This window comes from Xiphophorus maculatus, chromosome 7 (assembly GCF_002775205.1).
Source record: "Xiphophorus maculatus strain JP 163 A chromosome 7, X_maculatus-5.0-male, whole genome shotgun sequence".
NCBI lineage: Eukaryota > Metazoa > Chordata > Actinopteri > Cyprinodontiformes > Poeciliidae > Xiphophorus > Xiphophorus maculatus.
The window spans coordinates 22,305,123-22,430,578 of record NC_036449.1 but is presented as its reverse complement, the minus strand read 5'-3'; the positions used below and the strand labels follow the sequence as shown (position 1 = coordinate 22,430,578).

Below are 125,456 nucleotides of genomic sequence, written 5' to 3'. Positions count from 1 at the left end.
GGACGTGTACGCGGGTGTTTGGCTAACGGCAAGTGTAGCTACTAGCTAACAAATCTCTTTCCTGCTTTCGGTGTTTGCCATTTAGAGGAATCGCAGCTTGGACCCAACAAGGAATTATTTATCTAAAATATTTATCTTACAAAATAAATAAACAAGTCAGGTCTGGTTGGGAACCGTGTAAAGTTATCGCCTGTCGGTTGGAGGAGGTCCGCCGCGTCGCAGTATGGAGGAACAACACGCTCCTGTCATCAAGCATGAGGCTATTAACCTTTTTGCATCCCAGAAAAGTCGTCGTCGGAATGAGCTTCTCTTTAAATAAGGTAGGCCTCATTTGTTTTATTTTATTTTATGAGTGTGATGCAGTTATTAGGGGTGCAGAAAAAAAATCACAATTCCCCCTGTGGGGAGTCTAACTCGAATCAAAATGCTCAAATTGACTTAAGTCTGCTTAATATTCTTAAAAACCATATTTTGAATAATTCTTTGATATATATATATATATTTTATTTGGAAACATAAAAATGTAACTTAATACTTGTTACACAATAAGTTACACAATTGCACTTATCTATTTTTATTTAGGTTTGACACATTATACAAGTCAAATGTTAGTGATTGGGGAAGCAGACGTTTCTCAATAGCCAAAGGTCCAGAAACTCAGTGTTATAGTTTACAACTTCTCCTTCTGTTCTCTGATTGGCCTGGTTAAAAATCTACCAAAAGGGAATTCACTTTATGAGCCACAAAATTAAATAAATAATCACAGAAATGTAATCGACCTCCAACGAAAAGCTGGTTGAAAAAAAAGCTTGGGAAGCTGAGAATGATCTCCATGTGAAAGGGGACTTATTAATCAAAATTCACATTTTGCACTTTTTGGTTCTTTGATTTGGGTCTTAACTAATTCTAAAAACAGCCAAAGTGCTTAATAAACCACCCAACCATTCTTTTTGGTAATATATTAATGTTTTTTGGTGCTTGAAAAATGAGCCGTTTCTAAAACTTCTGGAATATAACATCAGAAATCAGCAGGCACTATGCCGTTACCTAGCAATACCCGGAAAACCCGGCCCACGACCTAGCAACACAAACAAAGCTCCAGCATGTTTAGTCAGCTGGATTTACTGCTGTATAATAGCTGCTGGAAAAGACAAGTGTTTTGTTGTTGACTGACCATCCAGAAACCACTTCCTGCATCTTTGTTGATTGTGCAGGAGGTTCCACTTCTGCTTTTAAAAGATGTACAGTTATATAATTGTGCGTCTGTTAGCAGCCATTTTCACATGCGAGTGTAAACGTTGTGTTGGCTAAAAGCTGGCCAGCAGTAGCTTATTTTGATGTAAAGTGACAAGATGCTCTAAAACAGCTAATTCTGAAAGGAACTCAAACCAAACTAAAATCTCATTGTCTAAGAGTGATTTTGTGCAAAAATATAATGAACATATTTTATAGACCATAGACCAATCCTAACCTGTCCAAAGAATCACCTTTAATAAACCAGAGAAAAAGATGATCAGATCAACGCTTCAAGGAAAAAGGCAGTAGAAGAAGAGATCGGCAGGAGATTATTGGAGGACAGTAAGGAGAACAACAGTTCTTGGGGAGAAAGATGACATGATAAGAAGCCCGAGAGCAAGCTGTGTTGCAAAAGATGAGCTAATAAAAGTGGAAAAGAAAGTTCTGGATGAAAAAACGAAGGAGACAGCAGCTTTGAAGACAAGTTGTAAGAGAAAAGATTAAGAACTCGAACAAATGATGACTGATCACAAACAAGAACCAAAAGAACTCAAGGAGGCAACCAAACGAAGGAAGAAAGGAAACGAAGATACAAAGCAAGTGCTGAAGGCAACAATAGAAAGGATGCAGCTTCAAGGAGAAACTCTCCATTTTCTGAACACAAACACAAACAAAAGGCAACGAGCAGCTTGACAGATGAACCAAATGGCTTTCAGGATGCTGGAGAAACCAAACCAATGAGTAAAACGTACACTACTCAATATTTATCACCATCACAAGAATCACTAATATCATGCAAGTCTTCAATGAGCAACCCCTTATGTTTATGATATAAATAACCATCAGATAGAATCAATGCAAACATGATTTATTTTTATTTACTAAACTTAATCTGGAAAAATGTCTTAAGAAGAAGAAAATTTTAAAGAAACATCACAATAAATAAACAAATGCAGCATAGCAGAGGTCAGTCTCCCATATTGTTGGCTAAATGTTATTTATCCATCCATCACAGCTACATACAAGTTAATATTAAAATCTACAGTTTATTTGGGAACCTTTAAAGCTTTCTTATTTTATAATTTTAAATATAAACTTAAGCTTAAACTGACAAATAATAAAAAGCAAACGTTGAGGAACAGAGAATTTACTACATAATTTACAATAAATTATTTGCACAATATATTATTACCTCAAAAATTCATAAAAAGTTAATATAATTTCCAAGAGAAATGAACTGATATTGGATTTAGCCCATGTGAAATAATTTGTTTATGATGTCGTAAGAAGGAAGGGTTAAAATAGCGATAAGTAAAAAATGAATTGCCGCAGGCCCAAATATAGTTTGGCGTGAAGTTTGATTAAACGTGTCTGAAAAACCCAATCAAATCCCAGATCAACTTAATTGATTGTTCATCAGACTATTTGCCTCTGAAATGATACACAAGCCTGATAAATAAGATAAAACTTTAGATTCACTAAGAAATGTCAGAAAGGAAGCTGATGCTTGGTTATATGGACGACTGAATAAACTTTATTTATCCCCAATATCAAAGTGTTCAATAGTATATTTGTATATTTTTAGTTTTTCTTCAGGTAATGAGTGCAAAGATGCAGTTTGAAACTTTTTAAATACAAATTACAGTTGTTGGTGTCTGTTTTGCTTTTAGCTATTACTTAAAAGACATAACCTGAATTTACTGTCTTATGTAAAGGCAATGTGATTATAATATAAATCTAGATAAAATAAAATCTCAAATACAGCATGTTGCTCAAATATTCAGCCAGAAACCTAAACATACATTACTGAGATTATTAATATATGATTGTGAAGTGGAAGGATACAATTTTTTATTAAGTGTGACATGTTTTGACACAATTTTACTCTATTGCCCCTAAATAAAATCCAGTACAAATGATTGCCATTTAAATTAAGTTTATCCGTGTAATTTGCTCTGAGTATAAGAAATTCACAGGTCAGAGTTGATGGGAGGATGAATACAGATAAACACAAGATGTGTTTATCTGTATTCATGGCCCATACCTACTGTATGGGCCCATACCTACTGTAAATATAACTGAGACCTAAAAACGAATGTTCACAGATAATCAGCGTCTATTTTGGAGAAAAATGTGCAAAGTGCAGCTGCTAATGTTTTACAGTAACACTGTAAAACATTTGGTGGTTTAACTTGAAAATGAAAGTCCACCTGCTGCCTTGAAAATCAATTCAAGTCAATAATAACATTATTTTTGGTTTTAAGTCAGAAATTAAAATTCATGAAGTTGATTTAACAAGAGACAGATTGTCTAAACATTGTTTTTAAGTTCATTAATCTTGAATTGTGAGTTTAAACTTAATGCTGCAATTTAAACTAAATTTCACAATATGCGAGAAATAAACTGCCCTCACCTGGTTAAAGAGCCACATTTATCTATCATTTTCAATCACAATGTCAAGTTAAAATAACTATTTTCTTTAGAATCATTTAAATTCTTGCTTCAAATTGCATAAATAAAATTTCTGATCTGATAATGAATTTTATTAAACATAACAATGAATTCAGCTCAAAAACATTCAGTGTGAACAGGACATTAAAATAAACATTTGCTTTAATAAAACACAAGAGTCAGATCAATGTAACGCTCTTCCATCTCAGGCTACAGAAACATGCTGCTAAGCATTCTGGGAAATAGTTCCCACTCCTGTCTTTTTCTTCTTTCAGTGTTTTTAAATGCTAACCTAAAAACTCTAGAATATTCAACTCTTAGAGGTTTAATCAAATTAATAAAAAGTTAACACAAATTACTGCTGTAAGTTTATCTTTCACTAACTCACATTTAGGTTCAACATCTAAAACTGGCTAAATTTATTCGACTTAAATAGTAGGAGATAGCAGTCACAACTAAACGTGGCTCAAATGTTTTACAGTGTTGGAAACCTGAAAAGATAAAGAAAGCAACTATGTAATGTGAGACGATTTTATTTGGCATTAAAACAGCTAATTTACAAGAAAAACACTAAATAAATCAGGATTTATTTATCTTATGTCTACATTCTGCATTCATCAGTTCTTATCTCAGTTCTAGGAATCATTTTCTATGTTGTGGTGCTTAAGAAACAATCACAATTTGTCAATCAATAAATCAGTATGTTCTCATTGGGCTCTAAGATAAACCAAACTCAGGATTCTGTTTCGTATTTTGGTCAACTTAAATCCGTAAATCAGCGGGTTCATCATCGGGGGAATGAGGAGGAACTCTATGGCGATGAAGTTCTGCAGGCTTTGGGGCATATCCGCCGAGCCGTAGCGCATGTACATCAGATCGAACACGATCACCGTCAGGAAAGTGATCAAAGAGACCAGATGAGGCACGCACGTCTGCATGAACTTCACCCTGTCATCCTTGGAGGTTGCACACACTCTGACGAGGTGGATGTAAGTCCAAATGATGAAAAAGCCGTGAGACACATAGAGGAACATCGTCGCGTACGAAACGACGTTATTGGAGAGAGTGTCGCTGTGGGGGCAGGCGAGCTGAACGATGATCCAGTTCATGCAGAACAGCCTCTTAATCTTCAGCCTGCACAGCTCCAGCCTGGAAGTGAGCAGAATACTGACGGAGTAGACGCAGAACGGCGTCAGCCAGGAGAAACTCACCAGCTGGGAGAGCCTTCTCTTCGTCATCAACGAGTGGTAGTGCAGCGGCCGGCAGATAGCCAGGTACCTGTCGTACGCCATGACGGCCAGGATGGACAGCTCACCGCAGGCGAACGAGTACATGACGAAGGCCTGGAAGAGACACCACTCATAGGAAATCTCCTGAGCAAACGACAGCAGGTCTAACAGGAACTTGGGGTAGAAACCGGTGGTGCCGTAAACCGCGTTAATGCAAACGCAGCACAGTAAGACATACATGGGCTCATGCAAGTTTTCATCCAAGACAATAATAACAATGAGGGAGATATTTAGGAATAAAATCACACAGTAATACACCAAAGTGACTGAGAATATTGTAGTTCTGTAGTCCATAGTCTCATTTATTCCTGTGAGAGTTAAGGTTCTTACAACAGAAACATTATCCATAATCAGAGAGCAAAGAGTCCAGCCTGTAAGACGTTACAACATGATGGAGCTCAGTGTGCTGCTGCTGCTCCCTGGCTCTCCTCCCGTTGCCTCACATATTAATAACCACTGACTGACAGAGCAGCGCTCAGACTCCAACCTCTGGTTTCTGCAAACTTAACGAACCAATTAGAGCCAGAAAAACAACAACTGAATATTCCCCAACCTTAGTGGCTTAGCAACAAACTATTTATCTGTTTAAATGACACATTTCTGATTAGTGCTGGTCAGTTATGAGACTTTTGATCATCTCAATAAAAAATAAACTTGATAACTCTATTTTTATGACTACATCTTAAAGGTGACCAATTATTATACTTCTTTGAATAGGTTAAGCATGTTCATTGCATTTTTGCCAATGAACATGTTAAAATAATTATGTAGAAATAATTATGTAGAAATAATTCTGAGCTAATGAGACTTTAGTCTGATCAGTTCTGCCTATTTTGAGCTGTTTTAGGGCCTCTTGTCACTTTGAATCCAAATAAGCTGCTTCTGAGGTTCAGCTGTGGAAAGCTCAGTAGAAAACAAGAGATAAGTAAAAAAAAAAAAAGAAGTTGTTTTCTAGTCAGTTTGTAAAAGCATGGATTCAAATACAAACAGTGAGACTCAGTAAATTAGAACATTATTGAAAAATTTATTTATTTTAGTGGCTTGATTCACCAACATTACAGTCTGATGTCTTTATTTCTGCTAATTATATTTTTCTGCTTACAGTATTGAAAAATTACATTTAAGATTAGAATAATACATCCGACCAAAAAAAAAACAAAAACATTTTAACACAGAAATATAGACTTGATGGAAAATATGTTTAATATCCTGCTTAAAAGTTGCAATTTTCAAAATGTGTTTCTTATCTGACAAATGAGCCTCATTCAAATTTATTGAACACGACTTTACAAAACAAATCAACATTGTTGTAATGTTGCAGAGGAGTCGTCTTTTTAAAAACACCTGCCTTCATACTCAAGCAGAGAAAAAACAACTCTTAGTTAAAACAACGGTAGATAATCTTGAGAGGATTTGCATATTTCTTACTATATAAGAAACACACTACAAAATCTAATATATGCAACCTTATAGTGAAAGTTGTTTACACAGTTGGTCATTACAAATACAGATTTTTTTAATCGTTACCTTTGCTTGTTTATTTATTCTGGTTTATTTAGTTATTTTCTTCATCTCCAAGTTTTTTTATTTATTTGCTGCTTATTTGGTTTCTCTACTTTGACTTTAAGTAGATTTAAAAAGTCCTTTACATGTTTAGATACTGTGGTTACAAAAGAGGAGCCATTACAGGTTACACTGGTCTTAGACTATATACCATATTATAACAAATTATACATTTGGTGAAATTTGTAATTTCCACCAATTTGGTATAATTTAATCAATTACAACCAATTGGTGATAATTGGTGTCAGTGTATCAAATGTAGCAGGAGTTGATTTGCTGGACTTGTTCATGCCTTTAATCTACACACTGAACCTGTGCAGCATAAGAAATGTGCAATTCTTTTTCGTAACTGTGTCAGTCTCAACCCATAGATCAGGGGGTTGATAATCGGCGGAATGACAAGAAACTCCATCGCCATAAAATTCTGCACGTTTTCTGACAAGTCCTTTGAGCCAAATCGCACGTACAGCAAATCAAACAACACCGATCCAACAAAATTCATCAAAGTGAGCAGATGTGGCAAACACGTCTGCATGAATTTACTTCTGTTCTCTTTAGACGCTTTGCAGGATTTGATGAGAAAAAAATAAGTCCAAACAATGAAAACTGCATGGCCAACATAAAACGTGTAATTAAAAGCTGGAAAGACAACCTGAGCTATTGAGGCAGAACAAGCCAGTTTAGAAATCAACAAGTTGATGCAGTAGATCTTTGGTATGTGGGATCCACAGAACCTTGATGTTACTGTTGTGCCTGTGCTGATAAACATAAGAAAAAATGGAGTAATCCAAGCAAAAAATACATAAACACCAACCCTTTTTGTATTCATCATAGAGTGGTACACTAGAGGACGACATATAGCCACATATCTGTCATAAGCCATTAGAGCGAGCAGAGATAATTCAGCACAGACTGAGGAGTGAATCATAAAACCCTGCAGGAAACATCCAGGAACAGAAATTAAATGCCTGGTGGACAGGAGATCATGGAGAAATTTAGGATAAAATCCTGCAGTCCCATAAAGTCCATTGATGCACAGATTACAGAGGAAGATGTACATTGGTTCATGGAGGTTTTTATCCATGATAATTGTTACAACGATTGTCAGATTCACCAACCAAATCACACAATAACACAGCAAGGTGAGCAGAAAGAGAGTGACTCTGTGGCTGAATGTGCCACTGAACCCTGAAAGAGTAAACATGGAAATCACTGAAACATTATCCATCATAGCAGAAATGTTCTGTCAAACAGACATGATGATGATATTTAGCAGCATCATTTCAGCGACTTTCCATCTCTCTCATGTAGTCTTCCTCTTATATACTCTTTTGAGACTAGACTCATTTCACATAAGATCTGAACATCCAATCAGGAACTTCTCTCACTCATGACTCACTTTTTGGTTGTCTGTATCAATCTTGACTGATAATGAAATGTGTTAATAATATAGGACAAGAAATGGCAATGGACGCCATTTTACTTCTGCAAACTTTTCAAACTTCAAGATCCAATATGGCAGCTACTCACAATAGTAAACTGTGACAAAACCATTTTTGTTTCACAAGACCTACTTGTATCAGACATATAAATGTCCAAGGACTGGCTCAGAAGATTTATTTTTCTCTGCGCAGACACAACCTCTTACCTTAACTGTTCTTATGAACAGGAGGATTACTGGTGTGTACATGACTTGTTTTTCCAATAAACAAACTGACTTTGGATCTAAAAGTTTTTTCAAAGATGCAATCTTTTACTTTCCGGTGAGGAAAATGGGTGCGTTGCACCAATTCAGCAAACTGCTGCAGATAAAATGAATTATTTTGTGTCAATAGTTTTGTAATCCCTTTGACTTTACAGTTACATCTCCTGGAAACTATGCAGGAAAATTGATTATTGCAAAGTATTGTGGCATTCACATTTTCTATTGTTCTCTTTTGCTTTCTGTATGGAGTTGGTAAAATATTCTACTGATCCAAATGGTGATTGTCAATAACATCATAGTATACCTGAATGTGTTTCTATGCGATGAAGTCTGAGTGTTTCTATGCGACATGGATTCTTTTGTACTGAATCTAAAGAAGTCTCTGAATATTTGATTCAGTTAATCATTTTATTTGTTTTACTTGATAAGTTAAACCTTAGTTTGCCCTTTTGGCAAAGGCTTCATCATGTCTCACTGCAGCAGACGGTCTTAAGCTAGCAGAGGAATCATCTTACTAAAGTTTTCTTCTGGTTTTCTGATCCCACTGACGGCTAAATTAAATCACCTTTCAGTGTTTGACCATTTGTACTAAAAGTTGACAAAGTGAGAAGGACAACATGTTGAAGCCACATCTTTTGTATAGCTTCAGAAATTATTCACAAAAGTACTTTTCAGATATTAGTATATTCTGTCCTTTATATTCTATCTTGTTCGATTTTATCTCATGGATTTGTTGTTTATAATTCTGTAAACCACTTTGAGATGCTTTTAGTGACTGGTGCTTTATAAATAACATCAATTGATAGATTGATACAGTTCGTAAAAAATTATAATTAGAAACTCATCAGCAAATGTTATTTTACTTTGGCGTTGATAAATAACAATTTACATAACATATATTGTTTTCTTTCTATTAAATTAGGCTTATAACTGTCTTCTTGTAGGGACAAGATATTGTGTTATATACTTAAATGTGAATATTTTAAGGTAAAATTATTACTGTAACATGATCTAAAACCAAACTAAGTATGCTTTTGTAAAAATGTCCTAATCAGTTTTGCATAGAGCCAAAAAAAACACCTTTCTCCTCTCCGGTAATTATTTTATGTTGTTTTTATTTCTCTCAAAACATACAGGCATCTGTTGATTTTAAAAACATTTTAATAAATATTCAGGAGAAGAAAACAGACATAATTTAGGCACAAAATGAACCACAATAACTACAAGGCCACATGTGTCAAACTCAAGGTTCATGGGCCAAATGACTAAACACTAAATATGTGCTTAAATATTATGTTATCAATCAAATCAATGCAGTTTTTATCTGTTTACTGCCAAATTATATAAATTGGTTTCTTGAAAATCATTGTGGATAATACCTAATTGCAGATTTGTCTCAAAAATTGTCAAAAACTTTCTGCCTTATACTAAACAGCTGCCTCAGCCTTAATTCATGTCCACGATCTAAATAAAAAGTTGCATTTACTGCCATAAATAAGCTCAAATATTTCCAAATTAGTAACACAAACACTTTGAAAAGAATCACAAAAATCCTGGAGGGACTGAAAAGATGTTCAATAGCATTTAATTTTACTAATTCATAGATATTTCAACAGTCTGTGATCAGGTTTTATCAATACATTCTGGCACAACCGGCCCTTTAAGAGCATTCAGGATCTTGCTTTGGCCCAAAACAAAAATGAGTTTGATACCGCTGTACTACTCAAACATACAAGACTTTTAAGGTTTACAACAGACTGATTGTAAAGAAGAAATTAAGAATGAAATTTTACAAATAGTACAACAAATGCTTTAGATCAGTGGTCCCCAAACCCCGGGCCGTGGATCAGTAGCAGTATAAAGTAGTATAAAATGCTGTTTTCCTATCAGTGTAGGTTTGTATCTATTCCCTTGTAGGGACTAGACATAGTTTTATGTCCTTAATTTTGTGTGGGTTTTGCATTGAACCAAAACATGTTTTTCTTTCCATTTATTGTTTTTTTCTCATTGTTCTCAAAACATATACCCATACATGTGAAGCTTTCTACAATATTTTAATAATTAATAATTATTCAGTTAAATTTTAAAAGTCCAGACCTATTTTAGGCACAAAATTAACCACAGCATCTACCAGGTAAGACGTCCATAACTTTTAGCATTTAGAATAGACAGACAAGAAAAATAGATTAAATGCAGTGACAATTTACAAATCTATTAAAAGCTGTAAGTATCTGTATAAAATACCAGCATATAATAAAAAAGAAAATAAACGAATTACATTTAGCTATTCATGAAATTTTACACCACAGACTTACTGGACTTGTTCATGACTTTTATCTAAACTCTGAACCTCGGCAGCATATAACATGTGAAACTCTTTTCCTTAACTGAGTCAGTCTGAAACCGTAGATCAGGGGATTTATCACTGGTGGAATGACAAGAATCTCCATTGACATGAAATTTTTTACATTTTCCGAAAACTCCTGTGAGCCAAATCTCATGTACAACAAATCAAACATCAACGATACAACAACAATTATCAAAGTGAATAAATGTGGCAAACACGTCTGCATGAATTTATGTCTGTTCTCTTTGGATGATTGGCAGGATCTGACCAGAAAAAAATATGTCCAAATAATGAAAAGTGCTAGGCCAACATAAAACGTGTAATTAACAGCAGGAACAACAGCATGAGCTATTGAGGCAGAACAAGCCAGCTTAGTAATCAAAAAGTTGATGCAGTAGATCTTTGGTATGTGGGATCCACAGAACCTTGATGTTACTGTTGTTACTGAGCTAATAAAGATGAGGTAAAATGGAGTAATCCAAGCAAGAAATACATAAACACCAACCCTTTTTGTATTCATCATAGAGTGGTACACTAGAGGACGACATATAGCCACATATCTGTCATAAGCCATTAGAGCGAGCAGAGATAATTCAGCACAGGCTGAGGAGTGAATCATAAAACCCTGCAGAAAACATCCAGGAACAGAAATTAAATGCGTGGTGGACAGGAGGTCATGGAGAAATTTGGGATAAAATCCTGCAGTCCCATAAAGTCCATTGATGCACAGATTACAGAGGAAGATGTACATTGGTTCATGGAGGTTTTTATCCATGATAATTGTTACAACGATTGTCAGATTCACCAACCAAATCACACAGTAACACAGCAAGGTGAGCAGAAAGAGAGTGACTCTGTGGCTGAATGTGCCACTGAACCCTGAAAGAGTAAACATGGAAATCACTGAAACATTATCCATCATAGCAGAAATGTTCTGTCAAACAGACATGATGATGATATTTAGCAGCATCATTTCAGCGACTTTCCATCTCTCTCATGTAGTCTTCCTCTTATATACTCTTTTGAGACTAGACTCATTTCACATAAGATCTGAACATCCAATCAGGAACTTCTCTCACTCATGACTCACTCTTTGGTTGTCTGTATCAATCTTGACTGATAATGAAATGTGTTAATAATATAGGACAAGAAATGGCAATGGACGCCATTTTACTTCTGCAAACTTTTCAAACTTCAAGATCCAATATGGCAGCTACTCACAATAGTAAACTGACAAAAACATTTTTGTTTCACAACACCCACTTGTATCAGACGTATAAATGTCCAAGGACTGGCTCAGAAGATTTATTTTTCTCTGCGCAGACACAACCTCTTACTTGAACTGTTGAGCTTGAATCAAATTAAAATAAATGAAATGAGTCATTATTTTCAGTCAAGATCTTATTGGTAAGAATGGATTATGACTGGATTTTTTTTTTACCCCTCCAGGGGGTTTTTTGTGGGCTCTAGTGTCCCTTATATGACAGTGGGCTGACAGGAAACGGGGAAGGAGAGGCGGAAGACATGCGGCAAATATCGTTGGGTCCGGGAGTCGACCCCGCGACGACCGCATCAAGGACCCAAGGCCTCCAAATATGGGCCGCGCCAACCACTACGCCACCACGGCACACCCGAGAATGGGTTTTTTATTTTGTTGCTGATTAATGGCTATTTACATAGAATAAAATGCTATTTTCCTGTCAGTGTAGGTTTGTACCTATTCCCTTGTAGGGACTGGATAGTTTTATGTCCTTAATTTTGTACATTGAGCCAAAACATGTTTTTCTTTCCATTTATTGTTTTTTTCTCATTGCTCTCAAAATATATATCCACACATGTGAATTATTAAGATACAATATTTTAATAATTAATAATTATTCAGTTAAATTTTAAAAGTCCAGATCTATTTTACTCACAAAATTAACCACAGCATCTACCAGGTAAGACGTCCATAATTTTTAGCATTTAGAATAGACAGACAAGAAAAATAGATTAAATGCAGTGACAATTTACAAATCTATTAAAAGCTGTAAGTATCTGTATAAAATACCAGCATATAATAAAAAAGAAAATAAACGAATTACATTTAGCTATTCATGAAATTTCACACTACAGACTTACTGGACTTGTTCATGACTTTTATCTAAACTCTGAACCTCGGCAGCATATAACATGTGAAACTCTTTTCCTTAACTGAGTCAGTCTGAAACCGTAGATCAGGGGATTTATCACTGGTGGAATGACAAGAATCTCCATTGACATGAAATTTTTTACATTTTCCGAAAACTCCTGTGAGCCAAATCTCATGTACAACAAATCAAACATCAACGATCCAACAACAATTATCAAAGTGAATAAATGTGGCAAACACGTCTGCATGAATTTATGTCTGTTCTCTTTGGATGATTGGCAGGATCTGACCAGAAAAAAATAAGTCCAAATAATGAAAACCGCATGGCCAAAATAAAATGTGTAATTAAAAGCAGGAACAACAACCTGAGCTATTGAGGCAGAACAAGCCAGCTTAGAAATCAACAAGTTGATGCAGTAGATCTTTGGTATGTGGGATCCACAGAACCTTGATGTTACTGTTGTTACTGAGCTAATAAAGATGAGGTAAAATGGAGTAATCCAAGCAAAAAATACATAAACACCAACCCTTTTTGTATTCATCATAGAGTGGTACACTAGAGGACGACATATAGCCACATATCTGTCATAAGCCATTAGAGCGAGCAGAGATAAGTCAGCACAGGCTGAGGAGTGAATCACAAAACCCTGCAGAAAACATCCAGGAACAGAAATTAAATATGTGGTGGACAGGAGGTCATGGAGAAATTTAGGATACAATCCTGCAGTCCCATAAAGTCCATTGATGCACAGATTACAGAGGAAGATGTACATTGGTTCATGGAGGTTTTTATCCATGATAATTGTTACAACGATTGTCAGATTCACCAACCAAATCACACAGTAACACAGCAAGGTGAGCAGAAAGAGAGTGACTCTGTGGCTGAATGTGCCACTGAACCCTGAAAGAGTAAACATGGAAATCACCGAAACATTATCCATCATAGCAGATGGGTTCAACATGCCTCTGCCCATTACAAGTCGAATCACCAGCCTGACGCTTTTCATCTGTGATGTTGCCAGGAGTTCACACTTCGCAGTGACGTGTTTCACAGAGAGTGTAAGCATCAGGTGACTCGGGATGGAACAGCCCCCAAAAAAAAGATCTACCACAACAGTAGTTACTGTCGCCTCATTAAGTACAGTGTTTGGATGTCTTATCTTTTACAGAACATTCTGGACCAAATACTTTACTCAGCCAGGTGATTCAAGTATCAGGAGTCGCTTGGTTGCCATTTGTGTTGTTTTTAAAATCAATTGCAGTGGCCCTTTTACTAGCTGATTCTCTGCGTATTGGTGACTCAAACTCGTCTTTCTTGAACCAAAGCTAATGCCTGGATGGATGACGGCAAACCATAGTTCAACATGCCATGCAGTCCAGCTTGATTGACTCAGGCTGAGGCTTAGGGATTAAGGCCTCTGTTAACACTCTGTAACACTCCATGTTGTTGAGTCCTGGAGAGATGATTGAAGACCCAGCTGCACTGGCAGGGAGCTGGTTTCTGCTTTTACTGCTAACAATTTAGCTTCAACGTTAAAGAACTGTTGGTTGGACATATTAAAAGATGCTCATGATCTTATGAGTTTCTAGGGTACTTCCATCAGTGTCCCCTGGGGCATATTGATAGAAGTACCATCCACCAGCAGGCAAAATGGGTGAAGCATCTTCACCAGAGGCAACCACAGAGGTGAATGTTTACAGGATGAACTCCTGCCACCATCTCCCAATTTTGATTTTGTAGACAGTGCTATGGTTCTGACTTTGTCACAGTCAAGTTTACCACCATTAAGTAGGAAACTATTTTTTTTTCTTTTTACATTTTCCCTTTGGGAAAGGGTTGGTGTTTATGTATTTTTTGCTTGGATTACTCCATTTTACCTCATCTTTATTAGCTCAGTAACAACAGTAACATCAAGGTTCTGTGGATCCCACATACCAAAGATCTACTGCATCAACTTGTTGATTTCTAAGCTGGCTTGTTCTGCCTCAATAGCTCATGTTGTTGTTCCTGCTTTTAATTACACATTTTATTTTGGCCATGCGGTTTTCATTGTTTGGACTTATTTTTTTCTGGTCAGATCCTGCCAATCATCCAAAGAGAACAGACATAAATTCATGCAAACGTGTTTGCCACATTTATTCACTTTGATAATTATCCCTTTGAGGGACAAAAGCTAAAAATAGAAATAGAAGTATTATTTTTTAAAAGATTTCCTATCAAATTTTATTTTATTTTTTTTACAATGGTTAGGAAACATTAACGGCTCTGAACAAGTTTTATTTGAGTTGAGTTTGACTTTATTGAACATAGTAATAAAAGAATAAAAATAATTTTAAAGACAAAAGCAAACAAAGCAAAAGAACAACAGTAGGTTTATTTATACATGGACACCCCTCTTACATCTGCAGCATCATCCAGTGAATTCCTATTCATGTTTTAACAGTCTTTCTTAGTATTTTCCAACGCATTCATAATTGCATTCCCGTATAAGCAAGGGCATGCAATTCACACAGGCTCATCTTTAACATGTTAAAAATTATTTCTTAATAAATTCACCACAATGCAGTAACATATGACAGCTTCATTAACAACATAAGTTATTTCTCATGTTGATATGCAGTGATGACCATCCTCTTAAACGACACTTTAAACAGTTTTATGTTTGGACATTGATTGATTTGCATGTTTAACTCGAGCTTCACTCCACGTACAGATATACAAGAACTTCTAGCTGGATTGAGGGCAAAAATGGTTCTGATTGAATGTTACAGACCCATGATTTACCTGGATATAAAGCAAAAATTTTACATTTATTTGCACAAAATGAGAAATGGTCAAAATAATAAAAAAGATGCAGTGCTTTCAGACCTCAAATAGTGCAAAGAAAACAATTTCATATTCATTTATAATAGTAATGTTTTAACTCAGGAAGAGTTCAGGAATCAATATTTGGTGGAATAACCAGGAGGTTTTCAATGGGGTTCAGTGCAGTGGGCTCTTAATTATTTTCAGATCTGTATGTCACATTAAAGGTGAATAAAACAGGCGGTTTATCTGGGTGTGTAGACTTTTTATATTCCGTGTATGTGCATAAAAACATGAGTTTGTATTAGCTGAAGGGTAGAAGTTTGTCAAATAAACTGAATCATTAATGGATTAAATTAGTTTCCTGTGATGGTCTGGCCAAATTTTAACCATCATCAATCGTTAGGGTTCGTTTCCTGATGCCTTACCACAATCTTTTCAGTTGTAGAAATATGTTTGGGTTAATGTACATATTCATCTTTTATGGAAAAATAAACCTAAAATGTGCCTCCTGATATCTGGCAGCTTGAGGCCGTACAAAAGAGGATTCAGAACTGGAGGGATGACGACAAACTCAAAGGATAAAATAACAGCAACAAATGGATTTATGTCCTCCAGGTTATATCGACTCAAGGCGATATCGCAAAATCCAGCGACAGAATAAATCATAAAAGAAACGATATGTGGTAGGCAACTGTGCAACGCTTTACCACTGAACTCTGTCGATTTTTTCCAGCATACAACTAGGATCCGTAAATAGGTGTAAAGCACATAAAAGAGTGGGAGAAAGACTGTAGTGATGGTCAGAAGCATTCCTAGAACATTATGGAGAGCAGTGTTGACACATGATAATTTCACCACATTCCAGTTGGCACAAAACACCTTCTGGATCTCAGTACCACACAGAGGAAGGCGGGAAGACATCAGTATTACTACCGCAAGATTCAGAGCTGGAAAGATCCAGGCCAGAACCGACAGCAGAACAACAGCTCTAGACGTCATCTTTCTGTGATAATGTAAAGGATGACACACAGCCACGTATCTATCATACGCCATGATGCTCAGGATGGTCAGTTCATTTGAACCGTACGTGTAGATAACATAAATCTGAGTAAAACAAGCCAGTTGAGAAATCAAATGGACATCAGAGAGCAGGTCCATGAGAAACCTGGGGAAGAATCCAGCAGAACCGTACAGAGAGTTGACTGATAACAAGGCGATGAATAAATACATGGGTTGATGCAACGCGCTGCAGTGGGAAATCACCAGGATCATTAGCAGATTGGCGCAGATGATGAAGCTGTAGAGGAGCAAGCAGAAGGTGAAAGCTGCAAAGCGGTAATGTCCAATGTTCACAAACATGGTGAGGTTGAAGTAAAACGGCAAGGAGATGTTTTCCATTTCACCCCATCAAATTCAGCAATGCATCAAAACTAACAAGTTTACACCAACAGAAAACACCAGAACCCTGAAAGAGTAAACATGGAAATCACCGAAACATTATCCATCATAGCAGATGGGTTCAACATGCCTCTGCCCATTACAAGTCGAATCATCAGCCTGACTCTTTTCATCTGTGATGTTGCCAGGAGTTCACACTTCGCAGTGACGTGTTTCACAGAGAGTGTAAGCATCAGGTGACTCGGGATGGAACAGCCCAAAAAAAAAAGATCTACCACAACAGTAGTTACTGTCGCCTCATTAAGTACAGTGTTTGGATGTCTTATCTCTTACAGAACATTCTGGACCAAATATTTTACTCAACCAGGTGATTCAAGTATCAGGAGTCGCTTGGTTTCCATTTGTGTTGTTTTTAAAATTAATTGCAGTGGCCCTTTTACTAACTGATTCTCCTGGAGAGATAATTGAAGACCCAACTGCACTGGCAGGGAGCTGGTTTCTGCTTTTACTGCTAACAATTTAGCTTCAACGTTAAAGAACTGTTGGTTGGACATATTAAAAGATGCTCATGATCTTATGAGTTTCTAGGGTACTTCCATCAGTGTCCCCTGGGGCATATTGATAGAAGTACCATCCACCAGCAGGCAAAATGGGTGAAGTATCTTCACCAGAGGCAACCACAGAGGTGAATGTTTACAGGATGAACTCCTGCCACCATCTCCCAATTTTGATTTTGTAGACAGTGCTATGGTTCTGACTTTGTCACAGTCAAGTTTACCACCATTAAGTAGGAAACTATTTTTTTTTCTTTTTACATTTTCCCTTTGGGAAAGGGTTGGCGTTTATGTATATTTTGCTTGGATTACTCCATTTTACCTCATCTTTATTAGCTCAGTAACAACAGTAACATCAAGGTTCTGTGGATCCCACATACCAAAGATCTACTGCATCAACTTGTTGATTTCTAAGCTGGCTTGTTCTGCCTCAATAGCTCATGTTGTTGTTCCTGCTTTTAATTACACATTTTATTTTGGCCATGCGGTTTTCATTGTTTGGACTTATTTTTTTCTGGTCAGATCCTGCCAATCATCCAAAGAGAACAGACATAAATTCATGCAGACGTGTTTGCCACATTTATTCACTTTGATAATTATCCCTTTGAGGGACAAAAGCTAAAAATAGAAATAAAAGTATTATTTTTTAAAAGATTTCCTATCAAATTTTTATTATTATTTTTTTTTACAATGGTTAGGAAACATTAACGGCTCTGAACAAGTTTTATTTGAGTTGAGTTTGACTTTATTGAACATAGTAATAAAAGAATAAAAATAATTTTAAAGACAAAAGCAAACAAAGCAAAAGAACAACAGTAGGTTTATTTATACATGGACACCCCTCTTACATCTGCAGCATCATCCAGTGAATTCCTATTCATGTTTTAACAGTCTTTCTTAGTATTTTCCAACGCATTCATAATTGCATTCCCGTATAAGCAAGAGCATGCAATTCACACAGGCTCATCTTTAACATGTTAAAAATTATTTCTTAATAAATTCACCACAATGCAGTAACATATGACAGCTTCATTAACAACATAAGTTATTTCTCATGTTGATATGCAGTGATGACCATCCTCTTAAACGACACTTTAAACAGTTTTATGTTTGGACATTGATTGATTTGCATGTTTAACTCGAGCTTCACTCCACGTACAGATATACAAGAACTTCTAGCTGGATTGAGGGCAAAAATGGTTCTGATTGAATGTTACAGACCCATGATTTACCTGGATATAAAGCAAAAAGTTTACATTTATTTGCACAAAATGAGAAATGGTCAAAATAATAAAAAAGATGCAGTGCTTTCAGACCTCAAATAGTGCAAAGAAAACAATTTCATATTCATTTATAAACAATAATAGTAATGTTTTAACTCAGGAAGAGTTCAGGAATCAATATTTGGTGGAATAACCAGGAGGTTTTCAATGGGGTTCAGTGCAGTGGGCTCTTAATTATTTTCAGATCTGTATGTCACATTAAAGGTGAATAAAACAGGCGGTTATCTGGGTGTGTAGACTTTTTATATTCCGTGTATGTGCATAAAAACATGAGTTTGTATTAGCTGAAGGGTAGAAGTTTGTCAAATAAACTGAATCATTAATGGATTAAATTAGTTTCCTGTGATGGTCGGGCCAAATTTTAACCATCATCAATCGTTAGGGTTCGTTTCCTGATGCCTTACCACAATCTTTTCAGTTGTAGAAATATGTTTGGGTTAATGTCATCTTTTATGGAAAAATAAACCTAAAATGTGCCTCCTGATATCTGGCAGCTTGAGGCCGTACAAAAGAGGATTCAGAACTGGAGGGATGACGACAAACTCAAAGGATAAAATAACAGCAACAAATGGATTTATGTCCTCCAGGTTATATCGACTCAAGGCGATATCGCAAAATCCAGCGACAGAATAAATCATAAAAGAAACGATATGTGGTAGACAACTGTGCAACGCTTTACCACTGAACTCTGTCGATTTCTTCCAGCATACAACTAGGATCCGTAAATAGGTGTAAAGCACATAAAAGAGTGGGAGAAAGACTGTAGTGATGGTCAGAAGCATTCCTAGAACATTATAGAGAGCAGTGTTGACACATGATAATTTCACCACATTCCAGTTGGCACAAAACACCTTCTGGATCTCAGTACCACACAGAGGAAGGCGGGAAGACATCAGTATTCCTGCCGCAAGATTCAGAGCTGGAAAGATCCAGGCCAGAACTGACAGCAGAACAACAGCTCTAGACGTCATCTTTCTGTGATAATGTAAAGGATGACACACAGCCACGTATCTATCATACGCCATGATGCTCAGGATGGTCAGTTCATTTGAACCGTACGTGTAGATAACATAAATCTGAGTAAAACAAGCCAGTTGAGAAATCAAATGGACATCAGAGAGCAGGTCCATGAGAAACCTGGGGAAGAATCCAGCAGAACCGTACAGAGAGTTGACTGATAACAAGGCGATGAATAAATACATGGGTTGATGCAACGCGCTGCAGTGGGAAATCACCAGGATCATTAGCAGATTGGCGCAGATGATGAAGCTGTAGAGGAGCAAGCAGAAGGTGAAAGCTGCAAAGCGGTAATGTCCAATGTTCACAAACATGGTGAGGTTGAAGTAAAACGGCAAGGAGATGTTTTCCATTTCACCCCATCAAATTCAGCAATGCATCAAAACTGACAAGTTTACACAAACAGAAAACACCAGACAAGTTAGGCAACACATCAGGAGTTTTGTCCTTCACAATGGGATTTGATGAACCTGTTTCAGTCAGAGCTGAAGAGTTGTGAACATAACAAAGGAAATGAATGAGTCTTTATCATCGACTGGCTTTAGACGTCATTCTCTTCTTCCTACTCTGGAGAATTAGCACACAAACCAACACTTTAATTTGAATTAACGTGGCAGCTTACACATCAGCTGCTTAAATTGAATTTAGATACAACTATGGATTAAATACAAAGTACTGCATAGTAAAGAAATAAATGGTTTTCCATTTTTTTCCAAATCAAAACCTGAATTTGAGAGCAGCGGACTCGAGCTCATTTTTATTTTGGACTTTATCAAGATCATGAATGTTTTCTAGTGCCAGTTGTCTCAGTATGTATTAATAAAACACTGTCAAAATATTAACAATCAGCTGCCTACATTCACTAAGTACTTCTTGGAATTCAATAATATTTAACATCTTTTCACACTGATCATTCCCTCCAGGATTTTGATAGTTTTTGTGATTTTTTGCAATCAAACTCACTGATTTTGAGGTTCTAATTTAGAAATATTTACGCATATTTATCACATTAAATGTAACTTTTTGTTACTCGCTGTATCGATTATAACTTGGCATCAAGCAAGGCTGAGGCAGCAGGGTAAAATTAAAGAAATACTGCCGCCTGCAGGTGGGAGGTAGCAGTCACTTAACCCAAATGTTTTTGACCATTTATGGGGAATATTTGTAAAAAATAAATCATAATTACACATAATGCTAAAAAAAAATCCAGGGGTCTGTTGATTTTGAATTCATTTCTGTAATTGCAAAAAAAAACAAAAACAAAAAAAAACTAGATAAACTGAGTGATGTAATTTGGTGTCTAGAGGGCCACATAAAAAGCTATGGTGGACCGGATTTGGTCCCCGGGCCTTGATTTGGACACACGAATCACAAAGGTTGAAAGTCAACCTTTGTGAACTTTAATTTTAAATGAAGCTGTGCTGTGAATGCGTCAGAGTAACATCAGTGAGAAAACATATTATCATTATAAGGTTATTGAATAAAATCCCACATTTTAAACATCTGACTTATCTCCTTTTAATCCGAAAACTGCAAACCTCCCACCAACTAGAAAGAGGAAAAAAATAAAACTACAAAACTGAATTGAGTAATACTTAATAACTAAAATGAATTAAGATTTAGTTAATAAATTACTATTATCGGTTCTGTAGCTAAAGGTAACTTATCAAAGAGTTTGTTTTTGTGCTCACAGTGACTCATGCTGGATTAATTACTCTCAGAGGACATTAATGACCTGTTGACCACCTTCACTATAGTTACGCCACAAAACGCTTTAGACACAGGAACAACAAAACGCTCTCTGAGGACCTCCTATGTGACACTGAATCACAATTTATAAAAACAAACACCTAAAAACAAATGTTCTAGCTTTTATATAGTAAATATTATGTTTTTCTTGATAATCTTGTACAGTTCAAGCAGATTTTAAAGATGTTTGTTTCTGATCCGATCCCACAGGGCAGCATAGAGTAACCGTTGGGTAATAATTACCTTGATATTGGCCACAATGCTCCCTGAAGTAAACGGTTTCCCACTGCAGCCACTTCTGGAACATCACACTGAACTATTGTTTAATCTACAAACAGGAAGTTACTTTACTTTTATTCCTTCAAAGTGGAACAAAAAGTGATGGAAGTTATTTCATGGACATTCCAGGAAAGTATCTGGTAAAGAAAACACCAACAATAAATAGGAGGCTATATAGATGTACCTGGTAATTTCTATGAAAGTAAGTGGTAAATTCAATCTAAGCTACCTGGTACGTTTCAGGAAAGTCTCATGAAAGTCCCTGGTAAATAAAACCAAAGTATCTTTATATTTTAATATTTTCATTTATGAAGGCTCCATGGAAGAACTTTGTGCGATCTACAAGGTTCCATAAAAGTAGGAGACATTTACATTAAAAGCAAATTGGTATGAAAATAATTTGTAAGTCTGAAGAAAGCACCTAGTAGGTTCTGAAAAAGTCAAATTAAAACCCCATGTAAGACCAAATAAATTACCTTAAAGTACTTGACAGTTTACGTAAAGGTTTCAAGAAAGTTTCACATAAATTACAGGAAAGCACTTCAATTAAAGTTCCTTTAAGTTTCTGGTAGGTTCCAGGAAAGTCCCATGAAAGTTCCCGGTAAGCTTCATCAAAGTATTAGGTATAACGATTACCTTGAAAAGTCCAAAAACGCTCCAAGTTCCTGTGAAATGATCTCAAAGTTTATATAAAGCATGAATAGTATTTTGGGCTGTAACCCAAAGGTATCATCCCCTAAAGCTGCCGTACTTTCCTCTAAACTGGATACATGTTTTACGCCGTGAGCATGTTGTTGTTAGGAAAGACATTTACTCTACAACCAAGAAAGTAAAACTCCCTACAAAATACTTAATGACCCAATGATTAGAAGTACATTTGTGTAAAAATCTAATATGAATAAAATCATAATTTTCCTTGTGATTATTTCAGCAAACATAAGTAAGTTTATGCTTTAAATGAACAAACATAAGCTCAAATCTGTTCTATTGTAGTTTTTTTATATTTTTTATATGAGTTCAATTCATCTTTATTAGCATTTCCCACGAAAAAAAAAAAAGTTTTCCAACACAATTTTAATTTTACAAGTTGATAATTTTCCTTATTCAAATTTATAAATGTTAAAATTTTCAAGCACTTTTCTTATATTTTGTACATTTTAAACAAAGCATTTTGCAAAATGGGATTTACTAAGTGTATGTTAAATTATGACACATGATGCTGAGTGAGAACCTGGATAAACTTTAATTAGCTTCATTTTAAAATCTAGCTAAAAGAAACTCTTGAATCTAGACTAATAAATATTTTTAAAGCACATTTTTTGGATCTTTAATGTCTTTGTTCATAAGTTAAAAAAAAGATCACCAAAAGTTTTCATCTAAAACAGACCCAGTTTAAGTACAACACGTTCAAAACCTTGATCTACAGAAGTTTAGAGAAACAAAAAGCTGCAAAATTAATATTTTTATTTTCTAAATAACGGAGCACTTATCTTTGAGTTTTGATCAGACCAAACTGATACATAAGTTTAACAAAAGTGCATGTTGTAATGCATTTAATTTCAGTTTATTTACATACTTGTAGCATCAATTCAAGCCAAGCCAACTTTTTTATAAGCACTTTTGAAGCAGTAAAACTAACCATAGTACTGAACAAACATATAAAACAAAAAATCTAAATAAAACTAATCAACACATGAAAGAGACAATGCACAACAAATAAAATATTTCATTCTGTGTCAAAAGCCAATGAAATCAAAGAAAAAAAATTCAAATCAGGGCAATTATCTACAAAAACATATAACAGATCCTGGTTATTGGTAGTATTCAAACTAATTAGATTTTTTTCACACACTTTTACACTTTTGAACCCTGTAAACCATTGATTGTAGGTGCAAGAGTAACATGTTTCAGACAATCCCTTTTAGTTTGAATCGTTGGTATATCAACGTACACAAAAGCATCATCCTCCTCCTAATTTTTGTGAGGATCAGCCCATAAATAACTGGGTTCACAACTGGTGGAATTATGAGAAATTGCACGGCCATGAAGTTTCTTAAACCCTGCGGCACAGATGTCGATCCGTACCTGGAGTACATGAGGTCAAAGAGCAAAGCAGTGCTGACGTTGAACAGACACATGAGATGTGGCACGCAGGTCTGGATAAACTTTCCTCTGCCCTCTTTGGAGCTCAGGGCCGACTTTACAAGCTGGACGTATGACCAGCCGATGTAGAGAACATGAACCAAATAAAACGCAATAACAATGAGTCCAACTACGTCGTTTACTTTTGTCGAACCACAAGAAAGTTTAACAACGGACCAGTTCTCGCAGTAAAGCTTGTCGATGTGGGAACCGCACAGCTTGAGCACTGATGTGAGGCCGACGACCAGCAGCTCACACCACAGAGGAACCATCCAACACAAACAAACTAAAGCAACAGTCCTCTGCCGAGTCATCACAGAGTGGTAGGTCAGCGGTCTGCAAATAGCCACGTATCTGTCATAAGCCATCAGTGCCAAAACTGAGTAGTCAACCATTGCATAAGAATAAACAACATATATTTGTAGGAAGCATCCTGCGTACGTTATGACATAAGCTCCAGATAACAGGTCATACATAAACTTAGGGTAAAAGCCTGTAGTCCCATAAAGCGCATTAATACACAGGTTGCACACAATAAAGTACATGGGTTCATGCAGGTTCTGATGGAAGATTATAGTTAAAATGAGAGCAACATTTACCAGTAAAATAAGACAATAACATAGTAGAGTAAGAGAGAATAATGCGACTGTATAGCTGGTTGTTGCATTGAAACCTGAGAGTGAAAAAAGAACTACAACAGACGAGTGATTCATCTGGCCACTGAGTGAGTATCTCATCGTCTGCACACCTGTTTGTGTAAGGTGTGAATTTATAGCTGAATCTGAAGGGAGCCTCCTCCTTCTTCCACTTTGTTGGTCTCAGATGTGCTGCTGGGTGGGAGTTTAAAGGGAACCTATGATACAAAATTCACATTTTGCTAATCATTTACTGTATTTTCCGGACTATAGAGAGGGCACCTCACTATATGCCGCACCTAGAAAGTTTATTTAAAAAAACTGGAAATGTACATATGTAAGCCGCACCGGGCTGTAAGCCGCTGGTATCTCCGCCGCTCTCGGTTTTCCACAAGGTCTCAGCAGAGGGAGTGTCCCTAATAAATCTGCTATTAAGGACGCAGCCCTGTGTCTCCAACGCCGAACCATGGATTCGTTCACGCCAAGCTTAGCGACTATCAATTTGTACTGCTAGATCGATAGCCTTCAACTTAAAAGCTGCATCATGTGAACTCCTTCCTGTTGTTTCCATGATGAGGGGGTATGAGTTTGAAAACATTTCTCCGTCGTGCTGCTAGCATGTGCTTGTTCTAAAAGAAAAGTAGCACTTTCTTATTTGATTTCCAATTTTGACTTGCAATGATTCATTTCATGCTAAAGAGCCCCCTGGTGGTTGAAGAAAAATCCACAGAAAAGCCGCATGGTTCAAAGCGTGTGTGGGGGGGAAGTAGCGGCTTATAGTCCGAAAAATACAATATATTTATATTTGGGTTTCTACTGCTTCTAAAAACAACCCACGCGATTAAAAAACACCCAGCCATTGTCTTGGCTTTGAGTTAATATTTTTTGGTGTCTGAAAAATGAGCCATTTCACAAACTTCCTGGTTGTTAAGTCACACTGCAGCGTTACCAAGCAACCCTATCCGAGCTCAACCCGTCACCTAGCAATCCAAGCAGAGCTCTAGCGCATTTAATCAGCTGGTTTCACCGCTGTATGCATTGTACAATGGCTGCTGGAAAAGACAAGTGTTTAGTTGTTGACTTACCGTCCAAAAACCACTTGCTGCATTATTGTTGGTTGTGTAGGAGGCTCTACTTCTACTTTTCAAAGCTGTATTGTTGTTTAATGTATAATTGCACATCGGTTTGCAGCCATTTTCAAATTGGAGAGTAAATGTTGAGTTGGGAGCCGTGGAATTTAAAGTGACAGAAACCCTAAAACATCTCATTCTGAAAGGAACTCAAACCTCAAACGAAAATCTCTGAGAATGATTTTGTGTAAAAACTGAACTGAACATGTTTTATATAGCTTGGCTGTATTATAAGCTTCTAGGTAACCTTTAATTCAAGGGTCTCAAACTCATTTTTATTTTGGGCCGTATAAATGTCATGATTGTTTTCAAGGGCCAGTAATGCCTGTAGGTATTGATTAAAAACATATTAAAACTGTTAAAATATTAATAAATAGCTGTCTATATTCAATAAGTACTTCTTGGAACCGAATAATATTAAACATCTTTTTACACTGATCAGTCCCTCCAGGATTTTGATAGTTTTTGTGATTTTTCACAATCAAACGCTCTGATTTTGAGGTTCTGATTTAGAAATATTTGCGCTCATTTATCACAGTAAATGTGACTTTTTGTTACTTGCTGTATCGATTATAACTTGGCATCAAGCAAGGCTGAGGCAGCAGGGTAAAATTAAAGAAATACTGCCGCCTGCAACTTGCAAAAACTCATAATTACGCATTAGTGCTAAAATAAAATAATGCAGGGGTCTGTTTTGCATAAATTTCCGTGATTGTGAAAAACTGGAGGGACTGACTAATGTAATTTGGCATCTAGAGGGCCACATAAAAAGCTATGGCGAGCCGGTTTTGGCCCCCGGGCCTTGAGTTTGACACTGAAGATGAGAGACACAAGACCCATTGATGCAATCAAGCTGAAGGCCTCTATGAAAACAATCTAAAGGTTTTCTAAAACCTCAGCAGAGCCACAGGCTGATTACGTCCATGCCACGCCACACTGACGCAATAATTCATTCAAAAAAGACCCAACCAAGTATCCAGTAAATATTCTGTAGTGAATAGAAAAACTTTTAGTTTCTAATTTTATGAGAAACTGAATTTAGGGTTTCCAGAAACTGCTTGGAAAACATCTATCCCTGTCTAATAAATCTATAATGTGGGTTTTCACTTTCTGAAGAGAAATATAAATAAAAATATAAATCCTTCTTCATTGCTCCTGTTCCAGCAGCAAAGTGACGGCAAATGGAAACTGGAAGATGTAATTACAATCACTGAATTAGTTGAACTGTAATAATTTATTTAGATTCACATAAATGTACAGATGCCTCTTAAAATTTGTTTAAACCAAAAATTGAATTGGACTTTCTGACTGTATAATAAGATTAAACCAGGAAATGGACATCAGACTGTTTCCAGCTAAAAACAAATCAGTTTTTATTTAAGATATCTTAGTTTTAGTCCCTTAATGAATGAGCAACAATTTTTCCTTTTCCTGAACATGACAACTTCCACAATGTGCAGAAATTAGAGGTCAAGGGTACAAAACTGGGCTGTTTCCCTAGTTAGGTGTTAAATACTCAATGGAAAATTAGTTGTCATGTGTTATAATTTAATAAAATTAACCTGAAGAAAGAAAATATAAGAATGTGTTTGCTGTTAATGTTAAATATTTAAATCAGAGTTATTCATTTTGGTTTAGAATTATTGACAATTTTAGTGTTTAACTTTTTAGTTTTCATGTGATTCTTTTGTGGCGTTTTCACTTTTTAACCACATTAAGCAAACACACTAAACTGTTTTACCAATCCTTTATCATTTTGGAAATATGCTAAACAATGTCTGTTGTCATTTAAATTGTTAATATTTGGAAAACAACAAACAAACAAGAAGAAACAGTAAAGGAAGCAAAAAAAATTTAAAGTAACACTCAAAAATCTTGATGTAATCTTCTTTGGATTTTATTTTTTTGTTTGTAATTTTAAAACAAAATATTACACAAGTTTCCTTTAAAATAGCTAATGATAAACATTTTCAATAATTTCTGCAGATAGTTCTTGTAAAATTTGTTAGAATATTGAGTTATGGCGTAACGAAATGCCAGGAAAAAACCCATAAAAGTTGCAAATGCAATAAATATTTTCATACATATGACCGACCTCATCCTCACCCCTCCACCTGCTTTTTGTACCTGCACAATCTGAAGAAACTGTTGCGAACTTGAGTTAAATTCAAACCATAGATGATCGGGTTAAGCATCGGAGGGATGATCAGAAACTGGATCGCCATGAAGTTCTTCAGACTCTGCGGCACCGATTCCGATCCGTATCGAGCGTACATGACGTCGAAAAGAAGCGTGGCGGTGACGTTAATCAGACATATTAGATGCGGCATGCATGTCTGCAGGAACTTCCTCCTGCGTTCTGGATACCTTAAAGCAAACGTGACCAACTGAAAGTAAGAGCATAAAATGAAGAGAGCGTGGCCACAATACAGAATTATGACAAAAAATCCAACTATATTATTTAACGTTGTCGAATAACATGAAAGTTTAATAAAGGACCAGTTCTCACAGTATAGTTTCTCTATCTGGAAGCCACATAAAATCAGCTTGGAGCTCATGATCACGACGACAGACTGGCAGATCATTGGCACCAGCCTGGAGAAACACACCAAGAAAGTGACCCGTTGTTTGGTCATGATGGAGTGATACTCCAGAGGGCGGCAGATGGCCAAATACCGATCGTAAGACATCACAGCGAGAATGGAGAAGTCTGTTGTTGCATAGGAGTAGATGAAAAAAACCTGCAGGAGGCAACCAGCGTAAGAAATGACGTGAGTGTTGGACAACAGATCGAAGAGAAATTTAGGGTGAAAAGCCGCCGTCCCATAAAGACTGTTAAAACACAGATTACACAGGAAGATGTACATGGGCTTGTGAAGCTTTTCCTCTAGTATGATAGTAAGAATAAGAGCCACATTCACAAATATAATCACAATGTAACACAGCAGGGTTAGAGCAAAAAGGGTCAGGCGGTATTTTGCTGAACTGTCCTTAAATCCCAACAAGGTGAATGAACCCAACATGGTTGCATTGATCATTATGTTGATCTGAGCATGTCTCTCTGTCAATCCTAGATGCTTTTTCCATGAATGTGAGCTGCAGAGTGTGAAGATGACGGGATGTGCCGGCTGCAATAATTCACCGCCTGCCCTGGACAAAAGTCAGGTGAGTCTTCATTTAGTGCCTGTTGAGTCCAATCAGAGCTCAGTTCATCTCCAGAGGCTAATTACCCAAAAGGGTTGCATGAAAAGTAAGAAAACTACTGTAACTGGGGTGAAAGATGAAATAAGATATTATAGTGCAAAAAGATGGAAATGTTCCTTCGACTCGCCAACCGTAAAGTAAAACACATTCATACAATAACAATCAGTGTTGTATAAAGTACTGAAATCTCAGAGTCAAGTAAAAGTACAAGTACCTCTCCAAAATATGACTTTGGTAAAAGTCCAAGTCACTGACTGAAATGTTACTTGAGTTAAAGTCTTAAAGTATCTGAAACTTCTTGTACTTAAGTATGGAAATCACTGTAAAAATGGATGTACTCAAGTAATGTAATGAAAAGTACAAGTAAAAAGTAAAACAAAGCAAATGCAGTTTGAATGACATTTTTTATATTTTGGTAAACTTGTCAAATACACTTAAAATAATGTACACAACCAAGTGCAGGCAAAATTAAACCTGCTAATAGATATACCTGCAGGCATCATTTAGTTAAGAAAATTAGGTGCTTTACCTATAGCACAAGGTTAACTTAACCTGCTTTACAACTGAACCAGCTTCTTAGTAAACCCTCCAGGACAGAAAATACAAAGTTTTTGTAAGCCTTAAGTTTTCCCTTCAAGTAAGGTCAGTGCTGAAAATGAGAAAAATAAATAGTACAGAAAATGCGGCCAACATGAAGAAAAAGAGCTGTTACGATTACTCTACTTCACAAATCAGTGAATCAGTCAATAGGTGGTGCACACAACTGGTCATTATGCAAAAAAAAAAAAAAACCAGAAAACTTTGGAGCGGGGGGGGGGATGCTGCCCACTGACGCGGCTCAGGGATTACGTGAGACGCAGCGCCGTGCGCAGTGCCCTACAATGCACTGTAAGCTATGTAATGTGTTTTGAGGCAATTGACCAAAATCCCGGACAATTTTTAAATTCCCCCCGGACATCTTTTTAGGTCTGAAAAGTAGGACATGTCCGGGAAAAAGAGGACGTCTGGTCACCCTATCACCAGCTGGTGGTTCCCCTGGAGCCGTGTCCGACGTAGTTGCAGTCGCTGTGGTCTCCGTCTCCTCCTCCATGTGACTGCTGCTGATTGCGAGACTTGCCTTGTGTTTAATGGGAGAAGCGAAACAGGTGTATCCTATTGGAGGTGATGAACAAGCCCAGGCAAGTAGGCTACCGACTTTGTTCGGTAGCCTACTTGCTAATCAGTAGGTGGGATCAAAACACTTCGTTTCTCTCTCTCGCTTTTTTGTAACGAGTAACTAAACCACACATTGAAAATGTATCGGAGTAAAAGTACGCAATTAAGTTCGGAAATATAGTGAAGTAAAAGTGAAAGTCATCAAAAATTTTCATACTCCAGGAAAGTATGAAGTACTCCAAAATATACTTAAGTAAAGTAGTGAAGTATTTTTACTTCGTTACTATACAACACTGATAACAATACCAGCAAAAAACATTTCAAACATTTTTACAAAACATTTGAAAATACTCTGTACAATAGGACAAAACTTTTTGACATCAAATCACACAAAACTTTTTATATCAGCAATAACTACCATAAATATTTGCTGAATGCCAGAATAAAGAGAATTGCTCAGATATCCATGTACTTTTCTTACTATTTAGTTTATTTAGAGTCGCAGTACTTTTAACAATAAACTTTATTTAAGAAAGGATCATGTAGAGCTCAACCAAAAATCATTTTATGCACTGTACCAGATTACAGCATAATGTAATTCACATCTGCAGACCTTTGACTAGTTACAAAAATGGATAAACAATGCAGTACTGATACCAATAATACTTTTTATTTAAGTTTGATATAAAGTCGAACTTCTCACCTTCTGGTGTTTTTGTGTGGTGTTTCAATTTGGTTTATTTCGTTCAAAACTCAGACAGAATTTGGACAAAGTTTATACGTTTCTATAAAATACTTTAAAAACATATTAAAATGATTTTTCCTAAATTAAGTGCAACAGCCACTTGAGAATAAATCTAAACAAAATATTTTTTGAGATAGAGAAAACATAAAATAATAGAAAACGAGAATAAAAGTTTACGTGGAAGTCTGAAACTAAAGTATCGATCTTACAACACTATTATCAATCTGATATTGATACTGACACTGACTTGTTATTGATATTATCAATATTTTTGCTCAATCCACTCTTCTGAGGTTGATTTGAATCAAACATTTTGGGTAATTAAAATCACACATGAAGAAGTTTGGTCAGGTGATGTCATTAAACACATCGCGTCATCATGTTCCTGCTACTTCCTGTTGTCTTCTTCGTCGTTTCTGCCAGCAGTAACATCCGGTTGTTGGTCATGTGATTCGTGATGCAAAATAAGTGTTTCTATTGCTGTTTTGTGAAAAACAGCCAAAAGAAACAATCTCACCCTAGCTCAAAAGCTTTTTTTTTTTTTACCCCTCCAGGGGGTCTTTTGTGGGCTCTAGTGTCCCTTATGTGATAGTAGGCTGTCAGGAAACAGGGAAGGAGAGGGGGGAAGACATGCGGCAAATGTCGTCGGGTCCGGGAGTCGAACCCGCGACAGCCGCGTCTAGGACTCAAGGCCTCGCACTAACCACTATGCCACCACGCCACGCCCAGCTCAAAAACTTTTAATTCAACAATTTGAGTGTTTTTAAATTCCCAAGTTTCTTATATGGTCAATGGAAACGTAGCGAGATACAGATTTGCTCATAAACTACACATTTATTATTTATTTAGATAAAATTTGTCTTTGATCGTCTTATTTTCTTTAATACTAAATCACAACGTATATATTTGACCTTTATAGGGGTTGCTTTTTCTTTTCGTATCCTCTCTAATGTCAGCTGCCCCACAGTGGGGTAAAGCGAGTTTAGTCACAGTTGCATCTTCATGGAAAACAGTCCCAGAGCATTAAATTTAAATTAATGTCCAGGGAAAACAGAGAGAGAGCGGACTAATGACCCAGAGGTTTAATCATTGTGTTTTCATGTCACAACAACAGGGAGCAAACTTTTATGTTTTGGCATCATAAACATAATCCCTGATGTCCAGACTGATTACATCAGATTGACTTTTCACAGATATGTTCAGATTACAGATTTGTCAAGTTAAAATTTTTATTAAAACTATTTTAGATGCTGCATAACCTCAAATTTGCCAAAAAAAATATTTAGATTACATACATAGATTTATCATGCTGCTTGTTTTAAATTTTTCCATACACACGACTGGACTCTAGTAACTAATTATGCAAAATGCAACTGGGTTTTACTTAAGGGAAAATATCCAGGGGGAATGAGTACGTTTGCATGGCTCCACATTTAGGTTAATCTACTTATCTACACCACATATAAAGTTGTTTTTTTTTTTGCTTTTACAAATCAATCATGATCAGCAAAATTTGGCTGTTTTGACGGAAAAAAAAATACAGAAAAATCCCGTTAATGTCAATTAATACTGATTTTTTATTTTATTTATTTATTTTTTTTTTTACAAAATATTAACAATTAAATTAAATGTGTGACATGAATTAAGTAATTGCATTAATATAAATCCCTTTCCAGTCAGTATTTAACAGTATTTTACGTATTTACTTATGCAGATATACAAGTACACACACACATGTTTGTATATATATCCATATTAAGACTTTGTATTGACTTCCATTCATTTTACTTTTCTATCTCTTATCAGTTCAAATCGCAAAATTTAGAACCATGGTCAAAGATTTAATCGGATTAGTCCAATGATCTTCAACAAAATCAACCAATGGGCTGTCATGGTTGATGTATATTTTTCAAGGGGACCTATTATGCAAAATTCACATTTTGCACATCTTTACACTTCTGTTTGGGTTTCCACTGCTTCTAAAAACAGCCAAAGTGCTTAAAGAAAAACACCCAGCTTTTTTTTGACAATAAGTTAGTGTTTTTAGCTGTCTCAAAAATGAGCCGTTTCAAGATGTAGCGTCACCTAGCAACCCCAGTGAAGCCCAGCGTGTTACCTAGCAACCCAGGCAGAACTCCAGCATGTTTGGTTTTACCACTGCATGTGCTCTACAATGACTGCTGGAAAAGACGAGTGTTTTGTTGTTGACTTACAGTCCAGAAGCCACTTGCTGCATTCTTGTTGGTTGTGCAGGAGGCTCCACTTCTGCTTTTCAAAGATGTACGGTTGTATAATTGCACATTTTCACGGGCGAGTGTAAATGTTGAGTGGGGAGTTACAATCTACACAGTGGATAACTGCAATGCTCCGCCTTCTGGTTTTCTTTAAATATCATAAGTAAATAAATTTCAGGTAGTTATTTGGAAAACTCCAAATTTACATTAGATTTTAACAGGGTTTTAAAACCAATAATAGTATTAATCCCATCAGTTACTATTATTATTTTACCTCGTCCTGTGAAATAGCCTTCCTGAAGAGTTGAGAGAAGAAGTTGTCGTTTATTTTTATATAAATGTACTCAGGAAGATTTTTTATTTATTTTGGCTTTTATTTGATTTGTAGCAATTAAGATTATTAATTCATAATTTAACCGTAGTTATGTCTGTAGTTTTATTGTACTTTAAGTTTGGGTGTGGTTTGTCTTTAAATAATTCAGTTTATCAGGCAATACTTTTTTATTACTGCTGTGATTATTGAACTCTTTCATTAGTTGTTTTGAATAAAAATATTTTTGTAAGCTAAAAGTTGTACTTTATTTAAACAAATTATGTTTCTCAATTTATTTATTAGTTTTACTTAATTTTTATCAAGCATTTTATAATTTATGTAACATTCCTACAAGGTTCTTAGGATTTTGTTGCATAATTTTGATGCAGATTTGCGTCTAATAAGTGTTTTAAAAACAAAAATATGAAACCTTACAGATGCAAACATAAAACCTTGATCTAAATTAATTTTGTGCGTTTATTACTAAGAAAAGCTGCATGTAGCAGCTACTGCCACCAGATGTAAGTATCACTCCACGTCTCAAAGTGGATTTAACTTTACATGTCGGTGCGTGTCGCCCCCTGCTGGACGAAATGAGAACAGCAGCAGGGGAGATAAACTACAACTCACTCACCATGCTGTGGTCCTGTGGCACTTTGAGACAGACTCAGAGCATGAGTCGAGGTTTCAGTATTTATACAGAGGACTACAGAACCAGAGTCTCTTAGAATCAAGTACTGGGACGTGTGACTTAGGAATTTACTGCTGTCTCATTTTTCCTGCTTTTGTTTACATTATTATCACAATAAATTAAAGAAATAACCTAAAACTCTGTGTCAGCAGCTACAATGTAAAGGAATATGAAAGGTAATTTTAGTGCAATCGTGTTTTATTTAAGGATTTCTGCTACTTTTGTCCCAGACAGGAAAACAATAAAGGCACAAGCGATTAAAAATACATAGTCACGTTTTCACTGTTGGTAAAAATCCCAAGCACATGCAGTTGTCATATTTTAATTTAATTTCAAAAAGAAAATTATTTCCCTTTCGAACATTAATAAGTAACATAAGTTATTTCTTCTCGTTTAAAAAATGTGTTGCAGATAGGGTTTAAACTCTGGAAAAAGTTAAATATTCAAATCACATAATTTGCCTTTCTGCTGTTTTCTCTTTACACAATAAGAAAAACTTCTGTAAAAAAACAAACAAAAAAGAATTACCAGGACATTTTTTACTTCTAACTGATGTTTACCATAATTTAACAGTTTATCGTAATAAATTTACTCACATTTCTGTTAGGAACAGAAACCAAAGTTTAACTCTAAAGGGTTTGACAAAAGGAGATTCTGCCACACTGGAAAAACTGTTTTTATTCATAATTAATTTCAAACAGGAGGAAATAATTTCCAATAATTTTCACTAAATAGATAAAATTCTAAATAGATGATTTTTAAGAGCTTTGTAAAATTACAAACTAAAACAAAAAGAATTATTAAAATTAATGCATTTTTGTTCTATATAATGATGATTGAAATGAATGAGCTTTACAAAAAATGTTGTGATTAAAAAGTATTATTAGTGTCTAAATTACACAAATGAACAAGTTTATTTAAAAACTTTGATTAAAGCTGCAAAAGCGTCCCAATCAAAATTCTTGAGATAAAAATATTCCTAGAAAAAAAACAGTTTGCATGTATGAAATAGGCAAAATGTGAACATTTTAAAAAATAAAATAAAATCTTTAATTACTTAAACTTTCATTCATTTCAGTTAAAAAATTACTTTATTTATCCGAAAAGGAAATCAAATGTTCTCAGAACTCATATCATTCAATAATCTTCAGAATTGTAATGGATTCCAGTAGCAGTCAGTCTTGCAGCACACCCAAAGATGCCTCTGAGTCAAAACTGTTAGTTTATGACAATCTCATGAGATGCTATCAGTTCAATATCTGTAGAGAGGATATTTCACAGCAACATATCCTGGATGACACCATCAGTTGTTGGTAAGCTCTGCTAATCCACCTCAATTGCTTTTGCTGCTCCTCTTTAAATTTCTGCTTATTGTTATGTCAGGCATATTCCAAGGTCGTATCAAAACTGCAGAAGGTTTTCGGCATAGTGAGGACCGAAGCTTATAATGGCATTCCTATATAAAATGGGAAACACTATGATGCATAATATTTCTATAGTATTCTTTAAAAAGATCTAGCTTTGTCTCTAAGGCAAGGGTGGCCAAAATTGTCAAAATACAAAACATTTTTTAAAAACTAAGATCTTGAGGATTTTTTTGTTGCTCAACAATAAAGCATGAAATATTTATAAAATGGTCAGATTTGGACACCCTGCTCCCAGTGATCAGGGTGGAGCACAAAATGAAAGAACCTCCCAAGGATTAATGCACTTTTTCCAAGTAGTATTTATTTTAAAAATACAGTTTTATGACTCATGGCTGCCAAGTAAAGGATAATCTGAAGCACTTTAATTCATTGATGACTCACTAGCTAACTGCAAAACAGAACAACAATGGCTCCTCCTATTACCTAATACTTTTATTTATTTGATGTTATAAAACTTTAAGAGTGGCGAATGTGTCACACTTACGTCCTGTTTATAGACTGCTAAACATAGACGACAGTCTATTTACATTACATGTACATTAAAGGCCAACAAAATTAGCTCCTTTGCTTTGATTTAGCTTTTCTTTGCTGTGTTTGCTGAAAGTGAATCTGCAGACTGGACTAATAAACTTATCTGACTCATCCCTCAAGCACTTCTTCAGAGGGCTGTAAAACCAAATGCTGCTGCACAGTAACAGCTCCAACACCTAGAAACAAACACTTTAAAATGTGTTTTTTCCAGATACGTTTGCTGAAACTTTAATTATCCGACAGTCCAGCTCAATAGCTTTATCTATTGTTTTGCTGTAAACTTCGCTAATGTTGACTAAACATTAGCACAACTCAAGGTCCACTTCACAAAATGATAATCACCACATTACAAACTTTATCATTTTTATTCAAACTGTACATGTACAATGGGCTTATCTCATTTTTAAAAAAATACAAGTAAAAAAAGACAAAATGAGTATTTTTTTCCCCCCCTTAAATACAATATGCATTTAAAAATCAAGAGTCTCTGTTTGCTGGCTGGTTTGCATATGTTCTGAAAACACAAAAAAACTAATTTTCCTTCTGCAAACAGAACAAACTAAACGTGTCAGTCTGGTAGCAATAACAGAATCACTTTGCTTTGTTTGGTAAAAATGCATGAAGTGACATTTTTCTGTTGAGCAGAACTTAACCAGGTCTTGAGGTATGTAGTACATCCATGTGAGGAGGAGGAGAAGAAGAAGAAAACAGCATGGTATATACAAACTGCCTTTAAATACAGCATGAAGTACGAAGTATGCACAATTTTAGTGAGAATATACATAAAAAACAACAGGGCATGTTTAGGAATTTAAATAACCGCGAAGGTCAAACTGCTGACTTGCTCTCATTGTTTGAGAAAATGTGCTACAAGACGAGAAGCAGGCGGTTTCAGCTGACTCCTGACAAAACGCCACTAATTTCTTTGTTTAGTCTGAATGACGAAGTCACTTGTTTTAAATGCTGCAAGCGTCAAGTCGACTCCGGTAATTACTTCTCCTAATCAAGATAAGACAAAGACATTCAACAGGAGTCGTCTCACTTTAACTAAAAGCAATTAAACTCAGGTTTAAGCCTAAAATAAGGTGTTATTTCTATACAATCCTGTATCAAAAAAACTAGGAAATCATCATGATTAAAAGTCAAGTACAACACAACCTTAACTTTCTTTTCTCACAATCTGGTAAACCAGTTTTTTTATTTCCTAAAACAACCCTCTCCTCAGTAACAAACTCTTCTATTTGACCTCCTTCTAACACAGAAACAACATGCAACTTCTCAGATTTTTAAGCTTCTGTAAAAAAAAAAACAAAAAAAAAACAGACAAGTAAAAACAAGTAAATAAAACATCTAAAAATGTTCAGTCGGCTTGCAAGAATGTAACACTTCATGAAATTGAAAGAAAAATAAGGCAAGTTACACCAAGCAGAATGCAGGTGCTAACTCAGAGTACAATTTTATCCCGGATAAAATAACATTAGAGCTCCAGAACAACCATTTGCACTCCCATGGATTAAATCTGGATCACTGAAATGGTGCTTTGGGTGCCTTAAAGGCTTTAAAGAGGGGGGAAAAAAAGCTTTTTTGATGGGTAATCCAAAAGTAGAGAGACCACACACAGAGACTAACAATGAGCCGTTGTGTCTCCAGGTTTCTGTAAGCATGTGTGTGTGGCCTTTAAAAATAAAAAAAATTAAAAAAGCAAAATCCAGGTCAATCTGTGGTGTAACAGTCTTTTTTTTTTACATTTACGATCACTGTGCAAACCAGTACATAACTTCATTCAACTTCGGAGTGAACATTCAAAACAGAAGTGAATATTCATCAGTCAGAAGATTAAAAAAAGAGGAAAATCTAGGCAGCCACTTGGCACATAAACATGATGATTAACTATTCCTCCCATTTAAAGCAGAAGAGATTGTACCCTGCAAACTCTAACATCAATTAAAGCTTTGCAGTAATTTCCCTAATGAATGAATGAAATTATTTTATCTCATTGTTTTTCTCGCACAGTCCACTGACAAACTCAAGGGCGAATAGGGAGTACATTCAAATTGTAACAAAGGAATATATATGTATATATAAAGGGTTAAGTCTTTGCATGGCCATTTTATAGCAGTTTATGGTCCAAGAATACAAAAGTCATGATTTCTTTGACAAAATGGGGAACGGGGGAGTTAGTGAATATATTGGAAGGTTGTCCAACTTCCTTAAAGGTGTTGCGTGCTTCTGCCACAACAGTAAAACACTTTAACTCAGTTTAAAAAAAAATAAAAATCCAACTAGGATTAATGAAATGAAAGCTTTTTGACCTCATTTTCACGCATGTTTCGCCCTCACACCGTCGTCTCTCCGTGGTTCCCGTTGCTGAGACGCTTGTAGAAACTCCGCCAGGACTGGAGGGTCTTCCCGGACCAGACCCAGAAACCGGAAGTTATGCCAACGATCATGGTCATCAGATATTTGATCATGAACACGGTGAAGTCCGGGGTCATGGGGGCGAAGTTGTGGACCGGGCAGGGGACGGCGAAGCGCTTGCAGGTGTGCATGTGCCAGGTGCGCTCCCATTGCTCCCTGAAGGCCTGCTCGTAGAAATAACAGGCGATCACGATGGTGGCCGGAACCGTGTAGAGGACGCTGAACACCCCGATCCGAACCATCAGCTTCTCCAGCTTCTCCGTTTTGGTGCCGTCATGTTTCATGATGGTGCGGATCCGGAAAAGCGACACGAAGCCAGCCAACAGGAAGGAAGTACCGATGAACAGGTAGACGAACAGCGGCGCTAGTACGAAACCGCGTAAGGCATCCACGTTGAAGATCCCCACGAAGCACACTCCGGTCAGGACGTCTCCGTCCACCTGGCCCATTGCAAGGATCGTGATGGTTTTGATGGCCGGGACGGCCCACGCGGCCAGGTGGAAGTACTGGGAGTTGGCCTCTATTGCCTCGTGACCCCATTTCATTCCAGCGGAGAGGAACCAAGTCAGGGACAGGATGACCCACCAGATGGAGCTGGCCATGCCGAAGAAGTAGAGCACCATGAACAGGATGGTGCAGCCCTCCTTTTTGGTACCCTGAGCCACAGTCCTATAGGCCTCCCCCTTGAATTTATCCACGCATACTACCTTGTCCTCCAGAAAGAACCCAGCAGCGTAGGCCACGGCCACCATGAAGTAGCAGCCGGACAGGAAGATGATGGGCCGCTCTGGGTACCTGAACCTCCTCATGTCCACTAAATAGGTGAGCACTGTGAACAGAGTGCTCACGCAGCACAGTATGGACCAGATCCCGACCCAAAGTCTTCCGAATTTCACCTCGTCTTCTCGAAAATACATGATCCCGCTGGGTTTGGTGGGCTCGCAGGGGGCGCCGCAGTCTCTGACCCCCATGAATTTGTAGCCCAGGTAGGGCGGCACCTCCAGCTGTAGGGGGCAGGAGAACTGGTTGGGCGGGATCCGATGAGTGTGCTGTCCACCACCTATGGGTGGAGGGGTCACGGGTTCGGGTGCGCGGGGAGACGAGGAGGAAGACGGGCTGCCGGGTTCCGATGTGTTCTGCCCCACGCAGATCTCCCCGCCTCCGTGGACGGGGAAAGCCTCGCAACGGAGGCGGTCCGGCCACTGGAAGCCGAATTTATTCATCAGGGCTTCACATCCCTGCCGTGCCCGCTCACACAGCGACCGACACGGCGGGATGGCCTGCTCCAGCACGGTGCAAACCGGGGCGTACATGGAGCACAGGAAGAACTTGAGATCCGGGGAGCACTGGACCTTCACCAGCGGGTAGAACTGGTGCACCTCCAGCCCGGCGTCCTCCTGGTTAGTGTGGCCCAGGAGGTTCGGCATGATGGTCTGGTTGTAGGCGATGTCGGTGCAGAGTGGGATGGAGATGGGCTGGCAGAAACCGTGCTCCGGGACGGATATCCCACTTTCGCTGTTGTGATGCTGAGCAGAAGAAGTGGGTGAGAGAGAAATCCCGCACAGCAGCCACATGATCCGCAGCAGCGCGGAGCCAGCGGTGAACCTGGCCGCCGCCATAGCTGAAGAGGAGGAGGAGGAGGAGGGGGTGGGATAGAAAAACTTTGATCCAAGTAGAGAGACTTAAAAACGTCCGAAAACGGTGAAAAATCCACGATAAATGTCGACAGCCCTAACTTTTAGTCCACTTTGTTTGAGTTTCAGCGGCTTGTGTCGACTTTTCACTTGTAGTTCACGAAGATAAATCCAAGTAAAACGTTCGTCGTGTCATGACTTCTTAATGTTCTTTGTAAGTGACTCCAAGCAGTCCACTCTTCACTCACACTCCGTGGAAAACTGCAGTTCAACTCACGTCTATTTAAAAGAAATCTACATAAAACAACCCCAGCGCGTTCAGCTGTTGCTCAGTCCAAAATCCAGACTCAGAAACGGGCAGTATTTCCAGGGCTTTTCGGCTAAACTTCACGCCGACCGTCGGCTCACATGCTGGGCGGTTCGAAGTCCAGAGGCTCGCTCCCCTCTCTCCGCGAGGATTCCGCCGGTTTCAAGGCGCCCATTCCATTCACCAGACACCCGCCCTTCTCCAGCACCGAGCGCGGGCCGCCTTGAAACCGACACCGCGCTTTCAGCCAATCAGAGCGTTTGTTTTCCTACAGGACTCTATGTTGATTGGTGTTCATTTCCCCACCAAAGGAAAATATGTTACAGTAATTACATTACACCCGAGACTTTTTAAAACCCAAACAATTAAGTTTTCTAGTGGGATCTTTGCTCGTTTTAATTAAGTCCTTATCTTTTCGTCTCCTAATGTTGTCAATATGTTACACCTTTGATGCCCTAAAAAAGAGATTTGTGGTTGAAGACTGAATGGCATATTTTGATAATTCGTTTTTGTCATTGAGAATCAGTAATGAAAAGAGTTTAATAGATTCTTTTTTCTAAGATAATATATATATATATATATATATATATATATATATATATATATATATATATATATATATAAAGCGACAAATAAAAAATAGACAGTTTTCCATTTTGTTAATCAATAACAGATAAGTGCAAATTTTAATTTGGTCCAAATATAATTTTAAACTATAACAACGAAGGGAAAAGGAAAGGACAAATTTTAAACATTTCTAACAGTGAAACCATCAAAAGAGACCTTTCTCTTTTGCACTTAATTCCCCTCACAACCGTATCTAAAAAAGTTTTTATCCAGCATATTTATTAACTACAAAACAACTTTTATTAAATTAAATTTGATTTTATGATCATCCATTTTTTTTTACTTAGAAAACAGCTTATACTTCAATAATATTTTATAAGATGTAAATAAATAACCACATTTTGTTTGTTTTATGACACTGGTTTCTGTTGAAAACATCCAAAAACGAATTTAAATTTAATAAAAGCTCAACCTCAGACAATATTTCCACAATCTTCCCAAAGTAAATCTTTGACTGCTTACCGTTTATTTATTCTTATTCACGTTAATGTTTGCAGTTCATCTTTTTCTTTTTGTGACACTGAAACAAAGATGGTGAGGTTTTGGTTGGTTTCTGTTGTTTCTGCTCTCCACTGATTGTTCAGATGTATTTAAAGACATGCCGATTTACTCCAAACTTTCTGCTAAAAACTCTTTAGGAATTCTTTTGTTTTTCAAGAGTGAGTCTTATCTTATGTTTGTCAAAATGTTATCTTTGGCATTTCACACTGGTAAAACTGACAGAAATGGAGGAAAATATCTTAAATTATATTTGGACACCTTTTTTAATTTTATTGTTAATTTAACTATAGGTTTTTTTAATCATTTATTATTAAATATTTAATATAGTTTTGCTATTTTTCTTCCAAAAGCCCAAGCTTTTAGTTGTTTCTCATTAGAAGAAAATACATATAGAGTTCTTGAAAACCTGATGATCAAATCTTCAAGTTGGATTTTAAAGGTACTAAAAGATTTGGCTACTTGGAAGCAAAATCCAAGGTGCAAAGTTTTTGATTTTGAGTTTTATTTTACATACCCAAAAATGTCCATGTCGTATTCTCGGCACATTAAAGACTTTGGACTATTAGAGTTTCCTGCTGCTGTGCACATAGTCTCTCTCTGTGCGTCTAGGGAATGCAAACCATAGGAAAAAATAAAGAAACCTAAACGGATTCTAGTATTTTAAGCTACAGATATGAACAGGCACCTCATGCGGTCGGGTGGTTAAGTGTTTCATTGCGAACAATCCAGCGCAGCTCCCTTCATCATTGTGGGAATTGAGAGCAACAACAGGCAAAAGCAGCTGTAATTTAGTGTGGCAGCTTGATCAATCAGACCAAAGGACGACCCAGTGTGGGAGGGTGGGGTTGCATGGTGGCCCCTGCTGCATTTGGTCCATTTCTGCCCTGAGTGGGATGAAAGGAGGTGGGGGTTTGGGCTGCAGTGGGGGGAAGGGACAGGAAGAAGAAAGAGGTCAAAGAGGGCAGGGGGAGAAGGAAAAGAAGTAGGAGGAGAGGTTCAGCCAAAAGGAGAGTTTTCTGCTCTGAATCTGGTTAAAAAAGAGACCAGACATAAAAGATATACAGATATTTGTTATTAAAACAAGACGTGGGTTTGATTTTCATAGTTTTTTTTTGCAAGGTGTTGTAATTAGATAACATTCAAAGCCCCACTGCTGCTGTTTAACACATAAAGCTAAATTAAAACTTTGACCAGCATAAATTTATCTTATATCTGATCCAGTCGTTCCAATTTGGTATCAGTGCTGTATTGTGAAAGAACTACGCTTCTAATCTTATCACACTCACTCATTTCAAGCTCAGCGCTTCTGTTTGCAGAGCTGATCACAGCTGTATAACAATTAAAGGCTGGAGTTGGTGAAGATATTGATCTGACGTGTCGCCGCTCCACCCACCAGTTCCTACCAACTTACTTTTTTATAGCTGTGAAGATTTTACTTCCAGGGCTTTGTGTCCTTTTTCTTTTCCTTCATGTTTGTCTGTTACATAAAATCTTCATAAAATACACCAAATTTTGTGTTTGTAATATGATCAAATGTGAAAAGAGTTCAAGACGTATGAATATTCAGATCATTGATGTGGATGGAACAATGAAGACTTTGGTTAAGTTATAGAGATTTGGGAATAGTTGCTGAAAAATTTGCATAAAAGATTGGTCCATTATAGAATAGTCAGTAGCAATGAGGATGTAATGTTTCTCGAGTCTGATGAGTCTCCATCCATGACTTTAAAATCATCATAAAATCTTTTTATCACAGCTATTATGAAAGATAAAAATAGGAGGCTGTAAACTCAAATTTAGCGCTAAATACCTGACATTTACTAACAAATATCAGGTATTTCTTAGGAAATGTTCACATCTGACATCCAATCTCATTTTTTATCTCTGTCTTAAACAAATGAACATCATTTTACTTATTTAATTGAAGATGGAAGCAAAAACGCCTTCTAGTCAAAGGAAAAGGTTCGCCCCAACACCAAATAGTTGGATTTATCCCATTTGGTTGAGATAACTTCAGAGAAACTCTTCTTGTAGCCCGTCTGAAGAAAGTCAGGAAACTCCTTACTTTCAGCTGTGAGACGTTTGATGTGTTTCTTTCATGTTCAGCTATGACTCTTTCCACTTCTTAATTCCCAGCCACTCTTTGTGGAGTTTATTGGTATCTTTTGGGCAACTTTTGTGTTGCAGGATCCTGTCCATAATGTCTTTTGCAGATGTTTTTCACATTTTTCTGAAGCACCATCTGACACATGGTGGGAGTGGTGCTGAATTCTGTGGTGCTGAACTGGCCAAGCCCTGTTGCACCAACACATTCCAAAGCCATGACACCTCCACCTCCGTGCTTCTCTTGGAATGTCTAATGTCCAAATATTTCACTATTAGGCTGATATCTCCAAAGAGCATTATTCCAGATCTCCTGTTCTTTGCTTTTGTTCTTGCAGACAAACTTTAATCTGGTTTTTGTGTTTTTTGTAGAGAACAAAGCCTAAGTTAGAAAACCTTGATTACATTTTAGGGTTTTAGCTGGATGGACAGCCAGAGCTGGAAATGATGGATGTTGTTTTTAAGTGTCCTCCACATAGAGATGACTGTCATTACAGTGGAATGGCTGATTTCAAATACTTCTCAGTTCTCTCTGCTAGATTCATAAGCTGCTAAAGTCTTCTTCCTAAAGGAGAAGTTAGCTCCTCAGACAGCTATTTTGGTCACATCAGGTTCATGATTAAAACATCCTTATTTGGCATTTTGAAGGATTTTAAACCCCAGTTACTCTGGTGAGCCATGACTGTAAAAGTGATGCATCCGTTTCTTATGTTTATTATTAATTTTTAAAGGTGAGCTGTTTTGCATCCTTGAACAGGTCAGGATATGTTTATGGGCCGAACAAAACATGTCCATTACATTCTTTTGCACATAATGAGATTTTAATCTGCTCACTTCTGCCTGTTTTGAGCTGTTCAAAGGCGTCTTGTCACTTGCTGCTGCTGCTTATTTGCAGCAGCAGCTCCAAATAAGCTGCTGCTGGCCACGCCCCCCAACTCACACGTTTACATTGACATGTGAAAATGGCAAACAGATTAGCAATTATACAACTGTACATCTTTGAAAAGCAGAAGTGGAGCCTCCTGCACAACCAACAAGAACGCAGCAAGTGGTCTCTAAATTGTAAGTCAACAAAAAAAAATACTTGTCTTTTCCAGGAGCCATCGTACAGCCAATACAGCAGTAAAACCAGGTGACCAAACATATTGGAGCTCTGCTTGGGTTGCTAGGCATCGGGCTGGACTTAGCCGGGGTTGCTAGGTGATGGGCAGTGCCTGCTGATTTGTGATGTTACTTTTGGAAGATTTTTTGAAATGGCTCATTTTCCAGACACCAGAAAAAACACTAAACTTATCGCCAACTGGGCATTTTTTTAAGCATTTGGATTGTTTTTAGACCCAAATGGAATTTTGCATAATAATACTTTAAAAATAAAAGGTCTTATTTCATTTAAATGTTAGGTTGTATTACTTGAATTTCCCAGTATTATCATTATAATTGATATAAAACATTTATCTTTTATCTTATCTAAGTAGATATACACAGAGTGTTGGCCGTTGACCTCATTCTTTCACATTCTTGTATTTATTAGTCCCTCCTTTCAATTTACTTTCAATTTACTTAGTGGTAACGTTTCCATGTTGCAGCCATGCAGTGAATGTGGAGCTCCTAAATCTCCAGCAGGAAAGTCTGGGAAGCTTTACCGTAAACTAAACCGCGGCTGCAGCTTGGACTTCGTCCAACTTGAAATGCATCAATTTCCTGGATATTATAAACAGTCGCTTTAAGCTGTGCCATTTATTAAGAGCGTACAATGTAAACCTATGTCAAACCAAAATCATGTTCCCAATCATCTTAACCGTTGAAGCTTTTCTGTGAAAAAAATGTGTTTATGGAGAAGACAAATGTTTTGCTTTAGGAACCAGAAGAGCGAACACAGCCGACTTTTACGGCAATTGATTATAATTTAGCTGTGTAATGTGAGGATTTGTTGGAGCTCAGTGATAAATGATGACAAATCATCCCAATGAAGCTGCCATGAGCGCCATTCCACATAAGCTTTGTCCAAACACAGACTTTTGGCCACCGAGTGAGCAGTTGTAGCAGAGATTGTTGTGCTTCTGTCCCTGCCTCCTCCCGGCTTTCTGCGGTGTGAAACCCAGCAGTTAGCAGCCACACCGGGTCAAATGGGACGCACTCCATCACGACTAACTATAGCTGTTTGTTTGTGTGCGCGCATATGTTTGTGGATAGTGTCTGCAGCGGTCAAGCAGCTGTGGGCAGTTCCAGCGGGACTCCAGACAGTCGGTCACTGTTTGCTGTCAAGTCTGCAGCAGAGAGGAAAAGAGGGAGAGAAAGAAAAGGAAAAAAGAAATGGGTTAGGCCGGCAAGCGAGCTTAAAGCAGAACACGACGAGATGCACGCCGCCAAAAAGGATTTCTGATGGTTTGGACCGTGCTTTTACTGCACTGGAGTGTGACCACTATGTGAAGCATTTGAGCTGCCATGTGAAACCCAACACTGAACAACTATTTAAATGTTGAGCTGATGTGGAAAAACACAGTTTAGTTTGGTTAGGGAGATTTTCAGCTTACAGGACATGTTGGCTCACCAAGTTGGTCTAACCAGAATCTTAAGTGTTTCTGACAAACACTCTCAACGTTGATGATTCATAGATTCATAAGCAAAAGGTTTTATGACGATTGTAAAAAAAAAAAAAGCAGCTGCAGTTTCACATCCTTATGCTTTGTGTAGGTGCAGTTGCTCTTGTTTTAGAAAAAGAGTAAAGTCATTTCCAAAGAGCTTGAACGTTAAGGTGGGTGTTCATGGGTTCAATACTGTAAACATGAAGTGTGTGTTTATGTGCAAAATCTGTGGGTGTGGTACAAAGACATAATTTTGGGTGGTGTTTATACATTTTTGGTGTTATAAAACCTGTAGGCCTCCCTGCTTTACTATCAGATGTAAGATTTTGGGAAGTTTAACGCTTGCTTTGCACATTTTGGCGGTGATGTTTGGCAACTGTTCAAGTAAAACAGAAAAATATGAACATTAGGGATCATGGGTTATGCTTCCTTATAAGTTTTCACACTCCTTTTTTTCCTTTTTCTCATGTTAAAACTACAAACTTAAATGCATTTTATTAAGATTTTATGTGATTAAACCAACACATGGTGTCAGATTTCTTTAGAAAAGGATCTTAACTGTGGTGTCCTTTTTTGTTCAAACGCGTTGCCTTCAGAAGTCCCCTAGTTAGTAAATAGAGTCAATTTTGTGTCATTTACTTCCAGTATAAATGCAGCTGATTTATAAAAATGCATCACAGTGAAGGCCAAGAAACACATCAGACAGGTCAGGGAAAAGGCTTAAAGCACAAATGTTCAATCCAGGAAAAGAAATTGGAAAAAGTGTGACTTAATCACAAACTTAAGGCAAAACATGGATATTGACCTGGCTGACTGTCAGGATATTTTGAAGGTTTTCAGTTTCACATTATGTTGGATTGTCGACATAAAACTTATTGTGGATTATTTTATTGGAGGTCATTAATTGGACACTTGTGGATGTAAAAACACAGTTTTTGTTCGAGATGGATCTAAGACGACAATGATATGAGGCTTTGAACAATGACTCAGACATTATTTTGCATTTCTAATTGGTTTGACAAAAGCATTTACTGTGTCTACAGTTGTTATTGTATCGTTGATTGGAAAACATAATTGGAATCTCAAGAATCTTAGCTTTCCAATGATGTACATAGAAAGGGTGTTGCAAAGTAAATGTGCAACATTGTTATGTCTTCTGGGCAGGACAGAGAAGAACGGCATCAATTAGGCATTCCATAAATTTGACATATTTGATGAAAGTCACTGTTTTTTGGCTTTTTTGGACGATATTTTGGACATTTCCAAAATCCCATAGTACCCATGACGATGGCAGTAAAATGCAATGCTACACTCCAGCTGTGGTTGAACTGGGAAATCCCAACTTCCCAGTTGCAAAAATCAAGTAGAATGCCCTTCAAAGTTAGATTTCCCAATGGGATACTGGGAGCAACGCCGACAAGAACCAGTTATGACTCATAAGGTGGAAATTGCGTTTCAATATGGCCGCTCTTCACATGACCAGCAAAATGTGGCATTGACTTTAGATTTATATGAGTGCATCTAAAACCAATGTCACAACTGCAATTATAAACTGAACAAATTAAAAGTAGTGTTTGTTTATTGAAAGTAAAGCATAAAATTATGTTTGTTGGAGATATTGCAAACAATGTTTATGGGTGTTGAAATTCTGACTTCTTAACTAGAACGCTGCTACGTTTGACGTCAAATCCAGGTCCATAGTCAAACTTTCCAGGTAACTGGAAAGCACCATTAGTCAGAGTTGATGCAAGAATGGGTGGAGCTATTGAGAGTGAAATCCTGGAAGAAAACCATTTCTGCAAAAATTCTCAAAGATCACTTTGAAGAAGGGACATTACCCTAACAATGCCGCCAGTCAGGTGCAGCGAGTGAATTGCAGAGTACAGCTGGAAGTCTGCTGCCCAAATCATTAGCTTGATTTATTCAACAATGTTAGAAAGATCACATGTGAAGCTGCAGTACAACAGAAATCCTGTCTGAACTAGCTTGCAGGCTTCGCCTCATTAATGTGTTTAAATGGCCTGAAGTCAAGGCCGAAATCTAATTAAGAATCTGCCTGGAAAATTGTTCACAGACTCTCACCATCAAATCTAATGGAGATTGAGCTAATTTGTAAAGAACAGTCGACAAAATGTCACTATCTAGATGCTCAAAGCTGGTAGAAACATACCAGAGAAGTAACTGCAACTGCTGAAAAAATGGTTCTGAATGCAAATTATTTACTAATTTGGTGCCTTTTGAAGGCAGTTATTTAGACAGGATTTTATTTAAGTGTATCATGGTTTTTAAAATTCTTGGTGCATGAATGCATTTTGCAGGGCATTGCATTAAGATTCTACATCTGTGGGAAGAACTCAGTTTAAGTGAAAATGTTGAGTGACTTCTCAATGTGTAACTAAATTAAAAGCTTTTGGAGTTTCTGAAAAACTGAAACCGAACTCAGTAAGAACTGCAGGCTAAAAACTCTTGCTATAAAGAGAAACCACACTGAGGCAGCAGTCACAGTAACTATATGGTGGAAAGCAGAAATAGATCACACAGCTGTAGGGGTTGTTCTGTGCTATAACATGGTGGAAACCCACTGGGCTGCATGTGATGTCTTAAAAACCAGTTCAGAAGGTTAACTTGCAAAATGTGGTTCCACGGGATTAGATCGTATAGTTTGAGTTGTCTCTCGCCTAGTTTCCTTGTGTTACTGTGAATGTGTCACGGGTAGGTGTGTGTGTGTATATATGGCAAGCCAGAGGTATGTGTGGGACATGCTGCTGAGCGGTGGGGGAGGGGAGATCCCTGTAAGAAGTCAGCAGAGACGGCGAGAGAGAGAGGAATGTGGGCAGCTGGTTTGTGTCTGTCATTGCAACACAGAGAGTCTACAGTACTGAACTACATACACACACACCGTGATGAAAGAGCGATTTATTTGGACCTGCAGAGGGGGTGTTCGGGCCGGTAGGGCAGGCTCCAGGAAGCTCGGAGGCTGATATCTCAACTACTTGGACAAGAAGTCCAGATTGCCCAGTTGCCAAGACCCATACGTTACGTTACAAAAATATATTGTTGCAACTGGAAGAGGAGACACAAACCAATTAAATATGGTCAAAGTTAGGAGGACTGAGGAACAGATGAACTTTGGTGATGCAAGTTAGCTTGTGTCCAATTGTTCTTATTGGACTTTAAAAACGTGAAGACTTGAGTTTCCCCCCAAAAATCTAGCTAAGCCTGGTGGTGGGGGCCACAAGTTGCCCCACCGTGTTTTTGTGTTAAAAAAACTTTTAAAATCTGACAGGAAATTCTGGAAATAAACCATCAACAAAGAAAATACTGCAGTGAATTAAATAGAACTAGTCTTCTTGTAGGGTATGTATGCATAATCAAATGTCATTGTCTTTTTATTGTATGCTAAAGATAACTGATGTTTTATTGTATATTAATCTTAACTTGTCTTTGCTATAACTGTTACTAGTGTATATACCGTATATTTTTTAAAATCACTTAAAATAAACAATGCTTAGCCTGGCGGGGCAGGAAGTAAAGCCTGATGGCCCGCCAGGCTTATAATACAATGGGGTAAACTGCTGATGATCAACCTGTTAAAGCTGCATTATGTTAAGATTATAACCTTGATTGGAATACATTATTGAAATCTCAAAGTAATTGCAAAAACACCGTACAATGTTTTTATGTGTTGTGGGCGGGACAGGAGAAGAAGACTTCCAATTAGGCCTTCCACAAATCTGACATCTACAACTCTTTAAGAAAATTTTATAATCTGACTCACAACAACTAATTTCCTTTCTGGGTCATGTAATGGTTAAAGAACGGGATACAAAATGTTTTGTTTATAGGCACAAAATGGAAGGAAGTTGATTTGAAACCCAAATAAACACGAGTAAACTGACAAAAACTGCCTAAACAACCATTATGTCATTTTGGTTGCTAGCCACGTTACCGCCTAACCACTTCATACTTTTGCAATTTTGGTTGCTTTGTCCCAGACTTATCTGTATCGGCGATGATAGCTCGTGATTTAGATCCTTTCCTACTGTAATCCACTGTAAGAAAATATGAAATATGGTTAAATTACTCCAATAAATAATGTACATTAGCAAAAAGTCAAATAATGTACTGGTTGATTAAGATTTTAAATGTTTTGTAATTTAAACATAATATTTTATGTTTTGTTGTTTTTGTATATGTAAATTTTGCCTTCATCAAGTTATGTATCCACCAGAGAAATAAGTTTAATGTCAGTTGGTAAATTATGGTTTGTTTTAAGTCCTAAATGCCTGAAGGTTGGCGATAAAAATACGAGATTACAACATTTAGGCCAGTTAAATTCTGGCAGCAGCCATAACATTGTTTTAATCCATTCAAAATTAAACTTTTATTGGTTAGAACATTTATGGTTTGCCAAATAATGATCTGTAGACGTTAGCTAAAGTCGTGCACCATTCCCTGATGGTTCTAGTTATCTGGGTGGATGAAGTAAATAATACTGCAGCTATTTTTTAATAAAATTAGCTTACAAGTGGACCATTAAAACCCATTTAAGATTTATACTGTTTGGTGTTTGTTGCAACACAATCCCTGCTATTACATTTAAAGTGAGATAAATGGATAAAGGATCAGGATACTTTTCCTGAAAAAAAACAACATATTGAGCCAACAACATTTCCCTTTTGATCAAATTGATAGTGCATTAAAGTGTGCAGGACATTATTATGTTAAGAGTAATGGGGAGAAAAACCCTAATCCATTTGCAAGCTGCATGATTTTATCTGATACTCACCGTCATTCTGTTCTCTGATCTTTGACCAACCGTCCATGTTAATAAGATACTCAAATACTGCTGGCCATTTCTGCCACAGGTGTTACACTTCTAGCAGCTGCTTATAATTTCACATTATTATGTTCAGCTGCTCTCATTAGGATGTCCTGAAAGCTTCCAGTTGGCAGCAAACAGCCTGTAGGGCTCTACACTCTCCAGATTTCATTCTGTGTAAAGTGAAAGTGATGTATTCATTTGTAAATATGTTCCTTTTTCACACCACGGGTTTCTTGTTTGAACAGGGCTTTAGACATCTGTAACCCGACTCAAACATGGGAAATAAATCCCGTCCTATTGTCAGCAGCCATGTATTTACTTTACAGCGTACACAAAAGAGCTGAGGTCTTGTCCAGTAACTCATCGCCTCCCTGGGGAAATATCCCTTCAAAAGATGACTGTGAAACCGGATGGCATTACCTTCAGGCTGTGGAAAAACACTGTTTAATTATTAAGACATCCAGGACATTTGGGCCAATTTTCTTTATTTGTGACAGGACTATTAAAACCAGACTGAGTCAACAAGAGAAAAGAGGATTTCAGATGTCTGCTTAAGCAAAAAACATGTTTGTAGGTTTATTACTTCCATTTGTGTCTCAACTGCTTCTGAAAACAGCCCAAGTTTTGAGCCACAATTAGGGCACTCAACCGTCACCTAGCAACCCCAGCAGAGTTCCGCCCGTTACCTAGCAACCCGAGCGGAACTCCAGCACATTTGGTCAGCTGGTTTTACTGCTCTACGCTCTATGCAATGGCTTCTGCAGAAGACAAAGGTTTTGTTGTTGAGTTACCATCCAGAAACTACTAGCTGAATTCTGGTTGGTTGTACAGGAGGCTCTACTTGTGCTTTTCAATTGTACGGTTGTATAATTGCGCATCTGTTTGCAGACATTTTCACAAGAAATGTGCATGTTGAGTTGGGGGGCGTGGCCAGCAGCACCTTATTTGGATTTAAAGTGACAAGATGCCAGAAAACATCTCATTCTGAGAAGAGCTGACTAAAATCTTATTATCTAGGAATGATTTTGTACAAACACAAAAGTAATGAAAATGTTTTGTAGCACATAGACCAACCCTAACATGATCAAGGAAGCATAACAGATGACAGTGGTGTGTTTGCTCTGTTGCCTTGCAGCCAGAAGGTCTTGGGTTTAAATCCTGTTCTGAGTTCTTCCTTTGTTTAGGTTTACATTTAGCAAAACTGAATTTCTTTTTTTGTTGCTGCCCAACTGAACGCTGGTAAACTTCAGCACCTTGAACGAGCTTCGCTTAGGAATTTTTACAACACTACCTCCAACATTTGCTGAGACACATTCTTTAAAGCACAAAAGCCAACTTCATGGCAACACTGTGGAGAAGTAAAGTATCTGTAAAATGAGAACTAGTTTACCTTTAAGGCACAAAAATGTACACAGTATCCATCTTCTGGATGTTGGGCATCAAACTAAAACACTTTGTCTGCTTATGTGGCTAAATATCATTCTGTGTTGAAACACATTTATCAGATAGAGGTGATGATTCAGTTAACTTGCTTTAGAGGTTGGGAGTAGTTACTGATCCTTAGCACAGAGCTCTGATATTGATACTGTGTACCAGATGGTAGGGAGGTAAACAGTTTGTGCTCTGGGTGGCATAGATCACTTCAGACCTGCCACACTGACAACATGTGTGGCAGGAAGCTGACGACTATCTGCCTTCTGTTGGTGGACTGAGCTGTAAAACCAGGGAGACAGTTTGCTGTTTTCAGAAGCACACAACACGAACCTTTTCATAATTGTCCTATACAAACATACAACGACGTATTAGTGCCATTGTAGGTAGAAAAAGAGGAATAAATGTCTGGCAAAAAATTCAGACATTTTTTTTAGATTGATCTCAGAAGTTTTCTAGAAAAAAGCTGAAATCCTTCAGCTTGAAAATGTGGTAGGAAAAACAAACATTTTGAAATTAATTAAAAGGAAAAAAATTTAGGAAAAACTAGGATTTTTTTAGCATAAAAAGTAAAAGATTTTCAACTTTAGAAAATTTTCTGAATTTTAAAACTAAAAAATTTTTGACTTTTGAAACTTTTTCTGGAATATTTTTGGAGAATAATTTTAAAATGTGACTTTTTCTCTAGCAAATGTTTTACTTTTAAAATTCAGAAATTTCCACGTTTTTTCTTGAAAATTTTTGTTTAATGTAAAAATTTCAGCGTTATTTTGTTGGGAGCAAATCTTTGTTGCAAATCTTCAACTTTTGAAGCTTAGAAATTTCCTTGTTTTTTTTTTTAGAAACATTTCTCATTAATCTCAAAATTTCTGATTTTTTTATAGCAAATCTTTGACTTTTCAAGCTCAGAAATGTCAAAATCTTTTTATCTCAAAATTTTGAGATTAATCCCCACCTTTTTTGTCTAAAATGTCCCTAATAAGCCATTTTACAAGCAGCATCGTGTTTCAGTAGAATTTATGTGATCAAACAATCTCAAGTGGAACATCTGGGAAGTGGAAGAAAAATGTTTTTTATGTTATTTTAATAAATAAATTAATAAAATAACATGTTGCGTTAATTCTTTTTCATCCCATATCAGTTAATATTTAACACAAACCTTTGCTGCAATAATAGCTCCATCCTTGCAGTATGTTTCTACCAACTTTGCTCATTTAGAGATTGGACGTTTGTGCTCATTTTATTTTGCAAAACAGGCAAACTTCAGTCAGCCACAGATATTTAATTAAATTAGAGCCATATTTTAACTAGGCCATCTGTCTGTTTTAACTTCTTAAATGTTCTCTTCCTGGATTACCCAGCATTTAGTTTTATCTTCCCATAAACTCTTCCCCACAGCATAAAACCTTCACCACCATGTTTTATTGTTGAGGTGGCGTTTTCATTTAGTGTTCATTTTCTGCCAAAAAAGTTGCATTTTGGTGTCATCTGATCACCACACCCTTTTCTACATTTGTTGTGTCCATTACATGGCTTGGGGCAAACTACCAACAGGACTTCTTATGTCTTTATTTCAATAATGGCTTCCTTGGTACTTTTCCAAAAAAAAAGCCCAGTTGTCATGCCAACCAATTCTCTCACCTGAGCTATCAATCTCTTCAGGCCGTCTAGAGTTACCATGGGCCTCTTGGCTGCTTCTCTATTTGATGCTTTCCTTGTCCAGCCTGCCAGTTTAGGTGGACGAACTTGTTTTGATAGCAGTTTTCCTCCAGTGTGGCCCTGAATTTAATAGGCCTGTCGCAGTAAATCAATTAATCGCATGATAAATTTCCATTTGTATGGTTGCTTGTCTCTTTCTACCAACAACTGGATGACTCATCTCACCCCTTTTTCAGAGGTCATGTTTGTTTACAAAAGCAGCGTTTCCATTGGCCATACAGTATAAATGCAAAATTTAACATTTTGAAAATAAATTTTGAAACAACTCTCGTTTTCCAATAATAAGTTTTGGTGCAACGATGAAAGGATTTTAGGCTGTATTGAAGCTACTTTATTTTGCAAAACTGCAATGGAGAGACATTTTTCACAGTAAACCAGATGTTGCTACTGGTGGAAACCACAAAGAAGAAGACAATAGGAAGTAGCTGGATGATGGCGAACTATGTTTTATCATGATTTATCACACAAACAAATGTATTCACGTAAGATTTAAATTTCTTATTTAATGGAAACAGCGCAATCGCAAAATTGTGGGGGTTTTTCGACATTAGTGCGATATATATTTGTAATGAAAACACTGCTAGAGTTCAGTGTTTATGTTATTTATTGTTTTGTTTATGTACTTTGGACATTTAAAATGTCTTTCAGTTCTTGTGTTAAATGTTTATTAGAAATGAACATTTATTTATCTTTATTATATTCATTAACGTCACATATAAATGTTTAATAACATGTAATGTCCCACATATTAAAAAACTAAACTTGAAACAAATAAAGGAGCCTTTCTGTCATGTACTCACATGGACAAAACATTTATCTACGTAATTTATGATATGAATAAACTTTCTTTTCAAATCTGCAGATATTTCCTTTGTTTTGTTCTCATTTAAGATGAGCTGATAGTTCCCACACCATCTGAGTATATTTTACAGTGTTTATGTTAACGAACCGGCACAGATCATCAGTGATGTGCATACTAAAGTTGAAGCTCTGCAGGGATCTGGTGTCTCCTGCAGCTCCCCGTTGTCCAACCTCCTGTCTTTGGTCTTGCTGATGTTACTGTGGGGGAAGTGGTTCACATTCAGAGTATTTATACTTACTAAGTTACATTTATTAGAGTAACTTTTTGGAAAAAAATTACTTTTACTACGTTGTACTTTTTACTTTTACTTGAGTAATTTTATTGTGAAGTATTTCTACTTTTATTTCTGGATTTTCTACCCATGAAAAACAAACTTTTTTAAGTCAAAAATTCACCAGACACAGACACACACCTGCAGTTTGTGTTAAAGTTTAATGAGTTTTTATAGAAAGAAAAACTTAGGAAAAACTTTTTTTATCTGAGCTTTTTTTTTTTATATCAAAATTATTGTAATTTTCATCCTTAAAATGTCAAAATTTCCACTTTATATTTTGTCCATCTGATGATACAAATTTTAAATATTAAATCGATAATAATATGGTTAGTTACTCAGTACTTGAGTAGACTTTTTACCAAATCTTACTTGAGTAATTTATTGGATGGCTACTTTTTACTTTTATTTGAGTTATCTTATTATAAAGTGTTTCTACTCTTACTTTAGTAAAATTTCTGGATGCTTTACTCAGTAACTTATGAGCTTTTTTGTTTTTTACCTAAAATTCACCAGACACAGACACACACCTGCAGTTTTTATTAAAGTTTCATAAGTTTTTTATTCAAATAAACTCATTTGGAAAACAAATATTTTGTCTTGTTATTTTTTGTAACTTATGTGAGTTTTAGTCATTTTTGTCCTTATAATCCCAAAATCTCCACTTAACTTTATATTTTGGTCCATTTGATGGTGTAATTAAATATTAAATCAATGATAATTTGATCAGTTACTTAGTACTTTTCACCAAATACTTCTGTACTCTTACTTGAGTAATTTCCTGGATGGCTGTTGAAGTAGTTCTACTCTTACTTGAGTATATTTTTTGGGAACTCTGTCCACCTCTTCACTTTGCGCTCACTCACTTAGTAGCTCAAACTTCTTCACTCTGTCGGTGAGAAGCAGGTCTTTATTTTTCCTGTTTTGGACAGGAAGTGAACAGGCCAGATCAAGTCAACGCTCAGGCACTACAGGATTGTTGGCTGTTGTGACTTCCTACAAATCTGTCAGCATAAACAGCCGAGGAGTCCTATGCTGAACTGGTTTGTCTGGTTTAAGCAGCAGAATGGAAATGTGTCTTCCCTGAGGCAGGGAAGGAGAAACTCTCACAGCAGCAGCATGTTAGCATAAAAGCTGCCTGAGCATGCAACTTCTCCTAACAACTGATACCATCTCAGTTCATTTTTCTGCTTGTGGAGGAATGCAAATCCCAAGCAGAAGAAAGGCTGAACTCTCAAAGGAGGTGAAGGACTATTAGATTTCAGGTGATAAGACATTTCTACCTCCTATAGGAGAGCTTGTGTTATGCTAATGTTGCTATAAGAGAACACCATCCTATAGGTTTAGAGCTGCCACTATACACTCTAAAAATAAATTTGGAGCACATTAAATATTTTCTGTTGAAGTGAATCACTTTAAATCAGACGTGATGGCTTAAAATAATGTAATTATAGTTTATTTTGGTGAAATTTCAGCATTATTTAACTGGAGAAAGTTTTGTTAGTTAGTTAGTTAGTTAGTTAGTTAGTTAGTTAGTTAGTTAGTTAGTTAGTTAGTTAGTTTCGTGTCTGGAAAATGAGCTGTTTCAAAACCTCTGGAATGTAACATAACAAATCAGAAGGCACTGTGCCGTTGCCTAGTAACCACAGCTAGACCAGCCCGTTACCTAGCAACCCAAGTGGAGCTCCAGCACATTTCCCAGCTTGTTTTAGAATAGAATACACTTTATTGAATCCAAGGGGAAATTGCTTATTAGTTGACGAGCTGCTCCATCCTAAGTCTTAAATATTAATAATAGAAATATAACTATAAGAGATACCTAAGAGTGACGTAAGTGATTCAATATGAGAAAATAAAAGTAAATAAATAAATAAAAAGCAAGCACATGCAAATATGATATATGAATAATCTACAAATGAGTGCAGAGAAAATTAAGATTTAAGTTATTCAGTTACCGTTGTATGTAATGTACAATGGCTGCTGGAAAAGGCAAGAGTTTTTTTGTTGACTTACCATTCTGAAACCACTGGCTACATTCTTGTTGGTTGTGCAGGAGGCTCTAATTCTGCTTTTCAAATATGTACAATTGTATAGTTGCACATCTGTTTGTAGAAATTTTCATGTGCAAGTCTAAATGTTAAAATGATTATCTAAGAGTGATTTTGTGGACTTGCTGGGGCGCTTTTGAGTATTTTTCTGCTGTATAACACGTGTGTTTACATTTAATCCTCCGTTTTATCCACATGTTGATATTTGTTACTGTGTTTGAGACCCAAAATCCTTAGAGTTTGAAACCCTTTTCCAAACTGATTGATGCGCCCGACTTTGTTTCTCATCTGCTCTTAAATATTTTGAGATCAGATAAAAGAGAGGAAGGAAGTAAAGGAACGAGGAACAAAAACATAGAACTCTAATTTCCTTTTTCCATCCTTAATTCTGACTTAGCTGAGATTTCATATTTTTCAGACTTTTTTTTTTTTCTCAGACAGCGTTTGATCCCTGTTAGCAAATTGTTGCACTGGTTTTACTGGTTACATTCTAACAATGAAGATGCAGGAGAATGTGACGTGCCAGTGTGTGTGGTTAAACAATGGCAAGAATGATGACCGCATGAGATTACATCATAGGAAAGCAATGTGAAATATCCCCAAAAAATTGACTTGGAGTTCTCTTACTTTATCAGCTAGAAGGAAAATACTGAAAACAAAAAGACGTGGCTGCAGAGGAGGTTTAAAGTGAGTTAAATGGTGAGGCAAATCTGTTATTTTCCCCAGTATACACAATGTCCTGGTGTTTTACTTACCCTCCCCCACAGAGCACACAAAAGTCTTTGAGGTGACGTGCTAATTGATGCAAAGTAATGGAGGAGGAGAACTCACAATGGCTGCCCCACTAAGCTTTACATAAACTTATTTTTCTTTTACGGCAACAAAACCTATCAAAAAATATGTTCTTTTTTTTTTTTTGGTAATATTTAGTGGAACCAAACTGAGGAGAAATCCAAGGAAAAGTCTGAAGAACATGAGGAGGAGGGGAAGACGGGGTTGACCTCCTGTGGGTCCGGGGTCCCCACACCCAGCTGTGGTCGTCACCTCACACTGCAGGATACACACTCACACACGCACACACACTCACCACAGCGATTGTCGCTCTGTGGGAGTTTGACCTGAGCCAGATGGCCACCATTCTCCACCTTTTATGACTCTCCGTTTTCCTGTCATGTTATCTCACTAAACTAAAATTTTTCACACCTAAAAAAAAAAAAAGAACCAAAGATTCAGAATACACTTTTCTGGGATGGATCCGTTTCAAGACAGCGCTAGTCTTTCATTGCAGTGTGAAGGAGGTGAACAACACTAAATCAATTATCTATCAGTTAACATGCTGCTTTTATGGATGGCTGTGATTAACGGAGAGTAAATAAATCAAACATGTCAACTCTAGCAGCCAGGAGCAATGTGGTGACTGACATGGTTTTCTGCAATTTGCCTAAGTTATACTGAGCTGGACACAGTTTCAAATTGTTTTATCAAAAGTAGGAGAAAAGAGCAGATTACAATCAGCTTCATTCTTCATCATTTGGTCTCATCAGAGGTGGATAGAGTAGCCAAAAATTATACTCAAGTAAGAAAAGCAATAAAAAAAAGGTTAAAAGTAGGCCGGTTGTGCCAGAATGTATTGATAAAACCTGTTCACAAACTGTTAAAGTATCAATGAATTCTTCAAATTAAATTATATTAAAAATATTTGTAATATTTCCAAATTAGCACCACACTTGCATTTATTTATGTCGGTAGATGCTACTTTTTATTACTAGCTGAATAGATCATGGACTAAAATCTGACATCAATTAAGGTTTAGGCAGCTGTTTAGTAAGTATCAAGTAAAAAGGTTTTTGATAATTTTTGAGAAAAATCTGCAATAAACTACCAATTATGTACTAATGCGAAAAAGAGCAGGGATTTGTTGATTTTGCATGAATTTCCCTGATAATTTGCAAGAGACTGGAGAGATTGCAAATTATTATCTATTGTATATAGATATAATTTGGCAGTAAACAGATAAAAATTACATTGATTTGATTGATAATGTATTAGTTTAGCACATTTAGTGTTTAGACTAAAACTCACAAGGAATCATAAAAAGCTATGGTGGGCCGGATCTGGCCCACGGGCCTCGAGTTTGACACATGCGTGCTAGATGATCCTCCACTAGCCATGTGATCTGACAAATACTTTGATATTAATGCAGATAATAACATTATTAATGTGACATTTGTCATATAAATATTGCTCAATAAATGCTGGAAGTTGTTATTCATTTATGTTGGTTCTGCAATCCCAGCTTCATGCATCTAAAACTCACGATTTTGGCTATTTTACTGGTGTAAAATTAGAAAGTGTTTTCTTTTGTGGAATAATATGCATTCCAAAGCACATTGCCAAATTACAGCAGAACAGTTCACCAAACAAAAAGTCAATATTCATTTGTTAATATATACAATCCAGGCTTAAATCCAACAGAAAACCTTTGAGGTGATTAGCTTTTTTATGTTCCTTGCCAATAAAAGTAAGAGGGAACATTAAATGAAGCACAAGAGGGCTAGACTTTTGGATTTAATAGCAATTTTCACAAATGCCAACCAATTTATTTACATTTTGTAATTGTTTTTCACTTACCGTACTATTGTTCTGAGGAATAAACTCCACCTTAAACCCCATGACAGGTGAAACAGCCCCAGTTTTCCACCAGGAAGTCATTTAGTCAGTTCCAAGAACCTGAAACACTGAGATGCACTAATTTAATTTATTCTATATGCTATTAACTTAATTAAATATTTAGAGCAGATGTTTGTTTGGTTTATTGAAGAGCCAGTAAACCACTCATCCTTAAAACATACAAACATTTACTAACCCAAGAGCATGAGCCACAGCGCACAAACCCACTTATCTATAGATTTCCTACATGTTCATTTGCTTCTTAAAGCCATTTGAATTAAACTACTTTATCTCAAATAAGTCTCTGATATTCATATTTTTATTAATACATGCTATTCTCCTAAAGCTCCTCCATGAAAGGCAGCTTTTTGCGTGTTTTCTGCTGAGTACGATCATGCCAAATTACCCAGTGCCTAAAATATTCTTTATCAAGCTCCAGACATGTGTTTTCAATGTTCTTTAAATATACTGCCTTTGCACACATATTCACACACAAAAATGCACACGCACAAGTATGATGCCAGATAGTTAAAAGAAAACCCCTCCCTTTACTCTCTGAGTCACAGTTCAGTACATCTCCATTTTGTTTTCTCAGTATTTGGCGTCAGAGAAATTTAACAGACATTTACTATGTTAAAACACGAAGCTTATTTGCTAAAATATTAAACTGTTACCGAAACTATTTTCACAAAGAATCAGAACAGCTTTACCACGGTAAAGCCACTGTAATAATTCTTGGAACAGAATATTTGCACAAAGTAAGATATCAGGCATCATTCATTCAAAAAGCATGAATGAATGAAGAGACGAACGTTCGTGTGAGCGCAGGACGCTGTGGTCAGTAAGCCACTCTTGCTGCGTCTCTGTGGCCTGGCTGTAACCCTGCATGGGTTTACCCACCCACACATGCACACACGCAGCCTCTGCAGCCTTGTAAACCTGGGTTGTGTTGTTTCCAGCAGCAGTAATATTTTACGAGAGCTTGGTAGGAGAAATACAGGCTGCTCAGGTCACGACATGAGGTTACAAGTGTGTGTGCTTTTGAGGGTTCTGTCGAATTTGGGTTTTTGTTGTTGGTTTTCTTCAGATGCCAAGTTACTATACGTGCAAACATTTTAAGTTTGGCATGCTCCAGATATTTTGTTTTCGAGAATGAGAGGCTTTATTGTAATCCTTTAAAACTGTTTTGAAAAGTTTTAAAGAGTGGTTCAAATGGGCAAATGAACAGCATCTGTAAGTCATGTCTTTGATAAAAATAAACACATCACTTACAAGATGCATCACTTTACTTAGTTTATCATATTAAATTAAATTAAACCTTTATTTAGCCAGATTAAAACCCATTGAGATCAAGATTTCTTTAACATGGATGACATAGTCAAGAAAGGCAGCAGCACACATCATAATAAACAACAGCAATAACAAAAATAGACACTAAAAATGTATAAAATGCAAACAATTTGACAAAAAAGTGTTGTGACACTAATAATGTAAAATGTAAAAACACAAGCACTGTTGACAAGATTTACCTTTGTTGTTCTATGAAGTTTTGTATAATATATCATTACAAATGAAAGCCATTAGCTTAGTTATGATACATGAAATATGTTATCTATTACTTTTAGCTAAATTAGCTAATAGCTAAATTAACATAGAATAAACATGTTAGCTATTAGCTGGTTCAGCACTGGCGTATAGCTAACTTACCATACGTTATGGTAATTTAGAACTAGTACAAAGAGTAGTTCATTCTCTTTGTACTCAGAAGTCGGATTTTATGAGTTACCGGTGGGAAATATACTAAAACTACCAGATCTAGGACATAAAAACAGCTTTTTGCATTTAAAATTTTGCGGCAGTAGCCAATATAAACTATGTACTATAAGGACCTTTGATGGTTTGTATTTCTTTAAACAAGAGGAACACACAGTGCTCTATATATATATATTGTATTTTACCTTCAAGTTAAGAGAAATGCATTGTTATTAGTTTGTATTGCTAATATCATTGAGCAAAAACAGCTGTTTCCTGAGATGTCATTACCAGGTTCCAAAACTTCTGTAATAGCTTTCATGGTAGCTATTAGCCCTTAGCCAATTAGCCTATAGATAACTGACTGTACATGATAGCCATAAGATTGTAAGAAGTTAACAAATAACCAACTTACAATTCATTAATCAATGTTATTTATCTGTACAGAGGTTGTTGGTGCTAAAATAATTTCTTATAAGTCTCAAACTGTATTTTCCTTGGTATTACAGGAATTTTTACCAAGCGTGGAGAATGTTTACTAAGCCTCGATGATTCAACTTATTAATAAAATCCCTTGATAACGGTCAGGTGTTGACAAAAGTGAGTGAAACTGGAGCCAAGTCCAGTTTAAAAAGTCCTAACCCTTTAGAGGCATTATTATTAAATAACCTTAAATGGTTATAAAGCACTCTTGGGATGATGAGGTGCACTGGTCTTGCACCTTATGTCAGATTTTAGATAAATGGTAACCAATGCTATTAATGACTACATAATTTCAGGCCCTAAATTTCTCACACAGCCCTCAGTTTCAAAGGTTCAAAACACTTTAGTTTTAGAATCTACTGATCTAATTGGTTTGTAAAAATCTGATCAGCTCTCAATTTTTAGTTTACACACAAAGACAATGTTAAAATTTGAGATGACCACACCCACCGTAATTGAAAGCATTTACGTTGACATTGAATATCAAATGACCTGGGAAAAAAGAAATGAAATAAGATCCTATCAGTAGCTACTGCCAGCAGCTGAGCTCTTTTAATGTTTAATGTTTGGATCCAACACAAGAAAAATATTAAATGTTCCTTGTCTGAAATACCAGCCGTTGCTCATTTTTTTCCCCTCTCTCTGTTTTAAGAGTTGTTGTAAAACTCTGAGCCAAAACCTGCTGGATGCTTTTATGTAGAAAACACTAAAATTGCAAATAAGAGCAAATCACGAACATGGGTAAATAGAAAAAGAATGGGGAAAAACAAAAGAAGAGACAACCATCGTGTGTGGAAGGAGGAGAGATTAACTTGTTTCTTCAATAATATTAAAAAAAAGAACTCATTTAAGCATTTATTATGCCATAGGCTTTCCCTTGTTAAAGTGCGTAAAACACAGTATTTCAGCTGACTTCAACCGTTTGGACGTCAGATTAGCTCAAAGCTGATCTTCAGTAATCACGAGGTCACGGCACCAGATGTAACCCGTCTGTGTTCGTCTCAGGTCCAGCAGGTCGGCTTCACGACAGACACATTCAGGTTCTCTGTATTTATTCTAACAAAAGAGGAAATCAAGCCGGTGGTTAACATCAGCCCAGCAGCTTCTGCCCCTCAGTTACAAACTGCAACAGAAAAAACGGGGGAGGAGCTGTCAGTTACCGGTTGCTACGGTAACCACCAACTGCCAACAGCAACGTAACAGAACGTAAAACACCAATAAATGTCTGGAGAAGCTTGTTGACTAAACAAAATAAATTAAAAAAATAAATACATTTTAACAAACATCTATAATATTGTTAAAACAAAACCCTGTTGCACATGCAGCTTCCTCAGTACAAATAAATGCACTTGGGGCGTGTGACATCATCCAAGATGGCGGCCATGCCACCAATACTTTATCTGTTCTAAATTGTTTAGTCAGAAATACCAGATTGGGCAAATTTAAACAAAATGTCTCAAGGATCCCAATCAACTCTATTGATAAGCAATTACGACCGTGTGCAATTGTTACCATTAACCATAAATGTATTCAACAGATTGGTCTTTTTTTTTTAAGCCAAATATAATGGAGTTAAGGGCTTTAAGTAATTTACACTATATTTGGTTTTAAGTAGAACATACAATTTATTGTTTATTTATCTCAACATATTGTAAGTATGTGTTATTTGAGAAAAGGAAACGTTTTTTATCTCAGGAGCTCTGGGAACTTCACGTTAAAAGTCCTGTTTGGACTTGACAGGTGATAACATGTTTTTATAAGATAAGAATGCATTGAAATGTGTTTGTACGTGTTTTGTTTTTCTAATTTTGGTATGTTTACTAACCTCCTGGGGGCCAGTGGGCCAAAGCCCAGTCTTAAAATTGTAGATTAGTCCTAATATCAGTAAAAATACAAAATGTGTGTCATTTTTGAAAAATAAAAGAAACCAAAAGTATCTTTATCAAAGTATACTCATAATAAACCTACAGTCTACAAGACTAACCTCAGTCGTCATGAAAAATCACTGATGATATTATGATTTATTACTTGTTGACAGACCAGATTTTTATGACAAATGCGTATTTCCACAGAACAATTTGTAGGAGCATTACATCAGAGAATCACCATCTGATTCATGCCTCCAACCATCACATCTTTTCCCAGTGCCTCTCTGTGGAAGTCATTTCTTTACGTTCCACAGTAGATTAAACTTTTTAAACATATTAGCCTCATTTGTCTTCATTTTGAAAAATATTTAGTTTAAATATCGCCAATTATGTTTGTTCTATTTAAGCAGAAACTGTTGCTTCCATAAATCTTGTCATTTTACCATTATCTAATATATCCTAGCTTAACATTGAACCTGAAAAAAGCAATGAGCATGAAATACTTCCACTTCTATAGTTTGTTTTATTTTTCCAACCACCAGTCATTTTGATGAAAAATTATAAAAATGCCTTAACTCTTATTCATTTAGTTTTGATTACCCATTGATTGGATCAAATCTTTATAGTTTAGCATTGAATGACAAGTATATACAAGTATTTCCTCCTGTTTATTGTCAAAAATGTGTTGTGTCCTATCTGGGTGCTTTGCAGCTCAAATGAATGAGACCTCTGCTGTTCAGATACATGCATTACTAGTCGATTGTGAAAAGCAAATAAATAACTCTAATGGATAATTATCTAATTTATTGGTATTCTTATACATGATACAATTTACAAAAATTAATTAAATGTTCAAAAATCTACTATTGGTATGGAAAATTTATATTTGTGGTTCAATTTCCAGGATAAAGTATTCATTTTGTTGTTAAAAATTAGAGCTGAAATGTTAATTTATTTATTATAAGCCATAAAAAATATCTAAAATATAACAAAAATGTTTTATCAGACTTTCAGGAATAAATCTTAGTGAAACACTATAAATAATACAGCATAATAAGAGTTTCTAAACAGTTTATCAGAACACAGTAAGATGTAAAATAGTAACGTTTTGTTTATTAAACAAAACATATTCTTTAAATTAAACATGTCCTTTAAATTAAAGGATATGTTTTGAGGTTAAATAATAATAATAATAGCCATAAGTCGTTTATTTATTTATTTTTTATTATTTATTTGTAAATCAAAATTGTGTAAATTAAGCTTTAAAAATAAGGCAGAAAACAAATTCAAAACTTTCTATTGTAATTTTAATTTTAACTTTCTATTTTAGCCTGATCCAATTAAGAATGTCACAGCTCTTGAAATTGAATCAGAGTATGCCCTCTTTCGTAGTATAGAATATCTCTACAACTGACGACAGTAATAAAGGCATCGGAGTGGGACCTCTTTCGTACACCATCGCTTTTCTGTCACAGTCTCATCCTCACATCTCACCTCGCGAGAAGGACCTCGCTGCAGCAAAGAGAAAGGGGCGGGACGGACCACTGTCAGTCACATACCTTATATGGAAATAGGACCATTGAACTCCGGATGTGAAGGGGGCGCTATTTCCTATATTATCCGCGGTCTCCCGTTTTTATTTTCTTTTGAAATCTGTGATACATCTTCACTTTTAGGAAGGATTTTCACTCTCAGCATGTACTTGAACTTCTCTCTTTTATTTACTTCAGCGCAGCTCACAGTTCTTAAATTCTGTAGTTGTACTTCTAAATCTGCTCCTTAGTTGCATCTTTTCGGGCCTGATACTGCCCCTAGTGGCATGGGGGTGGTAACACAACCAATATAATTACATCACTAAATCAGAATACCACAAAGTCTTTATAATTTATTATTAATTCTGGCATTACTGGAATCGTAAATGATAAAGTCCCTCACAAAACACCATACATTTTCATTTCCTTTAGGAAGTAGAGCTAATTAATTGACATAAACAAGACCTGAAAGTAATTCCAGTTTCACTTGATGACCAACCTGTTGAAACTGTGGCTGATTTTAAATACCTCGGGTCATTCCTGGACAGTCAGCTCAGTTTTGCTGAAAACACTGGCTATATTTTTAAGAAATGTTTTCAGAGACTCTACCTTTTTAAAACACCCAGTGATCTTGGGGATAGGTAGAGGTTGTTGAGTTAAAATGTTAAAACTTAACATTTTTGGCTCATCTCAAGTTTTAACTGTTGAGTGTTTTAACTTTTCATCTTTTCAGCTGGTTTGGTCACATGAGCTGCAGACAAAAAGACAATCTTTTAAGAATACTTTCAATGGCAGGTAAAATAACAGGTAATAGTTTGAGCTCATGAAGGCGTTATTGTGTTCCTCTGGTAACTATAGAACATCTATTAAAAGTCATTTATTGACAGTGCAATAATTATCCTTAGCCAAACTAAATGATAATATTTACCTATAGCATGCTAAGTGTTTTACTCAATGCACAAATTGTTGATATTGTGATTCTATGAATGAGTTTTATTTTATCGTTTCAGAGTTGAAGAAAAATTTCCACCTTGGAAGACTAAATAGTTTAACCATATTTTTTCCTATATACAAGACTCTACCAACAAAAAGTCTCAGAATAAGATAGTGTAACATTGTGTTACAATAGTAAGTAAGTAAGTAAACTTTATTTCTATAGCGCTTTTCACAGACCAGGGTCACAAAGTGCTGCACAAAGTGTAAAAAAAAGAATAAAATAATTAAAAGCAACATACAAAACAATAAAACACAGTATTAAGCTAAAAAGCAAGTTTAAAAAAGTGGGTCTTAAGTAGTTTCCTAAAAGTGTCTATACAATCCAGAGATCGAATGGTACAAGGTAGCTCATTAAAAAATAGCACAGTAAAAAAAAAAAAAAAGTGAATTATTGCTTGTATCTGTTTAACAACTCTGGTTATTCGTCTGTGAACTTAATTAATTTGTTTGTTATTTTTCTTTTGCTCAATTAAATTTCTTATGTATACATTGTAAATGGTATTTTTATTATAGTTGATCATGTTGTTTTTCATGTCTTATTTCTTTTGTTCCTCCTATAATTGATGGAGATATATAGATATCATTTATTATGTATAAATGTATTGTTTATGTCACCTAATTAGCTCTACATCCTGAAGAAAATGGAAAAATATGGTGTAAGAGAGAAGTTCAAGTACATGCTGAGAGTGAAAACCCTTCCTAAAAGTGAAGATGTATCACAGATTTCAAAAGAAAATAAAAACGGAAGACCGCTGATAATATAGGAAGTAGCGCCCCCTTCAATTCCGGAGTGTAATGATCCCATTTCCATATAAGGTATGTGACTGACAGGGTCCGTCCCGCCCCTTTCTGTTTGCTGCAGCGAGGTCCTTCTCGTCTCATGAACGCCAGTTACAGGTGTGTCGTCACCGCGATGTTTGTCCCTGCGCGGATTCCATCGCACAGTTTATCACAGTTTATCGTCCCTCCCAACAACATCAAGTCAACTTCTGCTTTCTGAACTCCTGCAGTGATTTAATCACTGCAATTCATTAGCTCGTCGTATCAGCGGTGGCAGTCACACTAGATTATCCGGACATACCGAAAGGCGCCGCGGCAAACAGCTTCTTCACTTCCAGCCGAGTTTGATGGAGTCGCTGGTAAGTTTAATTAGCCTGTTTAGCTTCGGTAGCTGCGCTAGCCGACAATATATTCGGCTGCCGAATATATTGAAAGAAATCGTTTACTTTCTATTGAATTAGCTGTGCGAATACAAAGAAGGTGGATAGACAGAGAAAAGGTTTATTTCTGGTGTCAAACTGTAATACGCATGTCCGTCAGCAAGTTCAGAGTGTTAATGACTTTAACAATAAACAAATCGAGCTGTTATAATAAATCAGTGGTGTGTTTACAGAGCATGCTGCATGAAGATAGGAGAGAGGACGATCATAAATCTGTTCCCTTCACTCTAACTCTGCAGAGTTTGAAAGGATAAAGACTAAACAAGACTATTCTGAATTCAGCAACTATTTACAAGATATTGCAAGGACGGATTTTAATGTTTTGGATTTGGATTTTGTTAAAATAATCATAAAAAATGATAGATTTGGTATGTAATTTAGTCCTCTTTACCTTTGCACTTAAAAAAAGGTAAACACACTCGCCTTCAGTCAACATCAGTATCAAAACAAACAATACAATGACTTTTTAGGGGGCTAGTAGGTACAGGAAAGTTTCACCATTTTGAATGCAACATGGCGACATCATGCTGCGTTCCAGTTGTACTCAGAACTGGGACATTCTGACATCCCAGTCACCTGGAAAAATCACTTGCGAGTCAAATTTCCCACCAGGAAATCGGGAACAACTGTGACTATCCTGAATATGTTTTGTGTTTCAATATGGCCGTTCTTCACATCAAAATAGTAAAATGTTTTTGGAAGCATGTTTATTTTACGAGATACACCCATAAGGGAAAATAAAGTAAAATCAATGCTACATGCAGAGCCTGCAGCTCTAATTAAAAATGGTTGCTTATGGAAAGTGAAACTGAAAATTACGTTTGTAAGAAGTACTGCAAACAATGTTTATGGGCGCTGCCATGTTGAAATTCTGACACGTGAAATAGTTGTGGGAAGGTGGTCTTCTTCTGTTTGTTTAATTTCAGTTAGGAAGCAACTTTTTGGTACATTGCTGCCATTTAGATGCTAAATACATGTTGGGTATATTTATAAATGACTAAAATAATTAAATAAAAAAATCATATATTCTCTACGTTAATTTAATCTTTTTAAGGTACCCGACCAAAAAAAAATAACATTTCGAACTAGAAACTTTGTCCAAGGGAAGATGGAGAGTTTAGAAAACCTCCTGAATAATTAAACATGGTGATGGCAACATAATGCTGTGGGGATAGTTGACTTTATTGGTGTCAGGGAAGGTGGACAAACTTTAGAAAGCTTGTTGGAAGTTACAAAAGACGAGGGATTTGGTGTTCACACACAATGTCCATTCAATTAGGTGTAGCTTTAGCTTTGTTGTTAAGAATTGTGGGTAAATATTTTAGCATTCAGATGTTCTAAGGTGGTTGACAATAACCCCAAAAGACTTGTGCGTCTTTTGCGAGGTGCTGAATATGAATCTTTTTGTTTGTTGTTGTTTTTTTTCCAGATTTTTGGTTATTTTGATCTAGTAGAACATCGAATCCTAATAAAATTTGATTTATTGGTGGTGGCTCTGTAAGCAAGATGTATTAAAGTTCAAAACTTATGAATGATTTTGTTTGACAGTGTCTTAATCTGTCTTATCTGTTCAGCAGAAGTTCAACAAACGAGAACCTGGATCCAAATGAGCAGAAGAGGCATCACCTCAGGACAGAGGAGGCTCCGTTCTTTATGTCAGCTGAAAATAATCAAAGGAGACAACAGATGAGTTTTGAGTAAAAATGTTCATAAAGAGGCCTTGACTGTGCTGGAGCTCTGAGAGCATGAAATGATGGAGAAACCAGAAGAAAGGTGAGCAAATCATGATGATCTGTTTCCACTAGAAACAGGTTCAAAACAAAATCACAATTTTTAAAATTCAGATGTTAGGCTTTAGTTTTAGTCTTATAGAGTTACTTTTAATTAGGTTTGTGTATTAATGTCAGTTCACAGCAAAAGCAAGCCTTTTGCTTCTATATTTGTGAATGGTAATGTGAAAAAGATTGTGTAATTAACAGGGTTCTTAAAACGTGTTAAACTCATCTATCTAAAATTAAGACCTTAAAATGACTGAAATCCATTAGAAAAAACCTAATTTATAAATTTCCCCTTTACAGGATTGTGTTTCATGTTTACTATGACTCAGACGTATTGCGACCGTTTGAGTTTTAAATTCATTTTCTCTTTCAAGTGTGTTAGCATGTCTGGGCGTGCAGATCCCATATAAGCCTTTTTAACTTTAGGGATGAATGAGATGGTATGCTAACTCTTTTATCTCTTCAATCTCACTTTCTGATAGCTTTCTCTTTCTTTTCGTCTGTTTTCTATTTAGTAATCATTTGCTCTAATTTGCACTTGTGCTCAGTTAAATGCCAGAGTTTGTTGTTTCTGTGCCGGCAGCCCTGCGGATGAGAGAGGCCTCCAGCCTCCAGACAGAGGCCTCCTCCATGTCTGGCCTTCAGGGGGAGGAACCCAGCAGCTCTGCCCAGAGACGGTGCTGCTGTCCAGGCCTGTGATGCACGTCTCCCTGGGAGAAAACCACGGCATTCTCCTGGCACAGGGTGCGTTTTTAATGTAAACTTTACTACTTAGGGACTCATCTTGGAGTGCTGCCAAGATCTTGTTTATGATTTCTAACAAGCCTTTTGGACACTTGAGAACGGTGAGACACTGGCCTGAATAAATAGAAACTTTCCATGATCTTTTTTGCTGATATAATGAAATTAAGTTATTTGTATTTAGGGTTGAAACGATTGTGACAAATCGATTATTACATTTTCAGAAAATGAAAAACAATTTATCTAAATTCAAATTGACTAAAGGACTAAAAGTTATTGCATTTTAAGCAATAAAATGTTTATTCTCTTATTTAACAAAGAAATTGAGAGATTTGCATCATTAATGTATTTCTAATATTGTATAAAAAGGCTTATGTGGTTAATAATTGTCAATGATTAATTAACTACATGTTGACGATTAATTGCGATTAATCATCAACATAATTGATTTCTAAAATAATTGTTAGTTGCTTTTAAAATTAATATTATTCAAAAATACGTCAATATAGTGTAAAGCTGATCGGGATTGATTATTTTTTGGATTGTTTTCAGATGACTGGAATAATTTTTAGTTGAAAATTATGCCAGTAATCGATTAATCACGATTAGTCACAATTAATCTCGATTAATTCGATTAATCATTTCAGCTGTAAAAGCAGGTCGTATGAATTGTACCTTGTGTTGAATCACTTGCTCTTCTGTTCTTCAGTGACTTGATTGGTGTTTTTTCCAGGGGGTCTGGTGTTCTCGTTCGGGGAGCTTTTCTGGAGGGGGATAAGCGTCCCGGTGTCGGCTCCGGTGCTGGAGGCCTCGCTGCTTGGGAGGATGGTGGTCCATGTGGCCGCTGGGGGCTTCCACTGCGGCGCGATAAGCGAGCAGGGCGGCGTTTACATGTGGGGGGAGAACACTGCAGGACAGTGTGGGCAGACGGACAGAGCCTCTGTCATAAATACTACAGGTTTGTTTATTTTATCATGTCAGATCGGTTTTTGGGAAAAATGTGTGCTTTAAAGGGGCAGCATAATGTAAAATCAATGGTTTTTATATTTATATAATGTTATTCTTTCATCCATGAGGAATCCCTCAATCTGCTGTGGCAACACTCTCCAAAACTCCCCTTTGGAGCCTCAGTCGAGCTTCCTCAGCTCCTCTAGACTAGCAGCAGCAGCAATTAGCAAACACCTGGTGAAACTGCAAAACCTCTCAGTCCAAAGCTCCTGAGAACAGTTGCAAACAGCATAATGGAAAGGCATTGCTGCGATGACATGCTGAAGGCGGAGTGCTTGAAAGAGCAGGAGCTTCTTAAAGAGACAGAGGCTTCAATTTACAAAGTAAAATGTCTTTTAAGTAATGTTTGATCTACGTAGACTTGTCAGAGTAGCTCCTCTTACTGGATGATAAATTGTTCCATAAACTATTGCAATAAAAGATAATGTTGTTTTGAGACAATTTTCAAGTAACATTTTGATAATAATTCAAGATTGCTCTCTCAAAGACTAAAAAGTTTAATTTTGTATCTAAAACTGCACAATATCCAAATAAAGTGCAACTACAAAAAACAATAAATAAAAAGCAAAAACAAACAAAATGATCCTTCAAAAAAATATGAATTATCAAAATGGAAATTATTTGGTTCATTTTAATTTATAACGCAATAAATAGCTTATTACGACAAGCTTAGATATAAGCAGCATTTTTAATAACAACTGGAGATAACATAGTTATTTACATGTGCTAAAAAGTGGTGCCATGCGTCTCGGAAATATTTAATTAAACGGCTTTTTGCCTCGCATAATTTATTCTGTTTGTATGCTGTGCAGTAGCTCCGTCTGCACTGATGAAGATTCACTCACCTCAGCATGCTGGATGCTTGGAGTGGATGATAAATTCGGCCAAAAATGATTTGCTCACTTAAACCACTCATAGACCCTGGATATGTCATTAAACTTTGAGTTCCAGGTGGTCGGGTCATCATTAAATATTGCTATAAAAACATGGAAAAAAATAACAAACTATAAAAATCCACACATTGTGTAAAGCTGCTCCTCAAAATATTCAAAACACTTTGATTTCATGACAGGAGTTGACGTTAAAAAGTTGAATTTAATTGTTATATTTCTGTTTATTGAGGTAATAATAAAGTGAATGCTTCCCTGTGACAGTTCCTGAGCCGTGTCCTGTCACCGTGGTGGACAGTGAGGTCGTTCCTCCCGCGGTTGTTCGGGTCGTGAGCCTCGCCTGTGGACGGGAGCACAGCCTGGCTCTGTCGGCCCAAAACGAGCTGTGGGCCTGGGGGAGCGGCTGCCAGCTCGGCCTGGTCACCAACACCTTCCCTGTGTGGAAACCTCAGAAGGTATCCTCAAGGCTGAATGTCAGTTCCTCTTATGTTTGATTTTATAAATCAGATTCTCATTGTTATCCGTTTGTGAAGGTTGAACATCTGGCAGGCAGACATGTGATTCAGGTCAGAAACATGTTTGTTGTTTTTGTGCGATATATATAAAATGCTTTTCTGTCTCTGAGGGTGTTTTTAGACCAGATAGTCCAGTAGAATCGATTCGATTGGGAACCAAAGCTGCAACATTTGTTATGTTTTCAGCTGGTACAGTTTGGTTTCACACTACACCTCCTAGCCTGTGGTGGCGCTGCAGCAAGAACCACTGAAGGAAGCAACATGAAAACCTCTGAGGAAGACACTGAGCACGTCTTACTTATTCACAAAATTTAAACAAAAATTAAGTGGCATTAGATTTAAGCGGTTGTAGGACTTCACTTTTTTCTTTGTTAAAATGCAATGAGTCATTTCTCCTGCTAGTGCTAGACAAACATGTTGGTTTTGGTTGAATTTACCCAGAATGCCTTGAGCTATAGTCCACTTGCTGTTTTTGAAGCAATTTCTGATTCACTTGCATATATACATTCGAACCATTAGGTTTTTAGGCAGACTAGAGTTTGTTTTTAGTCCATGTCAGAGTTTGATTGTGGATTCACTCCTCCCCAAAGCAACCAAACTTTCTAGGCAATCAAACCAGAGTTCTGTTAAGGCGGACCAAACCAGGCCCGACCTAAAAAAGGAAAATCTAGTTCACTTAAAAGCCTGGGACTCAGTTCGGTTGACATGCGGCTTGATCCGGAAATCCCTCTAAAAGCAGGAACAGAACTATAGCACAATGCATTCTGGGTAAATACAACCTAAACAAACCTGTGAGTCTAGTGGAAAAAATGGCTCCTGGTTTTAACCAAGCACAAAAGATAAATCCTACAACCTCTCAAATCTGACGCTGCTCCATATTTGTTTACATTATGTGAAGAAGCAAGTTGCACTCTGTGTCTTCTTCAGAGAATTCCTGTCATTTCCTTCAGTGGTTCTTGCTGCAGCGCCACCACAGGCGAGGAGGGGAACAGGTTTTTCAATTAGTTTGGATCATTTGACAATGCAGTGTGAAACCAAAACAGACCAGCTGAAGATGTAGCAAATGTTGCAACTTTGGTCCCCAATCAAACCAAGTCTACTGGACCACCAGGTGTAAAAATACCGTTAATGTTTTTGTTTCATCTCTTGTAGGTGGCATGTGGTGCCTACCACAGCCTGGCACTTGTCCGCAGTTTACCTGCTCAGGACTTTATCGCTCAGAGTACCCCGAAAATCAGGGAGCGGGGTCGATCACCTCAGTGCCCGTTGGCAGACAGGGAGGAACTGGTTACAACCGACGATGCGGTCTACTGCCCGCTCGGGGTGGAGCTCTCTGAAGTCACAAGAAGTGAGGTAGAGATGCCATTTTTATTTGCTGCAAGTTAAAGATAGCAGCAGTTCCTTTGCTTCGCAACAATAATGGGCAGTGAACTAATATAAGTATGAAACGTCTGAGATATTTTGGTTTTATTATGATTGTGATTTGATTAAAGGGGCAGTATTATCAACTAAAATCAACTTTTTTGTTTAGCTTTACATCATGTTGTGATGTCATGACCTCATCAAAAACAAACCTGCAGTGTTGCTTTGAGTCTTTCAAGCATGTTTGACAATTCCTTTAATCTCCATGGCAACCACTCAGAAGGCAGAATGCCTGGGTGGACCTAGCCCCGCCTTCAAGATGTAGCTCCTCCCCCACTCAGCTCCTTCAGACTAGACGGTAGCAATTGGCAAACACCTGGTGGAGCTGAGCACCAGCTGATCTCATTACAGGAGCTACTTCTGAGTGAAATGCTAGTACAGACATTAAAGGGTTAATAGAGGGGCCATGTTGTGATGACTTCCTGAAGGCAGAGTTTCAGAAAGAGCAGATGTTTTTTAAAGAGACAGAGGCGATAAATTACTAAGTCAAATATCTTTTTAAGTCATATTTTATATGTACAGCATTTTTATGTCAACTTAAGGTAACATAGTTAATTTATTGTGCTGTAAAATGGAACTATATGCCTTGAAATTACATAATACTGACCCTTTAAACTGCAGACAACTGTACAACCTGCAGTTGTATTCAACCATTCACCTTACTGAGTGTGTTGGTGTTAAAAAAAAAAAAAGAAATTCAGATTTTTCCAAAAATTAAAATCTTCAAAGAGACATATAGGTGAATGTTCTGGAGAGGCCTAGTCAAAGCCTGAACGTAGTGGATAATTTGTGTGAGGATGTGAAAAGTGCTTTCATAGTTCTTATCTTTTGTCTGTTTCTCCTCTTTGATGTGCATTCCAGACTTCTTCCCGGAGACGGGTTCCCAGGCCGCGGCTCCATCCGGCTGGAAAGTCATCTGGCAGCAGCCGCGGCTCCTCAGCCAGTTTATCTTCATTCTCTGATGACAGCAGATCTAATCCTAAACAGTACTGTGTCTTTAAATACTCTGCATGTCCTCCATCTTCCATCTTAAAGAAAAAAAAGAAGAAGTGGTTTCTGACTGTTGAGATATTTTTCCTTATGTCTCCATTTTGTGCTCTGAACCTTCAGGAAGAATTTCCCAGCATGCAGCAGGCTGGAGGCTGAGGAAAACAGAACGGAGTGCATGTTGCAGGCTGACGGCAGCCCTAAAGCTAATCCGGCGTCGGACTGGGCCGCCAACAAGGACTCCGCGTTTTCTGACGACCTGGAGCTCCTAAATTTACTTGATAAACTTTCTGTTCAGTCGGAGTCACAAAACGCCACGGCGACGGGCGACACTGACTCAGTGAGCAGCCAGACCGGATCAGGTTCGGTTTGGATTTCTTTTTCTTACTCTGCTTTGGATCTTGCTTTCTTTCCTGTAATGCTTCCTCTTCTCTCTTTTAACCTTTCATCCAGAGGACAGCTGCATTTCTTCAACTCCATCTTCAGATTTATTGACTTCAAGTTACAAAGACGATTCGATTTTCAAGATGCAGACAAACAAGTAAGATGAGCTTCAGCTTAACCAATTACTTTCTGTCATCAGTCTGAGAATATTTAATACTTCATCTGCACAAAACCAGGTTCTATGACCAAAGCGGATTAATAACTTTAGTTGTTGCAGAGCATTTTATTGTTTCCCAGCTTTGTTTATTAACCCAATTAATAACATTTAATCAAGACTGGTCAGTCTGTGTGATTCCCTAAAGAGAAAAATATCTGACCTTTGACCTTCCGTTCTGCAGCGGCGTGGCGTCTGCACCGCTCTCGTCTTCGCCGGTGTGTCTGGAAGAAGTTCGTCTTTGTGTGGAGAGGGAGAGGCAGGCGCCGCTCAGCTGCAGCCTCACAAATGCACACCAGAAGGGGAACGCGGCGGCGGCGGCGGCGGCGGCGGCGAGCGGCAGACGCTCACTTCCTGGAACCCCCACCCACGGTACGATCGGACGGGTGTGAACGGACGGACTGTTTACTTTGAAATTCGCTTATTTTCTTTTGTGAATAATTTAGATGAAGGTATTAATACCTAAAGCCTTCAACGTTGAGCCAGGAAGCCGGTGCTTCAATTAACAACTAAAACTTTCTATATTTTTGTTTGAGAAATGTAAAAGTAAAGTAGAAAATGTTAATTAGTTGGGTAATTAAGCTCTATTTGGATTTGGTAGAACTTTGATCTTTGATGGGACATAATTATGATTTCTATCTAGTTCTGCTCTCCCATTTCCGTATTTCACAGTGTGTCAACAAACTGGTTTTATTCATTCTCTCTCGAGAAATTTTACCCCAGTAGGAGATTTTCAACCTGATCAGCTTACAGTTGAGAACAAATGTTTCCACTCCTTACAATTTTAGGTTAAAGAGAACAACATACAGCTTCACATTTGACCAAATGAATTCAGTTCCAGTTTTAGTGTCTTCAGTTCATAAATCAGCTGGCAAACGGGGAGGATCATTTGGTTTTAAAAAAATAAGCAGGTCTGGCAGATCAACTTCCCGTTTTCTGGGTTTTCAGAAGTTTCAGGATCATAAAAATGAAAGTCAGCCAACAGCCTCACTTGTTGATCGGTTCAATAATTTATCAGTTTGTGTTTCTGTGAACTTCCTGTCAGCTGATGAGACGTCTGAAGATTTACAACTTAACCACAAATAACACAAACTCTTCAAAGCCTTCTGGTTAATGTGTTTTGTGAATGAGTGTAGGGCTGAAACCATTAATTGACTAATTAATTACTGACATACTCTAGTATAGAAATTGATTAATCACTAACTAGAGTATGCAGACTCAAAAAATTTAATTTGCTGAACAACACAGAGGAGATATTAACCCACAACTATACAAAAAACACAGTTTTTACATTTTACATTTGAAATGATAAAAAACCCAAATATGTTCTACCCAAAACTCTTCAAGTGGCAGTTTTAGCTTCATCTGATTTAAATTGCTAAAAAAACATCTATTAAGCATTTTTTTCTAACCAATTATTAATCAGTTAATACTCAACAATCTAGTCCGTATTGATTTAAGTTGCAGATGCATCCTTTGCTACAAATGATCAACCGTTCACTAAAGGATTGCCATGTTTTCCATTTTAGGAAATAAATGGTAATTTTCTTATTTAATACAAGAATTAACTTATTAGTTTATTCATATCTTTTAAAGTATTTCTAATTTTGTATGAAAAAAGCTTAACTGGTTAAATGGAAAAACTCAGAAAGTACCTTTTGTTTCTCTGACAAATTGTCTGAATAATTGGTAGATTAATATTAGAAAGAATCGTTAGTTGCAGCATTAAATGATGGTTTATTGTTCAGGAAAGATTTTTTTCACAGAAGATTTGCACGTTTTGCTATTTTTATCATTATAACTGAAAACCCAGTCATGAACCATTTCTTCTTCTACTAGATTCCCCCAGAATTTTACTGAAATTGTTCTGGTAAATCAAGAAGGAACCATGAAGGGGTTCTGGAGCAAAAGCCGGCCCACAGCATTATAGATCCTAAACACATTTGGTTTTATCTCTGTTTTGAGCTCATGTCTGTGTTTTTTTAATTTATTTTTTTCATGCAGGGTCGCCACGGAGACGCCACCAGGGTGCCTCTGGGTCGCTGTGTGCTGGTGCAGGATCAGACGATTCGGGAGACGGGCTGCCGTCCCTGGAGACAGAAGTCTGGAGTTGGGGACGCGGGTCTGAAGGACAACTGGGACACGGAGACCAGCTGGCCAGGTTTGTTTTATGGACTTTAAAGGTGACCTATTCCTATTACGCTTCCTTAAACAGGTTTATGAGTTTTACAGAACAGGTTCAGTACATTTCTTGTACAAAAACTAAGATTTCAGTCTGCTCTGTTCTGCCTGTTTTGAGCTCCTGTCAGAATCAACTGACCAAATTTGCTTGAGTTCCATTTAGGTTGCTAGGTAACGGGCTGGGCTTAGCTGGGGTTGCTAGGTAACGTCACAGTGCCCATGGATTGTGATTGAACAAAATGAAGATTTTTGAAAAGGCTAATTTTCCAGACACCAAAAAACATGAACTTCTTCCCAACTGGGTGGATTTTTTTAAGGATCTAGGCTTTTTCTTTTTTCTTTTTTTGAAACAGTTGTTGCCATTTATTGTATTGTATTTATTAAAAAAATGTAAGTCATAATAAAAATTTTGATTTATTGTTGTAACAATAAATTTCAGTAAATCAGTTAAAACTGTTAATCAAATCATATTCAAAAATGTCTCTCTGTGCAGTTTACTGACAGCATTTATGAATGCTGTGCCTAGAGAAGTGATTAATAGTTTTTAATCATCATTTTTATCGTTATCACAATAATACTTAAAAATATCATGATAAAATTTTAAATATACATCCCTGAACTCGAGTTGAGACCCAGAGGGAATTACAAAAATGTGCAAAAAGTGAATTTTGCATCATAGATCCCCTTTAACACACTTGTTGCTTATAGTTACATAAATATCCAAGTTTTTCTCTCACGGCTGCTATGGTTGTGTGCGCTCTGTGTTTTTAGGCTGCAGCCTTTGTGCATCAAGTCTCTCACAGGGCAGGAAGTGATCAAAGTTGCTGCGGGGTCCCACCATTCGCTGGCGCTCACTGCACAGTGTCAGGTAACAACCAGATTTAAACAACAGTCTGCAGCCAAACTCGTTCTGCGTCACCGTCTTTCATCCAAAGTGTAATTTGAGCTTAAAATGATTAGTTTTTTTGGGTTTGTTAAATTAATTTGAGCTGTTTGAAAAATACATTTATGCCCTGAGAAATAGATTTGTAGAAAGAAATAATTCTTGTGTGTTGCAGGTCTATTCATGGGGAAGCAACCTGTGTGGACAGCTCGGTCGTGTCGACGGCCCCGCCACTGTACCTCAGTTAACAAAGGTTTGGTCATCTGGTTCCTCTCTATACACTCATCTCAATTGATTCTTTTCTATAAAGTCATTTCAGTGTTATGCTTTAATTATTTAGTTAGTTAGTTAGTTGTTTTTCTGCTCTAGTTTAATGTAGCTGATCCATAGAGGCTCAAATACACACATATCCAGTAATATAAAGAGAAGTTGACCTCTGCAGAGAAACCACATGTTGTAGGCGTCCAGCATAATTCAGACTGTATATTTGATCACTTTGTTTCGTCAGACTTTACTAGATTGTTGGTTTCCTGGCAAGGACTCATCAGATTTCTTCATTTTTATCTTTTCTTGAACTTGCTCAGAGACATTTAACCAAATATAATTGGAGTGTTTAATTGTTAGCAAACTGTGAGTGTAATTTTGATTTTGTGTGGATTAGAGAAAAGTGTTTTGTCATTTGATCATATTCTCCTTAAACTAAAGAACGGTCCAAATAAATCCTTAAGAATCCAGAATTAAAGCTGCAGCATGTTGTTGTGAAGGATCAGCCTAGTTGTAATGGGCACTGATAATGGCGGATAAACAGTTTTCCTGTAACGGTAAGCTGTTTCTCCACTATTGGAATGTTGACCAGCCAGTACACGTGTGTGATTGGCAGCACTAATCATCCTCATGTACTCTGCTGTAACTGCTGTAAAAAGTTTTACTAATATTTTTAAAATGGAGACAAATAGCGTGGCTGGTATTACCTAAGCAGCTGTATCTGTGTGTATTCCTTGGAGGATGTAAATGATTACGCTTTAAACTCTGAGATTTGGGCATGGTGTGCTCTGCTATCAGAAAAACATTGAAATATTGAGTTTCTGCCCGGTGACTGTTTGGTGACTGGTTGCTTCTGGTCGGGATCGCTGCATTTCTGCAGAAATTAATAGCAGCTAAGGAAGGAGGTAGAGGAGATCGATGTATTCATAGATTATCTGTTTCATAACAAGCTGTCATGACATGGTGACAGTTTTAACAAATATGAAAAACAAACATAATACTGTAGCTTTAATTGATTGAGTTTTTTCTATGGCTATAATTTGTTTTATGCTGTTAATGAGAGTGAAAATGTGCATCTTGAACAAAGGAAAACACAATTTTTTTTGATTTTCTTAAATCCACATTCGGTTTCTTGGTTGGTTCCTGCAGCTGTCAGACGGCCTCCGTGTTTGGGATCTGTCGGCCGGTCAGAGCCACTCCCTCCTCCTGGCGGACGGCGACTGCGTCCAGCCGGTCCTGTTGTACTGCGGCCAGCAGAGCGAGTCGCCGTCGGCGCAGAGCGAGAAGCTGCAGAGCCGAAGCTCTTGTCAGAGCTCTCCCCTCAAAGCGAAGAGTTGCACGGCCAGACCTACGCTGCTGCCTTTCTGCATCGAGGTTCGTGGATTCAACGCACAACTCCAGGCTATTATGGGTGGAGCGTTTTTCCAACCGGGCCACTGAATGTATGGAGGAGGAATGAACTTAGAAGTCAGAAATGTCTGAGAAAACGGCAGAAACATTTCTAATTAAATGTGTTAAATACAGAACTCATATATTCAGTGTTTGTGTTTCAAGTCTAGTCTTTTAATTTATCGGGCCATGCGTAAAAAAAACATCTGGGTCTAATTTTTTAAAATCTACAGTAAACAATCTGTTTTGGCTTAATGTTTGTTCACTGAATACTCATAGTGACAACAATTGAATATCAAAAAGTATTTCCTTCTTTCTGTTATGTCTGCATTAGGACTGCAACTAACAATTATTTTAGTTATTGATTAGTTTGACGATGAATTTATTAATCAGAATTTTAAAAATGGTACGATCTGCAGATTTGTGATTTAAACTCTTAAGTCTTTTTATACTAAATTAGAAATACATAAAAAAATGCAAATAAATTATTATTTTATTGCCTAAAATGCAATACTTTCTGCTGGGCTAACGTTAAGGCAGTGTGAGGCTGATCTGTTTTTAGTAATTGGCAGAATTTGAACCAGTTGAAGCTAAAACTTTGTTACTTGAAGAATCTTTGCTTAGACGTATTTATAGACAAAGATTTTTTTCTAACTTAAATACGAAATGTAAATATTTCTGTACAGTTTTGACTGAATTACAGCTCTGAGTGTGTTGTTGTTTTAGCAAATTGCCCTTTTTGAGTCTTTGCTTCAGTTAATGATTAATCAATTACAAATTTTTTTTTTTGCTATTGTTTGTTCTCTTATCCAGGTATTTATTTTGTAGATCAATAAATTTGTTAGTCTGTAATTAATTTTTTTTATAACATTACTAAATTAGTTGACAATCATTTCAATAATCGATTAATCACAGTTGATACAATTAATCGTTTAATCTCTAGTCTGCATATTCCTCCATCCGTCTGTGTGCAGATGAGTTACATCAGCAGCGTGAGCGGCGGCGGCCGGCTGTGCGCGGCGTTGATGGATCACAACGTGATGGGTTTCATCGCGGCCATCCACGATCTGGCCTCCAGAGAGAGGCGGTTCTCCTGCTGGATGAACGACGTCCGCAGGGTCATCATCGCTCCGCTGCGTAAAAAGGGTGAGATTCTCTTTGCTGCTTCAATCAGAGATCAAACTTAAATCCAGGAACAGCAGAGGATCTCATGTGATTTCTTTCCCACAGAGACGGCGTGTCAGACTTTAGGGGATCCATGCACGCACCTCTTCTTTGCACTTTGTGATAGTTTTATTCAGCTGAGCAAGCTGATTGGCCGGCACGCCACGGCGCTTAGCTACTTCCTGCAAAACGCCCAGAGCCGTGATGTAACTTCCTTTGCCCTTCTGAAACACTCTGAACATTTCCTGGAGACGTATAAAAAGTAAGGGTTTTATTACAATGAATAAATGCTGACTTTGCTGCTAGTTTTATTTTTTTAATTAGTGTTTATGCAGTTGCTGATCACACAGAAAGAAAATAAGTTGTAAAGGGGATATATTATGCAAAATTCACATTTTGCAGGTTTTTATCATTTGGTCGTTACTGCTTTTAAAAACAACCAAAACTCAAAACACCACCCAGTTTTTTTGGCAATAATTTTGTAGTTTTTTGGAATCTGGAAAATGAGACAATTCAAAAACCTCCCAAATGTTGAGTCAGATTCGACAAACGCTATGCCGTTACCTAGCAACCCCGGCCTAGCCCAGCTCAGTTACCTAGCAACCTAAGTGGAACTCCAGCACATTTGGTCAGCTGGTTTTACCGCTATATGCACTGTGCAATAGCTGTACAATGGCTGCTGGAAAAGACAAGAGCTTTATTGTTGACTTACTATACAGAAACCACTTGCTGCATTCCTGTTGGTTGTACAGGAGGCTCCACTTCTGTTTTTCAAAGCTGTACTATTATATATTTGCTCATCTGTTTGCTGTCATTTTCACGTCTGAGTGTAAACTTTGATTTTGGGGGCGTGGCTTATTTGGATTTAAAGTGACAAGCGCCCCTAAACCAGGAGCTCAAAAGAGCCAAAACTGACCAAATTAAAATTTATTATCTAAGAATGGTTTTGTGCAAAAAAATATGATGAACATGTTTTGTTTAGCCCACAGAACTGACCCAACCAATAGGTCACAGTAAGATTTTACACATCTTTAGCCAAGGTTCCAGTAATTACAGTTAAAATAAATACCTTTAATTTGTAAAAATGGATAAAAAATTTGTCCCTGACTCTGCTCTGCTCCCTCCATCTGTTTTGCTAATCAACATGAAATCTGTCTCTGTGCTTGCCTTTAGGTATTGTTCTGCAGTCGGCGACTTTCAAGTAATGGGTGGATTCCAGTCACTTCATAAACTCTCACTGTAGGCTTTTTTTTTTTTTACTTTAACTGTTCTCATGGGAGGAGTCCAACTTCCCCTGCTTCCCTTGCTGAAAATACTCTGAATCTTCTCTTTGTTTAACCAGAATTTGCTAAAAAATGTTTGACTAATGTCTGTCTACTAATGTGCTGATGCTGTAAAAACATGAAGTTGTTGTGTTTCTCCCTGCAGGGACTGGTTGTGCGGCCAGCAGGCTGTTCTCTCCCAGCTGTGTGGATCAGACCAGTCTGTCAGCAAGGAGGTTGATCTGGTTTCAATGTTCTACCAGCCTCTGCAGCAGCTCCACCATTACAGCAGAGTCCTGCTCAAAATGGCTACATGCTATGACGTGGTGAGCACAAAGCTAATTTCACTTAGTTTTACTACTTATTTTTATTATTGTTTCAGTTTTATGTTTCAGCTTTCCCCCATAATTCAGTAACTACAGATTTATTTACTGGAAGGTGTGTTGAAAGCCTGTTTCTCTCCCCAGCTCACTGAGGAGTATCAGTCCCTGCATCAGGGCTGCAGTCACTACGAAGTTCTCTCTTTGTCTCTCCTGAGGAAGAAGAAGGAGGCTGAAACCACACAGCTGTTCTGGAAAACTCATTCTGGCAAAACTACTGTGAGAACAACGCCTTATCAGTGACCTCCTTTTTCCTTGTCTGCTTTTGTTGGGAGTAGATATAACTCTTTGGAAACTTGTTCTGCTAAAGAGATTTTTCCAAAACACTCAATATTTTTTGTGCGTAAACATCTACTTTACTATTTTCTGTAAGCATGACTGTTTATCTGCAGGTTAATTCACATGTGAATTAACTTTGTCACTTTTTTTGCATCATATAAAAAACAAGTTGCGTTTCTCATATCAGTTTAAATTGAACCTATTATGCAAATCTCACATTTTGCACATTTTTATACTTCCATTTTGGTTTCAACTGCTTCCAGAAACAAACATCCAGCAACATGTTGTTTTGGTGTTTGGAAAATGAGCCGTTCCAAAAACCTCTCAAATGTTAAGCCACATTCCACAGGAACTCTGCCGTTACCTAGCAACCCCAGCCAAGCCCAGCCTTGTTACCTAGCAACAGGAGTTCCAAGCGGAACTCTAGGAGTCAGCTGGTTTTACAGAATCTCTTTATTGCCATTGCCCGTAAATAAGTTCACAGGCTAGAAAATCACTTTGATTTTATGGTATAAACATAATTTATTTAAATAAATAATAAAATATGAAAATATTATTATGCAGCTGGAAAAAATTAACCCAATGCACTGAACCCCATTGAAAACCTCATGGTATTGATTTCTGAACTTTTCCTGAGTTAAAATATTGGTATTGTTGTTTTCTTTGCATTATTTGTGGTCTGAAATCACTGCATCTTTTTCATTATTTTGACCATTTCTCTTTTTCTGCAAATAAATACAAAGTTTTTGCTTGGAATTTCAGAGACATGTCAGTAGTTCATAGAATAAAAGAACAATGCTCAGTTTATTCAAACATTTACCTATAAATAGTAAAATCTGAGAAACCGATCATTTAAAGTGGTCTCTTAATTTTTCCCACAGCTGTATATTTTACAGCTTTACAATGGCTGCTGGAAAAGACAAGTGTTTTGTTGTTGACTTACTAGAAACCACTTGTTGCATTCTTGTTGGTTGCCTTATTTCTGCTTTTCAAAGACACATGGTGTGTGTCCCGTTACATCTGATTGAAAACGAGATGTACAGCATTTCAGAAAAAGAACTTCACACATCTGTGGTAGTTTGATGGTCTAGGTCTGCCTTTACGCTTTAACCAATAGGTGAATGTTTGTTTTTCAGGAGAGTCTGCGTCTGCCACAGCGCCGTGTCGTTTGTGAGAGCAGCAACAGATCTCTGACTCCTCAATACGCCGGCCGCTTCTCCAATCACTGGTTTATCCTGTTCAACGACATCCTGGTGCACACACAGGTACCCAAATTAAAGGCCTTTAAGTTGCTTCTTGATGTGAAATAAGAGTGCATTTAAGGTTTAGAAACAGGGCTGTGTGTTTGTGGCTGACATTTCCAATGGTCCTCATTGTCTTTAGATTGTCTTCATTGTGTTTTTCATTCACTCAGGGATCTCTTCCCCCTCAGAGCTTTGTAAGTATGATAAAGTAGCATCTTAGCTTGATGTCCCACCCACCAGTTTTTGCTGCATCCAGTTTCCACTCTGAAGGTTCAGAAACGGGGCAATCAATAAATGTGAGCACTGGACGTCGTAAAGTTTGCTAAAAGGTTTTCCACTCGTCCAGACACCTATGTTTGAAGATTCCAGGTTTATTTTTAAAAGTCAATAGATATTGGTGAAAATGTACATTTAAATACATAATATTATATTATTTAAGTGGCTAATCTCCATCTCTAGTCCCATAAATATTTTCATGTAATCATTGACATTTTCAACTTTCCAAGAGCCATTTTGATTTGATGGAGTTGTGTAAATAACCACTTTTGAAAAAAATCACCTTGTTTTATAATTGTGGAGTTTTATTTTTATCAGTCTATACCAATGTGAGTTGAATTATGTTACAATATCACTACTCAATCTTGTTGTTTCTGGGCTTAAATCATGGTGACGTCCAGTGTTCACGTTTGTTTTCTGCATGTTTATTTAGTGGTGATAAACCGGGGTCTTTGTGCTCTTCTGGGTTTAATGTTTGCAGCGTTAGTGGATCCACTCTGAGAGCTGCTCTGCTAGCGTTCAGAGGCAAACTGAACTAATATGACCAACTCCAAACAACAAGGCGTTGCTGTAACTTTGCACCGGTCTTCAGCTGCCGGTCTTCAGCTGCTGCCTCCTTGTCCTGCGTTTCCCTCACTGGTTGCTTTCCTGTATTATAGAGACTAACTTTGTCTTCCACTGTCTGGTTTGCTGTGGTGTGTTGATGGAGAAAAATGCTACATTTAAGAACGTTAACCTTTCCGCCAAAGCTTAATCACCCTGAAGCTTTCATTTACTGGCTTTGGTTAAAAGGTTGCTTCTTTTCAAGTGCTAGTCATTGATAACCTGTAAATTTAATCAACTTTAGCTGTACAGAAAGTTCAAACTTTGTCTTTCATTCAGCTAAGAAGACAATACCACCTTCTGCAAATAAGCTCCAGAATACAGTGATAAAATATCTTAAATATCATTAAATAAATACATATTGAAATCATTTATTATGATTAAAAGTCCTCAAAAACATGTTACTTTATTCAACTTCCGGCTCTGTGCAAATTCAATGCTCAAAACGTGTCTTTTATTCACCCTCTACTATGGAGGCTTTTCAGATATTTAAACAATAAAAATCACTCAATCATAAGTATTCATTCATATGTCTTAAAGAAGAGAAATACTAGGCACAACCACTGCAGTCTGATAGTTTTACACTAAATTAAAATCCCTCCAAAATCAGAGGAAATGTTAAATTTGATCAGAAGTTTGATTCTTTCAAACGTAAAACCAGGAGGGAAAGCAGGAATGTTGTAAAACAACACAGAGTTTCAAAATGGAGGATTTACTGTTTTTGACCAGAAAGTAGAAATCTTATTTAGAGTACATCACGTTAAAATGAAGAGGAAACATGAACTGATAACGCTGAATCATGCTGAAAAAGTTTATTACATGAAAAATAATTGTTGTCCAAAGAGAGAACTCAACCCTTAAAGGCTCAGGATAATAAATGTGCCGCCTGTTTACGTTTCTGGTGATAAATTTAAAGGAAGTGAAGCTGAAAGGGAAAGTTGTTCTCCCACAGATTAGCTTCGTTCCTGGGAAACATTCCTGAAATGAAAAAAACACATTTTACATCTTCAGTTTGTTGTGCTTCGTTTTGATTTCACTTCTATTGTTGGTTTTAAATGTGTATTTTCGTCATAAAGAGTCTAATTTACAGTTTTGAAATAGTTTTTTGTATTTAATAATCAAGTTTAAATGCAGTCTTATCGCTACAGATCCTCTCATTACTACTTTTCCTGCAGTTGCAGTTTGCTGATTTATTTTCTAGAACTGTTTCGTATTTTGTTTAGTGAAACTGAAATTAAGGTTTCTGGGGGTTTTTTTTGTTTTTTGGGGGGTTTTTTTTACCCTCCAGGGGTCTTTTGTGGGCTCTAGTGTCCCTTATACGACAGTAGGCTGACAGGAAACGGGGAAGACATGCGGCAAATATCGTCGGGTCCGGGAGTCGAACCCGCGACGGCCTCGTCGAGGACCCAAGGCCTCCAAATACGGGTCGCGCTAACCGCTACGCCACCACGGCACGCCCAGGTTTCTGGGTTTTTTATTGAAAGTTCCCCAATTAGTCTGTTTTTAGAAAAAGCCCTTTCGACGATAACCGACACGTATTTGTCTGTCGTTTTTTGTCTGTCAGGTGATTTTGTAATTTCAGAGTGAGTAATGTTGCTTAATTTGAGAATTTCAGAAAAGTTGTAATTTCTGTTGCTGTGCGTTTCCCTGCAGTTCTCCTCATTTCGAATCTATCCTCTGACCTGCTTGTGGGTGAAAACGATTACCGAAGACGGCAGCGGACTGTGAGTTTCTCAAGAAGTTCTGACCAGAAATGTTTAGAAAGTAGATAAATTACGATGCTGACATTAGTGCTCATTAGTCATTGGGGAAGTTTAGATGAATTTACGGCCAATTATGTGACTATTTCTGTTCAATAATGAAACTAAAACCTTTCAAAAAGCTACAAAAGAATAAAGAGATTCTTGGTAGAAGCGTTTTTTCATCGGAGGAAGATGAATTAGTTCCTAAAAAGTGAACATCCTTCCTGTAATTGCTTTGTTATTTCTATTATAACCACAATCTGCTGTCCTGTAGATGAACTTCTGCACTGTGCAGCGTTTAACACTCATTGGTGGATACCATGTCTCAGCTGCAACATGAGGCCAAATTAACAAAACTATTTTTGATGAACTTCACAAAAAGAAAGATTTGCTGCCGACGTAGTCACACAGCAACAAGCATTTGTATAAGTGGAGATTGGCCACATTTTAAAGTAGTTACGCCTGCATTTAGGGGGAAAGCCTTCTCATATTTATATGTTTTGTTGTAAATTTACAGCCAAAGAAAATGACACGTTGTGAAAGACCAGCACACAAATGATGGGATATTAAAACTATTTGCTGCAGTTTAGACTTTACAGAAACTAATTTAGAGGAGAGTCAGTGGTGAGGTAGTTTACCATGATACAAACTAAAGGCCACTTTTTCATTTAACAGGTGAAAAATTTAATGCATTCACTGTAAATGAAGCACAAATTACATCAGTACGTATTTGTAACAATGTATTTGCTTTAATCATTTCAGTTTGTGTATAAAAAGCTAAAGGTGTTGTAATCACCAGTATACATTATTTCAGTATACTGTACTAAATGTTGTGATCAATTTACTTTTACACTTCAAGTATCTTGCTGATGCTCATTAAGTATTAAATGAAAGTCAGGAAGTTGTGATGTTGCGATCGCAGCTATTAATACAAATTCACTCATTACTCTCAGATTTTTCACCAGCCATTGCAACATTTCTGTATTTCCTTTTTTCTGCTGCATGTCGACTGAATTTTGACCAATCCACTTCGCCCTGTCCTAATCTGACTTCCTGTTTCACATCGTCTCTCAAAAGCAAAACCTGCAAGATCAGACATGTAAAACTGTAACATTTGACAAAAGTCGAAATACTTTGTAGGTTTCTTCCAAACAAACCGTATAAGTTGAGTAATGCTGCTACATGCAGTTAATGTCGGCTAAATAATGATTAATTAATGCTAATATATCACAACAAGCTGGTTAACAAGAATACTAATGTTGTTGTTACCTATTTTATATCCTTTACTAGTTAGTGAATACAGGAATGAACCCAGTCCTTTTTAATGTAAATGTAGAAGTTGTGCTCACTGCTGCTTTCCACTTATTTAAAATAAATATTCACTGTCACAGTAGAAAGAGGAAAGAGTCAGGGAGGAGGCAGCAGCAGAACGATGGTGCAGGGTCGTCTCAGGTAAGGAGGGTTTAGAGTTATGAGCAGAAATATCAGCTTTTTAGTAAGAACACATCATGGCAACAATAAGCCTTAAACATTTTTAAAAAGGTCACAAAATGCAAGCATTGACATATCCTTCAGGGAAATTAATATTTTATTGTACTTTTCTCAGTTATACGATCAAAATAATATGTCCAGAGGAGAGTCTCGTCCTGGTGGCCTCAACGCCACAAGAAAAGGTAAATGTTTGGTTCATCGTATTATTATCATTCTGTAATTTAGTTTTTTTTTTTAAACCAACCCTTATGGTGGTTCTTTATTTTGACCCTTCCGTCTCTCTGTAGAACAAGTGGCTGCGGTCCCTGAACCAGGCGGTGGATCTGGTGCTGGGAGGTGCAGCTCAGGGGTCATCGCCAGGGGTCACGGCTGCAGTGTGCCGTACGGCGTCGTACAAGTTCGTCTCAGATGAGCGATTCAAAGACGCTCAGTACAGCGGCGGCTGGATGGCAGGACGAGTCCACGGCAGGTCAGACCGCCACCAGCTGCTGCAAATCCTTAAAAACGCTTGGAGTTGATTAGTAAAATTAACATTCTAATAGTAAAAGATCTATAATAGTTATTCTCAGAGTTTCTCTTTTAATAAAGAGACATAATTGCTTTGCTGCATCTGTTCATGTGGTGGTATGCATTCTTTTAAAAATGTCTTTAAAGGCTGAAAATATAATATTTTAATATCACCAACAAGGCTGAAATGATTAACTGGACTAATCGGGATTATTTGTGATTAATCAATTCTTGAAATGATCATCAATTAAGTAGTTGTTAAATGGCATATAGACTCAATAAAAGACAAATTGCTGAAAGAATGTGTCACTCAGAGCAGTAATTAAACTAAAACTGTACAAAAAAATACATTTGTACTTAAGTTTTCTAAAACATTGTCTACAGATATGATTTTACAAACTAAATCTGAAAGCCATGAATAGGAATTATCAATACTAGGTTATGTGGCGACAAGATTTGTTTAGTTTTCTTTGAGTTTAAAGTAACAGAGGTTTGATTGTCCGGGATTAAAAGATGACTGCGACTAACTGGGAGCCATTTTAGGTGTAGATAGTGACCTTTGCCGCATCGTCAGTGTAAAAAAGAAAATTTTAAGCTGCACAAATTCTAAATAAGAGCAATGAAAAGAAGTGGTCCTAAGCCCGGCCCCTGGGGGACACCATGAGCTAACTGCAGGTGAAACCATGCTATGTTCTGTGAGATTATCAAAACAGATGAATCTCTGCTTCAACAAACTGTGACTTTGGTCGTCAAAGGCTTGTGATAAGTCGATGAAAATAAAACTTTATTTTATATATCGTTTTGAGACTTTGTGTGCTGCCAAATAACATGTTTTATTGTCTACATGAGTTGATGACGCTTTAAAGTGCTGAAAAGCTGAAAGTGTAATTTGCACATTTTCTTTTTCAGAGGAACCATGAAGTGGCCGGACGGCCGAGTGTACAAGGGAAACTTCAAGGGTGGACTGGAGGATGGGTCTGTATGAATCTAGACCAGTCTTTCTCAAGCTGTGGTCTGCGGGCCACCGGTGGTCTGCGGGCGCCCCCTAGTGGTCCGTGAGGCACCGCATGTAAAGAATCGTTTATTTGCCGTGACGTTAGCTCAAAGTGCGATGACTGAAGTTAGCTTACCGAAGGATTGTGTTTAAAAATAATAATGGATAAATGGTTAAAGAAGGGGTCACTAAAAACAAAACCTGAAGATAAATGGACAGTTTCTCAGTGGAGTTGCAGAACTTTTGTTTTTTAACATGACGATAGGAGATCTAGGTCTGCAGCTGTGCTGAATGTGATACGTCAGTGAGCAGCGCTGCGCCCCACGCTGACTAACTGCATCTTAACACCTACAATAACATTATTTATGTTGGGCTATCCACTGGCTCCAGTACACTCTAGTCTATTTTTATTTCATTATGCTTCTAAATTACGTTATCAATGCACACAACACTTGTAGTAAAGAACTTTTTAGATGTCCATGTTTTTTATCATTGGAAAGCTTAGAATCCACACTTTGTAAGTTTGTAAAGAACTCAAAACGGCCCAAGTTGTAGTAGTTTGTATTTTATTGTGTTTAAAAAGCAGTGCCACTCTTCACAGTAGGATGAACAAAGAACTAAATATTTTCCTTCCTGCTTTTATATGTTAAGTGAAATTAAGTGGTTGCTGAGTGTTTGTTAAATGGGGTAAGTGTGAAGGTTTGAGAAACACTGATATAGATGTTTCTTTTTTCTTATAGAGACCTAAAACCAGTTTGGACAGAAAATAGTGGCATTAGCTGGGAATTTTAACTCTTTTCTACAAATGAAACCATATTTTTTATCTTTTTCCCCCCCAGTTATGGAGAGTGTGTAATGCCAAACAAAGTGCAGGACAAACCCGACGTGTACCAAGGACAGTGGAAAGAGGGGAAGATCCATGGCTTTGGCAAGTACAAGTCAGTACAGCGTTTTATGGAGACATTTTTATTCAAACGGAACCAAAGAAATGTGTTGTGGAACATCAGAACCGTCGGTTACTGGATGTATCATCAGATCTGTGACATCTTAACTCAGAGCGCCCCCTTGTGTGTGCTCCGGGTGGCACTCAGGTACGGCAGCGGAGAGGTGTACGACGGCTGTTTCTGTGACGGCCGTCGCCATGGTTACGGCATGCTGAGCTCCGGCAAACTGGCCGGCGCGTCTTCAGGCCTTTTCATCGGCCAATGGGTTCAGGACAAGAAGACGGGCTACGGAGTCCACGACGACATCACGAGGTAAAAATAAAACATTTCTGTTCTGTGAGCAACAAAATGTGAGATTAGACACAGAAATACGATTTACTCATAGAAACTATAACAAGGACCAAGGTTATTACAAATAACTCAAACTAATGAAATAATGAAAACTGAAATTGAGAAAACATTTACTGAAGTAAATAAAAAACGGTAATTAGTGAGGAAAAATTATGTCTTGCATTTATAACACTCAAACATACTGAAATTATTTAATATCCTTTATTTTTGTGTTTGAATCTATTTGTTAGCATTTTAAACTGATTAAAGCTTTATCTAGCAACAAGATTAGTTTAGTTTTCTCTAGTGAAATTTATGTTTTTTTATTTTATGTCAGCTGTCGGCAGATTATGGTACTCCATAATCCTGCTAAAAAGTCTAGTCTGCAAAATGACTACAGAAAATATTAGGATAAAATGTGTCATTTGGTCGTTCAACAATAATTAAATACATTTTTTCAAAATTTTATTTTCTGTTTACTATTATTTAATCAGTCGATTTATATGTATATAATCACAATACTTCAGAAAGTTCAACCAAAGAATTAAAAAACTACAAAAACAATTAAATAAAACGTAACTTTTTTCACTTTGGCTTTTTTTCTAATTTTCCGTCACCATAAAAAAAAAAAGCCTTAGTCAATGAATTATCATTCTGTAGAAAAGTTTCTGAAACAATTTTTGATCCTGTGGCTGATCTTTGTTAGTTTTAGTTGGTTATTACTTCAGCTTAATTTAATTAACCTGCATTAGCAGAGCTGTGGGGTTCATTACATCTCCATTTTGTTTCTCAGAGGAGAGAAGTTCATGGGCTTCTGGCTGGATGACCAGCGGCACGGCAGCGCTGTGGTCCTCACCCAGTATGGAGTTTATTTTGAAGGGTCATTCAAAGAAAACAAGATGAGTGTAAGTACAGCAGTCAGTCGGCTCAAAAGGGTAACTGTGATTTGTTTTAATGTTAATAGAAGTTGTAGTCTGTCTGTAATTGAGCAGCCAGAGACATTATAAACCAGACTTGTTACGTTTCTACTGGTTTTGATGGTTTTATCCCTGTAATCTGTCAGGGTTCTGGCCTGTTGGTGTCAGATGATGACACGGTTTTTCATGGGGAGTTCAGTGACGACTGGACCATCAATGGGAAGGTAAAACATACGCTCGCTTTGCTCTGGAGGCTTTCCTCAGATGAACTGATCGCTCTTTCTTCTTCTGTCTCTGCAGGGAGTTTTGACGCTTGCAAATGGCGACCGTCTGGACGGCCTGTTCAGTGGCGAGTGGAGCGCCGGTCTGAAGGTCGTAGGAACATACGTCAAACCAGCGATGGATGACAACAAAGAGAAAGATGAGCCACCGTGAGTATTTACTTTACTTCCTCATAGAAATACTAGCAATTAATCTACTTAAAATTAATTATCAGTTAAAGATTTATTAGATTAAAATTAGTTCCAATTTATTGACAAAAACGTCCACTTAGATCTTCCTTTAGTGTTGTAGTCTGGCCACCATCCAGCAGAGGGCGCCACTGGCCATCCTTAAATGCAGCTATGATTAAAGATGGCGGCTGTTCCAGAACGGGAAAGAGAAACGATACAGAGTCCAATTAGAGATGCAAAATTCACTTTTTGCTATTTTATTTTGAAATATAAAAACTGGACAACCATTAACAGAACTGCGGGACGGAGCAGCGTCAACATTACAAAATGGCTGGTGTGCTATGAACTGGAAATCTGTTGAGATTACACAGCAAAACTGTAACCAGGGCCGGGCCTAGGCCGCTTGGGGCCCCCCACACCACCAGGGGGCAAAAAGATAGCATGATAAAATATTTATTCATTTAAATAGCATTGAATATTACAAACTAAATGCTACTGAACATAGGAAAACAATTTCTATATTATTTTTAAATAATATAACACACTGAAATACCACACTGCCTTTTAAAATCTAAATAATTTTTCAGTTTGCTACTTCTTTAAGGTTAAAATTAATAACCATAGTAATATTGGTACGATTTTCGCTAATTACTAATGCCGCTAGTGATAGCAGGTATGTTACCAACATAGTAGTAGATTAGTTTAGTTCTGAAAATCTGCTAAGGGCCCCAAAAAGGTTTGGGCCGGCTCTGACCGTAACGTTGGCCCTGATGTCTGAATCTGTTCGCGTGTCGACAGCCTGGGTCAGTACGCGGTGCCCGCAGCTCAGAGGTGGATCTGTGTGTTTGACGAATGTTGGAGTCGACTCGGCTGTGACGCCGCCGGCAGAGGAGAACGGACCGCAGCCTGGGAGAACATCGCCGTTACCATAGCAACGGCTCGACGGCAGAGGTAGGCGCACGAACCGCAAGACTGAGGAAACATTTAGCAATAAGTCAGGATTCCTGCAGAATCTAGGATTTGTTTTAAACTTTAACCTTTGCCTTGTTTCCTAAATCTTCCATCCATCTTTATATTCATCTACACCAGCAGTCTGCTACTTTACCAACCCAAAGAGACAATTTTCCCCTAAATCCAGCAAAAATGAAACTTCTTTAAAGACCAAACTTTTCTAAAAATGGCAACTTATAATTTTCAATAAATGTCAACCATAAGTTTACTGTCATTTTTTTAAAATAAGGGAAAAAAACAACAATGAATATATTTTCTTTACAGAATGCTGATATTTGTGAAAAAATCTGAAACCAAAAAAAGTTAATGTGCAATTTCAAAAGTTACGCAGTCAAAAATTAACAGCAGTAATTTGTCTTTTAAGAGAAAAAAAATAGAGGTTCAAAAATATTTTTCACCTCATTTGTTAAAAAAAAATTCCAACTTAATGACAATAAGAAAAATGTAAAAAATATGGAGCTGAAATGATTAATCGGATTAATTGTGATTAATCGATTATTGACAACTAATTTAGAAAGCGATTAATCATTAACTGGAGTATAGAGACGTAGAAAAGAAAAAACACATTCAGAGTATTAATGTAACGTATTTCTGTATAAAAAAAGGCTTAAGTTGTTAAATAAAAAATATGTAGAATACAGACTTTTAAAAAAAATCTGATTAATTGATTAGTAGATTAATTTATTACTAAAATAATTGTTAGTTGTATCCGTAGAAAAAAAATTAATTATCCCATAAAAAGTTTTTAAAACATCTAAACCTGTCATTTGTTATTGTATTAATACTTCTTTTAATATTTTGCTTTTTATGCTAATATTTATGATTTTTAGCAAAGTTAATAAGAAAAGTCCAAACAGCCACAAGTTACAAACTTCTGAGCTGTAAATAGTTTGCTACATCAATTGTGAAACCTGATTATTAGTGACAACTCTTAGCTGTCTGTTATGATCAGACTAAATGTAGGGGTGTGTGTGTGTGTGTGTGTGTGTGTGTGTGTGTGTGTGTGTGTGTGTGTGTGTGTGTGTGTGTGTGTGTGTGTGTGTGTGTGTGTGTGTGTGTGTGTGTGTGTGTGTGTGTGTGTGTGTGTGTGTGTGTAGCCCAGACCTCAGTAAATCTCACACCAAAGTTCTGGAGAGTTTGGAGTTCATCCCTCAGTATGGAGAGGCGGTCACCACTGCGAACTACGACAACATCAGACGATACCTCACTAAGGTCGATTCTCCCACCTGAGCGTTGATCTGTGCAGCTCCTCCAGAGCCACTGCAGGACGAATGAAACATCTGTGTGTGTGTGACCATGTCAGGCCTGCGAGACGCCCCACCACCCTCTGGGCTGGCTGGTGGAGACGCTGGTGACGGCGTACAGGATGACGTACGTTGGCGTGGGATCGAACCGCCGGCTGCTCCGGCAGGCGGTGCTGGAGCTGCAGGCCTACCTCACTCACTTCTACAGCATCGTCAGGTAGATTTATTCACCACGGAGAAGAAGAAGAGAGGGTGGCATATCCCTTTAAGATCCTGAGATCTATTGAGTTCACATTAAAGGATTCAAAATGGCTGACGCTGCTTTAAAGGTGGCCTACTGTGCTTCCTTAAAGATCTATGAGCTGCAAAACATGTTGATTTCATTATTTTTACAATATAATTCTTAAATAAAGAGGTTATTGTTTGGTCAGTTCTTCTTCTTTTTTTAGTTCTTTTCAGAATGATTTTACAATTTTATGTTTTAGGGCTCTGTCACTTTAAATCCAAACCTGCAGCTGGCCACGCCCCCAACTTAACGTTTACACTCGCACAATTATATTGCTGTACATCTTTGAAAAGCATTAGTAGAGCCTCCTGCACAACCAAGAAGAATACAGCAAGTGGTTTCTGAATGGCTAGTCAATAGCAAAACACTTGTCTTTTCCAGCAGCCATTGTACCCCATATGCAGTGGTAAAATCAGCTCTCTAAATGTGCTACTGCGCCACTTAACGAGGCAGTGTGACTCAACAATCAGGAGATATTTGAAGCAGTTCATCAACCAGACGATAAAAAATATAAACTTATTGCTTAAAAACGGCTGGATGTTTTTTGTTTTTAAGAGCTTGGGTTGTTTTTAGAAGCAGTTTAAACTCAAACGGAAGCATAAAAACATTAAAATGATGAATTTTGCATAATAGGTTCCCTTTAAAGGACAGAAATCTGGGCTTTATTTGCTCATCGTGTGGCTTCTGAAGGATGTTAGTTTCACCTCAAACTACAGAACAAAACTGATAATCAAAGTGTAACTTTGGCTGTTCACTAATATTTGTTGCTGTCTGCAGGTTTCTGTTTCCAGGGTTACCAGATGATGGCGGCGTCATCCCAGACGCTCCTGACATCAGTCCGTATAAAACACGACGAAACTCAAACAAAATGGATCAGGGGTCAGACTTCACACAGAGGAGGTGGCACAAAGAAATGAGATAAATGTCGATGTTATTTTAAATCGTGTGTTGTTTTATTTCTCCTTCAGTGTGTTGGTGGTGAGCTGCTCCTCGCTGCTCCTCCCTCTGCTGCTGCCTCGACTCTACCCGCCTCTCTTCACCCTCTACTGCCTGCAGCAGGAGCCGGAGGAGGCCCAGTACTGGGAGCGCATCCTGCGGCTCAACAAGCAGCCAGACCAGGCGCTCCTCGGCTTCCTGGGAGTTCAGGAGTCAGTCTGCAACACACACACACACACACACACACACACAATATACCACTCTATCACTCCAGAGCATAAACTACCTCATGAAGAAGAAGAAAATCATAAATACAGGGTTAAAATACTTGAATTCAATTAAGTGTTTTCAAGGTTTGGAAAGTGCTTGATGTCTGTATGAAGTCCTTGAAAGTGCTTGATATTCAGAAGCCAGGAATTACTCCAGAGTAAAAAAGTATTTGGTAGAAAGTCTATTTAAGCACTCAGTAACTGATCAAAATTATCAATCGTTTAATATTTAAGACTTACATCATCAGATGGACTGAAATATGAAGTTAAGAGGAAATTTTTTGGTATTTTAACAAAAATGACAACAATTCATATAACAGAAAATAAAATCAGTTTCTTTCAATAAAAATGTGTTAAATTCATGCTTTGCTCTCAGACCAGTCAGGTGTGTGAAATATATTTTAAAACATAACATTTGTAGTATTTTAATTCACTTTGTCCATGCTGTATGTAGAATGTAAAATATGTATAACAGTAATATAAAATATTGTAGTGAATTGAAACTATTTTTTTAGTTCATTTTTATTGTCTTTTTACATAAGTTGGACCTGATTATAACTCAGTTCCAGCCAAACTATGAAACATATCTGACGTATAGTGAGGAACATGCAGTATATTAGCTTGTCCTCTCCTCATGCATTGAGCAGGTAGCGGTTATGCTAACTGCTTTTTGTGGACATTTGTTTTGTTTCCTGTTGTAGGAAGTTTTGGCCTCACTGGATGTCGATTCTGGGGGAGAAAAAGCAGGTTAGGATGTTTTATATTCAGCTTTCTCAAGTACTCCTTCATACATACTTTTTAATTATACATGTTTTTAAATCATGTAATAACCATGAAACACATTGAAGTTTCTTGTTGTGATGTAAAAACATTTAAAGTCATCTGCAGTCCCTATAAACTGCATTTAAACTTAGTTTTTTTCTTTATTTTATGGTGTTTGCAGATCGTTTCCAGCAGTAAAGATGCCTGTTTCATTTCTGCTGTTGAGACTCTCCAACAAATCAGGTGCCACAAAATAAACGCAACACAAATAATCGTCTCAGATAAAGTCACTGCAGAGGGATTACAACAGGGGTGTCCAAACTTTTTGACATGTTTTGCCAAAATTGTAAACTGAAAAAACAGACGACCTAAAATCAAAGAGATGAAGCAGCTGGAGATCCACCGTAGATCCAAGATTTGAAAGGGATTTCTACCTTGTATAGAAATCTAAAGGTGTATTCTAAATAGAAAAAAAAGTAAATTTCCACCAAAATCTCTGAAATTTTGAGATTAATCTCAGAAATTCTCTAGAAAAGATTTTCAGAGCAAACTGACATTTTTGTAAAACAAATTCTGGTATTAATCTAAAAATTCCAGATTTTTTAAAAGCAAATTTTCTACTTTCCAAACTCAGAAACTTCAATTAATTATTTTTAGCAAATCTTTGACTTTTGAAGCTCAGAAATGTCCTTAATTTTTCTGGAAATTGTCTGAATTTTTTGGCAAAAATATATTAATTTTTATTTTTCTTTCGCATACTTTGCTTGTTATATTTAATCAACTTTAAGAGAGGATAAAATCTTAGTTAGCTTTTCAGTGAAAGTCTCTTGGTTTTAACATTTGGTTATAAAAAGACGAATACTTTGTGTTGTACTTTACATTTTCCTGTGTCTCCATCAAGTTTCTATAATTGCAGTTGGGGCCTCACAGAATCAATCAAAGTGCCACAAATGGCCCCCGGACCTCATTTTGAAAACCCCTGGATTAAAATCCATATTTAATGAGCATGTTCTGCACGCAGCACCACGTTTACGCCATCGGATAAACTGTTGGTGATTCAGAAAACGTTTGAGGAGCTGACGCTGGAGGTGAAACCCTTCCTGGCCGGGGACTTCCTGTGGTGCATGGACGACCTGTTCCCCCTCTTCCTCTACGTGGTGCTGAGAGCCAGGTGCAGATTCACCAGCTGTCCGGTTCGGATGTTTCTGAGCCGTTTCTGTAGTTCACGTTCTTATTTCTGCAGGGTCAGGAACCTGGGAGCTGAAGTCAGCCTGATTGAAGACCTGATGGATCCCAACCTCCAGCATGGAGAGATGGGCCTCATGTTCACGACCCTAAAGGTAAGAAAGTCCAACAATCATCAAAACACAGATCATACTGGTGCTTGAAATCCTTGAAAATGCTTGAATTTCAACAGGATGTTTTAGGAGTTTGGAAACTGCTTGAAAGTTCGTGATAGTCAGTGTGTAGTTATGCAGAGTTCCCAAAAATTATAGCAAAACTTCAACATATTTTTACTCAAGTAAAAGTAAAAAGTGGCGAGAAATTACTCAGGAGTAAAAAGGTATTTGATAAAAAGTTTTATAAAGTACTGAATAACGGATCAAATTATCAATCATTTAAAAATTATATCATCAGGCGGACCGAAATATAAAGCTAAGTGGAAATTTTGGTATTTTGAAAATCAAAATTACAATAATTCATTTAAATAACAATAACAAAACCAAGCAAGTGAAAAATTTCCAAATCAGTTTCTATCAATAAAAAACTGATGAAACTTTAACAAAAACTGCAGGTGTGTGTCTGCCTAGTGAATCTTTGGTTAAAACGTGTTTGTTTTTCACTGGGTGGGTAGAAAATAAAGAATTTTACTCAATTAAAAGTAGCGATACTTCATAATAAAATTACTTAAGTAAAAGTAGAAAATACAGAGTAGTAAAAATACTCCTAAAAGGTTGTCTATATATATATATGTATATATTTAGTAATGTAACTAGTCAATGCCCAACTCTACACTTTTGTAATAAATGTCAACGTTATTTACAGTGGAAACCAGATATTTTCATACAATTGATAAAGAGAAACATATTTTTTTCTCATTGTCTAACATAAAACAAGATAAATTTGGTCTGTTTTTAATTCAGTCAGAATCTCCAAAATTATTTATATTTTCTAAATGCCAGAGAACGTAGCGAGAACATTTTTCAGAGATTTATTTGTAGCTCTCTTTGTATATTGTGTTAAAGCATTTAATTTCAGTAGGATGCTTAAATACATTGTTTCATACATATGTATAAAACATTGTATGTAGGTATTAAACAATGTTATAGAATTTTATTATTTATTTTGGGTAAAATTATAATTTTGTTTTTTGGACCAGTCTGGTGGTTAGGGGGTGAGAGAGACTTTCCAAAACATAACATTTTGTTATGTTTTAATTTACCTGATCTCTGCTGTAGCATACTATCATGAGCCATTATTAAAACCAGTAAAAAATGATGTTAAAGAGTGAATTGAAACTGTCTTGTTTTAGTTGATTCATATTGTTTTTATTGCCATAGTGTGGCGCTTGAAAACTTACCTTGAAAATGCTTGGAAACTGTTCAAACCCTGTTATTATTGTCATTATTATTGTTCTGTCTGTAGATTTGAACAGGTTAAGGCAGAACTTACATAACTGCATGCCTTCTAGTTTTTCCCATTTTGAGGAGTTACTGAGACAAATGGGCTTCTGTGTCACATCACATTTATACCCCATGGAAACTTTAACTCATAATTAAAAAGTTTCAGGGTTTGTTTTTGTCTTTATACTCTGGACAGAAACACATTTTTGAGTCACTTTACCTTCCGTAGGCTTGCTTCATCCAGATCCAACAGGAATCCACAACATAACCAGTGATTCAGGCCCAGTTTGATGGAACAGAACCAGTATTATCTCCCAGTTTCCAGCTGCTGCAGCCACGCAGAGCGGACGACGTCCGGCGCTGCAGAGAAAGCCGGTCTGGCCGCCGATCACTCAGGAAGCAACAGTTAGCAGAATGACGCAGCACAGCGCCCTCTGCTGTTGGAACCTGGTAACACCTGTTCAAATACACTGACGTTCAGAATAGAAAAGGAACATTTATTATTCCACAAAGGGGAAATGCATGTGCAACAGCAGAACAAAAAGTTACAAAAGTGTTGAAAATGTATAAATAAAAAACAATAATAATAATAATAGACTGTATAAGATTACAGATAGAAATGTTGTACTCAGAATCCAAGGGATGTGCATGTGTACTAAACTTTAAATAGAAACAAATTGTTTACAGTACAATATATCAGTGAAGAGCAGAAAACCAGAAATGTTATTTAAGAACATAGCAAATTATTGTGCAAATAAACAGCAGCATGTACATAAACACTTTGATGATTTTAGAGTCCGACTGCTGCTGGGAGGATTTAGTTTTAAATAAGTTTGATTATGATTCAAAAGTTGGAGCTGCTGTGATTCTCTTTTCTCAGTTTTTATATTTAAACTTCAGGCAAAAGGAAACCACTACTTCACTTTAAAAACTTGATTTATTTAAGCACTTATGAAATTAATTTAAATGTTTTTTCTAACACTTTACTAACACAATTCTCTTGAAAAGAACGTAGTGTTTGATAAATGTAATTGGACTAATATTACTACTAGAGCAGCTACAGAAAAGGGAATAAATCCTGTTTTTACTGTAAATGTTTGTTTCTATGAGAGAAAATATTTTTTAAAAATAATGTCAAACCACTTTGGATGCAGAAATGCAGTTTGGTGTTTTACTAAACACGTGTGTGAGTGTTCATGTTTAAAAAGAACTAACAACAAACCTGCTCATTGTCTTATGCTGTGTCAGCACTGAATGTAATGTACCGTATTTTCTGCACTATAAGGCGCACCTTCATTGAATGGCCTATTTTAAAACTTTTTTCTTATATAAGGCTCACCGCATTATAAGGCGGATAGAATAGACGCTACAGTAGAGGCTGGGGCTACGTTATGCATCCATTAGATGGAACTGCGATAAAGGGAATGTCAACAAAACAGTCAGATAGGTCAGTCAAACTTTATTAATAGATTACAAACCAGCGTTCTGAAAACTCCGTTCATTCCCAAAATGAATAAACAGCTGTTTTATTATTTTCCCGGGGTAAAGTAAGTGACGTGGTATTTTCGTGACACAGTTTATCTTTTAACAGCAAGGTGTAACATATAGTGGAGGGGAACTTTTCCTCGATTCAATAAACACGTAACAAACAGTCTGATACTGTTACGCTAAATCAAACGTTAGTGCAATCACAATATATATCCACTTCCGCTATAACCATTGATTCATTCATGTTAAATTCTCTGGCTGCTGCTCTATTCCCGTGTTCTACTGCGTGACTGACCGCCTTGAGCTTAAACTCTGCGTCGTAAGCGTGTCTCTTAATAGGAGCCATTTTGGGGTCTTTACACAAAACCCGGCGTGCACCGCGCGCTTCTTCTTCTACGGGGGGAAATGAAGTCGGCGGCTGCTTAGCGTAGTTGCGAGACCTGTTGTGGCTCAATATTGGTCCATATAAAAGGCGAACCGGATTATAAGGCGCACCGGATTATAAAGCGCACTGTCGGCTTTTGAGAAAATGGAAGGTTTTTAGGTGCGCCTTATGGTGTGGAAAATACGGTAACCATTAATCACTACTTTTAAAGTTAAATATTTTATAATATATTTTAATTGGAAAGAAACAAAGATTTAATTAAGTTGATTAGAGCCAATGTTCAAATATTAGTTATTTAATCTCAGATGTTATAATGATTGGCTAAATCATTATTTGATGCCAGAAAATGTTCTAGAAAGGTATGTTTATATCATCTACAACAATGAAGCATCAAGGTACTTCTTTTCTCTTGTAGAGAGTGTACTGTAATCATTTATTTATCTGAGAGGTACTTTGATGTTTTTATTTTCTTTATTTTCCTAAAACACTGCAGAGTAATTCCTGCATTGCAGTAAACATTTCAGCCCATCGTTTTGTACTGGTTGCTTTTGTTTTCACAAACTGTAGCACCTTACACATCCTTTTTCATCACTTGAATGGAACTAAAAGTGATTATTTTTCTAATCAAGTTTGTATATTTTTTAACTTCATAGCTTTATAAAAGACTGATCATCTTGCACTGAATGTTTAGTTTGATGGCTCAATATTTAAAAATGGATTTTAAAAAAGGGGTAATAAACTTATTTTGGTTCCTGGAATGTGTCCTGATTTGTTTTGTCTTTATTGTCTCTCATGAGTTTTTCGACAAAGACGATATTCAGCATTTTCTACGTAACATATCCACAAAGTATTGCGCATTTTCTCGCCATTTTTCCCTTTTAGGAACAGCAACGGCTGTTCGTATCCTAGCAACACAACAGTAGACGAGCAGAAAAACCAGATCCGGTTAAGAACTCTTCAAAATAAAACACTTTCCCAAAATAAGTCGTGCTTGACACTTAAATGCGTTTTACTAAACAGTTTTGTAATGATACACAATCATCACATTCAGTGAATAATAATCATGTAAATTACACTTCATATGTAAACAAGCAAGTACGGCAGGAAAGTCGGAAGGAAAGGACGGACGACTAAAAAGAAAATGAATAAAATCAAATCTGCATTTTAGATAGAACATTTTAAAGACAGAGGGAAGATTTAATATTTTTACGCAGTTATTTTTCACTAAAGTGAGATGGAAGCCTTTATTAAGCTTCACACTGAATACAGACTACATATACACACACCTTAACACTGCAACATTTTATGTGTTTGTAATATTTTTTTGAGAATCAAGTTACTTATATTTAAAGGCTGTGCCAAGTTAAACTTACGATTACTACATACAGCTGTTTACGGACATAAAATGGTAATATCTTATAAATATTTATACTTTCAACCTGTGCTTTGCTCTTTTCGTTTGTGAATGTGAAGCTTTCAGATTTACTTTATTTAAATCTTATTTTTTTAATCAACATTTCTTAAAATTTTTCAGCTAGTCTGGAGATTTTGTCTGAGTAATGGACACAGGAGGGGGCCAGTGGTGCTGGTCAGTGTAGAGTGTTGCACTTGAAAACACCTAACAGCATCAGCACAAAGCTAAACACAAAGCTGACTGTGTCAACTCTGAAAAGCAGATTAATCTGTGAAACTCTGCAGTGATGTGCTCTACTCTCGCTGGCTTCATGTTTGGTTTCTGGTGCAAATATATTTTTTTTAAAAATCTAAAATTGTTTAGATAGTGATCTGCAGAAAATAGTTGTGAGATCTTATTTCATTATGAACAATTAATTAAAGTATCATGGAATATATATTATATTTATAAGAAAACACAGTTTAACAAAATTAATTTTTACCAGATATTTGATTCCATATATACGGAAGAAGATTAGGACCAATGAACAATAAAAGGAATTATGACATTTTTTTCAGAATTTTGAAAAAAAAATTTAAAGACAAGGGGATGATTAGACTTGGATTGAGTTTTAGAACAACGAATTCTGGGTGAATTTGGTGGGAATCAAAGGATATGTTTATATTGCTTCTCTTATAAAAGGCCCTGGGGAGCTTCCTGAAGTGTATGAAAGCATTTTTAAGTAAAAAATCTTTCTACTAGTTGTGGGCGATGATCCAAATGTCAAATGTATGATTCACCAGACACACAAAAAAACTTTCCTCCATTGCTTTCATCTCAGAATTTTGTAGTTTTAGTACCTTTATTTAATCAGTTCACACCACAGATTCTCTGCAGACTAACATTGTACTACTGCTATATCAGAAAAAGTATTTATCATATACATTTTTTTCTTGTAATGCTCTTACAGCATGAAAATTGTTATTTGGAAAAGCCCAACTTGATAGAGTTTTCAAGGTCAGAGATTATCAGACCTTGGAAAGTCGCCTGCATCTGGCAGATAATGGCGTAACAAACACCAATTTACCGGTTCATCTACTCTTTCCAGGCTGCGTGAAATTTTTCTGAAGCAGACACGGTTCAGCGAAACGCGGGAGGATGTCTGCCGTGTTTAGGAAATAATCAAAAGCTGCTGGCTCCTGTTTTGGAAAGATCTGAACAATGGAGACGAGTGGACAGCGACACAAAAACACTTCTGAAAAACTAAGATTAAAGGAAAGAAAACAATCACTGCAGCAATTAGAAGAATTAAGATGAACATTTACTTCTTCAACTGGCTAATTGTGCAACTGTGTGTTCGTACACTGACTAAACACAAAAAAAGTCATTTTTGTTTCATATAAATTGTTATGATTTGATCCATTTCTGTTTGTTAGAGTTTAAGACAGAGTTGACCATTTTTATTTGGATAAAAAGGAAAGTTATATGGTAAAAAGACACAAAATGAGACGCATGAAACTAATAAATGTGGAGTGGTAATAACAGTGACGTGCGGTCAGGGGAGGCAGGTGAGGCAGTGCCTCACCAGCCATCATGGAAAGAAAGAAAATATATAATCATAAAGTAATTTAAATTGTTATATTCATCCGGTGGTTTGTACTAAAAAATATTTATTTTTCATGTAGCTTCACCAATTTCGATTTTTATTTGTTCAAAATCGCTGAATTTTCTTATTTTCCCATTCAAATGCTTGGAAGCGATGCCGGTGAGGCAGCAGCGAGCTCTGCCTCACCTTGGATTGCGCAACCCCTGGCTCTGCGCTGGCTGCTAAGCGGAGAGAGCATGTTGCTGTACGGCGTCAATAAAATGGTTTAAACAAATTTAATATGTGAACTGTTAAGGAAAGAGGATCAATTTAATGCTAGCTTTGGACAAAACGTTTGGCTCCTGCTTCCTCTTTTAATTTTGCCCGGGATCTTCGAGCGGGGTTCTCCGTGAGCGTCCTGCAACCGCGTGCTGCTAAAACGAAACAACAACAAAACGTGTTGACATCACAGATCACGGAGTTTAATCTCATACAAAGCAATCGACAACAAAGCTGCAGAGGAACAGAGATATGCATTTTCTCATAAAAATAAAAACACACAAGGGGTAGACAGACAAACACAGAGACAGACAAAGGCGCCCACGTGGAGAAAAGATGAAAAAACTCTCTACTCTCCGGTGATGACCTGAAACTATAAACCAAAAGGGTGTTTCCCTATTTAATATATGCAAAGAAGGCGTACTGCTCTTCGACCAATTAGAACTCCCTCAGGCCCCCAAAGAAAGTTGGGACTTCCTGATTTATAGCAAAGGTGTCTGTTTTTTATCTAAGCAGAGGGCGGACTACCCCGTGGTCATCTCTGCCTGATACGGAAGATCCCTGGCGCCAAACGTCCTACGATGAGATTTCACAGACACCTGCGTAGCCCCCACTCCCATTGGAATGCAAATTTATTGCTCTGTTGTGTCAATGGGGAAGAAAAGGCCCTGCTTCCCCCATGCTCCACAGAAAACTGTTCCAAATAAAGTGTTGGCTATCCCTTTACAGATGTCGTAAGATTAAGTGTATTTTAGCATTAAATAATCATTTTCCTTAGCAGAACTTATTTCCAATAATTTAGCTTATGTATATAATGTACAGTGCTTTTTGTCACCAACTGTGTTTGTGTAACGTGTTTCGTGTAATGAGCGATTATAAACGGCAGAGAACAGGTTCGAGGTGAGGCAGGCAGTTCTCTTGCCTCAAGGCAGGGGGCGCTCAAGATCCCAGACGTTCGTCTTGTTCACTCCTCAACTGCCGAGTAAGTGACAGCGAGCTAGGCTAAACGATTCGGGAAGCAAGTCAAGTGCAGCGATAGATTATAATAGAGATAGTGATTTTTTTCCTCTCGCTTATCCCGACTTTCGACATGGATGACTACATTACAACACTAAAAAAGTTTTCTCAAGCGGACTTTCAATCTAAGCAGGTAAGACAGTAATAACATTTATTTTGTTTTGTTTTTTAAGGAAATGTGTGTTTTGTGAGCTACAGTTTGTATGTGTAAGGATGCAGAAGTGAAACATAACCTGTAAACTGCTGTCAATCTATGCATCTATTTGCAAATCTGATTCTGATGACGTCAGTGCCTCACCAGCTATGAACCTCACCGCACGTCACTGGGTAATAACATACAGTGTAACAGATTAAATCTTATGTTGGTATATTCTCATGAAATGGCAACTACACTGATTTTCATCAGTGTAGTAATTTTAATTCCTACTTAAACAATTATGTTTTCTAAAATTATGTCTGTACTAGTGAAATTTAGAAGAGGAAAACTTCTTCGTACTTTAAAAAAAAGGATTCCAGATTTATCTTTACCGTATCTGATTTGTTTTGGTGAGACAGAACGGTTCCCACAGTGTTTTCCATCTGGGTGGAAAACTTTCTTTAGCTTCCAGTCAGAGTTTGAACTGCAAATAAACACATCAAAAACCCAAAAACTCAGGATTTCGATATAAACAACTCAGCTGTTCCTGCTGAGTTTGTCAATGGAAATAATGTTTTACTTCACAAATACAAGCTACAGAACAAGCCCAGAGAATGACACTGTTTTTTTTAGCACTATACAAATATGCATAAATGGGATGAACAACGCCTTTTGCAGGCAGCAGCAGAAAAAAAGGCTGTGTTGTGATCCAGCATTTAATGTTGCATCAGTAAACTATATTTGTGTGCATTCATGCAATTTCCGACTGTTTCATTCCCCCTGAACGCACCATTAGCCTTCTGGTACATGTCAATACTTACTTACCTCCTCCTCTTCCTCACGTCATTAGTCCTGTAATGAAGATCACTGCCTTTAATCTGTGGCGATACATTTACTCTGTTGAATAATAAAACAGAAAAATATGAAGGCCAGCCGGCATAATTATATTCTCATCTCCTTTCACTTCTCCGTTTGGGTTGAACTGTCTCCGGTTGATTTTCTACCCGGCCAATCAGGGAACAGAAGGAGAAGTCCTGAACGATGACGTCAATTTTCTGCGCTGTTTAGTTCTGTAGTTTTAGCGACGGCAGCGGAGAAAATTCCTTCAGTTCAGTTCTTCCAAACGATTTAACATTAACTGCCGCCATCTTGTACAGCTCGGCTCTTCGCAATGGAGGACGGTTGTTTACAGTGAACGCAATTTCCGGTAAGTTTCATAGCTGTCAAACTGGCACGTTATATGTCGAGGACAAACTTAGATTGGGTGAAATTTTAAATTCAACACATGGGGCGTGCCATGGTGGCGTAGCGGTTAGCGCGACCCGTATTTGGAGGCCTTGAGTCCTCGACGCGGCCGTCGCGGGTTCGACTCCCGGACCCAACGATATTTGCCGCATGTCTTTCCCCGTTTCCTGTCAGCCTACTGTGATATAAGGGACACTAGAGCCCACAAAAAAAGAGGGGTAAAAAGAAAAAAAAAACTTCAACACATAAAACTATCCAATCGTTTCTCGATATCCGTCCAGACCAGGGGTGGGCACTCCTGGTCCTCGAGGGCCGGTGTCCTGCAACTTTTAGATGCATCTCTACTTCAACACACCTGAGTCAAATAATGAGGTCGTTAACAGGACTCTGGAGAACTTGACTGCACTTAGGAGGAGATTCAGCTGTTGGATTCAGGTGTGTTGAACCAGGGAGACATCTAAGAGTTGCAGGACACCGGCCCTCGAGGACCAGGAGTGCCCACCCCTGGTCCAGACCTTATTTTACAGGCTAGTACCGATGAGATCTGTGGCAGAATTTTTGTCTGCATGTTTCAACTTAAGATATTAAAATATTCCCTACAAGGGTGTATTAGGGCCACTGTACGTTTTAAAACATGAGGACATTTCTGCCAAAAATGAGAAATATGCTAGAAAAACACTCAGAGATTACATTACTGTAATCTCAGGAATTTCTAGAAAAAACAGACATTTCTGAGTTTCAAAAGTGAGATTTTCGAATTTCAAAATGTTTAAATTTTCTTGCTTTTTCTAGAAAATTTCTGAGTTTTTTTCTAGCAAATTGTCAACATTTCAAACTTAGAAATTTTCTGGAAAAAACAAAAAAATATACGAGTTATTTTACAAGCAGATTTCTAGATATCAAATTCAGAAATTTCTTTTCTGAATTTTCTGACATTAATCTCAATTTTTCTGTAATAATTTTTTTTAATTTTCAAGCTCAGAGATGTCGTCTATTTCTTTTCTAGAAAATTTTTTTCTAAAGTTTTTTGTAGCAAAGTTTTGACACATTTTCTTTTTTTTTCTAGAAAATTGTCTAGATTGATTTCAATTTTTTTTCCATCAAATTTTCAAACTGATGCATGTTAGGGTTGTTGTTTTTTTATTATTATGAAGTAAAACTCTTACTTGAGTAAAATTTCTGGAGTCTCTTCACTGAGCTAAAAAACTGCAGATGTGTGTCTGGTGAATTTTTGATTGAGACATGTTTGTCTTTCAAAGTTTTATAAGACTTTTATTGAAAGAAACTGATTTGAAAAAATATTCTTTTGCCTAATTTTGTTGTTTTTTTGTTTTTTTTTTAGAAAAGTTTAGATTAATCTAAAGTTTGAGTTGTTTTCTAGCAATTTTTATTTTATTTTTAAGACTCATAGAAGTCTGTTTTTTCTAGAATATCTCTGATTAATCTAAAATATCCTTAGTATTCTCTAGTAACCTTTGGAATTTTTTAACTTAGAAATGTGTGTATTCCAGGAAATTTCTGAGATTAATTTAAAAATCTTAAAACTTTATTCTTATTTTATGTTTTTTCATGAAAGTTTTTCTTAGTATGGCTTTAGTACTTTGTCATACTTTGTAATTGATGAGTAAAGAACTAAATTTGAAAGCTTTTCTTTGGATAATCTCAGATTAGGCCACCAGTTTGTCACTACAGACCCTCTGAATGTTTTGTTATTAGAGATGCCCCTGAACATGTAAGGCGAGGAGGAAGCTACTGCAGAATGACTTCGTTTCTGTGAAAACTGCCAGCTGAGAACTTCCAGGGACGACTTGACGACTGAAGTCAATAATTTATGCTCCGTGTCGCTGCGAGGATCTTATGAGGAGCAGCTTCTCACGTCATCCACTGGAAAACAAGAGCTAACAGGAGCAGGAATCCACATTCCTGAGGATCGCCTTCACATCCTGGTGAGGAATGTCAGATTCAGCCTTTGTCCACACACTGACACCCAGACTAATAACCAGGATAAATATGACCTCAGAGGTGCTGCTGTGACACCCTGAAGCCTTTTCTGACCAAACCGCTTGGCCCTTTAAGAACAAACTGATTACTTCCTGAGAGATTATTAGCTCCTTCACAAATTCTTCACTTGTTTCTTTATACTTATATATGAATATAAACATGTAAGAGGGTTTTAATTTAACAATATTATTGTTGTGAAGTTTGTCAAAATTGGTTCATTTATTATTCAAATTCATTTTGTTTAGTCAAAAAGATATTTATTGGTATATCGGTCATGGTGCGTTTGGCAGTTGGTGGTTACCATAGCAATGCCATGAAACCTTCACTGACCCACTGCAGCAGTTCGAACCATCATTCTGCTCATTTCTTTAAAAACAAACTGATTAGTAGATTATAACACTCACATTTTTCTGATCCCAAGTTGGGTAGTAAGTAGTTACATTTACTCAATTACATTTACTTGAGTAAAAGTACAACTACACTGTACTTTATACTTTTACTTGAGTACAGTGACGTGCGGTGAGGTTCATAGCTGGTGAGGCACTGACGTCATCAGAATCAGATTTGCAAATAGATGCATAGATTGACAGCAGTTTACAGGTTATGTTTCACTTCTGCATCCTTACACATACAAACTGTAGCTCACAAAATCTATCGCTGCACTTGACTTGCTTCCCGAATCGTTTAGCCTAGCTCGCTGTCACTTGCTCGGCAGTTGAGGAGTGAACAAGACGAACGTCTGGGATCTTGAGCGCCCCCTGCCTTGAGGCAAGAGAACTGCCTGCCTCACCTCGAACCTGTTCTCTGCCGTTTATAATCGCTCATTACACGAAACACGTTACACAAACACAGTTGGTGACAAAAAGCACTGTACATTATATACATAAGCTAAATTATTGGAAATAAGTTCACATATTAAATTTGTTTAAACCATTTTATTGACGCCGTACAGCAACATGCTCTCTCCGCTTAGCAGCCAGCGCAGAGCCAGGGGTTGCGCAATCCAAGGTGAGGCAGAGCTCGCTGCTGCCTCACCGGCATCGCTTCCAAGCATTTGAATGGGAAAATAAGAAAATTCAGCGATTTTGAACAAATAAAAATCGAAATTGGTGAAGCTACATGAAAAATAAATATTTTTTAGTACAAACCACCGGATGAATATAACAATTTAAATTACTTTATGATTATATATTTGATTATGATTATATACTTTCCATGATGGCTGGTGAGGCACTGCCTCACCTGCCTCCCCTGACCGCACGTCACTGCTTGAGTAATTTTATTATGAAGTATCGCTACTCTTGAGTAAAATTTCTGGAGTCTCTTCACTGAGTAAAAAAACTGCAGATGTGTGTCTGGTGAATTTTTGATTTGAACATGTTTGTTTTTCAAAGTTTTATAAGACTTTTATTGAAAGAAACTGATTTGAAAAAATATTCTTTTGCCTAATTTTATTGTTTTTTTGTTACTTAAAATGAATTACTATCATTTTTGTTCATAAAATACCAAAATTTCTACCTGACTTTATATTTTGGTCCGTCTGATGTAATTTCTAAAACTCAAATGATTGATAATTTGATAACTTGAATAGACTTCTTGCCGAAATACATTTTTCCTCTTACTTGAGTAATTTCTTTGATTACTTTTTACTTTTACTCGGATAAACTCGGGTAAACACACAGTGAAATAGTTTCTCCTGACATTTATCAGTTATGTCATGTTGCTTTTGACAGTTGGTGGTTACCATAGCAACACCATGAACCCTTCACTGACCCACTCCAGGAGTTTCTTGCTTTGTTCAAAAGTGATTCTATAAGAATAAGCTGATTATTATAAAGATTATTAACACCTTCACAACTTCATTCACTCTTTTCTCATATATATCCACTTTGACTCGAAGCAGACCTCCGCCCGGACATATACGCACATAGATCAATTTCGGCATAAAACAACGTTCACATCGAACTGTTTTGCATGTGACATTGAGCTGATTAGGGTGAGAATTAGCACACCCAGCTGGTGAGGACCCAACTAGCTCATCAAACTTACTAGTATCCATTGGGATTGTGGGAAATGAAGGAATTTGTCATGAGAAATGTAGGCAATTGGTACTCTTCACTATAAAATCCCAACTGTGTTTTCACACCTGATCCTTTTGGTTTCATTTGGTCCCAAAATTGCAACATTTCTTACAGTTACAGATGATGTGATTTGCTCTGTGCCAAATGAGACCTTCTGAAAAACCTGTTCCCCTCCTCGCCTGTGGTGGCGCTGCACCAAGAACCACTGAAGAAAACGACAAGAAAACCTCTGAAGACACTGAGCACAACTTCTTTCTTCCTGAAATGTAAACAAAATCTTTTTCCTGTTTGTAATTTTTGCTCTTTTACCTTCCTTAAGCCTCGTCGTTCTTTTAGTTACATATTATTGTAAATTAAAAAGAGAAAGAAAAAGAAATGTGAACAAAAATGGAGTAGCATCAGATTTTAGCGGTTGTAGGAGACTTACCCGTTTGTTTTGGTTGTATTTACCCAGAATGCCCTACGCCATAGTTCGCTTACTGTTTTTGGAGCGATCTCCGGTCCGCTTGCGTTCAAACCGCATCAGAGTTCACTTCAACCAAACAGAAACCAAGGTTTTTAGATCAGAGTTTACTTCTTTGGTCTGGATGAAAGCTTGATTGCGTGTTCACACTTCCCCAAACGAAGGCTGGAAATTACAGCAAACAATGAAAAAAGTACCAGAAATAAAAAACAAAAAACAAAACAGGAGAGATTATGGAAAATACAGGAGCCGGAATCTCGTTCTGAAATAAAACACAAGAACCCCAAAACTCAACCTCCAGTGCAACAGATTATGGCTGCAACACATTAAACTTTGGATCAGTTATCCTCACCTGGTGATTTCATTTTCTGCTCTCCTGCAAATTTCACATTAAACATGAATTTGATCCCAAAGCGGAGAGAAAACTATAAACTTTATCTCGCTACGCTGCAGCGTCTGGACCAAAAATGACATTCTGTGTCTTTAATTCTCCCTGTTCACTCTCAGGTTGTAGAAAAACAAGAAGACTGCGTCCGCATGTTGTTTTTTCAGAAACATTCATTCATGAACACATAAAATTACATAATTTAAAACAGCTGCTTTCCAGTTGTTTTTGTTTAAATAGCATTTTTTAAAACTCGGGGCGTTTGGGTCGCCCCCCGACTTTGCAGAAATGTCGTTAAACGTTTGTGTTGAGCTGAAGGTTTTAGTCAGGCTGAGGTTTGTATCGTTGGCCCGTGTGCTGACCCAGTTCTCCTGCTCCGGTTGGCATCACCTGCAAACGGCGGCCGGCTGCACAGAGACGCTTTCACTGCGCTGCAAACACTCGCTGGCCAAGTCTGTGAAACGTGACTGTGTTTGAAGTGAGTGGGGCTGCAGAAACAAGCTGCAGTATTTCTGCTGCGCCAAGCGTGTGTGTGCACTGGGGTGTGTGCGTGTGTGTGAGACAGACGTCAGGAGCAGGACTCTATCCAGAGCTTTTTTCCAAAATAAACACTCAAGTGCGTATGCTAAATCTAACAGATGTTAAAAATAATCCTCTTTCCACGTCATGTGTCTTTGAGACGCAGATGGAGAAAATATCTCTGTGGAAAATTTCCTTTTTTTCTTTGTATGTGTGTGAATACATTTATAGAGGTCTTTGCCTCCATAAAGTATGGAAAAAGTTAAATTGGACCCTTTTTTTTTTTCAACATTTTTTATCAGGTTGCACAAAATTTATTGACTGTAACATAAAAAATCTTTTTATGTCATTTCTGTCAAAAAGCTCCTGTTTTTGCAAAATATCTAATTTAAGGAATTTAAACTTACAGCAAATTGAAAAACATGTAGCTTACAAAATATTTAGCAAGTTAAATATTTTGCAGCTAAATATTGAGATGAAATCATTAATTACTAATTTAATCATTTATTAAGTTAGTAATTAAAATCATTTTATTATTTATTAATTTAAATAATTAAAAATTATTTTAGTTGAAATAATTAAAATAGATGTTGATGTTTGAGCATCTACAGAGCTACCTATGCTAATTTATTAATAATTATTCATTATTACTAAATTATCATTTAGTAATAAATTATAACTAAATGATTAATTTAGTAATTAGTAATAATTGTTTATTATATTTGTTTACGATTTGGTGGCCTTAGGATCTCATCTCTGCTTTTTGCAGACGATGTGGTCCTTTTGGCTTCATCAGATCGTGATCTGCAGCTCTCGCTGGAGCGGTTCGCAGCCGAGTGTGAAGCGGCCGGGATGGGGATCAGTGTCTCCAAATCCGAGGCCATGGTCTTGAGCCGGAAAAGGGTAGAGTGCCTTCTCCGGGTCAGGGGGGGGTGTCCTGCCCCAAGTGGAGGAGTTTAAGTATCTCGGGATCTTGTTCACGAATGGGGGAAGAAGGGAGCGAGAGATCGACAGGCGGATTGGTGCAGCGTCTGCTGTCAAGCGGCCGCTGTACCGGTCCGTCGTGGTGAAGAGAGAGCTGAGCCAAAAAGCGAAGCTCTCCATTTTCCGGTCGATCTACGTTCCCACCCTCATCTATGGTCATGAGCTTTGGGTCATGACCGAAAGAACGAGATCGCGGATACAAGCGGCTGAAATCTGTTTCCTCCGTAGGGTGGCTGGGCTCTCCTTTAGAGATGGGATGAGAAGCTCAGTCATCCGGGAGGGACTCAGAGTAGAGCCGCTGCTCCTTCACATCGAGAGGAGCCAGTTGAGGTGGCTCGGGCATCTGGTCAGGATGCCTCCTGGACGCCTCCCTGGTGAGGTGTTCCGGGCACGTCCCACCGGGAGGAGGCCCCGGGGAAGACCCAGGACACGCTGGAGGGACTATGTCTCTCGGCTGGCCTGGGAACGCCTTGGGATTCCCCCGGAGGAGCTAGAAGAAGTGGCTGGGGAGAGGGAAGTCTGGGCCTCCCTTCTGAAGCTGCTACCCCCGCGACCCGACCTCGGATAAGCGGAAGAAAATGGATGGATGGATGGATGGATGGATAATAATTGTTTATTATTACTAAGTAATTGCTACATTATTTAGTATATAACTATTATTTAGTAAATAATAGTTGTTAGGCTGTTGGCAGGATAGCTCTCCTGTAGCAGTCTGTATCACAGCTAATTTGAAGAAGCCTCTGATTGAAGACACTCTTGAACATTTAGATAAATAATTTAGTTAAATATGTAATTTGCAAGCTTAGTATTTAGAGTGTAAGCTAAATGTTTAGCTATGGCATTTATAAATGTCTGAACAACATGGTGAAAAAGTGACTTTGAAAAATGAACACTTTTTTTTCTCTGACAAGCTAAATAAACAAAAATGTTGCTGTTATTTATTTGCTGTGTAACTTTTCAAACGGCATCCTATAAAATACTACTTCAGTATTTTGCTCTGTTGGCCCATTTGATTTTGATTTTATAAAGAAGTTTCATTCAAACCTGTTGATGAAATGTTGAATGACAGAGGAAGTGTTGAGTCAGCACAGCATCTGTCGCCGGGTCCAGATTATATCTGCACTTCATGTTAACGCAGATTAAAGTGCTCCAGATTGTGCTTTGATGAGGCAGCAGGTTCTGTGAGTCCGTCGGGTTTCAGATTACGACACCAGGAACACGACAAGATCCTCCAAGAATCTCTGAAACTTTACCTGCAGCTAAACTAGACGGGTCAAGTTTCTCTCCTTCTAACGTTTGATGGGGCTAACTGCTAATTTAGTGACATTTATACACACATTTTTCTGTGCAGAAATAGATTAATTTAATACAATTAATGTGGAAAAAGTGTGAATACTTTCTGGATGGATTGCAGCTCCAGAATATTTCCCCAAACTCTTGGGAGTCATTAAGATGTTTTGGGAAAATATGAAATGAAACTTTTTTTGTGTGGTTCTATTGCTGAATCATGAACTTTGACCTTCACAGATGTGAGTGAGTGCTTGAGATGTTGTTCAGGGTTATTTTTGGTGTCATGGGTGAGTAATTTAATTTATTTATCCATTCAAAACCCAGTTTATCCAAACTGGGTTTTCAAAAACAAAAAAGTCAAGTAATCAGAGAAAACAAATGCATACATGACCAAGAACAAAATAATTAGCTTACTACTTTTGTTTGAAAAGGAGTATAAAGAAGTAAACACGTATTTAATCTTACCCCTTAAATCAATTTAATGAAATATATTAGTACATATATGACTCGTTAATTAGCAGACATTTGTAGTTAAAACCATGTTATATTTATCCATAACATAACATGCTATAACACTACTAATCTGCTGTTAGTTTAATCTTTTATTATATATATTTACATTAATACTTTTTTTATTACTTATTTATTTATTATTATTAGAGTCTTGCAACAAAATGTCTTTCAATTTGTACATTTTTAAACGTACAATTGAATAACAATAAACTTTGTCCATGTGTCTGTTCTAAAAAAGCAACAAATAAATTATATTACATAAACAAAATTTAAAAATACTTTGTTGATCCCAAAGGGAAAATAAATGTTGTTGTAACTCATATGAATTTAAATTTTTCAAAGAGTTATTGTAGATAGTGATGGCTGTTGGCAGGAAAGTTCTCCTGTACCAGTCTGTATCGCAGCGAATTTGAAGAAGCCTCTGACTGAAGACAGTCCAGACAGTGTCATGAAGAGGATAGTCAGGGTTAGCCATAATTTCTTCATTTTATGTTAACTTATGTTACTCACACAAGGTAGAATTAGAAAGTAAAGCATAGTAAAAGTACTATCTTATACTAGTAAAAATGATTACAAACAGAATCTCATAAGACAAGAAAATCTATGAATTCATAATAATAGTAATAATATGAAAATTGTAAATAACTCCTTGTCAATTTACACCCTATAACTCCTTTATAATATGTTATATATGACAACAAAAACAGAAGAATAAACTAATGATAGTAAAATAATAATAATCTAGTAATAATGGTAATATTAACACAGGATTATTGCGTATATAGGAGTGATTTGTGGAAGATGTTATCTGCTGAATATTTCTATTAATCAGGTGCAGCTTTGGGCGTTTTCCTCTCTAAGTGGAGCCACACATGAACCTCTGTCCTTCGCGATGCCTTCAAGGCCGGTGGGAGTTACCACGCTGGAGGAAAAGAAGAAGCCTTGTTTGAAAAGACTCAAACAACATAAGCTCTGTGTGAAACCGCACAGAAAAGTGTATGTCAAACTTGTAAACGCAGACATCAAATATTTCCTTCCTTCCTCCCCTGAATTCATCTCTAAGGTTTCAGCTGTGTTTCGCCTCGGTTAACTACTGTTTACCCTCCGGTGCTGCAGTCATTGAAGTGCATATTTTCGCTGCACAAGGTGTGCTCGGGCCATAATTACTGCAGCAGGTATCGGGTATAAACATCATGAATTAGGTCAATTATTTTCTCAGGTTACAGACTGTTTACAGTGGAGAAGAAACAGAGGATTACAGTTTGCTTCTTAAATTAACTCTGGAGTAAATCCTTCCCTCAATAGTTTTATTTAAGCTGCAAATAAAACTAAATATCCACATTCAGTTCAACTTAGCTTAAATTAGGATTTCACAGAGGTGTGAAGAGTATCCAAAAATTGTACTCTTCAAAAATATGTTTACTAAACTAAAAGCAAAAAGCAGCAATTACTCAAGAGTAGAAAAGTATTTGGTGAAAATGATTACTCAAGAACTCATTAACTGATCAAACATCAATAACTTTATATTTAAACATTACATAATCAGACTAAAATATAAAGTTTTGTGAAATTTTTGATATCTTAAATATCAAAATGACAACAAAATCAGGCAAAAAAAAATTTCCAAATCAATTTCAATTTGGATTTTATTTTCTGTGGGATGGAAATTATGTAAGAATTTTAAAAAGCTTATTGTTTCCGACCTGTGAGCTCTTTGCACCTGCTGCGCTGACGTCACAACCGCATGGCTAATGCGGCTCTCTTTTTTCCGCGTTGAGTTACCATGACAGCTAGAAAAGACAGTCTTATTTCAGACGCAAATAAAACAATACTATGAACATTGCTGTCTTCCTAATATAATGGGCTTTTAAGTTTTCATGGATTTCCAAGGGATCCTGAATTAAGAAGACGGTGGCTTGTAAATATTCGTCGCTACCAGTTAAAGCTAACGCCGCACAGCAAAGTTTACAGCCTTCACTTCACTCCGGATCAACTTCTTCAGCCTAAAGAAGAAGGTAAAGGAGCCTCCTGTGTTATTTCCATGGAATCACTTGAAGCCTGAAAGAGTTTATGGGAACGAGAGAGCAGACCAGAGCCAGACAGCCGAGCTACTGATCCGCCTGTACAAACTGCTGTAAACACCGTCCTGCTTCACAAGAAGCATGCAAAACGAATAAAGCCAAATAACATGGAGACCATAAGGAACACGGCCATATTTTTCTAAAAGCAACAACTTTGAACCTGAACAGTCAGCTGAACTAGAACTCCGACACCAGAGCTGCTCTACTGTTAAGCTATGGGCTTGTTGTCCCTCAGGCTTCAGAAGCAAAAAGCCTGAACGTAAAATCCCCACGACAATAAACACAGTAATATACTTGAACATAAGGTAAAAACATTGTTCGTTAGAATGGATGAAAAATGTTTAGATACTTAAATAGCACATTTTTACAAGACAAATGTCAGACAATATTGCCTACTAGCATAAGCTAAAGCTAATGTTAGCCACAAAGTTTAAAGAAAGTAAAACTCACCTTGTATCTGTGAACCTATAACGAGGCGAACATCTTAAAATCTTTCTCCAGCTTACTTGTCGGGGCTTCGGCTCGATGTACAACATTAATTGTTACCTTGGACAAGCCCTGCAAACACCCAGTGTAAAGAGCCTTTTTCAATAGATCGGAAACGATCGACCCGCTTTTCCCCAAACGCGGAAGCTGAGGTGCAAAGAGCCCATTGAGAAGGAAAAACAAGCTCTGCAGCTCTCCTCCAGTTGTTCAGACAAAGAGGTTCTCTGGGGATTAGAGAAACAAGACGCTTCAAATCCAGGTCATGGAAGACATTTGATGAGGAGCCACAGCCTCTGGTGATTTCTCTCTCACATGTGAATAGTTTTTATTCCATTTTCAAAGTGTTTCTCTGTAAAAACCAAACCCCACTGCATGCTAGTGTCTTCTGTCACATTAGCATACGTTGATGTCAGACATATGCGTAGCACAAACTGAAAGTTATATCCACCAGCTGTGTATAAGCTGTGATTACTAAGTGCTTTTGTTGAAGCCGTTCAGGGTTTAATAAAAGGACCCGGTCTACGTGAGACGGGTCCTTCGCAGGCCACGAATAAACGACGGCGGGAAGAGACAAGTTGTGACTTCGGACAGGCCTAGCCTTCAGCTAGCTGTTTAGCATCCACCTCAGCGTAACTCATGTTGCCTAGCAACCGTGACAGCGTTAAGCACAGGCGGTGTTGTGTCAGGTCAGCATACGCTGTCAGATCGTTATACGCTTAGCACGTACTGACGGCTGTATCTTTCAGACAAGTATACACTGTCATTACCATATGATTTTATTTAATCAGCAACATAGAATGATGACGTAGATCGTCATACACTTTGCTATTAACAGCTGTATGACATCCTGACTTAGCGGTTAAGTAGGTTAATGAGTTTTACATGGGCGTGTGTTGTAGTTGACTGGAGCTGTAGCTAGACCCTGCTTTAAATACACTTTGAAACCACGGCGATGCATGTATATCTATATAGTTATCACTGAAAACAATTTAATGACTTATTTTCGTCACAACGTGTCGCGTATGCTGAACTGACAGCTCCTCTGACGGTCGGACTTCTTAATGCGCATGCGCAGGCATGCGTACTCACTGCATGTATGCTATTCTGACAGCGTATGATAATCTGATAGAACAGCGGTGAAGGAGGAAAAACACGGAGCCGAAGTTTGTTTTTTAGCCCCATTAATCCTGATTTCTGTATTATTCTACACGTTTTGTAGTCAAGACTGTTGCATAGTAAAAAAAAAATAATAATTGTTCGTTTTATTCTAAAATGTTCAGATATGTGTCGAACATTTCTACAAAGAATAAGCAAATCGAGGAACAGAGAGGCGGCTTTTATAAGGGCCGTGTTTTTCATGTCGCTCCAGCTAGACTCTGATTTAAATACAATTTGAAACCACAGCAATCTATGTATGTTAGGTGAAATGTATATATATTATCAAATATTTGTTGTTTCATTTATAACAATAGTGTTACTTATATGATGTTCTGTCTTATATGCCTTTATTGATTTCTTTTCCTTCAGCATAAAGAATGTTTCTGTATTGTTTGATTTACTTTATTTCCTTTTTACAAGAGGGCCTCCCTGAAGAGAAGCAGTGACAACCGGGCTCACAGGGTTTATTGCTCAGCAGGAACTTCTTCTTCCATTGAACTGTTAGGTAGCTGTAGAACCGTCGCCTTGAAGATGTACGACTTGTTCTGTTTTCACTCTGTCTTAATGCAAGATAACATGTGTTTAGTTAGTGATTGTCATTAGCACTGCAACTAAATGTTCTGTCCCCACCCCTTAGAGTTGCAGTGCCTGCTGTGATAGGGACTCTGAAAGTAATAAAAAGAGAGGAGCGGACAAATGTGTGTCAGAGCGGTTGGAGATTTGTAACTGTAAACACATCTCTGTCCGTTCTCCTCGCGAGATCAAAAGAATCTAACTCTCTTGTCTTTTCTGTGTTTGTTCAATTTGTCTTTAATAGGTGTCAAACCTGACAATGTATCAATCTAGTTATTTAAAACAATTTATTGACTTATTTTTGTCATATCTTGTGCGTATGCTGAGCTGACAGCTCCGCTTTAGCTGAGTGAAGCTGACACCCCACCCACGTCAAAAAATTCGGCAAATAGTCTGAGTGGTTAGTGCTCCGTTAGTGCAGGTTTGTGCAGCTTTCGTTTCTGAAATATTAAGTTATTTTTTAGGTCATCAGAGTTCACCATCCCCCCATGTTGCTCCAGACATCAAAATTTTTGCTTTACGTCGCCGCCACTATGTAGCCTGGGCCACAATGTTACCCAAGGATTATATTATACAAATGATAATTTCAGATAACGATATTATTATTATTTTTACTTTCTTTTAAATATACCAACTAAATCTGATTTTACTTTATTTGGTGCTTCCAGAGTTTAACATTCACGCGATGACATTCACCCAATTAGGGGACAATTAATTTCACCTGCTGCAGGCTGTACTTCCTGTTTTACTTCCGGTTCTCTTCCAGCACATTCCTGTCAGGTAAATCTTGGTTTCAGTCTCGTTTTTATGTAATAGAGGTTGCTGTATTTTTGTAGAAAGGGGACTATTTGCAAGAATTAATGGCATAATCAATACAGTTATAGTAAGACAATATTTCTGGTAATTTTTATTTTTTGGTGATGTATAAACTTGAATACCTTATGGTTTGCTTATGGTTTGCTATTGACACACCCAAATATCTGTATTGTGAGGCAAAGGGTTTCTATCCTACTTGAGAACTAATGAACCATGAAAGTGACTGTTTTGAAAATCCAATATAATTTGACAGTAAAATAAGAAACTGTGTTGATTTGAACAATGAACTTTAACAATTCAAACAATAACAACAACAAAAACAAACAGTGTCTTGATAATTGGAAATTATTTTCTCCTGTCTTGAATAGACAACTCCTTTCATGTGAACTCCTTTCAAAAACATGGCATGAAGCTATTTGCCTTTGGTCTGGTCTTCAAACTTTCTCCCCCAATTTTTTTCCCTCACAGATCTGCTGTGTATAGCACTGCATGTGGTAGTATTTTTTCTTTTCAGACAGTGTCTTCAAGACATTTGCCAGGTCATCATAAAGCTCCCGCACAGATGGAGCTCTCCGGCAGTATGCAGTATAATGTCACAGGTCATCTTTGGTCAAGCTTCCCCTGAAAGCAATGACTGCTCTCAAAGTAAGTGTTTTTCCTTGGAGAACCATAATGGAGGGAAATTCACTCAAGGCGAACTCAGTTGGATTTGTAAGGTCAGTGTCAATCCATGTTATTTCTCCAATGCTGTAGCTATGAGTAACGGTTCCTGTGCAGAGAACATTTCCTGAGGTACTGGCTCCTGTTTTGAATTCAGATGGACATTGTGATTCATTCTGCAGTAGTCGGAGGCAGGGAGACGGTGGAAGGAAGAGTCCTTTCTCTACTGAAGTGCCAAGCTGAGCCATGCCAGAATTCTTCAGGACAGAAATGTCAGGTGAAACAAATGGTACTTCCCTGGTCATTCCTTTGTTTAGGTAGCAGTATTGTGAAGAGCAGTGTTTTGATAGGTAAACGCTTGATACATTTCTCATTGTCTTCCCAATAACAGTGGCAATATTACACTGGGCATCGATTTGGTGGGTACCAGACCTCAACTTTGTTTTTGCAAACATTGAACTAAGTAGATCTGCCCTCTGCAAGTATGTCTTTGGGGTCACACCATCTGTAGTTATGGATTTCACCAGCTGCAAGAGTGGGTTATCACTGTCATTCATGACAACATTTTGAAATGCAGAGCTGTCACAGAAAGTACAGCATAAGCACTGACAAAGGGCATCAAAGGAACAGGTGTTTAACACAGAGAGACAATTTCCTAACTTTAACAGGCTGATTTATGTTTCCATTTTTTAATAATCCCACTTTCACTCTTTTGGCCCCAGATGATGAATCTGCATGGAGCCATTCAGTGCAGGAGCTCGGGTATGAAGTCCTCTTCCTCTTTTTGGGTGGAAGAATTTGTCCTCTGCAATTTTCAACCACGTTTTCATCTGCTGTGGAAAACTTTCTGGTGGCATCAGATTCCATTAAATCGCTAGAATCCATTTCTCTGTTACCTTCAGCATTGTGGGTAATTATGGATGCAGGATTAACTTCTGCATCTTCTGCTGATGCAACTTGTTCCTCCTGTTTTTTTGCTTTTGCAGAGCAAATCCGCATATTTCCTTCGATGAAGGAAAGATGCCGAGAAATGAAGCGATCGACTCGCATGGGTAAGTTCTCATGTTTGAACAGGCCATGTTTTCAATTTTTGAATTCAGCTTCAACATTGGCTGAGCTTGCTGTGAGGCTGGTGCTTTTGAAGAGTAGAACCATTATTCCTGTCCACAGTGGTAAGTAACTTGCAAGTCTTATAATGTGTGGCACAATCTCAGGGAGGAAATGGATGTTATCCCTATCCCCACTAGCTGCAGCGTGTGTCCTGCTCTCCTCACAAATGTTTGACACCCAGTCTTGTAGGTCAGTCTGGAATGAGGATGGAGTCTTCTGCAATCTGGGCTTTCAGGTACTTTTTGCACCTCTCTGATTCAAGAGGGGTTCCAGAACTATCATCACCTTCTGCCTCACTGAGAGCCACAACAGTGATGGCATGTATTAACTGCTTTGCATGGTCCAAGATTTGTGCTTGAAGAAGCTTTGCTATTCCCCTGACAAAGAAGTCTTTGACACGGTGTGACTTGTTTTTCAGGCAGTCCCACTGGCAGACCATCTTTATGCAGTGGGCAACATCAACCCTGATGTAACAGGGAGGAAGTTTTGCAGACTGGTTCCCAAGTAGCACACGGAAGCATTCATCAATGTATGACTTCAGGTTAGAAAGAGGAGTGAAGGCCTTCACCAGAGCACCAAGAATAGCCAGGGAAAAGTCACTCACAGCTTCCCTTGGTACAGCTGCGCCTGCACGAAGCCATTCTTTCAGCCATGTCGCAATTGCATTAATGTCATGCCTTTCTGGTAGCATTTGTACCACTGGGACTGAGCAGTTGTCTCCCCTCAGAAACACCCTGATATAAGAAGATGTGGCCAGATGTGCCATTTGGTCGTGCCAGTTTTCTGACAACTGAACCAGTTGCATCAAAGCAAACTACTGAGGGACATTTTTTGGTCAGTGCCTTATAAACATGTATCTGAGTTTGACTCCAATAGTGACAGAAAAATTTATCCAGACCAATATCTCTTATACTGCCACTGTTAGGTGTGCTATACTTTAATAACTGCAAAGACAGAATGGGGTCTTTGTCGTCTCATTCCAAATCTTTTCTCTCCTGCTTTGCTTTTCGTAAGGTTGCCAGGTTTGGAAGGTGACTTGGCTCGGGATCTCCAATATCCATCAACTCTGATGCCTTTGCTGACCACATACAGCTGGTTCCATCCTACCCTCACACAACTCTTATGAAACCTGTGCACGAAGGGTTCCTGACATGAATCTTTTGGACTGGCCAGTGTGCAGGGAGATGTCGGCACCTTGGATGGAGCACTGGAGCACCGTTGGGCTGTTGACCGTTGGCTCTCTGTCACATGTCATTTTAACATGGCCTTGACACTCTTTACAGAAGCCTTTGATATCAATGTACTTACTAGTGACAGTTGGATAAACTTTTGCTCTTTGGAATACAAATGTACATGTGCTTTTCAACTTTTTCCAAACCAGATCATTAATTATATGACTCCAAGTGCCAGGTTTTAAAATTGTGTATTCCCTTTTGCCAGATGATGAAAACTTGTCATTGTATTCAACTCTTTCTGGTATAAATTTAATCCATTCTTCAAATGGAACTTCAAGCTGAAAGTCTGTAAATTGTCCAGTAGAAGTTGTGCCTGAGTGAAACTCTGTGTCCACGGGGCTTTCAGGATCACTTTCTTGATCATTTATTTCCAAGCATGACCAGATGTTTTGTCTGTTTAGCTTTACAAATGTGTACAGGGCTTTTGCAGACATTTTATTTCCCATCTGCTGACTTCGCTCTGTCCAGACAGCGGCAGCTGGAGCGGCTATATTGCCGTTTTCTAGGATAGCCTCTTTTGACTTGCAGAGAACTGTGAAAAGAGACTCTCTGATCACTGCTGGCTGTCGAGGCATTTAGTTAAAAAAATAAAAAGGCTTTGATTAGCATTGCTCAAAATAATAATTCTGGTCTACATAATTTCGAAGAAGCCACAAAACATCGACATTCTAGCAGAGGCTGCACAATTACAATAGTCTTGAACTGAAAAAAGTTAAGTTAGCTTTCCCAGTTTCTCATTTTTACTAATTTTTTTTTTTCATTTTTTTCTCCGAAGAGTTTTTGCGGCGCTAGTATTTTTTCCACAGTAGGCAGACAGGAAGGAGGGTGAGGAGAGGGGGGAAGACACGCGGTAAAGGTCGTCGGGACCGGGAGTCGAACCCGCGACGTCCGTGTCGAGGACTAAGGCCTCCAAACGTGGGGCGTGCTAAGCCCCTGCGACACCTCAGCATGCCCCTCATTTCTACTATTTAAGCAAATTCTTTTTTTTTACGAGATAATTTTCAATAATGCATTGTTACTAGTCTTGTGAATTGGCAATTTAAGTACCTGTTAGATAATTTATTCCAACAGGAAATAAAAATTTATGTTTCAACAGGTTTAAAAATTCTGGACTTCAAATATAAATTTAAACAAATGGATATGTAAGCTATCCTCTCTGCTTTTATGGGGATGGATTGCATCGAGTCAACATTTTATATGAAACCTGAGCATTAATTTACTTACCTTGTTCAAAAATCAAAATCAGGGTTGGAAAAATTTCAAAGATGACTCTTTCAAAACGATTTCTTTCAGACTGCTAGAATAATTTCAAGGAGAGGTTGAAATTACA

The 125,456-nt window shown here is 37.3% G+C and overlaps 10 protein-coding genes across 13 annotated transcripts; 1 reads left to right on the top strand and 9 right to left on the bottom strand.

Moving 5' to 3' along the window:
* Positions 1-4,394: 4,394 nt before the first annotated feature.
* LOC102221402 (olfactory receptor 4B1-like) lies at positions 4,395-5,324 on the bottom strand. Its single transcript, XM_005807694.1, has one exon. It carries the CDS (start codon positions 5,322-5,324, stop codon positions 4,395-4,397), a length of 930 nt encoding a protein of 309 aa, XP_005807751.1.
* A 1,501-nt stretch (positions 5,325-6,825) lies between these two features.
* LOC102221141 (olfactory receptor 151-like) lies at positions 6,826-7,773 on the bottom strand. The gene has a single exon (XM_005807693.2). The coding sequence runs from the start codon at positions 7,768-7,770 to the stop codon at positions 6,826-6,828; it is 945 nt and encodes a 314-aa protein (XP_005807750.2). The 5' UTR covers positions 7,771-7,773.
* A 2,804-nt stretch (positions 7,774-10,577) lies between these two features.
* On the bottom strand, positions 10,578-11,513 carry LOC102220886 (olfactory receptor 5F1-like). Its single transcript, XM_005807692.2, has one exon. It carries the CDS (start codon positions 11,511-11,513, stop codon positions 10,578-10,580), a length of 936 nt encoding a protein of 311 aa, XP_005807749.2.
* Positions 11,514-12,730: 1,217 nt separating this feature from the next.
* Positions 12,731-13,666, bottom strand: LOC102220622 (olfactory receptor 5F1-like). Its single transcript, XM_005807691.1, has one exon. The coding sequence runs from the start codon at positions 13,664-13,666 to the stop codon at positions 12,731-12,733; it is 936 nt and encodes a 311-aa protein (XP_005807748.1).
* A 2,336-nt stretch (positions 13,667-16,002) lies between these two features.
* LOC111609385 (olfactory receptor 6N2-like) lies at positions 16,003-16,929 on the bottom strand. Its single transcript, XM_023337631.1, has one exon. The coding sequence runs from the start codon at positions 16,927-16,929 to the stop codon at positions 16,003-16,005; it is 927 nt and encodes a 308-aa protein (XP_023193399.1).
* Positions 16,930-19,209: 2,280 nt separating this feature from the next.
* Positions 19,210-20,136, bottom strand: LOC106700437 (olfactory receptor 6N2-like). The gene has a single exon (XM_014475872.2). It carries the CDS (start codon positions 20,134-20,136, stop codon positions 19,210-19,212), a length of 927 nt encoding a protein of 308 aa, XP_014331358.2.
* Positions 20,137-23,718: 3,582 nt separating this feature from the next.
* LOC102220361 (olfactory receptor 52J3-like) lies at positions 23,719-24,674 on the bottom strand. The gene has a single exon (XM_005807690.2). It carries the CDS (start codon positions 24,664-24,666, stop codon positions 23,719-23,721), a length of 948 nt encoding a protein of 315 aa, XP_005807747.1. The 5' UTR covers positions 24,667-24,674.
* Positions 24,594-101,596, top strand: LOC102219839 (alsin-like). 4 transcript variants are annotated; one of them, XM_023337249.1, is made up of 42 exons: positions 24,594-24,677; positions 28,793-28,883; positions 69,448-69,643; positions 70,232-70,392; positions 71,123-71,347; positions 72,552-72,742; positions 72,821-72,853; positions 73,955-74,155; positions 75,086-75,210; positions 75,335-75,573; positions 75,665-75,752; positions 75,994-76,181; positions 77,814-77,970; positions 78,762-78,858; positions 79,049-79,126; positions 80,287-80,511; positions 81,501-81,672; positions 81,757-81,952; positions 82,864-82,929; positions 83,119-83,278; positions 83,420-83,551; positions 84,748-84,876; positions 85,026-85,049; positions 87,388-87,458; positions 89,083-89,149; positions 89,255-89,436; positions 90,384-90,449; positions 91,308-91,406; positions 91,560-91,724; positions 92,536-92,647; positions 92,806-92,883; positions 92,960-93,090; positions 93,910-94,062; positions 95,220-95,334; positions 95,426-95,583; positions 96,430-96,531; positions 96,621-96,800; positions 97,559-97,604; positions 97,801-97,862; positions 98,641-98,790; positions 98,863-98,959; positions 100,473-101,596. In XM_023337249.1, the coding sequence occupies exons 3-42, from the start codon at positions 69,621-69,623 to the stop codon at positions 100,509-100,511; spliced, it is 4,983 nt and encodes a 1,660-aa protein (XP_023193017.1). In that variant the 5' UTR covers positions 24,594-24,677; positions 28,793-28,883; positions 69,448-69,620; the 3' UTR covers positions 100,512-101,596. The 4 variants fall into 4 exon arrangements, with proteins under 4 accessions (XP_023193017.1, XP_023193016.1, XP_023193015.1 ...); XM_023337248.1 differs by lacking the exons at positions 24,594-24,677; positions 28,793-28,883 and adding an exon at positions 67,472-67,789; XM_023337247.1 differs by lacking the exons at positions 24,594-24,677; positions 28,793-28,883 and adding an exon at positions 67,472-67,789 and having other exon boundaries at positions 69,445-69,643.
* Positions 27,821-28,756, bottom strand: LOC102220101 (putative gustatory receptor clone PTE03). Its single transcript, XM_005807689.1, has one exon. The coding sequence runs from the start codon at positions 28,754-28,756 to the stop codon at positions 27,821-27,823; it is 936 nt and encodes a 311-aa protein (XP_005807746.1).
* LOC102237037 (frizzled-7-A-like) lies at positions 36,368-40,528 on the bottom strand. The gene has a single exon (XM_005807669.3). It carries the CDS (start codon positions 40,053-40,055, stop codon positions 38,355-38,357), a length of 1,701 nt encoding a protein of 566 aa, XP_005807726.2. The 5' UTR covers positions 40,056-40,528; the 3' UTR covers positions 36,368-38,354.
* Positions 101,597-125,456: the final 23,860 nt, after the last annotated feature.

Bases quoted from the DNA above. Each gene is read 5' to 3' on its own strand.
- LOC102221402 (XM_005807694.1), bottom strand. From the start codon at position 5,324: ATGGATAATGTTTCTGTTGTAAGAACCTTAACTCTCACAGGAATAAAT.
- LOC102221141 (XM_005807693.2), bottom strand. From the start codon at position 7,770: ATGATGGATAATGTTTCAGTGATTTCCATGTTTACTCTTTCAGGGTTC.
- LOC102220886 (XM_005807692.2), bottom strand. From the start codon at position 11,513: ATGATGGATAATGTTTCAGTGATTTCCATGTTTACTCTTTCAGGGTTC.
- LOC102220622 (XM_005807691.1), bottom strand. From the start codon at position 13,666: ATGATGGATAATGTTTCGGTGATTTCCATGTTTACTCTTTCAGGGTTC.
- LOC111609385 (XM_023337631.1), bottom strand. From the start codon at position 16,929: ATGGAAAACATCTCCTTGCCGTTTTACTTCAACCTCACCATGTTTGTG.
- LOC106700437 (XM_014475872.2), bottom strand. From the start codon at position 20,136: ATGGAAAACATCTCCTTGCCGTTTTACTTCAACCTCACCATGTTTGTG.
- LOC102220361 (XM_005807690.2), bottom strand. From the start codon at position 24,666: ATGAATCACTCGTCTGTTGTAGTTCTTTTTTCACTCTCAGGTTTCAAT.
- LOC102220101 (XM_005807689.1), bottom strand. From the start codon at position 28,756: ATGATCAATGCAACCATGTTGGGTTCATTCACCTTGTTGGGATTTAAG.
- LOC102237037 (XM_005807669.3), bottom strand. From the start codon at position 40,055: ATGGCGGCGGCCAGGTTCACCGCTGGCTCCGCGCTGCTGCGGATCATG.
- LOC102219839 (XM_023337249.1), top strand. From the start codon at position 69,621: ATGATGGAGAAACCAGAAGAAAG. The intron at 81,953-82,863 runs GTAAGGGTTTTA...GCTTGCCTTTAG, and splicing joins TTCCTGGAGACGTATAAAAA to GTATTGTTCTGCAGTCGGCG. The intron at 87,459-89,082 runs GTGAGTTTCTCA...TACTTTTCTCAG, and splicing joins ACCGAAGACGGCAGCGGACT to TTATACGATCAAAATAATAT.